This window comes from Mastigoproctus giganteus, chromosome 12 (assembly GCF_048544385.1).
Source record: "Mastigoproctus giganteus isolate SK-2022 chromosome 12, ASM4854438v1, whole genome shotgun sequence".
Lineage (NCBI taxonomy): Eukaryota > Metazoa > Arthropoda > Arachnida > Uropygi > Thelyphonidae > Mastigoproctus > Mastigoproctus giganteus.
The window spans coordinates 166,701,565-166,845,743 of record NC_143586.1 but is presented as its reverse complement, the minus strand read 5'-3'; the positions used below and the strand labels follow the sequence as shown (position 1 = coordinate 166,845,743).

Genomic DNA, 144,179 nt, shown 5'->3' with positions numbered 1-144,179 from the left:
GGATCTTTGTGTACCTTACTCACTGAAGATCTCAGAATGAGATCCAAGGAAGCTCAGTGAGTTCCAAGGAAGCTCTCCCAGGAACAAAAAGACAATCATGTAAACTTGTGTGAAGCAATACTCACTCGAGATACTGCAGTGAATGGATCTTTCTTTTCCTCGATTGTTGCGATGGATGACATATGGATTCCACTCTTCTGTCCAGAAAGTTCTGTGTAAGTGCAGAGAAATAATGATTGCTGTTTTCTGGGATATTGATGGAATAATCCTTACACATTGTGTATCCAAGGGTACTATAGTGACAAGTTCATATGAATTTCAATACAATTTGTATGGAAACTCATATGAAGAAGTTCTGAAGAAAAAGTTCCTTACAGCACTTCAGGAAAAATGTCCATACAGACTGAATCACATTCATTTCTATCAGGATAATGCTTACCCATAATTTCTAGAAATGTGCAAATTTTTTTAAAGAAAACAACATCGAGGCCCACATCTTCCATACTCACCTCACACTGCACCTACTTTGGTTGTTCCCAACAATGAAGAAAGCTCTTTGTGATAGAAGATTTCCTAGCTGCAAGCAATTGCTTCTACCATTTATAAGTGGGCCAAACATGCCTTGAAAGAAAGCTTTGCTGTGGCTCTCACAGCTTGGAAGAACAGGTGAAAAATATATACAGCTTTGAGGAGACTGTGTTGAAAAGTGAGGCAAGTGTCACCTCTTTATTTTGTGTATTTTATGAGAAATAAATTTAGAGGCCATATAACTTGCACATACCTTGTAGTTTTGAAATTTACTTCGAAACTTGTAGTATTTGCAGGAAAGTCAAAAGGCTAACTTCATTGTTTACCTTTTTCAAAAAATAGCATGCATTATTAAATTTTATAAAATATTCCTATACTGTAGGTATAGGAATATTTTATGAAATGTGAACTGTGACAGTGGAATTGCATCATTACTACATATTTATTTTTATTATGAATGTGAACTATGACAGTGGAATTGCATCATTACTACATAATTATTTGAATTTTAAGACAAATTGAAGTCTGTATATATTAGGCATTATTATTATGACATCTCATATTAAAGGCAACTTGTGATTATCTTCACAAGTTATACTTCGATTAAGTAACACTTCCTCATTACAAAAGCCTATTGTTACTTATTTTTAGTTGAGTATCAACACCTACAGGTTACCATTTTGAAGTTATTTGGCCTCTTATTGGTGGGCAGGTAGATCCCAGACTTCAAGACTTGAGACCCAGATGTGACTTATTTACACAGTATACAAGATGCCAAAAGGTATAAAAGACATCTCTAACAACTTTTGGTGCCCACTCCATTATTATTATTATTTCCTCATTCATTTTCATTATACCGCATAAAAACATTATTTGCTTTTGTCTGTTACTATTAATGGTGACAAAGTGATGTAAGGAAACGAGCAAGCTTATATAGCATCAGCAAAAAATATGTATATTATACCCTTTCAATAATATGCTCAATTCTCCTTTAACCCATCAGCAGTTGTGCTCCTGTTTTAAACAAATACAGTTGTTCAGCAACTGACAGGTGCCCAACTTTTTTCCCTCCTTCCTTTCTCCATTAAGCATGGAACTCATTTTGTCTATTCAATTTTCCAGCCTGATTGTATTTAATTTGGATCTCTGTAGGGCTCTCTTGCCTTTTGGTGTCCAATCTCTCTCTTATTTTTACTAATCGTGTGTTTTCCATTCATTTGATTTTGTTCATTCCATTTTAGCCTTCTGTTTTTTATCCTTCTGTTGTTTATGGGTTCAGTTTCACATTCATCTCTTATCACAGAGCTCCTAACTTTGCCCCTTATTGATTTTTGTGGAATCTTATGCCTAAAAAATGTTTTCATTTTTTAGGCACATTATATGAAAAACACCAGTTGATTTTGCCATGACTGTCCATCTACATGTAACAACTTCGACTCAGAGGATGAATTTTCATCAAAATTTTATATTTGGTTCATATAGAAAGATTTGTTGAGCCATCCAAATTTCATTGAAATCAGACAGAAATCTGGCAATTATTATTTTTCCATATCATTTATATAGAAAAAAAGAAATCCATACATTAAATGTAGTTTTAATGCAATATTGTTAGCTTTAGACAGTCTGAGCATGCTTTACGTAACTTGTTATATGAGATTCGTAAGCTAGGTGTCACTTGTGAAGAGATACATTATATACAGAGAAAAAAAAAAAAGACTTTAAAAGAAAAGAGTATACAGGATATAGGGAGTAAATGTTATACAGTTGTAATTAAACTTAATGGCCAAGTTTAGAATATAGTTTTATTAAGTGTTTTGTTGTAGGGTATTACAATAATCTTAGTAATTAATTGATAAGAAAACAATTGTATTTACTTTTCACTTTAGTTAATTACAGAAAAAGAAAAAAAAATTCAATCAATTTTAAGAAAAAAAGCAGAATGTCTGAAATGTAATGCAATGCATATATTACCTAACTTGTAATTGAAGTGTGCTATCACATGTTTAGATGTTACTTCATAAAAAAAAAAGTTCAATGAGCATCATATTTTCAGTGTTTGTTTTGATGGTTCATGGAAAGATTTTAAGATCAATCATAGCCCCCTCTTTCCTCCGACCACAGAACATTTATTTATTTCGTCTATTACTCTAGAACAAAAAAGTCTGATCGAGGCCAACTTTTTAGCCTATGTTCTGCTGGCGCTTGGGAAAATTTCAGGTCCCGTTATGATTTCACAGCCCTTCTTCTCTTCTCTCGCACCCCACAGAAATTGGCATAAATGAAAATATGTTTTGGTATTAATCGACAAGGAAAATGGAGATTGCTGCACATTTTCCTTATCAGTTGATGCATTTTCCTGTTCAAAAGTTATATTACTATAAATTTTGAACAGGAGTGCTGATTCAATTCAAACTTTCAGTGCTTAGAATATTTTAGGAATCTTTGTAACAAATCTTCATGTTGATGGGTTGATTGTAAATCATGAATTATTTGTTATAAATTGCATACATTAACAAACTTGTTTAAATTTTGGCTTGTGATTACCAATATTTGTTATTTTCTTAATTGGGAGCAGCAGGGGCATTCCTAGGTTATGTGGCATCCCCTTTAAAATTTTCTTCATATGTGTATGTAACTTTCAGAGGTGCCCCTTGAACATTGGTACCCGGGTGCAGTGCACCCCTTGCACCCTTGGGATGGCCCATCCCTGGGTAGCAGGTACTCAACTTTTTTCTTCTTTCTTTCTTTCTACATCAAGCATGTAGCTTGTTGCATCCATTCAGTTTCCTAGCCTGATTGCATTAATTTTGGTCTTTGTAGGCCCCTCTGGACTTTTTGGTTTTTATTGATCGTGTGTTTTCTCTGTCTTTCTTTTTTTTTTTACGAATTTTGTGTATTCTATTCACTTGAAGTTCATTTCATTTTATTGTTCTATTATTGTTGTTTTATTCTTTTCTTAATTGGTAGCAGGTGCTCAACATCTTTCCACATTAAGCATGTAGCTTGTTGCATCCATTTAGTTTTCTAGCCTGATTGCATTAATATGGGTCTTTGTAGGCCTCTTTGGCCTTTTGGTTTTTACTAAATGTGTTTTCCCTACTTTTTTTTAATCCTTGCATGGGACCTGAGAGTACCTGTCAGGGTGTCATTTTAGTATTACTAGTGGCAAATGATTCATACACAGCATCGGTAAAAAAAAAAAAAACCCCCTTCCCACATCATTATTGATCTTAACATTAGACAACCCATTTTGGCTAATTTCCAAGATTATGCCGCAAACATTTAAAATTTTGTTTTATGATGTTTTATTTTAAACTTTATACTCATGTGTTAGATAATAGCTAGTTTTTCTTTAGTCATAAGATATTATTTCTGTGCTGGGAAGAGACATGCAAATTACATTACATGTGTGGTTATTTATTTTTTATTTTTGTTTTTTTTTTAGGAGCATTAGCAACTTATTGGCCATATTGCTCTGGGGATATGCGGTGGTCATTCCCTGACCTTTCCGCATCCTCCATATTTGGTGGTCACGGGCTCGAGCCCCGGTCTAATCAAGAAGCGTGTGCTACGTATTACATGTGTGGTGCTAATGTAATAGTTTTGTGAGAAAGTTGCATATTTAGTTACATTAGCATTATTGCTGATTATTAACCTGGCAGTGGTGGTAGGGCACCTCACAGGTGCCCAAGAAAATAATTTTACAGTGTTTACTGTTAATCAGTGATTAAAAATTGAAAAAATTTTCTACCTTCCTAAATATAATCAAACTTTTAACTTTAAACTTCCTAAATATAGTTAAACTTATTTTCTTATTATAGTTTTTGAATTATAGTTCTGAAGTTTCTTATTATAGTTTTTGAATTATAGTTCTGAAGTTTCTTATTATAGTTTCTGTAGTGATTTTCTTATTGAAATTATCATGCTACTGGACAAGTGGTGATGCTGTGTTTATTTTAAGTTTCAGGTTAATTGTTTTTCCTCTCCCACTAGGTCAGTAAACATCTACCATCTTACAATGGGCGTTTTTGAAAGATTTATTGTCTTTATCTTTCACAGCCTAAAAACAATAACATGAAACCCAGTATTTACTCAAAATGGCTATTGCTCTACAGGAAGCAACATCTATAATTTCAAATTTCATACACTGTGAAGGGTGCCGAATTCTCATAAATTGAGATATGACTGAAAATGGAAGTAACTATTAGTATTAAATGTACTTAATTTTTTTAAAAATTTTATTCACATAATAAGCAGCAACACATGTACAGTTTGAAATTTCATACAGCTAATAGTACTGGAAAATGGAAGCAACTAAGAGACCAGTGCTTCTATTTTAATGTTTTTTAACTGTTCTAAAATATTAATTTTAGCAAAATTAATTTTTTTTAGAACTTAAAAATAAATAATAAGAAAAGCAAATCTTACTTAACCCAGATTTTCTACATACAGTAGGCATTGCAAGCTATTTAGAAAAGATGAAATAGTTTCATCACTCAGGGAGAATTTAAAAATAACCAAAGATATTTTCTAAGAATTAAGAAGAAAACAAGCACCTGTTAGGTGCTTTATCACTGTTTTTTCTGCAAAGGGGTGCCATCACAAATGGATTAAATAAGATTTGTTTTTCTTATTATTTATTATTGCAATAAATAATAAGATTTTACAATAATGTAAATAATATTTTTACTTTTTATTAATAATTGAGAAAGATGACAAAAACGTACAACAAACTGTCATGAAACTTAACACTGTAGCAGTAAGCACATGACCTGAGATCTGACTCAAAAATAACTAGCTCTTGTTATTTTTGAGTTAGATCTCACAACTGTAAACTGTTGGTTGTATATAAAAATCTGATTTTCTGTGATGTTCAGTACGTTTTTTGAAGTTTTTGAATTTAATTTTTTAATTGTTTTTCTCAGAGTTATAGTGAGAAGACCTGTCAGGTCTAGCACTACTACTACGGTTGTAACAAGCTACTGTGCAATAGCATTGCAATCGCACTCGTTTGCTGTGAAATATTTCTCACGTGTTTGTTTGCTAGCTGTTTCTGTTACTATCCATCTAGCATGAGAAATATTTAGTCTTGAAGTGATAAATATTATTTCTATTTATGCAAAATAATGAAAATATGTGATTTACTCTTGAGGGGGCTGTTTGCGCAAAAGTTTTTTTATAACTATTCTTGTTTCAGAGCATTTCATATTTGTTTCAGCGATTTCTTTTCAGATGGCTGAATATTTCTGTCTATCAAGTTAGATACTATTTTATTCTCTACTTTATTATTATTTATTTATATATTTTACAAAGTATGTATTATTTTGTATGATCTCTTCAAGCACAGTGTATGTACACACTGGCGAGTGGGAATGGTAAGAATAAAAAAAAGGTGACAGGTTTTAAATAAACCTGACAAAAAAAATTGTTCGGTATGCGTGCAATAATATTTTTTACACACTAGAAAACACAGCTTTTTAAATTTTTTTTAAAATTAAAAACTAAAAAAATTGCATACAGTAAGTATTCAAATATATTAAGAAATATTGGTATTCTCCAAGCAGAATTCAACCAACTCATAAACTTTTTCCAGAAATAAAAAAGAAAGTTTTAGATCTGTTAAGTTGTGTGCTACCATCTTCGTTACAACTAGGGGATACTACTACAGGGTTAAATTATTTGTGCAATTATTTTTAGTAGCTGATGGCTGTTGGAAATGACTGCATAAATAATTTAAATTTTAATGGCATTTTAAATTTTGTTGAAATAAGAGGCAAAAATTTTCACTGAGATGCTTCATAATCTTGTACATTAAATGTAAATATGTGTTATTTTACATTTTATTCTGCAATTTTATATTTAAATTTTAAGTGGTAAAAAGCAAAATATATATAATTTCATATTCTTAATTTTTTTTAAAATGGGGAATGGTATATTATGAAATGCTTTGGGGCAAAAATTGTAAATATGTCTCTAGTGATGGTCGTGGTACTTTTAAATATTATCCACAAAGAAAGAGACAAAGCATGAAATAGTGATCAGTATTGGTGCCTCCGTAGCCAGGTGGGCAGGAGCAGCAGTGCTTAGCGCACGCTTCTTGATGAGACTGGAGTTCGAGCCCGTGACCACCAAATACGGAGGATGCGGAAAGGTCAGGGAATGACCACTGCATATCCCCGGAGCAATATGGCCTTAGTTGCTAATGCTTCTAAAAACCAAAATAACAAACAAAAACAGTGATCAGTATGCACCTCCAAGATACTAAAGTTTTCATTTTCAAAAATCAAAAACCAAAGCATAACAGTTCTTCAATAGCAGAGACTCATTCACAAGGAATTTGTTCTACTAGGTGAGACAGTTTTAGACTTGGTTAAAAGGATTCACCAAATAAAGGTTTTGATAAGGAAAAAGGGAGCCAGTTCTTGTTGCAAAGCAATGCTAGGCTGCTTTCCTTGCTAACTATGAAACAGCTTAGGATTGTGGAGTTAATCCCCCCCCTCCCCCCAACATTCCCCTGATTTATCTGCCCTGGAAAATCCCTTATTCCCAAAAGATTTCATGCTATAGAAGACATTAAAAGGAATTGGTGGCAGAATCAGTTCAAATGCATTTAAAAATGTTCGAACTGTGTGAACATTCTCACACAAGTATATTGCTACTAAAGGATATTACTTTGAAAGATAGTGAAAGTATAAAATAAAAGAAAAATTAAACCTTTTTTTTTTTTTTTCTAACATCTGTGTAGGCACCTCCGTAACCAGGTGGGAAGGAGCAGCAGTGCATAGCACATGTTTCTTGATTAGACCGGGGTTCGAGCCCGTCACCACCAAATATGGAGGATGCGGAAAGGTTAGGGAATGACCACCGCATATCCCGGAGCAATATGGCCTTAGTTGCTAATGCTCCTAAAAACCAAATAACTAACTAACATCTGTTTTTTTTTAAATGGACTCCATATTTAGTACAGAGAATATCAATTATCTGTGTACAGATACAGTGCTTTTATTTTTGGTAAGTGGTGTAAGGAGCTTTTTTGTGATTTGTTTTTACTTGTAAACGATTAATTCTGATTATTTGCTGTTTCTTCTTTGTGAATATTATTTTCTCACAGTAGTGTTGTATAACACTACTGTGAGGGATGAGAGAGGGGGCGATAATTCCATTTTATAAGTAGAAAAAGTTTACTTTTTCATTCTTGCCACTGTTATAAAAGCTCAAAATTGTATCTTAATTCAAATTCCAAAATGTTTTGATTAGAGGTCTTATTTTTGAAATACACTAGATTGTGCAAAAGTAGTGTGCCCGACATTAGTGCAGATAAATTATAATAATATTAATCAACTTACTGATGTGGATTTTCTTTTATAAACCTAAAATACTGTAGATGAATATCAGCAATTAAATTATCTATATTGTCAGTTGTTTTTAAATGCCTGTGGCAATATAAAATAATGCATCCTAATGATAAAATGTATGTCATAATTCTTGTTAAAATGCACATTTTTAAGAAATCTCTCTTGTATATTTTTAGTTTCTTCTGGCTGAAATTTGATTTTTGTTATTTATTTTTTCTAAAAGGTCTGAATTGTCACCATATATGTAGAATTTTGATGCCTTGATACATTAAATCATGCAATGAAAAAATAAATCGATTAGATATCTTTGCACCCAGTTTATTTAAAATTTACAATGAAATTCAGAGAGCTGTAAATTATGACATATCAGTAAATTTGCTTTGGGGAACAGACATTTTCCACCTTACCTTAAGCCAGAGTTTGTGAAGGTGGTTTTTCAAGCCAGGTACCTAATCTTTTGGAAAAGATGGGATGCAGAATGAATTACTATTATAAATAATTTATTCCTGGGATTTAAATAGTAATAATAATTAAAAAAAAAAAAAAAAACTTCAGCTGTGAGTAAACATAATGCTTCTCAACGTAGATAAGAATAAATATACAATTGTTATCATCTGCAGTGAGATCATGACTGAATACACACTGCCAAAATTGTACTACAGAACTTAGACTGCTAAAAGGAATGACAGCATTAAAAAAAATAATAATAAATAACTGAAACAGCCACAGCAGACAAATACAATACCCATCATTTTGGCACCACAGTTTCATTTTATAATTCTATGGGATTATGCTGGTTATATGTGATTTGCCATGTAGCTTTATTAATAGTTCTTTCTATAACAATGTACCCTTCATTACTGCTGATGACAAAACAAAATATGGAATATCACCTGACTAGATATGAAATACTACTTCACTATTTTGTTAGAAATGTCAGTTTAATGTGGGGAGGAATTTGCTTTTTTCTTAGCATATTTTTTTCTAATTTTCTTCTTTTCTGCTACATAGACTGTACTCTCAGTATTAGGTTTACCATAGTAGTTTTGTCCACATCATACATGATCAGCCCATTTGATTTGACCATTGTTACTTGCTTTTTTTTTTTTTTTTTTTTGCATTGCTAAAAAATGAAAGGAAAAAAAAAAACATTTTACAATTCTGAAATTTATAGATTACATATCATTCACACAATTTCATTTCCTTTAGATATTTGAGATTGAAAATTTTAAGTTAATTTATGTCTACTTTATTTTAAGACAGAAATCACCTTCAAAAGCAGGTCAGGTATTGAATTCACAGCTGAATTCAAGCTGGGAATTTTATGAGAAAATGGCAATGCAAGTCTTCTGTAATTTACAGCAGCACATTGAGAATAAAGAACTTCATAATAATGTCTCATTTTAACTTATTGTATCAACTGGGTAGCTGTCATTTATTATTTTTTAATATACGTCACACTCACACACCCGCACATTAGTTGTTTAGAGAGGAAATCGATAGTTAATGGCACATTGTGCTGGTTACTTTTGCTGTAAGGGTTGAAAACACTTTACCAGTAGAGTTTAGAATATTTTTATAGTTAATGGAGTCTAAAAATCATAATTGCATCAGTCTTTTCTTCCTCTGCTTCTTCAGTGGTTGTAATCTTGCTGCTACACTAAAACAATCAACTGATCAAAGTGACAAGACAAAACAGAATATCAACTGATATTCTTTTTTGGATATGAACAGAATATCATCTTATAGATATGAAGTTAGCACTTCATTAATTTGGGCTTTTTTTTATTAGAATCACCAAAGAAGTAGAGGAGAAAGCATTCGCAAAATGTATTTGTAAACTCTGTTAACAGTAAATAGGTTCTAAACTTTATACAGATGAAGTGCACTCAAGTTCACTATTCGGACTTTATTTTAAGATAGCAAGTTTTTTAAAAGATACCCACGTAAGTTAGCAAGTTAGTGCTAATGATGTGCTTTGCATGATATACTACTGGAGTTTATGATACATCATGTAGAAATTGAGTTGTATCCTATGTGTGTACATCCATATCAATAATAAATTGTACCAAACTTTTCTGTTGGAATTCCTTATTTTAATACAAGCAGACAGCCAGTGGCTGGTCAGCATCCTTTGGGTGAGTCAATAGCCAAAATTCTCTAAGCCAGTTAACTATCTCGCTTTTCTGGAATAGTCCTCAGACAACTGATGGTCAATGCATGGGCATTTTCATGAGCATCTTTCTAACAGGCTCATACATCTCTGCAGGTACATAGTAAGAGGTTTAATGCATAATAATTTGAAGTCACTCACCAAACAGTTAATTGTTACGTGATAGTGCTGAAAATGGTAATATCCATATTACGTATGTGTGTGGAACAGACGATTCTTGCAGGTACAAGTCACTGTCAATCTATAGGTTGGGAGATGGTTGCAAACTGTCCTTCACCAAATGATTGAAGATAGTTAGTCAGCAAATTTTTATTGTAGTTTCAACCAGCACTGTGTGTCCCTAAGCTTGTTATGGACAGTCTTCCAGTGATGATAGCAAAGACTAACATGTGGCTGTTCTAAAATGCTGATTGACCTGATATTCAGGAGCCACTTGTGAATCAGGTGCATAGAATTTTGGCTATATTCAGTCTTTTTTACAAAAACCAAACAATCATCAGCTTCTATCTTCATGCTGGAGAGACTGTTAGTAAACCTTGGTTCTTCCTCATGTGCAAGGTCCAGGAATAATATGCCTAGTGTGCTTGAGGCAATCATATTGGTGTAAACCAATATAAGCAGGTTGAGGTTTGGCATTCACGCCACACTGAGGTACTGCCAACTCTCTGTGACACTAGGCAGTGCTGTGTGTTGCAATAAAACCCCTTTGTTTGATGGGGACTTGAAGAGAGAGAGAGAGAGAGAGAGAGAGAGAGAGAGAGAGAGAGAGAGAGAGAGAGAGAGAGAGAGAGATGATTGATCACAGAGCATAGCTTTTTCATCTCCCCATTTCTTTTGAGCAGAGTTTTTCTTTGTGAGTTATTCTTGGTTTTTTATTGAAATATATTTATTTAGAACATCTACCCCAAAACTATTCAATGTGCATACTGATTACACTGGCTGCTTTTATCTCTGCTATATCAACTGTTTGTAGTCAATTTTTTTGTGTAGATTTTGAAAATAATTCTTAAAATTTCATACCACGTTACAGTTGCTGCATGTACAGGCTTTTGTGATTAATATGTATGATACATATATCTTACTACGAGGAACAGAAAATTCATGTACTATATAGAATCACTTCTGTACAGTTTCACTTATGTTAGTCTTGGAAATTTTGACCACATTCTTTGGGATCTTTGGTGTGCATTTCAATTACAAAAGGTTTCCTGGGATCTTGCAGTATAATAATTATTATTATTTTTTAAACAAATGAGTAAATTATCAAGCTCTTTACTGTTCAATAACATGTGATTGGTTATTATCAAAATTTGTTCAGGTTCAGGTTATTATCAAAATTAGTTCAGTGCACTAATAATTCATTACAATAAATTATTTATAGGGGATATTTAAATATTGTATAATAGATTAGTATCTTCCACTTCAAAAACTCCAGTATTTCAGGTTTTGATTATAAAGTTAAAGTTTCTATAATCAAAATCACAATTAATAAAATGGACTAACTAAATATGAATAAGCCCCTAGCATCTGCCATGATAGATATTTTTGTAATATTTCTTTATGGCACATCAATAAAGAATGTTTGATTTCTTGTATAATGTTGTGCACATGGCAATATCTTTAAAAGCATTGTCAGTTTTTTGCTATCTGTGGTTTATAAAATTTATATGTAAAACACCTTGTATGCTCATAAGCCAAAACATTTTGATAACCCCTTATCTCCATGAGTGGATGCATCACACAGCACCTAGGAGTGAAGTCACCAACCAGCACAGCATATATAGTGACAGCATGGATAGTGCCTGTCACTTAGTCAGTACAGACAATTGGGAAAGTGCAGGATCTGACAGAGTTTGAAAGGGGAATGATTTGCGGCACTAGGAAGGCAGGGTACAGCATCTCAGCAACCGCAGGCATTGTTGGCTGTTCGAGGATTATTATACTGAAGGGTGGCAGGAATGTTCTGAAACGTGCTGTCTGGGATAACAAATGGCTCATGCTCTGTCAATGGCAGACTACAACCAGGGTGCACAGAGAAACATTTCCAAGGGCACCACCCAGTAGACACCACTGCAGATAGGCCTATGGAGTAGGCAGCCTGTTCATGTTACTATGTTGACCAACCATCATCCACACCTATGCCTGAGTGGGCACGAGAGCACCATTCTGGACATTGGATGACTGGAAAAGTCACCTGGTCTGATGAATCAAGCTTCCACCTCCATCATGCCAGTGGATGGCTGTATATTCAATGGTGAGCAGGTGAACAGCTGCAACCAGACTGCATGGTTGGATGAAAACAGGCTGGCAGCAATGGTATCATGGTTTGGGTAATGTTTTCTGGACTCTGGGTCCTTTTATCCCCATTGAATATACCCTTACCACCAGATCCTACCTTGGCATTGTTCAGACCAAGTGTATCTAGATGGCACTGGATTCTTTCAATAAGATAGTGCCCTGTGTCACAAGGCCTGCATTGTGCAAGAATGGTTCAGGAATCATATCCAAGGATTTTGTGTGCTCCCCCTGGCTGAGCCGACCGGGCTAGCCGAGTGGGTAAAGTACCTGCCCGGCAACCCAAAGGTCGCGGGTTCGATTCCCGCCTCGGGCTTGGATCAAAGTACTGCAAAAACCTTGGGAGGTGCAATATGGCCACAGAAGCCGATGCGCCAACAACTACCAAATCAAAAAAAAAAAAAAAAAAAAAAAAACCCTGGCTGCCAAATTTCTCCAACATCAATCCCATTGAACATAGCATTTGCCAGTCCATGCCAGTGTTTTGCTCCATTGCTAAACTCCGGGACATTCCAGCTGGTCTGGGTTACCCGAGGACACCTACATCTTGGGGAGTCTATGCCATGCCAGGTCAAGTAGTAATCACAAGCAAGGCAGCCCAATACACTATTTCAGTAGGTGATCATAATTTTTGCCTCATGGGTGTATATGTGAAATTCCAATACAGGGTTGGGTTACAGTAGTTACAGAGATAACTCCTTACTTTATACAATTAAAATTTCACAGCCGTAATGTTTTAATTTGTATTTTTAAATGTTTTTGTAAATGATAAAGATTAATGTCATAGGTTTATACTATTTGATACATTATTCCTAGCAGCTAATGCATTACAGAATAGAAGAGAACCAGCTTCCATCATTTATTATTTCAGTTCATTGTTTGTGTTAATTTTTGGCTGGAGATGTCTTAATTATCTTAATCTTGTTTATGAAAAACAAGCTGAGTTTTTTGTTGTTGCACAAATTAATTCTGATTATTTGCCCTGTACATATTAGTTTAAAAGTTTGTAGTGGTCCACAAAATGTCATTTATATATAGCATGCACAAAACAAGGAGGTAAAAAAAGGGGTGGGGGGTGAAACCAGTAATGTGTCATATTGACTCACTTGCTCATCTTGCATTGTGAATATATATAAATAAAGGTGTTACCCTATAAAAAGATTGCTGGTTCCTGCTAAAAGAATTTACAGTTATTTTGAAATATATGCAAATAAGGCATTTCAAACAATAAGCCAAATAAATAGTATATATATATTTTTTAAAGGCAGTTTTGCAAGAACTTGAAAATGTACTTCAGTAATTGTTTTATAGTTGCAGTAAATTATTTTTGTTTTCAGGATTGTTTGTGCAAAAATTGTTGCTCTATCTCTTGGTGCATATTAGTCTTACTGTGTTAAGATCTGTTTTGGACAATTTTAATATAGTGGATAATAATTAAAATATAAAATGGTGTTGTACTGTTAGCAATACCAAGTTATCTAACATTGAACTTTCAGCACATTAATCAATTATCAAAAGGTTATGGAAAAGAGTTTTTAGAAAATATTTAGTGGGATATACTTATAAGAAGTTATTACTATAGAAAACACTCTCAGGTTTTTCATTCTTTTCGTTAGCTTGAAATAAACGACAAAAAAAAAAAAAAAACTGTTCATAATTTACTCATACTTTGAACAGCTTGGTGCTGTTGTATTAAGTTCTTCGATATTTTATATAATCTTACTAGTGTATATATTACAGAAACAGCCCTTACCAACTTAACTACATTGTGGAAGATTGCAAGACTTCGAGATAGCTGGCCTGGTACCTGTACACAGCCTTTGAGATACTATAGAATAGATAGTTGCAGATACCTGCTGGAGGCACAAGACATCTCGAGTTTGGAAACCAGTTCCACAAGTTGCTGAGCATGAACTCCATTCACCAACTTGCCACCTATTAAATGGAAATACATCTGAATTGTATATTCTAATGTTATAAAGCATATTTTTCTCTCATAACCAGGATTTAGTTTAGGATATTGCATATTTGTGGTGTTCCCAAACATCCTCTTAACTAAAGGTAATAACTTTAGTAAAGGCTTTCTGAGTGTTACCTTCAGAAAGTTTGTCATAAATTCATTGCATCTTTTTCAAAACAATATATGTTATTTTGAAAAACTATAAAAGTTGATATATGTACTGTAGTTTGGCTTCTCCCAAAAAATATATGTTTACAATTAAGTGTGAAAATGGCAGAATATTTAGCATCAATTTTTGGAACTGAGAAGGATAAAGTAAATTGCTCCTTCTACTATAAAATTGGAGCATGTCGCCATGGGGACCGCTGTTCACGTATTCACAATAAACCAACGTTCAGCCAAACAGTTCTAATGCAGAATTTATATCAAAATCCTAGGAATGCAGCACCATCACCTAATGGGACATATACAGGTGTTCTGACTGAAGAACAGGTACAAGAGCACTTTGATAACTTTTTTGAAGATGTGTTTGTAGAGCTTGAAGAGAAATACGGAGAAATAGAAGAAATGAATGTCTGTGACAATCTGGGAGATCATTTGGTTGGAAATGTCTATGTTAAATTTCGACTAGAGGAAGATGCAGAAAAGGCAGTAGCAGACCTAAATAATAGATGGTTTGGAGGAAGCCCAATTTATGCAGAATTGTCTCCTGTTACAGACTTTCGAGAGGCATGCTGCCACCAGTATGAGAAAGGGCAGTGCAACAGGAGTGGTTTCTGCAACTTCATGCACTTGAAAGCAATTTCTCGAAAACTACATCGTATACTTTATGGTACAGACAGACGGGGAAGAAGTGGAGATAGGGCTGATTCCCACGAACGCCACCGATCTCGTAGCAGAGAAAAACGAAGACGATCTTATAATTCGCGTACAGACAGAAGATAATTTTAACCAATCATGAGTGTTCACATGATGGTTCCACGTGCATTTTGTACTGAAGCCAGCATTGCACTTGACTCTTTTTTTTTTTCCTTTTATGTGTGCTAATAAAACAGTGTTTAAAGTGAAATATACAAGAATAATTAAACTGTTGGATATCCACAACACATAAGGTTGAACAAGTAGTACAAATAAAACTACACTAAAACATATTTGATACCTTGAAGTTCTAACTTAACATTATTAAAATTGATTGTGTACTTTCTCCAAAAAGTACCTCAAATTTTGATGCAAAGAAGAAGAAAAAATATATTGTAGTTGCAGGCAAGTTTAATCATTTTTCATTGTATGTGTTGCTTTGTTGTTCTTTATTTTTTCCTCTATCTCTCCCTCCCTATTTCTTTTAATGTAAATACATTGAAGAAATTCAGAGTAGTAAATGACTTGACACTGAAAGAATGATGTTTGGTAATGGCTGCAACACCTTTTTATGGCAAGAGTATATTGATGAAAATGACATGGCAATAAGTTAGTTGGTATGTTTATATCCCCATAATATATTTATATTTTTTTAAGAAAATTGGATCTTATAATTTTCCATAAAACAGAATCAAATGTGAAATATCTTGGCAATTATTTGGCTACTTTTAGTATAACAATATATCTTACTATTTGACATTTTGTAACTGCCACTTCAGTAGTACTGTAGGTGCTCATTACCCAGACTACCTGAGAATTAACTTATAATCAAATAAAATGAAAAAGAAATTTAATTTTCTTATTCCATGAAGCTCAAAGTTTAACAAAAATGCAATAAATATTTTACTTTATGCTTGAAAGCAATTTGTCAAAAACTATATCATATACTTTATGATACAGACAGATGGGGAAGAAGTGGAGATAGGACAGATTCCTATGAATGCCACCAATCTTGCAATAGAGATCAGTGGTGTTTTCTGAAAGAATGAAAAGATTTTTTTTTTTTTTTTTTTTGACGCTGTATAATGTCATAAAACATAGTAGTTGTTTTTGAAATTCCCTTTTGGTTAAAAAAAAATTATATAAATTAAATGATGCAAAGTCATTCTAAGACTATTTCAAACAATGAAAATGTGTTTTGTATTATTATTATTATTTGCAGTGCCCTGTTTAAAGCAATGTATAATCTCTTACACTTCCAATTTTCTCATTTTCATCTTAAATTCCATCTAAAACATGACAGTAGTTTGTCCTTCAAGAATAATACTGATCAACAAAATTCAGACTCTGGATGAATTCCTTTAGTTCCATATTATACCTTGAATGAAAATTACTATTATATTAATAACAGTAATTCTCATTATTATATTAATAATATTATAATTAAATAAATGATAACTGGACATAATTCCTTTCAATCAAAAGAGTATTTTAGTTCAACCTTGCTAGATTCCAAAAGACCCTTCCTCAGCCTATTTTAACAGTTGAATGATGCATTATGAGCACATCAAGGTGTAGATTTTCAGAAGCCTGCTATATCATGTTTGCATAATTTGTTTTGCAAAATTTAATTAGCACAAATTGCTAATCCATGTTTAAGGAAATCATAAATTTGATTTGAGTTAGAGGCATAGTATGGGTATTAATCAGTCAATGCTAAAGCAAGCAATCACTGATTCTGTTTATTTATAAACTGTAGTTATTGGGTCCTAAATATTGGGAAAACTTTCCTGCACTAGAGACACTTAGTTTACTGCATGATACAAGATGAAATTTTGTATCTACTAATTGTTGATTCCTGAAGTGGATCTGAAACATTGCTTTGTATCAGATAATTAATTGAGTGTGTCTAGTATAGGAAAGCTTTCCAGTATTTTTAGGCCTTAATAAACTATAGTTTATACATAAATGTGGAGTTAAATGTTTTATTACTTTAGCATTGATTAATGCTTTTCAGCCATCCGTGCAATTTAATCACTCTACCCTGTTTGCTAGCTTCTTACATGTGCATTCATAATGTTATGTACTTTTTTGTCATTCTAGCTCAATATGGCTTTAGTAGCCCATGCACCATTAAACCCCAAACCAAAGTTTTTGTGATTGTTTGCTTGTTTTTATTTAATTGATTTTCCTAATTTGTTACAGCTTTATCTTATGCTCATTGTATAAGATAAAGCCAATAACAGACTACTCATTGTAGTCTGTTATTGGCCCGATATAAGTGAAAAGTTCCAGCATGAAGTATTTCAAAACTTCAAGATATTTGCCGCTGTATAAATATAATTTTGAATAAATAAATAAAATCAATAAAAAAAAAACAAAAAAAACATTATTTGTAATTACATATACTCCTGCCTTAAAAATAAATTAAACAGAGTGTGGCAATTACAAATTAGTGACTTTTATTTTGGTATGATTTGAACAAATTGACATAACTTTGCGAAAAAAAAAAATTATATGACAGGATAAATAATGTAATTTTTTTTCTTAAAAATAATATTGGGTAAAATGTTATCATTAGTCGTGTGTCTTTCTAAACTGTGCTGAAAATTTTCTATTCCATGCCATGATGTAAAAACTTTTATTGATCACTGTGATTTCTTTTGGAATCTTCCCTTTTAATTCAGTGATATTTGTAAAGCAATCAAGAAAATTTATTTCCATCAGATATTTTCACCATTTCAGCTCGTCTCAAATAAATCCTGGAGAAATGTATGAAAAACTAGTGCATAGTCTGAAGATTGGAGTACAGGGTGGCACCATTCAGAGTATGCATCCATATTTTTTGGAGGATGATCAAACAGTGACAGTGAATGCAGGATGGCACTCTTATTTATTCAAGACATATTTGCAAAATGAGTTATGAAGACTAGGACTGTAACAGAACAGCTTATTTGCCACTATGCAAGTCTTATGCAAATTTTCAAAATTGGATGTTTCTGCATAAATTGAAGAACTAACAAGGGAGCACACTTACCTGACTCAGTTTTTAAGAACTAAATCTGTATTATTTATGCCAAAAATAATGCAGGTTTAGTTATAAAAAAAAAATGAGAAGTTTAAAAAAAAAATTTTAGAAACAGAAAAACTGTTAAAAATAGATCTTTGTGCAATTTATTGGGAGGAAAAAGGCCACGGATGTCAGGATAAGCATATTATAAAAGATCTTGTTACTATCCACGAACAGCAAAAATGAACTTTACAGATAATATATATATATACAGTTAAAATACAAAATTAAAATACTAAAATATAAAGTGATAAAACAATACTGGATTAAGAACATTTTTATCACTTAATCTAGACTATAATATCACAAAGTTATGTTAATTGGTTTACCCAAATTATAATACACAATAAAAATCACTAGTTTTTAGTACTTAACTCTGTGTGAGAGAGGTATACTGATAGTGTTTCAATTAAGTAAAAGGCACTAGGGCTACTTGTTTATATTTAGGTTTGGGCTGTTTTGTTGTCTGGATTTTTTTATTTGGATTGAAATTTTTGAATGCAATACAAAAATTTGACATGTATTGCCATTTAGATTTTGCGATTTATAAAATTAAAATTTTGTCTGATTGTTTTTCTCTCAATGGGATAGTTGTCCTGTGCTTTCAGTTTTGCCTAAAATGTCACTGGTGTATTTCTGAAACAAATGTAAACCAATTTTATTTGAACAAAAAAAAAAAGAATGATTGGTTTATTTTCATTTTATGAATGCACTAATGACGTTTTTAGATTAAATAGAGGAAAGGGAACATTCCCGCTTGGCGGGGGGGGGGGGGTATATTAGGCAAAATTTATTATAAATCATAAAATCTAAATAATAATACTTAACCAATCCAATTTCAAAAATTTCAGCTCAGATATGGCAAAAAAAGTCCAGTTGACAAATAGCCTAAACCCAAAAATAAACATCATGCCTTTTAATTGCAACACCTTGTGTGTATGTGAGTGCGTGCCTGCTATGAATTTAAAATTGGCATTATTATCTAATAGAAGTTCATACTTTTTTAAAAATCTCATTATCATTATGAGAACTATAAATTTTGAAAAGTAACTTGACCTTGACTTTTTCAATTCTTACAAATGAAGCAAAATCAGTTGTTAACATTTGAAGCATTCTGCTTATGTTATCAGTACTAAATAGCATTTCTGTTTGAAATGTGTTTTGATAGTTAATGCTATAGCTGTATTTCCATTTAAATTTTCGTTATTTATCAATTTTAGTTTTTCAGTTTAATCCAAAGAGTAACATTTTTTCACTTGTGTTTTCTTAAACATTTTCTGTTATGTTTTTTGTATCTACAAGCTTCATTTCCCTGTAAAAAGATAAACTATATATATATATATATATATATATGTGTGTGTGTGTATATATATATATATGTGTGTATATATATATATATATATATATATGTATATATATATGTATGTATTATCTGTTATGTATTGAATTGCCATTTTTTGCATTATAAAGGCAATGCCCAAACAAATTAAACATGCATTTTTAACTATACAGCTGTTGTAAAACTCAGATGATGCTAGTGATAAATTATGTGATGTTGATATCTGTACTTTTTAATTAAAATACATAACTTCAATGGTTAACTTGTTTTTGATTCCATGTGTATCTTTCATTGAGGAGTATAAAGGCCTGTTTTTTTTTTTTTTTGTCCCTCTAGTAGTGTTTATTACTTCAGTATAAGACTGACAGTTATTACATTTGTAATAATAATGTATAGATAGTATTAAATAATTTTAATATGCATTGTCATTTACTTGTATAATTAAGTTAGACTGAAAAATGAAAAGAATTTTTAATTGCAGTAAGTGGTTTACCATACATAGAAAGTTAGGGGCTGTTTCCCCCAGGTGGGTAGCATTAGGAGAGATATTTGGCTATACAACTCAGCTCTAATCATCATTCATAAACTACAGATTAAAATTATTCTTAAAATTATTCTACAAAGACAAAATGTAATTTTGATGTAAATGTTGACTATAACATTTGTATCAAAAAAGGAAAGGTTGGCCACAGGTTTTAAGAATAATGTTTTGGTAGAATTATTATTGGTGAGGTTTAGGATTTACAGGATGTGTTATTGATAGACCATATTTGCCAGCCCATAAGACACACATTTTTCCAGGAGAATGCTGCCCAAAACACTGCATATGTATAAACACTGCATACTGGATGTATACAAGGTACATTCAGTGATTTTTTTTTTAGATCAGACTGTATATTGTTTAGGTGGCCAACCCTGCAGCATGTTTAGCTCTTGTTAATGGCATACCTATCATTATTAAAAAAAAAAATAAAAAAAAATATATATATATATATATATATATATTAATTTAAAAATATATTTATTTATTTATTTAAAACGGATAAAATTACTAATCAGAACAGATTTGACATTACATTTTCCTGAGAATATATAAATTCAATAGATATAGCATAAAATTACTAATCACCTTGCACAGATTGTTCATTTACCTACAAGAATACTGGACAATCCTAACCATACATCCAACATGCTTCATCTTTTTCTCCCAAACAACCCTTCTAAGTACATGGTCGAAGTGAGAGGTCCTTTAGGCACTTCAGATCACAACTTGGTGATTGTCTCTTCTCCAATGGAGCCTTTATCTCATGGCTATTCCCAACCTTGTATTGTTTGGCATTACAAGAGTGCAAAATGGGATGACCTGTGAGATTTCTTTTCCTTGGGCGGATTACTGTTTCAAAACATCTGATGTCAACGTTTGCTCAGATCGTGTTAGTAAAATTATTCTTGCAAGAATGGAATCCTTTATCCGACACTCCACTTTAAATTCTTGTCCTTTATCCAAACCTTGGTTTTCCAATAAATGAGCTAAGGCTGTTCAAGAGCAGAATGTTGCATATCGTAATTGACTTGTTCCTAATTCTTCAGTTTCATTTTCTGCGTACACCAAAGCTCGCAACAATTGTAAAGCAGTTATTAATCAGTCCAAACTAGTTTGAACAGGCCAAGAGTAGAAAACTTGCTTCTTGCCTTAATGGTAGCCGAGCATTCTGGTCTCTTGCCAAAGCTATTGGCCGCAACTTTTGCCCATCTCTGCTGCCACCTCTGTCCAAACCAGATGGTTCTGTTGTCACTTCAGCCAAGGATAAAGCTGACCTGCTAGCATCCCATTTTTCTTCCAACTCGTGTATTAATGATCTGTAAAACACCTCGAACAATTCCCAACACGCTCCATTCAATGCATCCTGTGGTCTTCCGTCAAAAGGATGTCAGAAGGATTTTGACGAATCTTGATGCTAAGAAAGCTCCAGGTCCTGATGGTATTTCTCCACTTGTTCTCAAAACCAGTGCTCCTGAACTTACTCCTGTTCTTTGCCACCTTTTTTCACTTTCTTATTCCAAAGGTGGTTTTCCTTCTGCTTGGAAATTTGCTCATATCCAGCCAGTTCCTAAAAAGGGTGACAAATCCCTCCCATCCAATTATCGTCCCATTGCAATTATTTCTTCTCTTTCTAAAGTAATGGAGAAATCAATTAACTGCCAACTCTTAAACTATCTAGAAACCTTCCGTCTAATCAACGATCGCCAGTATGGATTCCGTCAGTGTCGATCCACTGGTGATATTCTGGCTTATGTTACCCATTTATGTACTAATTCAATGGGAAAGTTCGGTGAAACACAAGCCGTTGCTCTTGACATCTCAAAAGCTTTTGATCGTGTTTTGCATAAAGGTCTTCTAAACAAGCTTCCATTTTATTGTTTGCCAACTGTTTTTTGTAATTGGTTATCCAGTTTTCTCTCTGATCGCTCACTGAGGGTGATGGCTTTCCGATGGCTCTCTGCCTTCTAACTTCTTCATTAATGCCGGTCTCCCCCAAGGTTCTTTCCCTCACTCTTTTCCTCTTGTATATTAATGACCTTCTTCCATTGACTGGAAATCCTATCCATAGTTTTTCCGATGATAGCACGTTGCATTCCACTTTCCATTTTGAGAAACCTTGCCCTGCTCTATCAGCTTCAACTTCTCAAAAATCTGCTACCAATTCCTTTAATGCTGATCTCCAGAAAATTCTCCAGTGGGGCAAAGACAACTAAGTTGATTTCAATTGTTCTAAAACTCAGTTTTGTCTTATATCTCGCAAAAAGAATTCTTCTGCTCCTATGCTTGTCTTTGGTCACACTCCGATTTCTAGGCAAAATGATATATCTCTTTTGGGGATTACCCTGACTTCTAATCTCTCTTGGCACAAGCACATTACAAATATTTCTTCCTCTGCATCTAAAAAACTTAGTTTTCTCTTTCGCTCTCAGCATTACTTTTCTTCCAAACATCTGTTCACTGTGTACAAATCGCAAATCTGCTCTATCATGGAATATTGTTCCCACATCTGGAGTGATGCCCCAAAAACCTCTCTCAGGCTTCTTGATTCCGTTCAGAAGAGGGCAGTTAGGTTAAGTAATGATTCATCTCTAACACAGTCTCTCCACTCGCTGTCTCATAGACGTACTGTTTCTGCTGCATGCCTTTTCTACAGATATTTCCATGGGCACTGTTCTTCTGAATTGGCTTCTATAATTCCTGCTCTCTCTTTCAAAACATTTTGAACACATGCTGCCAACATCCATTTACTGTCCAACTTCAAACTCACAGAACCAACTTTTCATCTTGCTCATTTATTCATTCAACTGCTGTTTTCTGGAACAACCTTCCTTCATACGTCTTTCCTGAAAATTAGTCTACAGAAGTTCAAGTCCATTGTCAACAAATATCTTCTTTCGTCTTCTCAACCTCCAACCCAAGTATGGTACCAAGTATTATAGGTTCTAATACCTCTCGTGTTTGTGGTTTACATAAAAAAAAAATGATACATAACACGACAGATTAAAATTCAAAAACATAACCAGCAGTGAATATCTGCAACATATAAAGGACCCTATGAGACTCTATATAAAGCAAAGCTAATAATAATCATAATTCCATATTTACAAAATACAAAATCTAAAATACCGAAATTACCAAATTTTTTACGAGTTATTATTGAATGAGGCTTACATTGAATGGCATGTCATCATGGGGCTAGTGCCTCTCAATATAGGCCATCAATAACAACTAACACTATCTGTTTCTGCTAGTAATATGCCAGCCTAACAAAATTTATGTTATACTAAATATAGTATAAATCATAAGTTAAGTTGAAATTTGAGTTGATATAAATTCATTTAATAATAAGTTATATGAAATTAACGGCAGACTGGCAAAAATAACTGCTAGCCCTACAGATAGCAAAAACTAAAATAATTAATTTAAACATTATTAAAAATATACAAGTGTTTCCATAACCTATGAAAAAACTATAACGAAGTGTTTCTGTTACTCAAAAAAAAAAAATAAATAAATATACAAGCGTGTCTATTACTTATGAAAAGCAAAACAAAGCAAAGGTATAAATCAATATGGAAGCGAAAGGAATTATTATGATTATTATTAGCTTTGCTTTATATAGAGACTGATAGGGTCCTTTGTATGTTGCAGATATTCGCTGCCAATTTTATTTTTGAATTTTAATCTGTTGTGATATGTGCCAATTTTATGCTATATCTATTGTCATTTACTTGTATAAGCTAGACTGAAAAAATGAAAAGAAATTTTAATTGCAGTAAGTGGTTTACCATATATAGAAAGCTTTGCAAATTACAGTGTCTGGAGACTAGGCACCTGCATGGTTATCTGATTGAGGTGTATAAAACCTTGAGTGGTTTGAGCATGCTCAATGCTGATGGGATTCTTCCTCTTGTTTAGAATAATCACCTGAGAGGGCATAAATTCAAATTGAGGAAAGACAGTTGTAGGATAGATGTGAGGAAGTTTGCCTTTAGCCAGCGGGTAGTTGATTGGTGGAACAGACTTCCATCTTTTGTTGTGGAAGTTGATAGTCTAAAATTTAAGGCTGAGCTGGACATGTATTTGGAACGAATGGAGGGGTGAAATGGGAGCGTTTTTTTTTTTTTTTTTTTTGGCTGATGCTGCATTACCTTGCTTTCTTGCATCATATGCCTATGCTAATGCTATTGAATTTGTGTGTATATATATATATATATATATATATATATATATATATATATATATATATATATATAAAATAAGAAATGAATATAGTTTAAATTTCACTTGTATTGCCAAGAATTATAACCCAGATTTAAAGTACAACCTTTTATTGTCAATTTAATATACACAAGGCATTACTAGGCTTCTTATGTCAGCAATCTGTAAGGACAAACATTTATTCATTAACCTATATTACATTTATTTTATAAATATAAAACAATTTAAAGTTTTATATTATAAGCATTTAGTACATACAATAATTCCTTTGTGTAGTTAGTAAAAACAAGCAAGGTCAGCAGTGGGGTTATCAATTCAGATAGCTTACAGATATGTCTATGTGGTACACAATGCACTTTTTAACATGGTATGTGGCATGCAGCAGGAAAAAGTTGGCCATCTTTGGTTGTTCCTCAGCATATCTGAGTATGATCTTGCATGACACATTAGAATTTTACACACAAAAAAACAAAAAAAAAAACAAAAAAACACCACTAAAACTACTTTCTTCTAGAAACTTTTCTAGAAAGGAACTATCATGTAGCTCTGCCTTACTTTCAATACGTGAGATACTGAAAACTCCCCCACCTCCAGCTGAGATCTACAATAAGCAACACGATCAGTTCAAATTACTGGTATTATTAATCATTTGATTGCTATTATCCATGATATTCAAGAATCAGTAATCCCTTTTATAAATCAATGAGTTATCAGTGTAGAGAGAGAGAGAGAGAGAGAGAGAGAGAGAGAGAGAGAGAGAGAAATATATAATTTCTTTATTAGCTTATATTTCTATGCTTCATGTAGTGCACTAGTATTGTAGTATTGATGAAATGGGTAGAAGGCAAAAGAGGCATCTGTACAATTGTTGGCTTCAAACTGAAGGAGTTAAATTATGCTAAAGAACATAGAGATGGGAAGATGAAAAACATTTAAGCCCTGCCCTCCACCTAAGCAAATGATATGTGGATAGAGAAGGCAACAGGAGGAATTATGGAAATTAGAGAAGAGCAAGCACTATTTTTATAAGCATGTTGCAAAATGGCCATGATGTGAACAAAGGGAGGATAACTGGCTAAATGTGGCATCACTGATTTTGCTCAAACAACTTCTTGGAGCTATAGATTTATGAAGAGGCATGGTCTAAGCATGCATAATCAAACTAGAATAGCCCAACAGATGCTAGCATCTTTCGTGCTGTTCTAATTTGACTATGAAAACCATATTTTGCCATTCCAGAAATAAGTGATTAATGCAAGGAAGAAATCATGTTTTGAACTTAGACAGATAGGTACAATGGATGAAGTTCCCCTAACTTTTGGTATTCCATCAAACAAGATCAGAACATTAAAGGAGCTAAAACCATCATGATTAAAACTTCAGACACAAGAAAACCCGCCATAATGCTGTTTTAGCATGTTTTGCTGATGGCACAAAACTGCCACCCTTTTTAACATTCAAAAGGAAATCTATGCCCAAAGATGAAATTACTTGAGGAATTTTCACCATATTCATAATAAAGGATGACTGAAAGGGGAATGAAGTTGTGGTTAGAGAAAGTATGCCAAGACATCCTGGTGGCCTTCTGAAATAGCCAGCTCTTCCATTACATGTGACCAGTTCTGCTCACACATAATGAAAGCAACAAAAAGTATGGTTGCAGAATTCAACATGCATTAGCTGTGATTCCAAGAAGCCTTAGTAGCCAACTGCTGACCGATGGGAGGTGGTGAAGTATTAAAGATCATACCCAAAGAATATATTCTATCTATGACTAAAGAAATGTTACTTTGTGTTTGATAAAGCCTCACCTTCTATAATAAGTTTAGGAATTATATCAAAGCATTTAATTAATAAACTAATTTTGCATGCAGTTCATTTCAAAAATTAATCCAAAAAGCATTGTTCTATACTAAATTTTGTTTAGTAAGTACTTGCATATGCACTACTTTGGGATTACACAAGTTCTGCACATTTCATGTACCACAGAATGCAGTAAAGATTATTTATTTATTTAATTGTAAATTTGTATTTCAAATATATGCAATAAAATATTTTTTCTAATTAAAATTCTTCAAAATCTGAGTGCATCTTCTGGTCTGATGCATCTTGTCATCTGGCAAATATGGTATATACGAGGTCAACTCAAGGAATATGGAGAATGATTTTTATAAATAACTAGCACTTACTCAAGGTCTCCGCAGGTATATTCTTGCTTTGTGTGTGTATGCCATATCCAAAATTTTCATTAATTCATACGTGTTTCCCCACTGCTTTTATCTATTTACAAACTGCATCATGAATATGCAAATTAAAAAAAAAAAACTTATTTTCAAAAAAGATATTTCTTTTGAGCTCAACTGCACTTACCCCATTTCTTCCATAATATGTTAGAAGCTGTTATCAGATATATCCTTTTTTAAAACTTCTTGGTCTCAGAATGGTGCCCACAAGCAATTTTATAATTTACTCTTGATTGTTGGTAACAGTAAGAAGTCACATGTGGCAAGATCAGGGTTGTATGACAGGTGGTGAATGTGTGTTAGAAGCTTTCTATGAGGGGCTACTTGTCTGATTTAAGAATGCATGGAATCTTAATATGCACAAAATTAATATGATATTTTGAACATATTAGCCAGTTGTCCATTAGACTTCATATACAATGGTTTCTGTGTTTATCATTTCCTCCTTTATCTTGGAATTTTATAATCCAGGCTGACTGCTTTCCTCAAACAACTGTTTCATCTTCTAAAGTATCGACACAGTACTTCATCACCATAAACATCTTGTAAACTTACATAGCAGTTGTTTTCGACTGCATGTAAATTAAGTTGCACCATGTTCTCTGCTTACATCTATAGAAATTTTTAACAAGACTAATTCACAATGTCTGGATTAAGGAAATGATACTTTACAAGCACAAAAATGGAGAGTGCTGCGTGGTGCACTGAATTATGATTACTATTGTAAAGATCAGTAACTGTTCAGAAGTAACAGTTTTTCTTGAATGGCACATGCACACAGACGCGCACACACACACACACACACACACACACACACACACACACACACACACACACACACAGTGAAATTTTGTTTCTGAAGGGCCAAAAACAATTAGCCTTCTAGCGGGCATACAAAAAAAAAAAAATTTCAAGAGCAGGCACACAGTTTACTTTATTTAGCTTTTTTTTTGGGATAAAAGGAAAGAAATAGGTTTAAATGTTGAACTTAAAATTTTAGAATTTATTTTGATGGTGTATTTGATAATAAGAATCAGTCTTGTTATCTGAAGAAATAACAACAGTCTTGTTATCTGAGGAAAATTATTTTCTGACTATGCTACTTCCAACTTTTGTGATACAGTGAATCCTCCCTTAATGGATACCTCTTTTGGACACTCAAACTTGGGTCCTGCCCAGAAGTATTAGAAATTACATGACAGACTACCTCTCAAAAATGGATACTCCGTAATACTGGCACAGAGACATAGGTGTCCTTATTTTGTATTTTCAACCTTCCTAGAGTAACTGACACACATGCATTTACACTAGTCGACAGGCATTTGCAGCGAAGGGAAGGTCATTACAGTAATACTAATTAAATTAGACTTGTGATGGTTATGGATTACTCATGGAGCAGATGGCACAGTATTCATTAATACACTCACCACTGCTGGTAAGGAATGTTTACAAGCTTACAGTATTTGTGATGCCAATGCAGTTGCACTATTGTGCATTATTTAGCAAGACAATAAACTGCCAAACTGAAATAAGTACTGTAGCAAGTCTTGTATACAAGATTCAATTTGATATGTACATTAAAAAAAAAAAAAAAAAAAAAGCCAAGTAGACCTACAATTCTGCAATGGTATGGAAAATTCATAGAAGGACATCTGTTTGTGCACTTCTGGCAGTGGTAGTGGATGAACAGAAATCAGTGAAGGTGCAGTGGAGTTGGTTCAAGGAAGTTTTATATAAAGCCCAGGGAATTCCATACAACATGCTACGTTGCTCGCTCTCTGAGGATGAAACTGTACAAGTTACAGCTTTCAGAAACCATTGATTGGTGACAAAACCAAGAGGATGGGATTTTGTTGGTAAATTTATCCATGATTACAATTTTGTGATTATGCTGCCATCTACTGCAACATGTATATTTGCAGAATGGGGAGTAAAAAACCTGAAGATAATTTCTATTACTCAGAAACTGCTTTCGTATTTGTACCATATACCCTATTCACACAATAATGTTTTGAATTTCTAAAGGAGGTTTCCACCTCTGTACATTTAATATTCCTGTCTATTCAATAAAAATGCTGTGATGCTTGACATACTTTCATAACTACTTTAGCAACAGTGATATCCAGTTCTTTACTGAGGGGTAATGACAATTCCTGTGTCACGATATACCACTTTTACTTGACAGTGACAAATGGTGGTTGTTTAAGCAGCTACATATGAAGTTTGCTCATGTATGTAGATTTTCCCTTGGAATACTGGTTGAAATTTCCCGAGCATTAAATTAATTGCATGTCCAAATTTTTAAAAAATTAGAAATTTTTTGCTGTTTGTTGTAGGGCTGCATGCCAACAAATTAAAAAGGGAAAGTTTTGCCCTGTTTTAGGGAGGGTATCCTATTACATTAAAATGTGCTCAAAAACAATAATATGAAAAATTGGACTAAAATTAGTAAGTGGTCTAATTATGCAAAATTAAAGTGAAACGTAAAAAAAAGGCCATTAATATTCATTTTTTCTGAAAAGTATGTGCTTACTAAAAGTTTTTGAAACATAAGTACAATGATAATCAGTAAAAAAAACCAGTAAAGTAAGCAACCAGATTTCCAAATTGTTGAAGCTACACGGACCTCTGCAAAGCGGACACTTTCTTCTGATTGAACAGTTCCACTCTAGAAAGGTTTCTCTGTATCAAGTCAGATCAGAAACCAAAGTTCTACAGAAAATTAACAAAGGGGTAGGTGCTTGTACACTTCGTACAAACATGGAATTGTAAAGAATCTTTCAGAGAAATATTTTTCTAATTAAAAGGAATTAATGATGCATAATGAAAGTTAATACCATACTAAGGAATACTAAAATTCACACTGATGTTATAATACTTATTTAAATTTTTAAGTTTTTTTTTTTTTTTTGTGTAGCCAGTAAATAAATCACTACTGTGTCACTAGAGAGTGAATAAGCTTTATTTTAAAATTTTACAGTATGTTTCAGAAAATAATTATATGCTGAAAACAGTGCCTTTTCGCTGCTTGTATTTAGTATGTGCCATATGGGACAAGGAAGACCTAGGCACTTCTGTGCACTAGCCAAAAAATAAAATAAAAACAAAAATAATTAATTTAAAAAAATAATAAAGTAAACTGCCCATTTAACTTCATCCTCACAATTAGCTGGCTAAAAAAAATTTCCTGCAATCCAGTCTGAAACTTTCCCCATAATTTGAATTCATACCCCCTAGTTCTGGAATTATTTATAACATTGAAAATTACACCCTGTTTCGTTTTATTTTTGCCTCCCAGAGCCTTATACACCTCAATCAAGTCTCCTTTAAGGTGTTTAGTTTTTAGTTTCTAAGCTCTGTAGTCTACATATTTGAAGTCTTTCCTCATGTGAATGCCATTTTGCCAGGCACATTTCCTTTTTTGGATAATTTCAAGAAGTGTGATTGCTATACTTGAACACAGTATTCCAGTTGTGATCTTACAATCACCTTATAGAGGGGGATTATAAGCTCTCCATCTCTACAAGCAGATGTACAATAAATTATTGATAGGACACCATGGGCCTCCCTACACTTCTCGGAGAACCATATTTTGATCATATTGTAACTCCCAAATCCCTTGCTTTCCTTACTGTTTTTAGTTCAACCCTGTCAACCCTGTAGTTATTTTGGGACTACTATTTGCAAAGCACAACACCTTTCTCTTCTTGGCATTGGTCATTAAGTACTTGTTAACCTTGATATCACCTGTAAATATTGATATCACATCCTCTATTCCTTCATTAATGGGCACCTCCGTAGCCAGGTGGGAAGGAGCAGCAGTGCAAAGCATACTCTTCTTGATTAGACCGGGGTTCGAGCCCATCACCACCAAATACGGAGGATGCAGAAAGGTCAGGGAATGACCACCGCATATTCCCGGAGCAATATGGCCTTCGTTGCTAATGCTCCTAAAAACCAAATAACAAACATTCCTTCATTAATGTAATTTAAGAAAATCAGAAACAAGAGGGAGAGTCCTAGTACTGATCCTTTGCGAACTCCACTTGTTACATTAACCCAATCGGAAGAATAACTGTTAATCACAACACTCTGCCTCCTGCAGTCCATCTAAGAATTTTTCTGTGATTCATACATATTCCAGCTTATAGAGTAATCTCTCATGCAGGACTAAGTCAAATGCTTTACTGAAATGTAAGTAAACAATTTTGAAATTATTTCATGCATCCAACTCATGAGTTGGATGTAGGAAATAATTTCAACATTATAAAGGGAAAAGATTTTCCCTTTATGAAACCATGCCGTGTTTCATTTGGAAACTCATGGTGACTGTAAAAGTGGCTAACCAGATTGATCAAACATGATTTCCCCTATAAAACCATGCCAATGTTTCATTCAGAATTCCATTTCTATTTAAAATGATCCTGTATTGCATTCTTGATTATTGCCTTAATAATTTTTCCTACCACAAAAAAATCACTGATTGATTTGTAGTTACCCACTGCAGTTATCGAACTGCTTTTATATACTGGTAATACATTGACACTTCTCCAATTGAAGGGAATCTCTCCAGAGTCCACTGAAACCCTCATAATTAACCTTCATGGTTCACTGCACTCTCTCTTGCCATCTACATCAAAAGTACAGGATATATGCCATCAACTCCAAGAGCCTTACTTGCCTTTAGGCCTGAGAAGTTTTTTGAGTAAATACTGTAATCTGAAATTTCAATATTGGAATTTCATACTTTCCGCCTTCACCTTCACAGTTTCTAAAGTGAGTGGTAATGCCACTCACTTTAGAAACGACTGTATTTATCCAAAGTGAACCTAGTTACTAATATCACTTCAATCAAATAACATCAAGAAGACAAAACTGGTATTAATTAAAAATTTGAACGGACTGTTGTGACCAATTTCATTACTATTTAATCCCATCATCAGATAATTTCAATTACCAACCAGATATTAAACAGCCAATAAATGCATCAAACCTAAACAAGTAGCCAAGCAGTATGCAAAAGAAAACTGATTGAAAACAACTTCTGCTACACATATAATATAATCCCCATTACTGGGGTATATTGGCTTAATGCAGCAAATTAGCAAAGAAGCAGAATACTATTTCATTGCAGGTATGGAAATAGTTTCAAAAGATAACTCTTTACGTGTTAGGTCTATTTCTGTCTTTACTATTTGAGGAGACTATTGTACCTTCTGTGACACAACTTGGGCTTCCACTCTTTAGAAACAACTCTGTTTATCCTTTGAGACAATGCAACCAAGTAATAACAGTTATGTTATACACATAAATAAAGTTTCATTTTCAATTGGAAGTTTTCTATGTGCCATTTATTCATGGCTAGACAAAAGGTAGGTAATTGAGACTACCTACTGTCTAATGATGGAACCAAAGAATTTCTGAAACTGGTTGCAACTGTACCTTTTGAGTTATTAATAACAGATTCCCCTTCCTACTGATGTTATTTGATTAAAAACAATATTGGTAACTTTTAAGTTGACTTGTGAATGAACTCAATGAGTTAAAAGCCCAATAAGTATTTCTAAAGAGTGGAAGCCCAACCTCTCTCACAGAAGGGGAATAATGTCCCTAACAGGAAAGAGGGAAAAAAAAAAAAAAAAATAGTAGCATTATTTTGTCAGATTATTTGCATTGAAATAACACGCTACCTCTCTATAATGTGTAAGATTGTACAAGTTGAGTAAATGATGTGAAAATATTATTTTTGCTTTGTGATAATGAAAAGAGAGAAAAATACATTATAACTCCATAATATCTAAATGACACAGTTCACTATTCCCCACAAATTAGTTAGTGGATTTTCCTAGTGGGGGTTAGAGGTACCTGACAGGTGACCAAATTTGTTATTTGTGTAAAGAAGCTTTTTTTATTTGAATTCTGTTTGTGGTATACCAATTTATCAACTTTTTTAACAGATTTCCATATTTATTTGTGTATATCATATAATACTTTTTTTTTTTTTTAAATGTAAATATTTAAAAATAAATACTTTGCTTTTTACCACATTATTTAAAAAAATATATATATTCTGCTCAAGGTAAAAAATATATATAAATAAAAAAATTATAGGCATGAAATGCAAACAAGAACCCATTAGTTACTCATTTTTTGATACAGAAAATGTTAACAGTACAAAATTTCAAAATTGTACATGTGCATATATTTCTACTTATGTATTATGCATTTAAGCAGAGACATATACAGCTTTTATTAATTTTGCTTAAAATGAAAAAACGTTATTAATAAAATATAAACATGAAACTGTTAGGTACTTTGATTTTTGAGTTGATAAAATCATTAAGTATGCAAAATTTTAAATTTGCATATGCACACACATTTCTGCTTACATACGTGCACTCACACCCACCCACCCACACACACACACCTGACATAGTTGAAGCTCTTTATAGTGACCAACTTTTTAATGACCCAGTGATCTATGTAGTAGGCCTTAGCTGATTTCCCCTAAAAACCTAAGCTATTTTGCGTTTGTTATAACAACTTTGAAAGATGAATAAATTCTCTAACAACCCAAAAATTTACCCCAATCTAACTTGTTTTTTTTTTAACTTTTTTTATTACAATATTCATATTTTGAAATGGGAGAATATTGAAGCTAATGACCAACTTTCAGGCTGACTGTTAATGGCAATTTCCCATGTTTGTTGGCATAATGAAAATGGCTGTGCCTGGTAGTTCTTTATACAGTATATATAGACTATATGTTTATTGATATGGCTCCTATGAAGTTGGCAGCTTTGCCAATCACAGACAAAATTAAGGTTTTACAAGCTGTAAAGAATGGCATGTGTTATAAAACTGACATCCCTAAGAGGACATCAGAGGAGAAATCTGTTTCAACTAGGGTCAGATCATGAAAGGCAAAGTATCCTGATCTTGAAAAGGTACTCTTCTCATGGCTAATGAAGATGAATGCAAAAAATGTTCCCATAGTGAGAAATCTTTTAAAAACTAAGGCCAGATCATTTGCGAATCAAATAACATGCTGATTCAAGTCTTCTGATATATGGTTCCAGAAATTTAAGACTTGTCATGGGCTGTCTTTCAAAAAAGTGTGTGAAAGTCCACTGAAGCTACAAATGAATGGAATGAAAATCATTTTTAAAATGTGTTGTTGACTTGCCCAGAGCAATATCTTCAATTCTTTTTTTTTTTTTTTTAAAGTTGCTCGATAAAATGTGCTTACATTTAAACGTGAGAAATGTAATTTGGAAAGAAAGCAAAACACTGAATTACCATTTGCCTAGTGGAAAATATGTCTGGCACAGAAAAGTTACCTTTCTTAATAATTGCAGAGGCCTTGGTGCTTAAAAGTTTGACATTGCCAAATATGTATCATGTAAATAAATAAAAAAAGGCTTGGATGTCATCAAAAATCTATAAAGAATGTTGGAGACATTTAGATTGTATGATGAGTGGGGAGAATAGAAAAATTTTGCTGTTTGTGAATAACTGCACTCCATATTGTGAAAAGAATGGCCTACATTCTTTTCACAAAGTGATCACTGTTGAGTACCTTCCACCTGATATGACGAGTTCTACAGCCACTGATCAAGGTAGAATGGCCTATGTGTGATCACTTTTGAGTACCTTCCACCTGATATGACATCAGTTCTACAGCAATTGATCAAGGTATAGTCTAGAGCTCTAAGAAAAACTGTCAAAGAATGCTGTTAAACAAAATTGTGCTGAGTCTCTACAGCAAAACACAGTGCAAAATCAACACACTCCAGGTAATGAGTACAGTATTTGTTTCAAAATGGGATGAGGTTGATGAAAAAACGATCGCCAACTGCTTTAAACATGCTCAATGTCACCTTGAATAATACAATGAAAGAAGCTGTGCATGCTTCTTTCTCTGTCAATTTCAAAGAACAGTCTGGTAATAGTAAAGAACTTTTTAAGGAAGAAATTCATGCATATCCTAAAAAATGTGCTTCATTGCACATTTTAGATATGCATGGATTAAGAGGAACTTATTGCAGAAGTCATGGAACGTAAAATTTGTAGTAATGAAGAGGAACCTAATGGGGCTTTCATGTGCCTTCATAATTCTTTCTCTCCCCCTCCCAGCAAAATGCACTGATTATGTAAAAATTACTACATAATCCGTGAATACACAAAATAAGTGTGCTGAAACCTTTAGCCATTATGACAGCTTCTAGTTTTTGTGGAATATTTCCCCAGTTTTTTGTAAATGTCTTCTGATATTTTTTGAATATCTTTGAATGCCATTTGGCCTTCAAAGCAGCAATCAATTCAGCTCTATTTTTTTGAGCAGAATCTCGTCACTGGCAATCAATGATACAGTTCATTCCAGAAGTTCTGTTTCGTATAGCCAAGTGATCAAGGGAAAGAGTGCAGTAGCACGTACGCTCTTTGAATGGACCATGGTTCAAGCCCATGAATGCTAAATATGATTTATGATTGTAAACTCCTCTGATATGGTGGTTGTGCCGAAGTACAAACAAGAACTTAGATTGAGGTCATCACTCTGGCCTAGCCAATCCAACTTTTTGCCACTCAAGTTTCAAACCAGTCTGTCACATGACCAATATGATGTTGAGCTTTGTCCTTCCTGATACAAGTATGGGACTTCCAAATGTGCTACCACAATATACGTAATGCATTATTGTCCAGCATCTAGATAGACCTCTGCATTCATGTTTTTTTTGCAAAACAACCAATGCTTTCAGTCCAAACAATGAAGAAGAGCCCAAGACTATCACACTGTCTCTGTTAAACTTCATTGTCACAACCAATAGAACAATTTCCATTGGTCTACAGTACAAGGACAGTAAGCATTACACCAAGCTAGATTGCATCTGACAATACTCAGGGTGATTAGTGCCTTGTGGGTGGCTGCATGACCATAGTTAACCATATCATGCAGCATCTTGCACACTACTTTTTTTTGACACATGTCCCAGTCATTTCACTGTGTGCTGTGACAACGTTGACTTGTGTTCCAAGCAGATGATTCTTCTCAGGCTCTTCTGTCACATTCCATCAGATGTGGAGGTTTTCCCAGGTTGCGATATTTCAGGGCACTGAAGATCCCTAGGTCACATAGGGATGCTGTTGAAATGTCATTGCTTATTCCTTATATAGCATGCTATTATTGTGTTGGAAGTTTGTAAACTTTGTCAGTCATGGCATCTTGTGTTTCCACTCATACAACTCACCTTGAAAGCCTATGAGCATATTTATAGGTGTCTGCCATGCTAATTGGATGAGATGACCAATTATCAACAGAGAAGGTGTCTGCATGTTACTGATAGGTAGTGTACATGTATGTATGTGCATATATACATGAATTCTGTATGTATATATATATATATATATATGTGTTTCTGAGTAAATGTTGTATAAGCTACGTAATTTAGGGGGCTTAGAGGGAAACAGACATTCTGTATGTTATCAGACACTCGGTCAAAAACACTGATGGACCCAATATCTTTCTATTTCAGAAGGTTTAGGAGAAGTCTGATTGGCCTGCCTCCCTAAAATCCACTCATGCACACCTTCTCGATGGTAAGCCCTGTAAGATAAGATGCTAAGATCAAACCTTCCAGCACATGGCAGCACGACGAAACAAATGGCCTAAAGTCCCCAGTGGCCAGGCTGCCATGCACAGAAACTGAACTTGGCCTGTTACAACGTAAGATCGCTCATTGGTGAAGATAGAATATTAGAGCTGGAATAGGAATTAGAAAATATAAATTGGAATATCATCGGTTTGGCTGGAACAAGAAATGAATCATAAGTTTATCGAGTGGAAATCTGCTGTACACCAATGGAAACAGTGAAAGAAGCAAAGGTGGAGTTGGCTTTCTAGTCCCTAAAGATATAAAAAACAACATTTTCGAATTCAAAAGTAAATCGCCAAGGATGTCAAGCCTACTACTCAGAATTTCTAAGAGGTATAAGCTAAAGGTTATAATGATTTATGCATCAACATCAAGCCATGATGATGATGAAGAGGTTCAAGAAATGTACACCGAAATTCAGTCTTCTAGATGAGCAGAAAACCCACTACACTCTCACTGTGGGGGACTTCAATGCTAAGGTTGGAAAGAGACAAAATAGTGCAGAAAGGGGCACTATAGGAAATTTTGGAATTGGTGAACGAAATGAAAGAGGTGAAAGACTTGTAGAATTTACAGAATCTCGAGCAATGTCAATAATGAACACTTTTTTCAAGAAAAGGGTGAACAGAAAGTGGACATGAAGAGTCCAAATGGATTAACTAATAAAATTGACTTCATCCTCACTAACTGAAGATATATTGTGAATAATTTTACCATCCTGAACAAGGCAAATGTTGGAAGTGATCATAGAATGGTAAGATGCATACTTGATATAGATGTACGAAAACAAAGAAAAAACACCGACTCGAGTAAATAATACGAAGATCTTTGAGATAAGAAAAGAGGAGAAAAGTAGTATGTACTGGAACTTAACAAGTTTGAGCTTCTGCAGACTGTTCAGAACGAAGATATCGACGAGGAATACTACAACTTTCTGAAAGTGATAAAGCCCAAGAAACCTATAAGTAAAAATAAATCCAAAGAAGAAAAAATTAGTCAAGAAACACTTGTCATGATGAATCGAAGATGACAAATGAAGAGCAAACACTAACAAGGACAATATCGAGTATACGGAGTTATTCAAAGCCATTAGAAAGAGGCTCAGAGAGGACATAAGAAGATTTAACACAAGAAAAGTAGAACAAGCATTAAGGAAAACAAAGGACTTAAATCAGCAGCCACGAGCAGTAATACAGAAAGCCAAATGATACTGAAACTGAAGAATAGCGATGGTGTACTTATAAATAGCAGAGAAGGCATAATTCAAATAGCAGAAGACTACTATAGAGAATTATACAAGGAGTGAGGGAATGATACCAGCAGTGGGGAAGATGGATCACAAATTAGTAACACATGTGACATACCCGATATCCTTCCTGATGAGGTAGAACATGTGTTGAAGAAAATAGATCAGAAAACCCCAGAGGAAGATGAAGTTACTGTAGAGTTGTTAAAATTGTGAGGAAGAGATATGACACAGAAATTGGCAAGACTCTTCACAAAATGCATTAGAAAAGGCATGACACCTAAGCAGTGGAAAAATGCAATCATAGTTTTGCTGCATAAGAAAGGAGATAAAATGGAAATTATAAACCAATTACCTTGTTATCCCACATCAACAAGTTGTTTACAAGGATCATTACTAACAGATTAGAAAGAATACTTAATGAGAATCAACTGAAAGAGCAAGCTGGCTTTAGGACAGGATTCTCAACTATGGATCACCTTCATGTAATATCACAGCTAATGGAGAAAGCAAATGAATATAAAACACCATTATACCTGTCATTTGTGGATTTTGAAAAGACATTTGACTCCATACATCATAAGGCAATGTTTCAGGCACTGGAAAGACTGGTCGCAGAAAGGGGTCAATTTGAATTGGGAGTACCTAAACCTTTTTTACGACTTGCAGATGACATTGTGATCATAAGCCATGATCCCAAAGAATTAGAGGAAAATCTTAATCAGTTATGCTGAGTTAGTAAGGATTTCTGACTAAAGATGAATATGGCTAAAACAAAAGTAATGATGAACGAGTATGCCACAGAAAGGGATATAATCATTGAAGGAGCAATAATTGAAAAGGTGGATTCATATACTTACCTGGGAACAAGTCATTAGCTGTTATAATGATAAATGGCTGGAAGTCAAGAGAAGAAGAAATTTTGGATGGTAGCGTTCAGGAAATATAGTCACATACTGAGGAGCAATATCCCAATTTGTCCGAAACGTAAAATAATGAACCAATGTATACTCCTCACCATGACTTATGGAAGTGAAACTTGGGCACTCACCAAAAGAATGGAAGAGAAGCTGAGAACTACACAGTGAAGGATGGAATGAATTGTATTAGGAATTAGACTGTTAGATTAGAAGAGAACCACATGGATTAGGCAGCAAACTGAAGTAAAGGACATTCTTATCAAAACTAAAGAACTAAAATGGTCTTGGGCAGGACATAGCTCAAAGACATGATGATAGATGGATTAAGAAAATAACAGAATGGTACCCAAGAGGAGCTAGAAGAAAACCTGGAAGACGACGACAGAGATGGACAGATGAAATTCACAAGTTCATGAGTAGTAAACGGATGGCCATTATGCAAAAGAAGGAACTGGAAAGTTGCTGGAGAGGCCTTCATCCTGCAGTAGATTGAAAATGGATGATGATGGTGATGACACCATACTATCAATGAAAAATGTACTATCGTGCATTTTCTTGTTTAATTCTGTAGTACATATTCTGAAATAGATTATAATATATTGTATTAGTAGAAACTGCATTAAATGTATAAACTTTTTCTGAATTTATGCACTATTGATATAATCATTTTTCTCATTTCCCTGGGGGGGGGGGGTTGCCATAAAAAGCTTCAACTGTGTGTATGTGAACACTGATAAAATGGAGAACTTATTACTTATTCACAATTGAAGTTCTTTATAAAATTAATTACAAGAAGATTTTTTCAAGAATTCTCACATTTTTCCAGTCATTTTGTTTCAGCTAATTATTCTTGACCCTCCTCTCCTAATGTAGGCACTTGTATATGGTAAGGGGGAGCTCTGTGTGATGCAGCATGCTGGATCTCTAGATTAGCATAATTGTGATCCAATCTCATAGCCTAGGTGTTCCAAGCTACCACCATAGGAATGTGTTTGCCACGTGTTGTGACCCATGGAAATTTGGAAAGGGGTGTTCCCGTGGGTAAGGAGAGGCAGTTTCACCACACCACTTTCTCCTCCCCCCCCCTCCTTGGCTCACCTAGGATCAATACTAGTTGATTGATTTCTGGGTTTGCCTTCAAGGGTCAATCGTGTCAATGCCATCCCCCTACCTGAGTGGTTGTAGGAACAAGATTCAGGATGACAGTGGTGTGGGTATTGTTAATTGTTCAGAGTCCAGGCACTGAAACAAATAAAATAACTCATGAATTCTCTTAATATAAACTCATCTTCTGGACTCCAAAAAGGTCCTTACCAGATAAATCTACTGATGACATGGATAATGTTATTTATTGGCAAAGGAACCCAGAATCATAGATATATCAGGTCCAACCCCTTGATACCCGATCATACATTCAAAAAATGAAAAGCCAGTAGGAAAAATGTCACCCTTCTTTATACAGAAGGGTTTGAAAGAGCTGGCAGGCCCTCTAAAAACAGGCAAATAGTTTCATTCTGGCAACATTCTTGTTGAGACCAAGTTAAACTTGGTCTCAACAAGGATGTTGCCAAACATCTCTGAGCAAACATTCATTGGGAGACTGCCAATTGTAATAATACCGCAAAAGACACTGACCTCATCCTGAGGCATAATCTTGGAATGGGATCTCAAAATTTCTGAGGAGGAAATCTGGTCCAAACTAAAAACCTAGGAAGTAATAACTGCGAAACAAATATTTGTACATAAGTATAGGAATCTTGAACTAGAAGCCTCATCTTATCTTTAATTCATTTCCTAATTGAGTCAAAACTGGCTATATTTTATTTGTTTCAGTGTCCGGACTCCGAAACAAATAAAATAACTCATGAATCCCGACATTCTAAACCTTTCTACTGGGACCCCAGCAATATCCCTATAAGAAAATTATACCAATAACAGAAAATGTTACCTCAGCAAAAAAAAGACCCAGAACCAAAGATGCATCATGTCCAACACCTTGATACCTGATTGTACACTCACCAGTGAAAAGCCCATGGTAAAATTGTCACCCTTCATCCTGAAGGGGCTAGCAGGCTTGCTAAAATCAGTCAAGCAGCTTCATTCTGGTGACGTCCTTGAGACCAAAAGTCACCATCCCTCAAACAGCTCCTGTGAGCAACATCCATTGGGGGAACACCAATTGTAGTAACACCCCACAAAGACACTAGACTCATCTTAAGGCATAATCTTGGAATGGGATCTGTTTGGAACTAAAAAGTCAAGGAGTGACAGTTGCAAAAGGACTATCTGTATATAAGGATGGGAATCTAGTACCCACCAGAAACCTCATCCTTACCTTTAATTAACCAGCATTTCTTAATTTGATCAAAGCTGGCTATCTGAACTTCATAGTACATCCATATGTATACTAAATTCATTAATCTTTTTCACATTATTCTAACTAGGTTAATTAGCATTTTAGCATTAGTTGAGGCATATGATTCAAGAAAGCAAGCTTAAACAGCACCAGCCAAAACAAAAAAAAAAAACAACCACCTTCCCATTTTGCCCATCTGGTCACTAAATGTTTGTCTAGTTCAGCCTTAAATGGGGCTCACATCTGGTGAGTATGGGCTTGGCCCACCCAGGGTCCTTAGCTGGATATCATCATTCTTCTCTTTCTTGGTGGATTTCTTTCTACTTCTGACCCTTGTTTTCTCTCTCTCTCTCAGGGTAATTCTGAAATTTTTTTTTGGCTGGTGCAGCATAAGCCTCAGGCTTCGTTGCACCATATAGCTATTAATAATAATAATAATAATTTATTTAAGCTATCAACTTCCACAATAACAGATGGAAGTCTGTTCCAGTAAACTACCCACTGGCCAGTGGCAAAATGAATGATTATTCTGCATCTACATTCACACATGAATTCTGTAAGGAACTGTTAAAGACAGAAGTTTACTAAACTCTAACAGGGAGCTAAATGATTTTGTAATAACAGAGAGCAAAGTGGAGGAGAAATTACTGAAGTTAAACATAAAAAAAGGCACTTAGGGTGGATGGAATCTATCCAGTTATATTGAAGGAGGCAGCAAGGGAAGTAAGCAAACCCTTAGCCATAATTATGAGAGCATCCTTAGATTCAGGGGAGATCCCCGTGAACTGGATATGTGCAAATGTATTCCCTGTTCACAAAAGAGGATCGAAAGGTGACACGAGTAATTAAATTACACACCTGTTAGTTTAATTTCTGTTCCGGGGAAAATAATGGCGTCACTGGTTAAGTGTTGTGGGATCACCTGGACAAGACTGCAGTAATAGTTCAGACACAGCATGGGTTTGTTGAGGTAAACTCCTCTTATTAATTTACTAATATTATTATCAACGTAGAACATATTGAGTATTTCAGCTCTGATTCATACTATCTAATAGAAGACTGCTGTACAAATTGGAGCAGTATGGCATTAAGGGCAAGTTGCTGCAGTGGATGAAGGGATGATTGAGTGGAAGACAGCAGAGAGTGGTAATAAATGGACACTTCTCTACATTGAATAATGTTATTAGTGAGTCCCTCAGGAGTCGGTGCTGGACCTATTATTGTTTTGTGTATTTATCAGTGATATCAATGCAGGTATATCAGGCTTAATGTCAAAGTTTGCAACATTAAGCCTGATTGTTAATAACAATAAACACAGTATGCTACTGCAACAGGATCTAGAAAAGAGGTAGATGGGCTGAGAACTGGCGACTGAAGTTTAACATTGACAACTACAGATATCAAATTATTGAGAGCTTCCTTGGACTGGAGATGTGCAAATGTGACCCCAATCCACAAAGGAGGATCAAAGGGGGAGACAGGTAATTATAGACCTGTTAGTTTAACTTCTGTTCCAGGGAAATTAATGGAGGCACTGGTTAAAGAAGCATTGCAGGATCATCTAGACAAGATTTCAGTTATAGCTTGGACACAGCATGATTTGATTGGATACTATGATGTAGTCACAAAGGAACTGGATGCAAAGAACAATTTTAATATATTGGATCTTAGAAAGGCCTTTGATACTGTTGCACATGGAAGACTGCTGCACAAATTGGAGCAGTGTTGCATTGGAGGCAAATTGCTGCTATAGGTAAAGGGATGGTTGAGTGTGAGAAGACAGAGTGGTAATCAATGGACACTGCTCTTTGTCACAGCATTTCCAAAGCGTCACCAGAAAGGGATCTATAATACATTTTTGTTTTTTTTCATCAGGCTAAATAGCCTCTTCTGCTCAGTACTTCTATGAGGAAATGGTAAAATTCATTGATGCTTTTTATGATCTAGCCAACCTTTGTGATCTGCAGACTAGACAATAAATATGATGTGCCTTTTAAATATCAAAAGCAGTAAGTGGGCCATCAGTGAACCCTGAAGGACTCCAATAATAGGAAGAGCAATGCCCATTAATAATCACCTTCTGTCACTCATAAAAATCTTCTAATGCTACACTGCTACAATTAGTATAGCAGTCTTTCATGTGCGACTGTTAATAGCTTTACTCAAATCTAAGTACATGATGTTGATTTTTTGCATCCATTTTTTTTTTAAATTTGGTTAGTTCTCACACTAAAATTGACAAAACTTATACTTCAAAAAATCTCTTCAATTACAGGGTGTCTAATAAGATCTAAATTATTCATAGTGTCAAAAATTTCAATAAATTATGAATCATTTAACATTGGTTTCATTAAAATCAGTTAAAACATAAAAGATGTTACAATAATTTAAAAACACGGAGCAACTTGTCAGACACCTCTGTATTCAAATTGACATCTTAAGAGAACTCTGCTTGTAATGTTTATTTGATTCAAATTGTCATATCAAATAATCACACTGCTGATAAATTTGCTTTAATAGTTTTCTCAACAGTCAAAACTTTATGCTGTGATTTTCTATATAGGATTGATATATAGAAATTCCTATATATGTTACCGGCAAAGTGAATGCTTGGCAAAGTATGAAATGAACTTTTCATCCTATGATACCATTTACCATTATTAATTGGATCACAGTTCCAACTTTTATACAAAGGCATTCTCTGGGAGGGAATACTGCTCCTCATATCTCACTGTTCAAATAAATATATATCTGTTATAAGTACTATATATAATATAAAATGTTTATAACCCAAAAACTTTGGGGATTTTCCATCTGTGAAACAGCTTCATAACAGGCAGTCATCTGAAGATCAGGTCAAGTCAAAGACTGCACAGGACCGGTGTTAATGCTATTCAACTAGATATTTCTTACATATATTCTTATATATCTATACATATATTCTTATATATCTATACCTATATTTTTATTTGATATTTAAAGTTTGAGTTCTGTGGAATAGAGTTCAGGGTCATGACATCTATTTTTTTAAGAAAATACATTTAAGAGGATAAGTTTTAGATTGCTAATGATATATTTAAGAAGTTATTTTGTGAATTTTTAAAAGGTTAAATTATTCTTAAAATCTTCAAAGTAGATAGCACAGTTTCTAAAACAAACAAACAAATCTGCTCAGTGCAATTTGAGAAATAAAATTTTGAGAAATAAAATAGGGATTTTGTGGATGTAAAAATTTATTATAATATTTTTATACAAATACACTAAGTAACGTGTAAAATTAATATACAGTAAAGATAAAAAGTTCAAAAAATTCTGTATGTTAAGAACATAGTAGTGGGAGATGCATTTAAGAAATGTAAGGCAGATGGAAAGTCTTAATGTTATAAAAATTTTTTTAATACAGTGGATTCCGGTTATTTGGGCCACCAGTTAATTGGGGCAGCTGTTTATTTGGGACAAATCTTAAAAAACAGAACCCAACCGAGAAAATAGCCAGGGTTTACTTTGCTTAATTGGGACAGCATGCCATTTAATCGGGGCAGGAGACTGCATCACTGGAGATTACCCTGTGATTGTCTCCGACCGTACCGCGTGGTTTGGTCGGATTTCTGGAGGACACAACCATAAAACAATTAGCAGGCACCTGTTTATTAGGCTTTTCTGTTAGTGTGATCTATCATAAATGGATAGGAAACTCGATCTTATTGAATTTGCAATAATACTGCCAGCTGGAATTCTGTCGGTTATTGTGAATTGTGTTTACATTTCCATGGAATCTTCAATCGTATAAAAAAATTTATTTTCAGAATCTTCTCTTCATTCAGGTGGGTGTATGCGATGTGTTCGGGTAACTAAGAATATGAATAGGTGCATGTATACAAATGCTAGAAGTATAGTAAATAAATTTGATGAATTTGAAGTATTGGTCAAGACATCAAAGGCAGATATTGCTGGGATATCAGAGATGTGGTGTCACACAGATATTAGGAATGCAGAATTGGAATTTGGGGAATACAATGTGTACAGAAAGGATGCATAGGAAGGGAGGAGGGGTTATGCTGTTAATTAAGAAAAAGGTAAAATCAAAAGAAGTGCATCCAGTTGATATAGATGGGCAGTGCACTGTTGAGTCAGTTTGGTGTGACATAAGCACTACAAAAGAAAAAAAATAAGAGTAGGAGTGTGTTATAGGCCTAATGACTTGAATGAATACAACGAACAATTGTACAGAGAAATAGAGTGGACTAGCAAATCAGAATATTTTATAATGGGGGATTTTAACTTCCCAGATATTGACTGGACTTTGGGTTGGTCACTCACAAACTAGTAAGACTTTTGTGGATTTATTGGATGATTGTTTTCTGCAGCAGCATGTTCGAGAGGCAACCAGAGAGGGTAATACTCTTGATCTTGTTATCAGCAGTGATAATTTGTGTATTAAGAATTTGCAGATAAAGGAACCACTAGTTGGCAGTGATCATAGTGTACTGATGTGGAATTTACTGAAAGATGTAATTACCATCGGGGGTAAAGGAAAGGGTTTTTGCTTCCGTAAAGGTGACTACAGTGTTCTCAGACAGTTTTTAAATTCTGTACAGTGGGACCAACTAATGATGTTACCAACAGCAAATTCTAAGTGGGAAGCATTCAAGGAATCAATCGTGGAAGCTACTAAGCGTTTCATACCTATTAAGAAATGTTGTTCACGGTTTAGGTCTAAATGATTGTCAAATGAACTAATGAGACTCGTGGCAGAGAAGAAAAATGCATGGGATGCATATAAATTATCAGGCGACACAGAAGCCTATGGCAGATATAAGCTAGTCTGTAATCAAGTCACAAAGGAGATTAGGCAAGTGAAGGCAGATTACGAGAAATCTTTGACAAAGGATGCTAAGAAAAACAAGCAAAGATTTCTTGTTATTGTTATAGTTATAGATAAACTCTAAAAGGAAGGGGATGAATCAGATTGGTCCACTTAATATCGATGGTTTGACTGTTGATCCTGCCCAGATAGCAAACAAACTGAATGAGTATTTTGCATCTACATTCACACACGAGTTATTAAGGATTGAAAATGCCAAAAGCTTATCAAATTGTAAGGGTACTTAATGATTTTGTAATAACAGAGGGCAAAGTGGAGGAGAAATTGTTGAAGTTAGACATAAGAAAGGCACCTGGGGTGGATGGGATCTATCCAGTTATATTAAAGGAGGCAGCAAAGAAAGTAAGCAAACCCTTAGCCATAATTAAGAGAGAGCATCCTTGGATGCTCTCATAATTCAGGGGAGATCCCCATGGACTGGAGATGTGCAAATGTATCCCCAATTCATAAAGGGGGATTGAAGGGTGACAAGAGTAATTATAGACCAGTTAGTTTAACTTCTGTTCCGGGTAAAATAATGGAGTCACTGGTTAAAGATGCATTGCAGGATCATCTAGACAAGACTGCAGCAATAATTCAGACACAGCATGGGTTTGTTAAGGGAAACTTGTCTGACAAATTTGATTGGATATTATGATGTGGTTACAAAGGAACTGGATGCAAAAAATAATTTTGATATCATATTCTTGGATTTCAGGAAAGCTTTTGACACTGTTGCGCATGGAAGACTACTGTACAGATTGGAGCAGAATGGTATTAAAGGTAAGTTGGTACAATGGATAAAAGGGTGGTTGAGTGGGAGAAGACAAGAGAGTGGTAATCAATGGACGCTGCTCTTCGTGGACTAATTTTATTAGTTGAGTCCCACAGGGTTTGGTGTTGGGCCCACTGTTGTTTTGTATATTTATTAATGTTAATGCTGAAGGTATATCAGGCTTAGGGTTGAAGTTTGCAGATGATACAAAGGTTGGCAGGGTTGTTAATGACAGTAATAGCAGTGTGCTACTGCAGCAGGATCTAGATAATTTGGGCAGATGGGCTAATAAGTGGCAACTGAAGTTTAACCTTGACAAATGCAAAGTACTGCATATGGGTAGAAGTAACCCCAGAGGTACTACACTTAAGGTGGTAGAAAGTGAAAAAGACCTGGGAGTAATTGTGCAGTCAGATATGAAGTTTTCTGAACGATTGTTCCTCTGTATAAGGCAATGGTCAGGCCAGGCCTTGAGTTCTGCGTACAGGTCTGGAGGCTTCATTTTAGGAAGGATGTAGATTTCCTTGAGCGTGTACAGAGAAGGGCAACAAGATTGGTGAGGGGAATGAAGGGATTCTCTTACAAAGAGAGGCTTAAGTTCTGCAAATTGCAGTGGCTGGAGCCTAGGCCTCTGTGAGGTGATCTGATTGAGGTGTATAAGACCTTGAATGGGTTGAGTATGCTGAATTCTGATGGGATTCTTCCACTTGTTCAGATTACTAACCTAAGGGAACATAAATTCAAATCGAGAAAAGACAGCTCTAGAATAGATGTGTGGAAATTTGCCTTTAGCCAGCCTGTGGTTAATTGCTGGAACAAGGTTAAATAAATTTGAGGAACTGGACAAACATTTAGATGGAATGGTTGTGTGAATTTGTTTTTTTTGTCTGATGCTACATAAGCTCAAACGCTTGCTTTCTTGTAGCACATGCAACGATTACTATTTCTATTCCTATTTTTTACGCTACGTAACTTGTTACTCCATTCTCACTTGCGCATATCGTGTTGCTTGCAATTTGTGTGTGCCGTGTTCTTCGTTATTGATTGCTTATCTTTTTATTTTTTTTAAATTTTAACCCCCACCCACAAATGTCAATGAACAGAAATGTCAACTAGTTAGTATGTACATATTACAGTACGTATTGTACTAGTATTAATTATTCCGATTATCATGTATATTCTTCCGATTTTCATGTTTCATTTAATTTTTTAATTGGTAAGGTAATAAAGGGTAAATTTGTGCTTAATATATTTTTACTTTTATAGCCTGTGGATAATATTCCTATTATTTTTGCTAATTAGAATCTCTGTTTAATAGAATTAAAATTCAATTCACAAACGTGATCACAATGACCGGTGCTTACTACACATCGTTTAATGAATGGTACTTTACAATGGTGAGTCCATCGTAACACGATTTGATTGTACAGTGAACCAATTGTAAAGTGGGGGTCCATTGTAATTTTAACTATTTTTGTGGGACTTCGGATAATTGGGGCAGCTGCTTAATCAGGCCAAAATGTACTAGTCCCGATGTGTCTGAAATAACCAGAATTGACTGTATTACATTTAGTACTTATAACAGGTATATATCCATTTTAACAGCAAGATATGAGCAGCAGTATTTTCCCCAGTATGCCTTTGTATAAAAGTCAGAATTGTGATTCATTTAATAATAGCCTCATGGGATGATAAAGAAAAGTTTATTTCATAATTTTTCAGTAATATATACATATTGTATTATTTAAGAACAGGAGCAATTACCTCGATGATAACCTTGATGTAACAAAATTCTTTTAATTCCTTAATGTTTCAGTTGATTCTTAAAGTTTTTCATGTTTTAACATGTTTTTAAAGTGTTAAAAAAAAAAAAAAAAAAGAATGGACTCATTGTTTAAATTGGTCCCAAAGCATTTAAATTGTGGACTTATTGTCTTCTCTCACTCAAAGATGTATTTTGGGGTCAGGTTAGAGGTCCGCAGGCCTCAGATTCTGGGGTGCACTGGATCATGTAATTTGTCTACGAGTGTGAGGAATTTATGCCAATTATTTACATAGTAAATTCAACAACGGAGACTATCAGCTGACAGAAGTGTTCTACAAGCCATCATCGAGGTAATTACTCCTTTTCTTAACTAATTGATATATAATGTAGAACATATTGAGCCATTGCAGCTATCTATTAAATACATATTGTATATATTACTGGCATATATACACATTGCATTCTACCTTCCAGTTTGAGAAACCTTGCCCTGCACAAACAGATTCGGCTTCTCGAATATCCACTACCAATTCCTTAAATGCTGATCTGATCTCCAGGTAATTCTACAGTGGAGCAAAAATAACTTGGTTGATTTCAATCCTTCTAAAACTCAGTCCTGTCTTATATCTTGTAAAAAGGATTCTTCTGCTCCTATGCTTATATTTGATGACACTCCTATTTCTAGGCAAGATCATGTATCTCTGTTGGGGATTACCCTGATTTCTAATCTCTCCTGACATAAGTATATTACAAATATTGCATCCTCTACATCTAAAAAACTGTTTTCTCTTTTGCTCTCGGCGTTACTTTTCTTCCAAACAGATGTTCACTCTGTACAAATCACAAATCCATCCTACCATGGAATATTGTTCCCACATCTGGGGCAGTGCCCCCAAAACCTCTCTCAAGCTTCTAGATCCCATTCAAAAAAGGGCAGTTAGGTTAATTAATGTCTCATCTCTAACAAAGTCGCTTCACTCTCTCATAGACATTCTGTTTCTGCTGCATGCCTTTTCTATAGATACTTCATGGGCACTGTTCTTTTGAATTGGCTTCTATAATTCCCACTTTCTCTTTCAGTGCAGTCCAAACATATGCCACAACCAGTCAATGTCGTTTTACTGTCCAACTTCAAACTCATCACAGAACCAACTTCTCTTCTTCCTCATTTATTCCCCCAACTTCTGTTTTGTGGAACAACCTTCCTTCGTACGTATTTCCTGAAAATTACAATCTGCAGAAGTCTAATGTCAACAAATATCTTCTTTCATTTTCTGAATCTCATGCCCATGCATGGGTACTATCGGTTCTAATGCCTCTCGTATTTGTGCGTTTCATATTGTACTAGTATTAGTAGTGGCAAATGATACAAGGAAGCTGATACAGCATCAGCAAAAAAAAAAAAAAAAAAAAAAAAACCCATTATGCAACTTGTTTGTCCATTCTAATAATTATTTTTCCTTGAATTTATTCATTCTACCCACTTCCCTGGCACTGGATGGTAGTTTCTTCCAACAATCATTTATTTCTCTGGTTGAAAGCAAATTTTCACACATCTATCTTGCAGCCATCCTTTTTCATTTTAAGTTTGTGTCCCATTATGAAAAAGAGTAAGGATGCTATCAGCATCTAGTTTACCGAATCAGTTTAAACTGTAAGATCTTACATATGCTTACCTTCCAACACTACAATTTGCAGAAATGAGGCACATTTCTTGATAAGCATACCCATTTGTTCTGCTCACTAATCTCAAGAACATAAAACTCACAGAACCAACTTTTCTTTTTCCTCATTTATCCATTCAGCTTCTGTTTTGTGGAACAACCTTCCTTCATACGTATTTTCTGAAAATTACAGTCTGCAGAAGTTCAAGTCTAATGTCAACAAATATCTTCTTTCATCTTCTCAATCTCCAGCCCATGCACAGCAATCAGTATTATAGGTTCTAACACTTCTTGTGTTTTAGATTTTCATATTGTACTAGTATTAGTAGTGGCAAATGATACAGCATCAGCCAAAAAAAAAAAAAAAAAAAAAATCACATCAGTATGGTTGGTGTTATACCAGCAGCTCCCAACCATTTTTAGAATGTGACTCATTTTGGCAATTCAGTAAGCATTTGCAACCAAAGTCAATTCAAACCCAGAAAAGGAGTGGTCTCCACTGAGAAAACCTTTTGAAAACAGCTCCACATCCTTTCTAAAATCAGGCTTCCAGACCTGTATGCAGTACTCAAGACCTAATCATCCTTATACAATGGGATAATCACTTTCTTGTCCCTGCTGGCAAAATTCCTGAATATCTTTGACAAACCCCATGAGCTGTCCTAGCGGCCAATTTGCACTGTCTACTAAAGCATCTACATGTTAGACGGTGCAGTTACTCCTAGTATATCTCATTCTCCACCACCTAGCTGGTATGTTATTCTTGGATTACTGCTGCCCACATATTTCTCCTTAAGTGTGTTGTCTGAGGAAGAGCAAGAATGCTATCAGCATTTGGTTCACTTATATTTGCAGAACTTAAAAAAACATCAGTTATGTCTTCTTGCAAGTACCTAGTTTCCAAGTGCTGGAATTTACAGAACAAGTCTTTCTTGGTAAGAGTGCCTATTTCTGTTCCTGACCGAATAGAGGTCACCCTTGCAATTATCAATTAAACCTCAACTGCCACTTCTCAACCCACCTGCATAATTTTTCTGGGTCTTGTTTTAGTAGTATATCTTGATTCTTATCATTAACCACTTTGCCAACCTTCATATCTATTGCAAACTTAGGCAATGAACTTGATATGCATTCATCAGTAAATATTCAAAACAGTAAGGGGCACAGCACTGAACCCCAAGGGACTCCACTAATAACATTAGGCCAGGAAGAGCAGTGCCCCATTCATAAGAACTATAATTCTTTTACTACTTATCCCTTTATGCACAGCAGTAATTTGTCCCTAATTCCACATTGCTCCAATTTGAGTAACTATCTTTCAGGTGGAATAGTGTCAAAACTCAAGTCTAAATAAATGATCTGAAACTTAGTTTTTGCATCCAGTTCCTTTGTTACTATATTGTAGTAGGCAATCAGATTAGTCTGACAAAATGTTCCTTTACGAAATCTCTTTGTTGATATAAAAAGCTTAATAGCTTCTGTGATTACTTCCCTGTATGCTTCTTATTTAGAATTTGCAACTTGTAACATCATCAGTTGGTTGCACTGAAAGAAATTTAAAAACTAAGACTACTATGGTGTCGTTTAGAAAAAGAGAATCCCTTACAAGTAGTTGTATTAGTAGTGAAAAATAATGCAGGAAAGCAATCTTATACAGCATCAGCCAAAAAAAAAAAAAAAAAATCTCTTCCCATTTCACCTATCCATCCCTTCCAACAGTTTTTTTTTGTTTTCCCTTGAGTTTGTTCCAGCAATCAACTACCCACTGGCTAAAGGCAAACTTCTGTATATCTGTTCTGCAACCATCCTTCCTCAATTTGAATTTATGCCCCCCTCGTGTGTATTCTGAGCAAGAGGAAGGATTCCATCAGCATTGAAATTGCTCAATGCATTCAAAGCCTTATACATCTCAATCAGATCACCTTGGAGGTGCCTAGTCTCCAGATGCTGCAATTTGCAAAACTGAAGCCTTTCTTTATAAGAGAATCTCATTGCCCTTCTGTGCATCCTTCCTAAAATTAGGCCTCAAGACCTGTATGTAGTACTCAAGATGTGACCTAACCATTTCCTTATACGAGGGGTTTCCGAAAAGTAAGGTTTCACATTTTTTTCTCTCGATGATTTTTAATAATAGAAAGTTGAAATTACACACCCAGAAATAGTGAACATGCACTACTTCTCCACAAAGTCTCCAGTTTTATTGATGCACTTGTCCCAACGATGGATCAGTTTATGAATACCAGTACTGAAGTAGTCCATGCCCAGACACAGTAACCAACATCGCACCGCCTGATGAACTTCCTCATCCATGGCGAAATACTTTCCTGAAAGGTGTTTTTTCAAAGAGCTACACCAGTGGAAGTCTGAAGGCACTAAGTTTGGGCTGTAGGGGGGGATATGACAGAGTTTCCCAATGATTATGGCATAACCACCACGAGTGGGATGGGCAGTATGTGGAGTTGCATTCTTGTGCAACAAAATCACGCCACTTGTCAGGAGTCCTGGTCATTTGCGTCAAATGTGCAGTAAAGCTGTGCATCGATTGTTCCTCCCTTTGGCAAGAAATCCATCAACAGAATGCCTTGGAGATCCCAGAACACTGTGGCCATGACTTTTCGGACAGTGAAAACAGTTTTGAATTTTTTGTGCACAGGAGATTGTGGATGTTTCCAGATCATGGAGTCTTGTTTGCTCTCCAGGGTAAAGTGATGAACCCATGTTTTGTCTGCTGTGACCATGCGAGCGAGAAAATCCTCTTCTTCATCACTGTATCGCAACAGTTTTTTCTAGACACATCCCCATTCGTTTTGCTTTGTCCTCCTCTGACAATTGTCGTGAAACCCAGCGGCAGCACACATTTCGAAAGCCAAGGACATTGTGAACAGTCGACTTACTCACGTTCACAATTTGTGCAATTTCATGCAGTTTCACTTGCCTGTTTTCAAGAACGATGCCATTAATGTGCAAAATGTTGTCATGTCTTGCTCATCCTGCTTGCCGCATGTCGATCTACAATGTCAGCACGACCCGCTTTAAATTCATTTCACTAAAAATACACATGATTCTTTGTCATCACCTTTTTGCCACACACAGCAACCAGTTCATGATGAATGTCACTTAGTGAAGACCCTTTTTCTTGCATAAAGCAAATAACTTCACGAACACCTGTTTTGGACAACACTCACACGGTAGCCGCCATTTTGCAACCGGAATCTGCTGTGAGACAACAGTACTGCAACACTGCATGTCGGTCTTTTTTAGCGGTATTAACGTGTCGATCTCTCCACTTTTTCTTCTCATTCCCTTTCACCATTATTAAGAAAAAAAAGTGTTATCTTACTTTCTGGAAACTCCTTGTACAATGGGATAATCACCTCCCTATCCCTGCTATTAAAATTCCTGTATATTAGCATTAGTAGAGGCATATGATTTTTTTTTGGCTGATTCTATAATCAGCCAAAAAAAAACCCCTTTTCATTTCACCCATCCACCCGCTCCAACCAAATGTTTGGCTAGTTTTGCCTTGAATCTATTTAAGCTATCAACTTCTACAATGACAGATGGAAGTTTGTTCCAGCAATCAACCACGTGCTGGCTAAAGCCAAATTTCCACACATCTATTCTAAAACTGTCTTTCCTCAATTTTAATTTATGTCCCCTAAGGCGATTAATCTGGACAAGAGGAAGAATCCCATTAGCATTGAGCATGCTCTCAAACCATTCAAGGCTTAATACACTTCAATCAGATTACTTTGCAGTGCCTAGTCTCCTTACACTTTCATTTGCACAACTTAAGTCTTTCTTCGTAAGAGCAACCCTTTGTGAAATTCATTAATCTTGTTGCCCTTCTCTGTACTCTTTCCAGCAACTCTACATCCTTCCTAAAATGTGGTCTCCAGACCTGTAGAAGTACTCAACGTCTGGCCTGACCATTGCCTTATACCACATCCTTTTCCCTGCTAGAAAAATTCTTGTATATTATTGACAAGACACCATGGGCTACTCTTGCACACCATCTGCACTGTTCAGAAAAACTTCATATCTGACTGCACAATTAACCCCAGATCCTTTTCATTCTCTACCACCCTCAGTGTAGTTACTCTGTGGTTCATCATCATCATCATCAGCCATTTTCAATCCACTGCAGGATGAAGGCCTCTCCAGCAACTTTCCAGTTCCTTCTGTTTTGAGCACTGGCCATCCATTTACTACCCACAAACTCATGAATTTCATCTATCCATCTCCGCCTTTGTCTTCCAGGTTTTCTTCTAGCTCCTTTTGGATACTATTCTGTTATTTTCTTAGTCCATCTGTCATCATGTCTTCGGGCTATGTGTCCTGCCCAAGACCATTTTAGTTCTTTAGTTTTGATAAGAATGTCCTTTACTTGAGTTTGTTGCCTAATCCATATGTTTCTCTTCTTATCTAACAGTCCGATTCCCAATATGATTCGTTCCATTCTTCGCTGTGTAGTTCTCAGCTTCTCTTCCATTCTTTTGGTGAGTGCCCAAGTTTCACTTCCATAAGTCATGGTGGGGAGTATACATTGGTTCATTATTTTACGTTTCAGACAAACTGGGATATTGCTCTTCAGTATGTGACTATATTTCCTGAATGCTATCCATCCAAAATTTATTCTTCTCTTGACTTCCAGCCATTTATCATTATTACAGCTAATAACTTGTCCCAGATAAGTATATGACTCCACCTTTTCAATTACTGCTCCTTCAATCATTATTTCCCTTTCTGTGGCATACTTGTTCATCATTACTTTTGTTTTAGCCATATTCATCTTTAGTCCAAAATCCTTACTAGCTGTGCATAACTGATTAAGATTTTCCTCTAATTCTTTGGGATCGTGGCTTATGACCACAATGTCATCTGCAAATCGTAAATGGTTTAGGTACTCTCTGTTCACATTGACTCCTTTCTGCGACCAGTCTAATCTTCTGAAAGCTTCCTCAAGAGCAGCAGTAAACAGCTTCGGAGATATTGTCTCTCCTTGTTGAACTCCTTTCTCAATTTTAAATTTCCTACTGTCTTTGTCTAGCCTAATAAAGGAGGTAGCACTCTCATATATTTTCTTCAAAATCATAATATATGGGGTATCAATGCCCTGTCTTTCCAGTGCCCGAAACATTGCCTTATGCTGTATGGAGTCAAATGCCTTTTCATAATCCACAAATGCCAGGCATAATGGTGTTTTATATTCATTTACTGTCTCCATTAGCTGTGATATTACGTAAAGGTGATCCATAGTTGAGAATCTTGTCCTAAAGCCAGCTTGCTCTTTCGGTTGATTCTCATCAAGTATTCTTTCTAATCTGTTAGTAATGACCCTTGTGAACAACTTGTAGATGTGGGATAACAAGCTAATTGGTCTGTAATTTTCAATTTCTGATTTATCTCCTTTCTTATGCAGCAAAACTATGATTGCATTATTCCACTGCTTAGGCGTCACACCTTTTCTAATGCACTTTGTGAAGAGCCTTGCCAATTTTTGTGTTATGTCTCTTCCTCCCAATTTTAACAACTCTACAGTAACTTCATCTTCCCCTGGGGCTTTTTGATTCTTCATTTTCTTCAATGCATGTTCTACCTCATCAGGAAGAATATTGGGTATGTCGTATGTGTTGCTACTTTGCAATCCATCTTCCCCACTGCTGGCATCATTTCCCCTGCTCCTTGTATAATTCTCTATAGTAGTCTTCTGCTATTTGAATTATGCCTTCTCTGCTGTTTATAAGTACACCATTGCTATTCTTCAGTTTCAGTATCATTTGTCTTTCTGTATTGCTGCTCTTGGTTGCTGATTTAAATCCTTTGTTTTCCCTTAATGCTTGTTCTACTTTTCTTGTGTTAAATCTTCTTATGTCCTCTCTGAGTCTCTTTCTAATGGCTTTGCATAACTCAGTATACTCAATTTTCTCCCTGTCAGTGTTTTTCTTGCTTTTCATTTGTCGTCTTCGGTTCATCATGACAAGTGTTTCTTGACTAATTTTTTCTTCTTTGGATTTCTTTTTCCCTATAGGTTTCTTGGGCTTTATCACTTTCAAAAAGTTGTAATATTCCTCGTCGATATCTTAGTCCTCAGCAGTCTGCAGAAGCTCATACTTGTTCTTAAGTTCCAGTACATACTGCTTTTTCTCCTCTTCTGTTATCTCAAAGACCTTTGTATTATTTACCCGAGTCAGTTTTTTCCTTTCCTTTCCTACATCTATATCAAGTGCTGCCCATTACTGCTACCCATATGCAGTACTTTACATTTGTCAATGTTAAACTTTAGTTGCCACCTCTCAGCTCATCTGCTCAACTTTTCTAAATCCTGTTGCCATCGCGTACTGTCCTTAGGTCATTCACAAGACTTGCCAACCTTCGTGTCATCTGCAAACTTAGACATTAAGCCTGATATTCCATCACCAATATCACTAATAAATACAGAAATCAACAATGGACCCAACACTGAACCCTGGGTGGGGACTCCACTAGTAACATTAGTCCATGAAGAGCAGTGACCATTGATTACCACTCTGTCTTCTCCCACTCAACCATCCCTTTATCCATAGCAGCACGTCCCTTAATGCCACACTGCTCCAATTTGTACAGCAATCTTCCATGTGCAACAGTATCAAAAGCCTTCCTAAGATCTAAAAAGGCTGGCCTCGATTAACGCGATTAATTCTTTCCGTGAGAGCATTGCACAAAACGGAAACGCGTTAATCGAATATAATAATCAGTAGGAAAAATTATAATTGGTCCTTGACCTTCTGGAATGTCCATAAAGAATTTTAAAAATACCTTTTAAATAACTTTTTAACTGTATACAATGTAAAAGATAATGAAAATAATTATGGAATTAAATGTTTCTTGCATAAAACAGTGGTTCCCAAATTGTGCGCCGCGGAATATTTTAAATTTTCAAGGGAAACACAGCGATACTTGACATCTGTCAGACACCGTGCAAACTACTAGCTTGAGGTAGTTCACAGTTTCAGCATTTTTTATTAAGTTGTTTGGACCTAACTACTAAACGCAACTGTTAGGTATTTCTTTTGGTCTGGGTGCGCCTTGAAAAAATTACTGAGACACTAAGGGCGCCGTGAACTGAGAATGTTTGGGAACCTCTGACATAAAATACACAATGAAGAAATGACTGTTGCGGAAATATTTGAAGAGTGTTGACTTTCTCTTTTCATTAATCAATTTCCGATAGCCGACAACAATCTTCTCTGGACCCTAGCGAAATAAATATCGCAGAGAACATCAAACCTTTTGTTTGAGGTTCTGTGCGATACGAAAGATTTCGTCTAATTCTTTTACCGTTATCTCCTTCACGGTAACATTTTCATCTGGCTCATTTAAAAATTTGAATGTTTATGCAAGTGTGCATTGACTTTATTATCAGGAGACAAACAAGTAACACGTTTTCTTCCAATGGTTGATGGAACACACTGAGGCGGGCAGCAGGCAAACATCTGTTTATTGATCTTATGACTCGCGATTCAAATCTTTTTCAACAATCGCATTAAAAAAAAAAAAAAAGATCGTGTTAACTGGAAATTTGCATCGTGTAAAGTGAAGAGTGGTATAATTTTTCAAATAGCGTTAACTGAAAATCGCGTTAATCGAACTAGCGTTATGCGAGGCCTAGCTGTATATGATATCAAGATACTGGCACATCATAGTATCCAATCAAATTGGTCAGACAAGACTTCCCCTTAACAAACCCATGCTGTGTCCGAACTATAACTGAATGCTTGTCGAGATGATCCTGCAGTGCTTCTTTAACTAGTGCCTCCATTAATTTCACAGCAATAACTAACAGGTCTGTAATTATTTGTTTACCCCTTTGATCTTCCTTCATGAATTGGTGATACATTTGAACACCTACAGTCCATGGGGACCTCCCCTGAGTCCAAGCAAGCTCTCATAATTATAGCTAAGGGTTTGCTTACTTCCTTTGCTGCCTACTTTAATATAACTGGATAGATCCTGTCCACCCCAGGTGCTGGGGTGGACAGGATCTATCCAGAGAAATTGTTGACAGGACAGGATCCTGTCAACAATTTCTCCTCCACTTTGCTTTCAGTTATTACAAAATCATTTAGCTCCCTGTTAGCGTTTGATAAACTTCTGCCACTCCCCTCATTGAATGATTCTTCATGTGTGAATGTAGATGCAAAATACTCATTCAGGTTATCAGCTACCTGAGCATGATCATCAATAGTCAACCCATCTATGTTAAGTGGTTCAATCTGATTCATCCCTTTCCTTCTAGAGTTTACATAAGTAAAGAACTCTTTACTGTTTTTCTTTGCATCCTTTGTTAAAGATTTCTTGATTACAGACTAGTTTATACCTGCCATAGGCTTCTGTGTCACCTGATACTTATATGCATCCAATACGTTCTTCTTCTCTGCCACGAGCCTCATTAATTCATCTGACATCCTTTTAGGCCTAAACCTTGAACAGTATTTCTTAGTTGGAATGAAAAGCTTAGTAGCCTCCAAAATTAAGTCCCTGAAGGCTTCCCATTTAGAATTCACCGTTAATAACATCATCAGTTGATCCCACTAAAAACTGTCTGAGACCCCTGTAGTCACCTTTACAAAAGCAAAAGCTCTTCCCAAAAGCCTTGATAGTAGTTACATTCTCAAGTAATTCCCACATCAGTACATCGTGATCACTGTTTCCCAGTGGTTCATTTATCTGCAAATTCTTAATGCATGAATAATCACTGCTGATAATCAGATCAAGAGTATTACTCCCTCTGGTTGCCTCTCGAACATGTTGCTGTAGAAAACAGTCATCCAATAAATCCACAAAAGTCTTGCTAGTGTAAAAGTAAAAAAAAGTAAATTGCAGCCATTATCAACCCACTGCAGGATGGAAGCCTCCTCAACAATTCATGCTGAGGGAAATGGACCATAATCTGCCACGCCGGTCAAGTGCAGGTTGGCAGATTCACCATCTTCAGCAGTCAGGGGCTTGAACCCCAGTCTACTCAAAGAGCGTCTTCTACTGCACTCCCGCTCCTGACACTCGGCTACAGAGCGAGTGATCAACCCATAAGTTACAGTCGATATCTGGAAAGTTAAAATTCCCCATTATAAGACATTCTGATTTACTGGCTCACTCTATTTCTCTGCACAATTGCTCATTATACTCATCAGATTCATTATGCCTACAACACACACCTACTCTCATTTTTCCTTTCCCAGTGCTTATTTCACACCAGACTCAATACTGCATTGTCCACCAACATAAATTGGATGCACTTCCTTAGATTTTATGTTTCCTAAACATAACACCTCCTCTCTTCCTGTACACACTGTACTCCCCAAATTGCAATTCTGCACTGCTTATATCTGCGTGACACCACATCTCTGATATTCCAACAATATCTGGCTTTTGTTGTCTTGACTAGCACTTCAAGGTCTTCAAATTTATTAACTATACTCCTTGCATTGGTGTAGTGCAAGTATACATGCATCTGTTCCTACTCTTAGTTACCCTGAAACAGCCCATGTATTTACTTGTTGACTCCCAGCAGTCCTGGAAATCTCCATTACCTTGCTTTCCACACTGGTGCTCATTCTAATAGAAGCAATGCAAGAATCACTTTTGCATCTGCCTGCGGACACTGTTATCCTTTTAGTCTGTGTATCCCCCCCAAGCTAGCAGTTATCCAACCCACCTAACACTGCCTCAATAGCATCAGCAAATATTCTTGCACTCTTTTTTTTTTAAGAGTACCCCATCTCTATAGAAGCAGTCTCTCCCATCAACAAGCACAGACCAGGCTGAAAAAAATTCTACCCCTTGAAAAATTCTATGCCTTGCACAATCTCTCCAGGGCCGAATTGATCGATAAGGCTCTCATCATATACTCTCTCTCCTATCGTGTCTGGGCAGAATTGCAGACACTTTTACATTCATCCCTATCTCGCGACTTTTTTTCCAACATTGACCTGTACTTGTTGAGTAAATCTGCAGATCTCTTACTCTTAATGTCCTTAGTTCCAACGTGTACAACAACATCACCTTTTGTGCCCTTAAAAGATAATATCTGGTGTATGTCGTCGACATTTGGCCCTGGCAGATATACCCTGGTCCTGTTCCACCTATCTTTCTTGCATAGTATATTCCCCGTCTCCCTGACAATGGTCACCAACAATAACTAGTTTCTGTGTTGCCTGATGCACAGGAGTGAACTCTGCTGTTGGGCTGGGCAGCTGAGAGCTTGATGGGCCCCTCATGTTAATTTTTTCGAGGGAATTTACTCTACACTTCAAGCTCTCATAGACACCCATCAGAACGCTGAGTTGGTGCCTCTTTTCTTAACACTCTATGCATCTAGCATACACAAAGACGTCCTCCTTGATCATGTCCCATTTTAGAAAGTTCAGCAAACACTTCACATATTTTTCGAGATGCCTCTGTAGCCAGGTGGGCAGGAGCAGCAGTGCGTGCACACGCTTCTTGATTAGACCGGGGTTCGAGCCCATAACCACCAAATACGGAGGATGCGGAAAGGTCAGGGAATGACCACCGTATATCCCTGGTGCAATATGGCTTTAGTTGCTAATGCTCCTAAAAACTAAATAACATATTTTTTGAGAATGTTATGCATTGGAGAATCGCCCCCTTCGTTTCTCCCCCGAATCACAGCACTTGCTAGTCTGTGATCTTTGCTTCGCAGCTCTAGTCTGGGTCATGATTTCCGTTTAAATACAATTTAATTAACAATGAATTTTAATAAGATTAATATTATTTTTGATTAATTGATAATACTATAATAAGCTAACATATTCCTAATACAGTGCATCGTATTACGCTATCTAGTTTTATTTTATACCTTGCGCTATCAGTTTGAGATATATACACGTTAAGCTATTTCTTATTGTCTACATTATGTTGGCTAGTTAAACAGTATTGGCACCAACACCAATACTTATCCATTTACAGCAGCCAAAAATCAACACTCGGTGGATTTTTTACTAGTGACAGCAAGCTAAATTCACCGACTCAGTGGATTTAATTCACTGCCAGAGTTTTAATACACTTCTGGCATTGCCTCCTCCCTTAATAACTCATGTATAATTGACAAAATCCTATGAGCTGGCCTGACAGCTTGTTTGCACTTCTGAGAGGCATTCATATCTGATTGCACAATTATCCCAGGTCTTCTTCATTTTCCACTACCCTGCATGTAGTACTACACAGTTGGTATGTTAGTCTGGGATTACTGCTACCCACGTGCAGTGCTTGATATTTCTTCATCGGTATCATTAAATATAGAAAATAACACTGGGTCCAGCACTGAACCCTGGGGGGATACCACTATCACATTAGTCCATGAAGAGTGCTGTTCCTTGATAACCATTCTGTCTTCTTCCACTTAACCCTTTAATCATAGTAGTAACTTGCCCTTATGCCTCACTGCTACAATTTGTACAGAAGCCTTTTATGTACAACAGTATCAAAAGCTTTCCCGAAATTCAAGCATATGATATCAGAATTATTTTTTGCATCCAGTTCCTTTGGATCTGCATCATTGCATGAAATTAAATTGGTCAGACAAGATTTCTCCTTAACAAACCCATGCTGTGACTGAAGTATAACTGCACTCCTGCATTACTAGGTGATAGCTGACTCTCATCAACTGGTGCAATACAACCAATTTGCTTATTGGAGGCTTGAAGTGGTGGAACACATGTTTAGTCTCCAGAGCTAAGTTCCGGTCAGTCCTTCCCCATCTATTCCCTCATGCAGTATGACTGATGACTTTTGAGGTTATGATGAACATCATGGCGAGATCCAATCCTCCCTGCATTTTGAGGGTACAGCTCTAAAACAGTGTTTGCAGGCAGGCCCCTAGTTAATACACTGAACCGAACCTATTAGTAACTCTTTAGGAGGCTTCCGGATCAGCTAGTGTATAATCTTCCTACCTCTGCTCTGCCAGATAGTGACTGGAGGAATTCCAAGTAGTGTGTATGCGGGGGGGGGGGGGGGGGGGAGACATTGTCGAGGCCACGTTATGTCAAGGATCTGGGTATATTCTTACCATGTGTATGCCATATCCAAATATTTCATTACTTCATACAGCATGCATCCCCTCCCCACTTTTTCTTACTATTGAATACACCACGAATTGTCAAACTAACAGAGTAAGCTTATCTGCGAAAAGATCTAAAGCTCCCAAATATACGTGGTCTCAGTTCTAATCTCAATGATACATTTGATACACATTTTGATTTGCAGTCTGCAAAACCCCATGTACTTTTTCTGACAGAATCTGAGTTATTGGTTGATTCAATTACTGTTCATCTCAGTTGCCCAAATTATTTGCTGTATGATTTCTTTCGCCTCAAATGTGGTACTTGTCCATATGTCCATTCCGATATTCCCTGTCAGAGACTTGGTAATTTGGAATCTCCTCTTCGATCTTCTCTGGCTTAAAATCTGTCTACCTCATTCTGTCAATTGTATCTGTTGTCTCTAACGTTCTCCCAACTCCACTAATCACTTGGAGATCTTTAACTTCCTCTCTTTGCAACTTTCCTAACGGTGAGGTAATTTTCCTTGGTGATTTTAATATTCACAACTACAGCTGGCTTCATTTTCTAGTCACACTGACCCAGCTGGTTAAGATTCTGAGGCTTTTGCAATTACTAATGACCTTGCACATATTGTTCATTTACCTACAAGAATACTGGACAACCCTAAACATACAGCCAACACAGTCGATCTTTTTCACACAAACAACCCTTCTAAGTACACGGTCGAAGTAAGTGGTCCCTTTAGGCACCTCCGATCCAATGGAGCCTTTATCTGGTGGCTATTCCCAACCTCATGTTGTTTGGCATTACAAGAATGCAGAATGGGATGACCTGCAAGATTTCTTTTCCTTGGTCGGATTACTGTTTCAAAACTCCTGATGTCAAGTTTGCTGAGATCGTGTCAGTGAAATTATTGTAGGAATGGAATCCTTTATTCCACACTCCACTTTAAAATCTCGTCTTTTATCTAAACTGTGGTTTTCTCATAAATGTGCTAAGGCTGTTCAAGAAGAATGTTGCATATCGTAATTGACTTGTTTCCAATTCTTCAGTTTCATTTGCTTCCTACACCATAGCTCGCAACAATTGTAAAGCAGTTATTAATCAGTGCAAAGATTTTGAACAGGCTAAGAGTAGAAAACTTGCTTTTTGCCCTAATGGTAGCTGAGCATTCTGATCTCTTGCCAAAGCTATTGGCTGCAACTTTTGTCCATCTCTGCTCCCATCTCTGTGAAAACCAGATGGTTCTGTTGCCACTTTAGCCAAGGATAAAGCTGACCTGCTAGCATCCCTTTTTTCTTCCAACTCATGTATTTATGATCTTGGTAAAACACCTCCCAACTAGCTCCTTTCAATGGCTCCTGTGGTCTTCCGTCAAAAGGATGTCAGAAGGATTTTGACGAATCTTGATGCTAAGAAAGCTCCAGGTCCTGATTGTATTTCTCCACTTGTTCTCAAAACCTGTGCTCCTGAACCTACTCCTGTTCTTTGCCGCCTTTTTTCACTTTCTTATTCCAAAGGTGTTTTTCCTTCTGCTTGGAAATTTGCTCATATCCAGCCAGTTCTTAAAAAGAGTGACAAATCCCTCCCTTCCAATGATCATTCCATTGCAATTATTTCTACTCTTTCTAAATAAAGTAATGGAGAAATCAATTAACTGCCAACTCTTAACCTAACTAGAATCCTTCCGTCTGATCAACAATCGCCAGTTTGGATTCCGTCAGTGTCGATCCACTGGTGATATTTTGGCTTATAGAAGAAGAAGAAGAACTCTTTATTGCATACAAAACGCACATGCCGTACACAATATCCTTCACGGCTAAAAGCCAGGGGTTTACAGTAAAGGCTAATACAAGGTTACAAAGTCTAATATAAGGTTACAGTTATGTTATGTTACCCATCTATGGACAAATTCAGTGGAAAAGTTGGGTGAAACACAAGCAGTTGTTCTTGACATCTTAAAAGGCTTTTGATCGTGTTTGGCATAAAGGTCTTCTAAACAAGCTTCCATCTTTTTTTTGCCAACTGTTTTTTGTAATTGGTTTTCCAGTTTTCTCTCTGATCACTCACTGAGGGTGATGGTAGATGGCTCTCTGTCTTCTAATTTCTCCACCAGTGCTGGTGTCCCCTAAGGTTCAGTTCTTTCTCCCACTCTTTTCCTCTTGTATATTATGACCTTTTCCCATTGACTGGAAATCCTAGCCATAGTTTTGCCGATGATAGCACATTGTATTCCACTTTCCATTTTGAGAAACCTTGTCCTGCTCAATCAGCTTCAACTTCTCGAATATCCATTACCAATTCCTTAAATGCCGATATCCAGGTAATTCTCCAGTGGGGCAAAAACAACTTAGCTGATTTCAATCCTTCTAAAACTCAGTCTTGTGTTATTTCTCGCAAAAAAGGATTCTTCTGCTCCTGTGCTTATCTTTGGTGACATTCAGATTTCTAGGCAAGATGATTGATATATTTCTTTTGGGGATTTCCCTGACTTCTAACCTCTCTTGGCATAAGCACATTACAAATTTTGCTTCCTCTGCATGAAAAAAACTTGGTTTTCTCTTTCGATCTCGGTGTTACTTTTCTTTCAAACAGCTGTTCACTTTGTACAAATTGGAAATCCATCCTACCATGGCATATTGTTCCCACATCTGGGGTGGTGTATTTCAGGAAATACACCGTCCAGATGTGGGAATAATACGTATTTCCTGAAAATTACAGTCTACAGAAGTTTCAGTCGAATGTCAACAAATATCCTCGTTCGTTTTCTCAACCTCCAGCCCGAGCATGGCACTAAGTAGTATAAGTTCTAATATCTCTCGTGTTTGGTGTTTTCATAAAAAAAAAATAATAATAATTACGTCTTTAACCAGTGACTCCATTATTATCGATGGAACAGAAGTTAAGCTAAGAAGTGTGTAATTACTCGTGTCAACCTTTCATCCCCTTTGTGAAATGGGGATGCAGTTACACATCTCCAATCCTGGGGGACTTCCCTTGAATCCACAGATGCTCTCACAATTATGGCTAACAACTTGCTTACATTCTTTGTTGCTTTCCTTCATATAATTGGATAGACGCCATCCACGCCAAGTGCCTTTCTTATAGTCGTAGTAGTGGAAATGATGCAAGAAAGGAAGCTTAAATGCATCAGTCAAGGAAAAAAAAAAAAGAAAAAGAAAAGAATACACCACACACTTACCCATCATACCCTCCCAGAACCTGCAACCATCCTTCCTCAACTTGAATTTATCCCCCCCCCCCCACTGTCTGTAGAATGCTGTTAACATTTAGCTTACTCAATTCTCTCAAGCCCTTTAACACCCCAATCAGATCTCCCCAGGTGCCATCTCCAGATGTTGCAATATGCAGAACTATAGCTTTTATAGGTAACAGCACCTTTTGGTCCATTCACCAATCAGGTTGCCCTTCTCTGCAGCCATTAAGTCCTTCAGACTTATATACGGTACTCAAGATGCAGCTTAATATAGGCATTGTACAAGGGGATAATCACCTTATCCCTGCTATCAAAGTTTTTGTATAACATTACAAAATCCCATGAGTTGTCCTGGCAGCTTGTCTGCACTACTCAGAGAACTTCATGTCAGACTGCACACTTATCCCCCAGGTCTTTTTTATTTTCTTCTACCCTGAGTTTAGTACCCCACACACACACAGTTGATAGAAGTTACTCTGGATAAGTTACTGCTACCCATATGCAGTAACTTTCATTTGTCAATGTGAAACTTCAACTGCCATTTCTCAGCCCACTGACCTAATTTTTCTATTTCTTTTTTAATAGCATACCATCATTACTGTCGTTAACCACCCTGCCAACCTTTGTATCATCTTCAAACATTAAGCCTGATATACGTTGATCAATATCATTAATAAATTATTGAAAGCAACAGTGGGTCCAGTACTGAACCCTGGGAACTCCACTAATAACATTAGTCCACGAAGAGCAGTGCCCATTGATTATATGATTAGGTTATAGATCATTTATATCCGATAATTTAAAATAGAAATACATTTCATGTATTATCTTTCCCTACAGACCACCCATTCCCCAAGGATCATTGTTAGGTCCTCTTCTTTTCAATGTGTATGTTAATGATCTGCCAAATATCCCTCAACCAGAAGGTACAAATCTTTTATTATATGCCAATGACATTAAACTTTATAAGTCCTCTAACTGATTTACTGACTGCATTAAACTTCAGATCATTTTTTGAATCCTTTTATCGTTAGACCAAACTTAATCTACAAATAAATATCAATATGTGCAAGGTGATTTCTTACAAAGATCCTCATTAGAAAGCCATTCAGTTTGGTTACAGTGTAGAACTTCAAGAGTTATTGGCCCCTCCGTAGCCAGGTGGGCAGGAGCAGTAGTGCGTAGCACACGTTTGTTGATTAGACCAGGGTTCGAGCCCGTGACCACCAAATACGGAGGATGCAGAAAGGTCAGGGAATGACCACCTCATATCCCTGGAGCAATATGGCCTTAGTTGCTAATGCTCCTAAAAACCAAATAACAACAAATAATAAATAACAAGAGTTATTAATCACAAATGAAATGTGTGATCTAGGCGCCATATTCTCGGAGAACTGTTCCTTCTCATCTTACATACACTACATTTCCAAATAGACTTACAGGAGACTAGTTTTCATAAAGCATTATCCTTCCTCATTCAGCAATTATCATCTAACCAAAATTTTATACACCACTCTGGTGTTTTCTCTATTAGAATTCACATATTCTCTTTGGTTCCAAGATCATGTGTCCAAAAACAACAAATTATAAAAAATCCAGTTTAAAATGATAAAATTATGCAAAAGGATAAACTTGGTAATTTTCACAGAGCTGATTATGATCATCTTTTAGCAAAATATCATTTAACCAACCACGAGAAAAAAAGAATGCAAATGGGGCTAAAACTAATATATAAAAAAAATAATATATTTGCCATTAATATATAAAATAATTAACGGAAAACGTAAGACCAGTTCACTATTGCAATATATCCCCTTCTATACTTGTGCTTTTAATTACAGAAACAACACTTACCCTTCTTGAGGTAACTATGGAAAAAATAGCCCGTTTTCTATTTATTGAATATTTTAAATATTAACAGTATCGAACCTTTCATTTCATTTATTCAATCCATTTCCATTTCATAGCATCACAATGAAAAATATCATTTATTTTATGCTACTCCTATCGATTTGTAAATATTTTAAATACCTATAATCACCTGTGTTTTATAATTGTAAAATTATATACCAGTACCCCCCAAATTAAGTATATATCATGAATTTATTTGTAAATATCCTAAATATCTTATTGTGAATTTTTTCTCCCTTTTTATTTGTTGTACCTCATATTTATGTTGTATAATATGACAGTTTTCTCACACACTGTAAGAGAATAAAACTGTAATGTATGATATTAAATAAATAAACTACTCTTTGTCTTCTCCCAGTGAACCATCCCTTTATCTATAGGAGTAGCTTGCCCTTAATGCCACATTACTCCAGTTTGTACAGCAGTCTTTTATGTGCAACAGTATCAAAAGCCTCCCTGAAATCCAGGTACAGCCACTCCCTGGCTTACATAATACTCGACTTATGGAAATTCGATTTTACGTAAGTTTTTGCTGGCTGGTGCAAACTTAAAAAAATGGAAATGTATTTTGCATCCCAAAGGAATAAATGGAGGTATCATGAAAATATCGTAATGTGAACTCAATAACACATTGGTTTTTTTTTTTGGTAATTTGTTCCAAGACCTCGGAAGTTGAAATTTTCGCTATATAACTAAGCTATTTATCTCTCTAAACGGCCATTTTTATAATGGAAATCGTACTACACTTTCATCTTTATCATATGTTCCGGTATAAGGATCAATTTTGAACACCTTAGGGATATTTTTCTAAAACACATTTCTGGAGGTCACTACCATAAAACAATAAAAACAATTTGCACTTTCCAGTTTATTGAGCTTTTATGTTAATGAAATCAGTTCTAAACGGGTAGTAAACTCGATCTTATTGCATTTGCGATAATACCGATAACTTGAATTGTGTGGGTTTTTACGTTAAGGTATTATGGCGAAATTAGTTCCCCTTCACTGAAATCTTCAATCATCTAAAAAACAAATAAATTTTCAGAATCTTCTCTTCATTCATATTTACTTATTACAATGTTGAAGGGAAAGGGACAACAGAAAGTGCAAGTGCTGGCAGTGCTAGGAAACGAAACAAAATTGATTTAGAAATGAAGACAATTAAGAAGGACAAAGTTTGTCATCTATTGCATGGAATTAGGTCTCGTGGCTTCAACATTGATACTATTTTAAAGGGCGCCTCCGTAGCCAGGTGGGAAGGAGCAGCAGTGCGTAGCACATGCTTCTTGATTAGACCGGGGTTCGAGCCCGTCACCACCAAATACGGAGTATGCGGAAAGGTCAAGGAATGACCACCGCATATCCCGGAGCAATATGGCCTTAGTTGCTAATGCTCCTAAAAACCAAATAACGAACGAACGAACTATTTTAAGGGGCAGTTCGCATATAAAAGAACACGTTAAAGGATCAACGCATTTAAGATCAACAGCGTTCAGGTGCTATATTGAAGATGGAAAAGCTACTAATAATATGGATGGAAAATCAGATTCAGAAGCAAGTGCCCCTTGAGTCCAATGGCCATTCAAGCAAAAGCAAGAAGTATCTATGAAGATATTAAGGATTAGTATGGCAAACCCTAAGCCGAGGTTGTGGCAAGCAATGGGTGGTTTCATAGGTTCAAGCATCATGCTGGTTTCCAAAAGAAAGTATGCAGTGAAGTCACCAGTGCCGATTCTGCAGCGGCAGAGAAATTTTGTGATATGTTGGAAAAAATCCCCTTCTAAATTTCCACAGTCCTCAACTTCTGCAGTGGCGTGCTTATCAGCTGGATAGTTAATTTTGGCAATGATGCTTGAAAGGTAAAACTTGCTGATATTATGCCTGTCTCCTCTCTTTTTGTAATTTTATAATTTTGAAATTTTTGTAATGTTGTACACTTTTGTTATTTTTCCTGTGCATGAGATAAAAAAATTTAATAAATAATTGTATTTACATGTTCATCGAACATTTCTTTTTTGCTTCAATCAAATTCACGAGTGCTGCATAAGCATTTAGGGAAATTCTGACTTACGTAGAGTTCTATGGAATGCAACCCTTACGCTAATCGGGGAGTGGCTGTATATGATATCAAAATTCTTTTTTGCATCCAGTTCTTTGGTATCATAGTGAGCTATCAGATTGGTTAAAAAAACCCGCCACTTAACAAATCCATGCTGTGAATGCAGTATAATTGCGTTCCTGTCCAGATGGTCCTGCATTACTTCTTTAAACAGTGACTCCATTATTTTCACTGGAACAGACATTAAGCTCACAGGTCTCTAATTACTCATGTAACTTTTTGATTCCCCTTTATGAATTGGGAATACACTTTCACATCTCCAGTCCACAGGGAACTCTCCAGAATCCATGTTTAATTTTTTATCTATTATGTTTAACTTCAACAATTTCTCTTTCACTTTCCTCACAGTTATCACAAAATCATTTAGCATCCTATTAGAGCATGATGAACTTCTGCCGTCGCCTTCCCCAAAGAATTGCTCACTTGTGAATGTACATACAAAACTTTTTATTCAGTTTGTCAGCAAACTGAGCAGGATCATGAAGAGTTGAACCATCAATATCAACTCACTAATGTGATTCATCCCCTCTCATGAAGTTTGCTGAGCAGTGCAGATAGGCTGCCAGGGCAGGTCATGGAGTCTTGTCAATGATATATAGGAATTTTGCTAGCAAGGACAAGGAGGTGATTATCCTGTTATACAAGGCAATGATCGGGCCAAACCTAGAGTACTGCGTACAGGTCTGGATTAATCATTTTAGGAAGGATATAGAGTTGCTAGAATGAGTGCAAAGAAGGGCAACAAGATTGGTGAGGGGAACAAAGGGGTGCTCTTACCAAGAAAGGCTTAAGTTCTGCAAATTGCAGCACCTGGAGTGTAGGCACCTGCAAGGTGATCTGATTGAGGTGTATAAGGCCTTGAATGGGTTGAGCAAGCTGAATGCTGATCGGATTCTTGCTCAGATTAAGAATCTGATGGGGCATAGATTCAAATTCAGGAAAGACAGTTGTAGAATAGATGTGTGGAAATTTGCTTTTAGCAAGCAGGTAGTTGATTGGTGGAACAGACTTCCATCTTGTGTTGTGGAAGTTGATAGCCTAAATAGATTTAAGGCCGAACTGGACAGGCATTTAGAATGAATGGAGGGGTGAAATGGGAGGTTTTTTTTTTTTTTTTTTTTGCCTGATGCTGCATAAGCTTGCTTTCTTGTATATATGCCTTTACTAATGCTCTTTTCTTTGAGTTTATATAAGTAAAGAAGTCTTTGCTGTTTTTATTTGCATCCTTTGTCAAAGATTTCTCATAATCTGCCATAGCTTGCTTAACCTCCTTTGCAACTGATTACAGACTAGTTTATATCTATCACAGGCTTCTGTATCATTTGATGATTTATATATGTATCCTGTGCATTTTTCTTCTTTGCATGATTCTCATTAGTTCACCCGACATCCATTTAGGTCTAAGCCTTGAATGGTGCTTCTTAGTTAGTATGAAAACCCTAGTAAAAAAGGTAGAATGCAGCCATTTCAACCCACTGCAGGATGGAAGCCTCCTCAACAATTCACACTGAGGCAAATGGACCATAATCTGCCACGCTGGTCCAGTGCGGGTTGGCAGATCGACTGTATTCAGCAGTCAGGGGCTTGAACCCTGGTCTACTCAAAGAGCGTGTGCTACTGCACTCCCGCTCCTGACCACTCGGCTATGGAACCCTAGTAGCTTCTATGATTATTCCCTTGAATGCTTCCCATTTAGAATATGCTGATGGTAACATCATCAGTTGGTCCCACTGTATAGAATTTAAAAACTGTCTGAAACCTCTAACCTTTATGAACACAAAAACCCCTCTGTTTACCTTTGATGGTAGTTACATCATTAAGTAAATCCGACATCAGTACATTGTGATCACTGTCAACTAGAGGTTCTTTTATCTGCAGATTCTTGATGCATGAATAATCACAGCTGATAATATAATCAGATCAAGAGTATTACTCTCTCTTGTTGCCTCTCTTGCTAGTGTAGAAAACAATCATCCAATAAATCCACGGCGCCTCATTAGCTGGGTGGGCAGGAGCAGCAGTGCATAGCATACACTTCTTGATTAGACCGGGTTCGAGCCCGTGACCACCAAATACGGAGGATGCGGAAAGGTCAGCGAATGACCACCGCATATCCCCGGAGCAATATGGCCTTAGTTGCTAAGGCTCCTAAAAACCAAATAACAACAACCAATAAATACACAAAAGTCCTGCTATTGTGAGAGTGGCCAACCCACAAGTTCCAATTCATATCTGGAAAGTTAAAATCCCCAATTATAAGACATTCTGATTTATTGGTCTACTCTGTATTTCTCTAACACAGTAGTAATGTTTTTTTTTTTTTTGATTTGGTAGTTGTTGGCGCATCGGCTTCTGTGGCCATATTGCACCTCACAAGGTTTTTGCAGTACTTTGATCCAAGCCCGAGGCGGGAATCGAACCCGCGACCTTTGGGTTGCCGGGCAGGTACTTTACCCACTCGGCTAGCCCGGTCGGCAGTAGTAATGTGTTAGGGCTATAAATTGTTACTACTCTAATTTTTGCTTTCCCAGTACAGGCATACCTCGGTTAACGTTACCTCTGATAACGAAGCTTCGATATAACGAAGTCCGCAATTTCAAGCCCCATTTAACATAAAAAAAATATTCCAGTTTAATCACCTGAAATCTAAACAAACTGAAGAAATTACGGAAACCTTTGGGGCTTCTCGTGGTTGGTTCAAGAAATTTAAAAAACAGGCCAGGATTTATAGTGTAAAATTAACAGGAGAAGCTGCAAATAAGTTTCCAGAAAAACTAAAGGAAATAATTGAATGTGAAAATTTTCCAACAAATTTGGTGTTCAGTGTTGATGGTTTGTTCTGGAAATGGCTACCAACAAAAAGCTTCATTTCTATTGAAGAAAAATCAGCTGCTGGGTTCAAAGCAGCCAAAGACCGTTTAACGTTACTCTTTGAATCAAATGCCTCTGGCAATTATAAATTAAAATTGTTATTAGTTTACCATTCAGAAAATCCAAGGGTGTTAAAAGGTAACATAAAAATGAATTCACCTGTAATATGGAAAGCAAATAGAAAAGTGTGGGTTACCAAGGAGTTATTTACTGATTGGTTTGTTAACCACTTTTGTCCTGAAGTAAAACGGTATTGTCAAAAAAACAACTTTGAAGAAAAAGCTCTTTTGTTGTTAGACAATGCTCTGGGACATCCTACTGATCTTAACACGTTGGACATATGCATTCCTGTCAAAGTTGTGTTTCTTATAGCAAATACAACTTCTCTGATTCAACCATTGGATCAGGGAGTAATAGCATCATTTAAAGCTTATTATCTGTGTCGAACATTAAGCAATTTAACTGAACTAGAGGATAAAGAGGAAATGACAGTTAAAACTTTTTGGAAAAACTACACCATTAAAAACGCAATTGAAAACATTGATAGTTCTTGGAAAGAAGTCACTAAGAAATGCTTAAATGGAGTTTGGCGCAAAATATGGCCAGAAGTTGTACTAGAAGAAGAAAATAACATCCAAGAAATTAGAAATGAAGTTATCCATATGGCTCAATCAATAGGTTTCGAAAATGTCGATGAAGAGGACGTTAGAAATTTATTGAATGCAGAAGATGATGGTTTTTCAGTGGAAGATTTAGAAAACCTTGTTAGCAACGAAGACAAAGATAATGAAGACGAAGTTAAAGAAGTTCCTGCCGAAAAAGTGTTAACAACCAAAGATTTAAAAAGGTGCTTAAATGACATTGAAAACGTTTTAAATTTTTTTAGTGAAAATGATCTTGATTTAGGAAGAAGTTTTATTGTTAAGCTAAGCGATCAGTGTTAAATGCAATAACTCCGTATAGGCAATTGTTAAATGAAAGAGAAAAAAAGCATAAGCAATCAACTTTAGACTCATATTTTAAAATGTGATTTCACTTTGTATGTAAGTTGACTGTTTATTTAATAAAACTTTTCTTTGTTCGAAAAAAAAGCTTTTCATTTTCTTTACGTAGGAACGTATCCCTATTCTGGCCATAGTATTTTTACCTCTGAAAACGAAGTTTCGCTTAACGAAGTAATTTCGTGGAACGCATCCTATTCGTTATTCGAGGTATGTCTGTACTTATGTCACACTAAACTGCACTGGCCACCCATGTCAACTAGATGTACTGCCTTAGATTTTATGTGCTTCTTAATTAAGAGCATAACCCCCATACTTCTGTCTTTTATTTCCCACCAGGGGCCCAGCAGCTAAATGGCTGGATGACAACAGACCAATACTACACTACACTACACAAACCAATACTAAAACTCACATTGTCTCTGGCCTTTACAAAGGTGTACAGGTGGTGGTGGGGAAAACTAGACAATCAACACTATACACTAAGTCCTTTCTGTACACATTGTACTCCCCATATTCAAATTCTCTATCTCCAATATCTAAATGACACCACATCTCTAATATATCCACAGTGTCTGCATTTGATGACGACCACCACTTCAAATTCATCAATTTATTTACTATGCTCCTAGCATTGGTATATGTGCAAGTACACATGTATCTGTTCTTAATCTTAGTTACCCTAACACAGCTACAGGCCTTGAAATCCTCGACACCTTGCTTTCCAGTCTGCTGCAGGTTCCGACAGTGCAAGAATCACTTTCACCTTTGCCTGTGGCTATTGTTAATCTATTAGTTTGTGTATCTCCCTAAGATATTCTTAAATAATGATGAGCCACTGCTGATAATCAAATAAAGGGAATTGCTTTCTCTTTTCTTTCTTTTTCTTTTTTTTTTTCATTAAGAAAACTCCAAACATGAAAGGTATTTAGTAGAGTGCGTGGGTTGAAGGTTAGAAAAAGGTGGGAAGGATATGTATGAAATAATAAAATTTTTTATTATGGCACACACACACAGCAAGAATATACTCAACTCCTTGACATAATTTGGCCTTGCCAATGACCTAACTTGTATAATGGAACAAGAAAAAATTCCTTACATTACTAGAAAACAAATGGCATTTGCACCTCAAGTATTGGAGACTATTTCAATGTATGTGAACCCTTCAAAGAAAAGTGAAGTTAGTTTGAATTTGAAAACTATATTTTTAATCTGAGTTTGTGTGTACGCCTGTTTCTGATTGCACAAGTGTTCACTGGTCTAAAGTGACCAACATTTGATGGTCCGAGTAGTGTATATGGAAAACTCAGTACAGTGATCACTTGTCGCTGTACTGAGTTTTGTGTAATGTGACCACTTTGAATGGATTTTAATTTTCCTGACTTCTTAAAATTAGAAATAAAAAAAAAAAAAAAAAAAACCTTAAATGGACAGAAATTTCAATGTACTATACTACTAATTTTTAAAAATAAACATACAGTCAAAATGCACTTTTAAATAAATTAAAATAATAACAAACTAAGAATTAATACAAACATGTTACATTGCATATACTTAAAATTTAATGCGCTGTTTTAAAAAGTATAATATAAATTCCCAGCTGACAATGACTAAGTCACCACAGCAATTGAAGTTTATATTACAGTTCTTGAAACATTAATTAAATGCACTGTATTAAATTATATACATCCAAATACATCCAAAACCAACTAAGAATATTAATTTTTAGTTAATTACCAGTTCCAACATAATATCATTTATAATTTAGATCTAAAATAATAATGTTCAAAATTAACCAGAAACTTTTCTTGGAGATAAAAATATATGAGGTGTGGCTATTAATTAATGACTGTGCTTGCAGCAATTACACACCAAGCACCACCTGTGAAACAAAGGCACAGCAGTTAACCTTGAACTCCTTTCCCTAGTTGTCTGTCCATGCCATGTTACAAGCTCATTTGCTTTGCGGTGAGACAAGTTTTCGTTACGTGTTTTTGCAGTATGCCAGAAAAATGACAGAAAAAAGAACAGAATAACAAATCAATCTCAACCTCAAGATACCAACTGAAAGTCATGAGGTGTTATATGAAGTTTATGGGGAAGACATTGTCAAGAGCTTGCATGTTTGAATAGCTTAAAAGATTTTTAGAAGGAAGAGAGATTTGGAAGACCACGAATGACCAGACTGTCCGATATCCAAGAAAACTGATGAAAATGTGGACCTGGTAAGGACACTGATTAAAAGTGATCATCATTAAAGATTAGAATTGTTGTATCAGAACTCAATGCCCTTCGATGTGGGCACCTGTACGTGGTGAGGGGACCTCCCAGTGACGCTGCTGGACTGGGATCCAACGCCCACAACCCAGGTTCCAGGCTTACATCAATGGAATCCGGCGTGTTTGCCGTGCGCTGCGACCCGTGGAAATTCGGAAAGGGGGATCCTGGTGGTTGAGGGGTCCAGCTTCAATACACCACTTTGGCCCCTGCTTCGACAAGACTAGTAGGCTAGTAGGCTCGCCTGCGAGGGTCAACCGTGTCAATGCCACGCCCCTACCCTCATGGTCCGAGGGACAGGATTCAGGCTGGCGGCGGTGCGGGTATAGTGTCTGGGTAGCCCTGGCGTTCCACTCCCGAGCGCATTTATTGCATGCCGGGTAGTGGGCGTCCCTTTGGGCTCCGTGGTGGGTGGGGAGCCCGGGCACTGAACCAAATAAAACTTCTATGAATCCTGATAAACTTACTTCTTCAGGGGCCCCAACCCGGTCCCTATCTGAAATCAATGATAAGGAGACAGATAGCATTATTGCTAAAAAGAGGCAGCGAACGGAATTACCATCAGGGCCTGTCCCAAGGTTCTTAATTATGCATTCTACCAATGAAACAACGATTGGTAAAATGTCGCCCTTTTTTATTCAAAAAGGGTTAGACGGGTTAGCAGGTTCACCCAAATCTGTTAAGAAGCTTCGTTCTGGAGACCTTTTAATTGAAACTAAAAATGACAGGCAATCCGAACATCTACTCCGAACAACATCAATCGGAGGAATCCCTATAACAGTGACACCACACAGAACACTCAATTCATCGAGAGGTGTCATTTCGGAGTGGGACCTTCTCGGCGTAACCGAGGAGGAAATCTGCTCCGAATTAAAACCACAGGGAGTTATTGCCGTCAAAAGAATTACTGCGCGAAGGGATGGAAAACTTGTTAAAACCAGGAGCGTTATCCTGACTTTTAACTCTCCTAAACCTCCTGATGAGATTAAAGCTGGATACATCAATTGTTCAGTGCGTCCATACGTTCCGAACCCTTTACGGTGTTTTAAATGCCAGAAGTATGGACACTCTCAAATGGCCTGCCGTGGAGTCCTTGCATGCGCTCGATGCGGTGCAAAGGACCACGAAACAACAGCATGTTCAGCCGCAAAACCCACCTGTATTAACTGTGAAGGCGAACACCGGCCTACTCACGAGCATGCCAGAGGTGGAAAGAAGAAAAAGAAATTCAACGGCTGAAGGCAGAGCTAAATATATCATACCAGGAGGCAAGGAAATCGGTCAAACCCCTGAATATCAACAAACCTACCTACGCCCAGAAGGTAGCAGGGAGATGTTCTGTCGGAACTCAGACGGACATGACCATTCCTCCAAAGAAGTCTTTCACTCCCATCGCGCGTTATCTTTTAAGTTCTCAAAAACCTGCACAGAAGAACCAATCAGCTGCCACTCCTATATCAGTACCTCCTAATGCTCCACAAGCAACAAAGGAAATTATGAAAGAAAAGAATAAGAAAGGGGAAGTCCCCCCTAGAACCCAAGAAAACATGGATGTCGAGCAGAAGGAGGTACCCGAAGATTCAGTCTTGGAACTCTTTGCGGAGGAAGAAATGGACACGGGACAGCGTCCATTCTTCCCCAAAAAAGATAAACCCAAGACTGATAAAAGTAAGCCCTCTGCACCTCGGAAGCCACCTGATGGACCCACCAAGCCAAAATAATGGCTAAATTCCTACAATGGAATTGTCGTGGATTCTGGCGAAACATTGATGACATCAAGGCCCTCCTGCAAAAGCACGAGCCAGTTTGCTTTTGCTTGCAGGAGACATCTAAAGGCAAATGACGATCCCACGATGCATAACACCACAATTTTTCGTAAGGATAGAATTGCGGATGGCTCTGTACATGGGGGAGTGGCTATCCTTGTGGGTAACCAGACCCCAGTGCAGCACTTGCTAATTACAACTAGCATAGAAGCTGTTGCAATTCGCCTTACGGTGGGATTTTTATTAACCGTCTGCTCTATCTATTTGCCACCTGGGACTGACATCTCCCAGGAAGACCTTGATGATCTTCTAACGCAGTTGCCTCCCCCTTTCTTACTTCTCGGGGATATGAATGGACATAACACCCTGTGGGGTAGTGCTAACATCAACGGAAGGGGACGAGTCATAGAGCATATGCTAAATGACTGACCTTTTCCTTCTAAATACTGGAACAAACATCTTCTTCCACATGCCTACCCGTACTTTTTCTGCCATTGAACTCTATCTGCTCCCCTTCTCTACTCCCTTCACTCACATGGCGCCTCCGTAGCCAGGTGGGAAGGAGCAGCAGTGCGTAGCACACGCTTCTTGATTAGACCGGGGTTCGAGCCCGTCACCACCAAATACAGAGTATGCGGAAAGGTCAGGGAATGACCACCGCACCGGAGCAATATGGCCTTAGTTGCTAATGCTCCTAAAAACCAAAAAACAACAAACAACCCTTCACTCACTTGGGAAGTGGAGGAGAATCCATACGGAAGCGATCACTTCCCTGTGATAACCTCGTTACACAGTGGGAGCCCATGTCTTCCCTTCAGGTTACCACGGTGGAAGATTGATCAGGCTGACTGCACTGCCTTCCAACATCAGGCAAATTTTGATCTTAGCACAGTCAGTCAAGAGCCTATCAATGATGCAGTTAAGTACATCACAGAAAATATTGTCCAAGCAGCTGCGAATGCTGTTCCAAAAACATCTGCCCGGTTTCCACCATTTCCCAAACCTTGGTGGAATTCCCAATGCACAGCAGCGAAAAAGGCTCAAAACAATGCATGGGGGATATTCTGCCGATATCCTACCACGAACAACCTTATAGCGTTTAAACGTGCACGAGCCAAAGCACGCTACATCCGCCGTCAGAATCAAAGGGAATCATGGATCCATTTTGCATCATCTATTACCCAGTCTACCAACTCTAAGGTAGTCTGGGATAAAATCCGGAAAATGAAGGGAAAATATACATCCCACCCTTCTTCAATCCTAGATTATAATGGATGCGCTATTGCAGATCCAACTGCAATAGCCAACTCTCTTGGGGAAATATTCTCTAACATCTGTGCAACATCTTCTTATTCCCCAGAGTTCCTGGTCCTGAAACGTAAAATAGAAAAACAGGCACTTAATTTTAAGTGTAAGAGCGACTCCCTACAACGGGGAATTCACTATACATGAACTGAAAAAGAGCCCTCACTCTTTCCAAAGCAAGTGCTGTTGGACCAGATGGCATCCATTATGAAATGATTAAACATCTTTCACCAAAATCTATGGATTATCTGCTCATTCTGTATAACAGAATCTTTATCGAAGGGCAGTTTCTGGATTCCTGGCGCAAGGCAACCGTTCTTGCCTTTGCTAAGCCAGGAAAGGATCCAAAAGTCACTAGAAATTATCGTCCCATTGCTCTGACTAGCTGTTTGTGCAAAATCCTGGAGAGAATGGTTAATTCTCGTTTAATCTGGTATTTAGAATCAAATGACCTTCTCTCCAACATCCAGTGCGGCTTCCGAAGGAACCGGTCCACCTTGGACCATCTTATTAGACTGGAAACATCCATCTGGGATGCTTTCCTAAAACGCGAACACTTGGTGTCGGTGTTCTTTGACATGGAGAAAGCGTATGACACAACTTGGAGATTTGCCATCTTAAAAGATTTGCACAGCTTAGGCCTTAGAGGGCATCTCCCCGTGTTTATTCAAAACTTTTTAGCCAATCGATCTTTCCAAGTTCGTGTGGGATCCTCACTCTCTCGTTCCTTCAGCCAAGAGGAGGGAGTACCACAAGGATCAGTATTAAGTGTCACGCTTTTCGCCATCAAAATAAATTCCATCACAGAACAACTTCCTCCAACTGTAAACAGTGCCCTCTATGTTGATGACTTTAGCATTTTTTGTCAGTCATGCAACATGAGGGTTATTGAAAGACAACTGCAGAAAGCCATTGATCGACTCAATTCCTGGGCACTTGCTAATGGCTTCAGGTTCTCGCCGGAGAAGACCATTTGCGTACATTTTTGTCGTAAGCGTAATCTTCATCCTGAACCTGAATTAATGCTTGGACAAAATGCTATTCCAGTAGTGTCAAGCACAAAATTCTTGGGACTTGTGTTTGACAAAAAGTTGACATTTCTTGAACATATTCGTCAACTTCGTACAAAGTGCACGAAGGGACTAAATATTCTTCGCTCTCTCTCCTCTACGCGTTGGGGAGCAGATAGGTGCACCCTACTACGTATTTATCGTGCACTTGTACGATCCAAATTAGACTACGGGGCCAGGTATACTCCTCAGCTAGAGACAGTGTCCTTCGATGGTTGAATCCCGTCCACCATCAGGCTATCCGTATCGCTACTGGAGCATTTCGAACATCTCCTGTCCAGAGCTTATACGTCGAAGCAAACGAACCACCGTTATCCCTTCGACGTAAGCAGTTGTCTTTAAGCCATGCTTTAAAGTTGAAATCCCTGCCAGACCATCCTATGTGGACATCTGTCTTTGAGCCACGTTGGGAAAACTTGTACAATACCCGTCAGACTGCCAACCGACCTTTTGGTATTCGTGTCCAAGAGCTACTAAGAGAGTTTAACATCATGGTAGACAAGGTTGCACAAACACCAAAAGAGACTCTTCCACCCTGGCATGCTCATACTCCATCGTGTGACTTCTCCCTTAAGAAATGGGTAAAATCTGAGACCTCGTCATCTGTCTACCATCAGCTCTTTTCCGCACACCGAGCTGAGTATTCCGACTTCCTGCCCGTCTACACAGACGGCTCGAAGTCTGAATCGTGCGTAGGATCTGCTACTGTCTTTCGGGACACTATAATATCTCAGCAGATTCTTCCTGAATCCAGCATATACACTGCAGAGCTGCATGCTATAGAGTTAGCCTTGGATCACATTCGAACTTCTCAATGCCAAAGGTCAATAATATATTCTGATTCTTTGAGTGTATTACAGGCTTTATTATCTTTGAGACACAACTGTCATCCAGTTCTCTCTCGGGTTCAGCAGAAGATATATTCTCTTCATAAATACAAATTTGATATCCGCTTCTGCTGGATTCCTAGCCACATTGGGATAAAGGGAAATGATTTGGCTGAACTGCAGCCAAATCAGCAGCTCCCACTAACAATCGTTGCCTGTCAGTCCCCTATACAGACTACAGGCAAATAATACACCAAAAGATATATTCCCAATGGCAAGAACTATGGCATAGAGAGAGAACAAATAAATTATACCAAATAAAGCCTCTAATACAAACATGGCAGTCCAGTCTGCGCAGGAATCGGAGCGAGGAAGTTGTCCTTGCCCGACTCCGCATAGGACACAGTCATCTGACACATTCGTTTCTGCTGAGGGCGGATGATCCTCCTATGTGCGAGCAATGCGACACCATATTATCCGTTAAACATATTTTATGTGACTGTTCCAGTTTTAGTAATGCTCGTTTTATTGCTTTTAACCATCTGACTGAGCCTTATACACTCAGTCAGATTTTGTCCGACAATGACCATGTGTCTGGTATTTTTAGTTTCCTGAAATCAGTAAACCTTTTTAATCATATTTAAAAAATCTTATTATTTTAAGATTTATTATTTTTACCTTGTTTACTGATATTCGTCTTTTACAGTTTATACGTGGCTTTTATACCCTGACTTAGTGACCTAATTCGTTAGGTCACTGAAAGATTTTTACCATTTTTATGACAAGGTTTTGGCGCATTATAGCCTTAGTTGCTGATGTGCCAATAAAACTCAACCAACCAGAACTCAATGTGGACAAAGAAACAGTTAGGCAACAAATTTTACTGAAAATTTAGGCATGAGAAAAGTGTGTGCCAAGATGGTGACAGAAATTTTGAATGAAGGTCAAAGAATGAGAAGACCTGAAGTTTGTGAAGATGTTTTGAAAAAAAAATTGAAGATCTAGACTTTCTGGTACCGTAATTACTTGTGCTTAAAGTTTGCTGTTACAGTACGACCCAGAAACTAAAAGTCAGTACAATGGAAGACAAAATAATCCCCCAGGCCCAAAAAGCAAGAATGTCAAAATCAAAAATGTAAACCATACTTCTTGTTTTCTTTGATTATTATTAAAGCAACTGTTATGGCTGAATACGTCCCACAAAATAAGCCTGCCAATCAAAACATATTACATTGATGTTCTGACAAGGCATTGATGTTCTGACAAAGGAATGTGAAAAAATTCAAAGGAAGAGACCTGAATTGTGGAAAGATGGTTAGATGCTCCGTCGAGAGAATGCTCCAGCACACAACATGCTCTCTGTTTTGCCAGTTTCTGGCCAAAAAACCAATTCCTGTGTGAACATGCACCCTACTTGCCAGACCTAGCCCTTTGTGACTTTTTTTTCTCTTCCCTAAAATAAAAAAAAAATGCACTTAAGGGAACCCATTTTCAGTCCAATGAAGACATTCAGAAAAAAAATTACCAAAGTGTTAAAAGGACTCAGAGAATATAACTTCCAGAAATGTCTCTGTGCTTGGAAGAAATGTATGGAACAGTGTGTGTGCAAGCAAGGCAGTTATTTTGAAGGGGATAACTGGTAAGGTTATCCCCTTCAAAATAACTATCTTGGCTTACACACACACACACACACATATACACTCTCTCTCTCTGTTCCATACATTTCTTCCAGGCACAGAAGGGGATAACTGGTAAGATTCTGGGGCAAGTCACAGCTACGAAACAGGTTGCAGGTAGTGGATAGCGAATGGCTCATAGTAGGTGGGTTAGCTATGAATAACCAATAAGTAGTTCCTGACCGATGTGGCAGAGATAACAATAATACACCAAATAATACACCATAGCAAGTTCATTCCTATTTAAATGCCATAGTAACTCAATGACATCTCTGTGTCAAGGTGAGAAATGCTGCCTTATAAGCATTGCCAACTTGCTGCCTTGAAGGATGAGCTGTTAAATCAGCAAAGGCTAGGAGAAGGTAACCTCGATATCAAATCCCTGGTCCCTCGGGTTGCGGCGTTGGGCCAGCACCATGGCACTTGAAAAAACGCTTTACCACTAAAAATACTATTTTTGCAAATAAGCCGGATGGACTAAAAGGGAAATGACTTGTGTGGAAAAAGGACTATTTGTATTAGTACTTGAAACATTTGTGGAAGCTCACATAAAACCCAAGAAGTTACAGAAGCAAAAGAGATGCACCTTGATATTCTTATCATGGACGAAACAAGGGAAAAGGAAATGAACAGATTGGAGAGTATGCTTGTTACTGGAGCGGGGTTGAAAAATTAGAGAGAGCTGAAGCAGGTGTTGGTATTTTAGTGGGTAAGAGACTAGAAGGATTTGTTAAGAGCTTTGATCCAATTAATGAAAGATGCATTAAAATCATTATCAACATTTACGGCCAGGAAATTGTTATGTTGGGTGTGTATGCACCTGTAGACTATGTGCCTGATGCTGAAAAGGATAAGTTCTATCATATGCTTTATGAACAAATGGACTTGTTTAAGAAGAATCAACAAATGGTTTTGGTGGGAGATCTAAATGAACAGGTAGGATCAAAAAGGAAGCAGATGTAGTAGGATGCTTTGGAGAGGAGAGTATGAATGAAAACGGTGAGAGGCTTATCGTGTTCTACAGAATGCGATAAGAACTGCTTACAAGCAGTTCCACCTGAGAATTCTTAACATCTGTTTTCAACACAAAAATATCCATAGATATATGTGGGAGCGACCATCCCTCGAGCAGAAATCACTCATAGACTATATAATTACTTGCCAGAAGTCGGTATGGACAACAAAAGATTTCAGGTAATGAGAGGTGCCACTTTTGGTTCAGACCACTACCTGGTGATTGGAGATATCTTATTCAAATAACTGAATAAGCATCAAATGAGACCTAATACTATCATGAAAGGTAATAGGGTAATACAAGAAAATAGTGCCTATAAACTGGAATTACTTTCTCATGACAGTATTAAAGATCTGTACCAGAGAATGCTCCAGAATCATCTGTCCCATATTGGAGAAATAGAATAGGTGAATATCCCATATAACAGCATTAAAACCACCATACACAAGACCAGCTAACTAAACACTAGCCCTAATGGATAACAAACATAAACAACAGTATTGGTGGAACAAGGTTGCAGGTTTTTGGTGAAAGAAAAGAGCTTAAAATCAGGAAAATAGAGACGAATACAAAAGGTGCAATAGGTTAAAAGGAAAATTGTGGAATCCAAGAATGCAGTATGAAATTGACAGCTTATTAGGAGGAACACAATCATCCGAAGCTTGAGAGCACTGAAAACAAATGAATCTCGATTGAACAAAAATAGATATGCCAACATTTGAAAATCATTATAATAACCTCTTAAATGAAAGACAATCTCAATATCAGTGCATTATTACCCCTCCACCAGTAGAGGGAAGATTGATATTATTATGAAACAGCGAGTGCTTGACTGTGCAAAACTAATGAACAAAAAATCTGCAGGCCCTAGGAACATAGCTATAGAACTAATTAAATATAGACCACTAAGTCTAATTGGACTGATAGTACAGCTGATTAACAGATATGTTCAACTCAGAAAAACACCAGAAGAATGGAAAGTAAGCTATATTTCATCCATATATAAAGGAAATAAGCAGGATCCTGGGAACTGTTTAGGCTTAAGTGTAAACTGCACTATGTTCGGGCAGTACTCTAAGGTACTTCGGCTAAAAGATAAGATAAGCGAAGAACAAAGTGGATTCAGGCCGGGTTGATCGTGTGTGGACAATTTGTTTATTCTGCAACAATTAGTGGAGAAAAGGAAAGCAAAGAATCAAGATACCTACTTTGCCTTCATTGATTTAGAAAAGGCTTATGACCCTGTTCCAAGAAAGGAATTATGGAAAGCTCTTCAAAATATGTCATTTGATCCAGAGCTTGCAGTACTGATAAGGGAATTATATGATAATGATGTGGCATATATCAAATTTGGGAATACCTTTTCTAACTCAATCTATCCAACAAAGGGGGTTGAGGCAAGGATGTAGTTTATCACCTCTATTGTTTGTTTTCTTGGAATGTGCCTTACAAGAGTGGAAAAGAAGTTGTCGAATGGGAGTACCAATTAATGATCTTAATTTTGCTGATGATCAGGTCATCACTGCTTGAGAAGCTTATGACTTAGAATACGTGTTAAAGAAACTGCATCTAATATGTGGTGCCTCAAAATCAATTCACCACTAATCAGTGGTGCCTCAAAATCAATTTTACAAAAATACCTTACAAGAATATCCGAGCACATCAGAACATCCAGATGAATTGGAAGTTACACAATCTATTCATCTAAAACCTGTTGACTTTTTCAAATAAGGAAGATTCTTAGTGCCCTCAGTACTATCTGGTGGCACAACAATATCTCCCTTAGAACCAAAAGCATATCACACAGTCGTTAGTGGAATTGGTACTTTGCTATAACTGAGGTGTGGACATTGAAAGAGGGGTACAAAAGAAGCTTAGGGCCCTAGAAATGGACTACCTGTGTTGGAGCGCTAGAGTTCTAGGCTAGAGAGGATTATATACAGGAAATAAGATGTATGCATGCAGAGGAAGATATAGAATGAATAGAAAAGAGGAGGTTGAAATGGTTTGGACACCTTTACATGAATGAATGAAGAGAGAGATGGCCTAAAAGAATTTATGAGTGGACACCACAAGGGAAGAGAAGATGAGGATGCCCTAGAAAAACATGGAAGGAAGGTGCACTATCTGTCACGAGAGAGAGAAATTTTAAAGTCGAGAATGCCCAGTCCTGACAACGTTGGAAAAGGGGAACAACAATCTGTCATATTAATTCGAACATAGATAACTGGCAAGGTATGAAATATATATATATTTATTTTATTGCAAAACTTGTTATTTAATAGCCACACCTTGTAGTTAGAGAAAATTATATGAAGTTTCAGTGAAGTAATGGCAAGTAATAATAAATTTATCAGTTACAAAATGTATTGTAACACCTTAATAATTCTACTATGTCTTGTCTCAGCAATTAGTAAATTAATAATTAGAGATGAAGTGGGGTGCAGATGCAGTAGAGATGTGTGGGTAATGAGTTGCATCTTTATTGAAGCAAAACTCCTGTTATTGGGATGTATGTGGTACTTCAAGCAAAACTCCTGTTATTGGGATGTATGTGGTACTTCAAGCAAAACTCCTGTTATTGGGATGTATGTAGTACTATCTGTTAACTGAATTGGTGGAAAAGAATTAATGCTATTAGAAAAAAAAGTAGAAGGGATAATTTTTAGAAAATTATAGTTATAACAGAAATGTTTAGCAGAAGTAATACAAACAATATCAAGAAAGGCAAAATTAATTAAAGAAGCAATGCAGGATCATCTAGACAAGACTGCAGTTGTAGTTCAGACACAGTTGTGTTATTAAATGGAAGTCTTGTCTGACAAATTTGATTGGATACTATGATGTGGTCACAAAGGAACTGGATGCAAAAAACAATTTTGACATCATATACTTGGATTGTAGGAAAGCTTTTGATACTGTTGCACATGGAAGACTACTGTACAAATTGCAGCAGTATGGCATTAAGGGCAAGTTCTACAATAGATAAAAGGACGGTTGAGCGAGAGAAGACAGAGAGTGGTAATCAATGAACACTGCTCTTTGTGGACCAATGTTATTAGTGGATTACCCCAGGGTTTGGCATTGGGCCCCTTGTTTTCTGTATTTATCAATGATAATGATGAAAGTATATCAAGGTTAATGTCTAAGTTTGCAGACGATATGAAGGTTGGCAGGGTTATTAGGGTTAATGACAGTACACTAACTGCAACAGGATCTAGAAAAGTTGAGTAGGTCGGCTGAGAGGTTGCAACTGAAGTTTAACATTGACAAATTTAAAGTACAGGTGACCCCTGCTTAACGCTGATAATTCGTTCCGGAAAAACAGCGCTAAGTGAGCACCGTATTACCATAACGTAACATGTATTTGTGAGTTGCGGACGGTGCCATAGGATATTTCCTAATCAATAATAAACGGTAGTGAAAAGATGCACAAATGTCAGTCAAAATATTTAATATTCAAATATTTGTACATATAAAATATTTTGCATTACATAACGGTAACTACTTACATATCAAAATTAAAATCATGATTTTAATTGATTTAATTTTGATGAATTTAATCGTGAAAAATGTGTTGATTTTGGGTTGTAGTTTGGCCCTCTTCCTGGTACTCTAAAAGGGGTTTTAATTTTAAATCCCCCACAGCGTTACCACCCAACAATAAAGTCAACCCATCTTTCGCCACTTTGAAACCTGGCACGTTTTTTTTTCTTCTTTCGATATGAAACTTCTTTTAGGCATTCGTTTCCAAAAAAGTCCTGCTTCATCTATGTTAAAAACTTGTTGAGAAGTATAACACATAATACCCTTCTTCAATAATTTTAACAAGTTCTTATTTGAAAGTTTCGGCTCCTTGATCTGCAGTTGCACTTCTCACTGAATTTTAAATCTATTCAACCAGCCTTTACTAGTTTTAAATGGTTCCACATATTTTTTTTTGGTGAGTTTTCTTCAGATCATCATATAAGCTAATCTCTCTCTCTCTCTCTCTTTTTTTATAATATTTAACTTACTGAATTCTGCATTGGGTATTATCTTCAATAAAATTAGTTCAAGTCTCTCCATTTCAATCCTAATAGCCGGCCCAGCCCTAGTTGCTTGCAGTGGAACAGCTGTCTTACCTGCTGCTAAAATTAATTCTTTATTTTTTATAATTGTTCTTGCAGTTAAACTTGCCAGTCCTAAATTATGACACACATCCGCTTGTCATTGACCGGAATCAATTTGCTTCAAAACGTCTTATTTAATTTTCAAATTCAGTCTTTTTCTTACACTTGTAGTCTTCATACTGTGTCCAGACGTTGTTGCTTTTTCATTCTTATCTGCCATTATTAACTCTTCAAAAATGTAACTCCATTGGTTGCATTAATTATGATACAATGTTCGAGTAAACTGTCTGTTACGCATGATGTCTAATACTGTACTGAGTGATGACTAGACTTTGGATAAATGCATATAACGCAAATATTATAAGGAATATACTTGATCATTTTTTAAAATGTTGATCTCAGAACTACATAACAAGCCACTGTACTGTACTAAAATTAAATTAATGTGTGAGGAAATTTTCATAATCAAGTCTGCGTGGGAAACGTTTTAATGCTGTTTTGCTATTCATTTACAAGCTATCGACTCCATCAAATGAAACGATTTCACTAAATAAGCCAAAAATGCGATCTGTAAAAGAGCGTTATAGTCAGTATGGGTTATAATATAAGAACAGCGTTATAACGAGGACCTGCTATACTGCATATGGGGTAGCAGTAACCCCAGAGTAACGTACCAACTGGGTGGTACTACACTCAGTGTAGTGGAGAATGAAAAGGATCTGAGGGTAATTGTGCAGTCAGATATGAAGTTTTCTGAGCAGTGCAGACAGGCTGTGAGAGTAGCTCATGGTGTCTTGTCAGTGATATACAGGAATTTTGATAGCAGGGATAAGGGGGTGATTGTCCCCTTGTATAAAGCAATGATCAGGCCTCATTTTAGGAAGGATGTAGAGCTGCTGGAACAAGTATAGAGAAGGGCAAGGAGATTGTTGCGTGAAACAGAGGGTTCCCTGTTATTGAGAAAAGCTTAAGTTCTGCAGATTGCGGCATCTGAAAACTAGGCACCTGCGAGGTGATCTAATTGAAGTGTATAAGACCTTGAATGGTTTGAGCAAGCTCATGCTGATGGGATTCTTCTTGTTTAGATTATGCACCAGAGGGGACATAAATTCAAATTGAGGAAGCAGAATAGATGTGCAGAAATTTGCCTTTAGCCAGCAGGTGGTTGATAGTTGGAACAAACTTCCATCTGTTGTAATTGAGGTCAACAACTTAAATAATTTCAAGGCAGAACTGTACAAACATTTCGTGTCAATGGATTGGTGAAATGGGGTTTTTTTTTTTTTTTTTTTTTTGCTGATGTTATATAAGATTGCTTTCTTGCATCATATGCCTCTACTAATTGATCATATGCCTCTACAGATTGCTTGAGATATTGTAGTTTGAAGAAATGTGGTAAAAAAACTAACCCTGATGAAATTAATTAAGGCACTCTACTTTGATTCTAAAATTAAAAATGAGTGTGTTAAATGCCTGTATTTATTTAAGAAATAGCTTTCCTTGTCTTCAAATGAATTTCAAGTGAAAAAAAACTGAAAAACTTTAGGTTTAATATGGCAAAAAACATTATTTAATGAATGAAATGAAGTGTCACTATATGTAAAGAAAAGTTTAGTAAAATGACTTTAAATTTGAAATTTTAATGCGACAAGTGTGAGTGCCAGTATCTAATGATGCCCACTAGGACACAGCAAGGTTATAAATATAAAGTACAAGTGGTAGAAACTTTTATGTTTCTAGAGAGGGAGAATTTTATAGCAGCTCAGTGCCACTGGTAAGAAGTTACTGCAAATTTGGAGTGGTGAGTCTAATAGTATTAGTGATTTAAAATGTAAATAGTCACTACTGATTTGGGAAGGAAATAAACTGACACAAATGGTTCACTGCATTTTACTGACTGAATACTGTAAACATAGAAGGGGGACGAGAAAAAACATTAAACGTACATACTATGTATTTTCTATAATAAGGTTCACTAAAAATATAAATTAAACATGGTACAATCAGCTAATGATGTAACAAAATGAAACACTATTATATAATATATAAGAATTGTTGAAAACTGCAGCAAACAATGCTGATGAGGTGCTGACTGCACAACAGAATAAATGCAGGATTCCAAAGTGGTATGGTATCCTGGAGCAGTATAGTGGAACTGCCAAAAAAAGTAATGCAAGGAAACCCTCACCTTCGTACCAACCTATAGTTTTGTGTGTGGGGGGGCTATTCATTCTATAAACTTTTTTTAGGGAACAACAATGAAGTAGTGAACATTTCATCATGGATGCTAAGAAAATTATGAAATGTTAGTATTTCTGTCATTCCCTGCGTTCCAAAATGCCCATGATGTTCTTATTTTATTTATTTATTTTTTATTTGTGAAAGTCATAGCTAGTACATCCAGTGATTTAAAATATAAAATGGTATAATAGTGTTTAATTTTGTTACATCATTAACCAACATACTAACAGGGTTCCAAATGATGGAATATAGGTCATAATGATAACTTATAATTGTCTGTTCAAAAAACTCTCCCACAAAAAAAAAAAAAAAAAAAAAAATGATACACAATGAATCTCTTCCAAATTATTATTTGGCTTAAACACGTATTTATTTTTTAAACACTTTATTTGGCTTAAACACTTTTCCATCACATTATGGTGAATTACTCAGTGTTTTTTGATGGCTACTTTCTACAGCAGCATATTAGAGGCAACAAGAGGAATCAATACTCTTCATCTGATTATCAGCAGTTAAAGATATAATTACTGTTAAGTTAAGTTTTATTTTCATAAATGAGAAAACATATCATAAAAATTATGGATTTATATGATAATATACAATAAAGTGTCCCTCCTGTACACATTGTACTGACCATATTCTAATTCTGCATCCCTGTACATTGTCCACGTTTGATGAACAGCCCAGTACTCCAAATTCATCAATTTGTGTACTGTATTCATGGCATTAGTATACAAGCAAGTATATGTACCTCAGGTGCCTCCGTAGCCAGGTGGGAAGGAGCAGCAGTGCGTAGCACACGCTTCTTGATTAGACTGGGGTTCAAGCCCGTCACCACCAAATACGGAGGATGTGGAAAGGTCAGGGAATGACCACCGCATATCCCGGAGTAATATGGCCTTAGTTGCTAATGCTCCTAAAAACCAAATAACAATAACAATATGTACCTCAGGGGCTCACATCTGGTGAGTATGGGCTTAGGAAACCCAGGGTCCTGAGCTGGATATCATCATTCTTCTCTTTCTTGCTTTCTTGGTGATTCCCCTTCTACTTCTGACTCTCCCTCTCTCTCAGGGTAATGCGGGAATTTTTTTTTGGCTGGTGTAGCATAAGCCTTAGGCTTCCTTGCACCATATGGCTAATAATAATAAAGTGCACCTGTTTTTGCTGTAACACATACATATATAATTCTAACACAGCTGATGTATTTGCTTTTCTTATGAAGACCCCCCCCCCCCCCCAAGCAGAATTTGTAAGTTACAATAGAGGCAGTGCATTTTTCATTATCTTCAGTGATATTAATATTGAAAATGATGCACTGTAATTTGATGAAATTTGTGCTATCTCTGCGTATAAGTATATCACTTTTTAATGGGAACTTGCGTATCATCTAGTCACATACAGCAGTAAAGGACATTTACATTGAACATAAGTACAGTTTCCCCTGATTAGCCATGTTAGCACTTTTGCATAATGTGCTTACTGTCTTCACCATATCCATCCAAACATAATGACAACTCCCAGTGGATGGATTTTCATGAAATTTTATATTTGGGCTTTTTAGAAAGATTTTTCAAGCCATTTCAAATATAAATCAAACTAATAGAAATATGGCAATTATTATTATTATTTTTTTCTGTACTCATGTAATAATTTGACTCCTAGTGGATGGATTTTCATGAAATTTTATATTTGGGCCTTATAGAAAGATTTCTAGAGCCATCACAAATTTAATTAAAATCAGACCACTTTTTTAAATATTTCTGAAAAGTTGTTTTCTTTGTTCGTAAAATTGTTTTATTTTCACATACTATTCTTGTCCAGAGAAATAGGTATTTGCAAGACTTTGTCTTACAAACTTTTTAAAATATACTATATATACAAACACTCTGCAGTAAAGTTACAAGTTGTTTATTATTATTCTTATGGAAATCAAAGGGTATTCGCGTAAAACTGAAAATTTCGTCCTGTGTTCACAAGAAATCCAAACTGTTGATCTTTGGTGACTAAAAACATGTTTCGACTGACGAAAAATGGGAGCCATGCTTGCATCACATTATAAGTGGAATCGCATTCTAATGAATAGTGTTTTAATGGGTTTCAGCTGTATATTGAAATTGAGGAAGGATGGTTGCATGACAGATGTGCAGAACTTTGCATTCAACCAGAGATAGTTGATTGCTGTGACGAGCTTCCATCTGTTGTTGTGAAAGTGGATATAATTTCAAGGAGGAACCAGACAAACTGTTGGAGGGGGTGGGCAGGTGGTGTTGGAAGGTTTTTTTATTTTCTTTTGCTGCTGCTGCATACACTTGTTTGTATCATTTGCTAATACTATTTTTGATGCCAAAACAGTACAGCACACACTATGTTTATATTTAAGTAGTGCATGATTCAAAGAGTTTCATTAGTATGATGAAACTCTTAAATCCTCGCTTTCTTTGAAACTGCACTTTATTTGGTTTAACCTTCTTAACAATGACATGAGTTTTCCTTGAGATTTTAATGTTCAAATTCCAGATGGCTTCAGTTTTTCAGATATACAGACCCAGCTTATCTATTTACCTGCCAGACTATCAGACAATCCTGGTCATACACTCGATACTCTTGTACACCAACACGCCTTCAAAGTACAATGTCAATAATTAGTTGCCTTTGAGGCACCACAGATTACAAATTGATGACGGAGTCTCTCTTTCTCGTGGCAGTTCACAGCATCATGTTGTTCAGCAGTATAAGAATGCAAAATGGGCTGACTTGCATAACATCTATTGTTTAATTTCTGATCGAAATGTTTGCTCAGATCATGCCAGTGAAATTATTCTTGTACAGATGATATCTTTTATTCCACCTCACATCTTGTCCTTAATTGGAAAACCATGGTTTTCCAATAAATTCTCTAAGGCTGTTTAAGATAAAAAAATATTGCATATTGCTTCTATCCAAATCTCCAGCTTTATTTTCTGCATTTACTAGAATTCACAACAATTATAAAACAATCATTAAGCAGGCATACAGCTATGGGGTTGAATTGAGCTATTAAATCTTTTAAGTCATCAGAACGGCTGCTTAGTCCTCTGCAATTCCACTGTATGATGTTATGCATTATTTAGGTTTATTTGAGGATGATTCATCTATTTTTTGGATCGGGACATTTTTCCTGTCTTTTTTTTGGGAATGTGGGGCGACCAGTATCCATAGTGTCATTGGCATGCAATTCTAGGATGGGTTCCTCATAATCCGGGCGTACATCAACTTCCATACTGTTTGTTTGAGGTTCGGCTTTCTTACAATCTTTAGTAGTTTCCATTCTTTCAGTGTCCTGCGAGACTATTGGAGTATTAGTTGGGATACTAATTGGGGTGTTTGTGGCTTCACTGGTTTTAGGTTTTGGAGTATCTTTTCTGGAGGCTGATAAGGTTTCTTTAATCCAATTTGCCAAAGAGGTGTTCAGTGGTATTGACACGTCTGTTTGAGCTGCAGTTGAAATATAGCTTTGGGTGCGAGACGCATAAGATTGACTGGGCATGGTCGACATAATTTGTCTACGTGCTTCAGGATACGTTACTTTATGTTCTATTTTGTATCTCTGAATTTTCTTTCCAGTTTTCCACATATCGCATGATTTAGAAAACGCAGGATGATTTCCTTTGCAGTTAGGACACACGGAGGTTGAGGCTGAGCAATCTGCTTGTGTATGGTCTTTAGAGCCACATATAGGACAGATGGCATCACCTCTGCATGCCTGCTGGGAATGGCCATATTTCTGGCATTTAAAACAGCAAAGAGGATTCGGGATGTACGGTCGAATTCGGCAGTTTAAATAGTCAGCTTTTACAGTGGATGGCAAATCAGGAGTGTTGAAGGTTAAAATGATGGATCGAGTTGGTACGAGATTTCCATCTTCTTAATAATTATGCGCTTCGCACTGATTACCTTCTGATTACTAAGTTCGTGGACTAATTCCTCCTCAGACACTGAAAGCAGGTCCCACTCTGTGATGACGCCTTTTGATGAATTTAAAGTATTGTGGGGAGTAACAGTTACTGGCAACCCACCAAATGTTTTTGTTTTTAATAGCCACATAGAATGTTTGGCGGTGGCTGTTTCAACTAGGAGGTCTCCTGATTGTAGTCTCGTCACCATTTTTAGTGATCCTGCAGTTGATTCTAAATATTTTTGAATCATAAATGGTGATAGCTTGCCCACCGGTTGAGCAGACAGAGAGTGTATCACCAAAAAGTTAGGGAGGTTATGGCACTCTGTTCTATTCAAAGTCTTTTAGGTTGGTTTGAGTTATTTTCATTGGACATTTCTGACCTTGAGCTTGATGGCTCTAAAGGAGAAAAATTATTTAAGTCCATCTTTGCTCCTTTTAGCCCCGGGAGAGTAACTTTCTTCTCCAGGTTACAGGCCTCGCTATGTGGAGGCAGGAGCTGTGCCACCAGTGACCAAGCGGTTGAGGAAGTTAGTTGGGTTAGTATGAATTAAATAAATATATATGTGGAAAATTTTCTTTCCACGAAAGAAAATTTTGCTAAAATTTTCTTTCGTGTATTAGCATTAGTAGAGGCATTTGATGCAAGAAAGCAAGCTTATGCAGCATCAGCCAAAAAAAAAAACAAAAAAAGACCACTTCCACTTCACCCCTCTGTTCGTTCAAAATATCTGTCCAGCTGAGCCTTAAACTTATTTAGGCTATCAACTTCCACGACAAGGGATGGAAGTCTGTTCCACCAACCAACCACCCTCTGGCTAAAGGCAAATTTCCGCACGTCTATCCTGCATCTGTCTTTCCTCAATTTGAATTTATGCCCTCTCAGGTGATTATTCTGAGCGAGAGGAAGAATCCCATCAGCATTGAGCATGCTCAAACCATTCAAGGCTTTATACACCTCTATCAGATCACCTCGCTGGTGCTTAGTCTCCAGACACTGTAATTTGCAAAACTTAAGCCTTTCTTCATAAGAGCACCCCTTTGTTCCATTCACTAATCTTGTTGCCCTTCTCTGTACTCGTTCCAGCAGCTCTACATCCTTCTTGAAATGAGGCCTCCAAACCTGTATACAGTACTCTAGGTGTGGCCTGACCATTGCCTTATACAAGGGAATAATCACCTCCTTATCCCTGCTAGAAAAATTCCTTTATATCATTGACAATACACCATGAGCTACTCTTGCAGCCCGTCTGCACTGCTCAGAGAACTTCATATTTGCCTGCACAACCACCCCCAGGTCCCTTTCATTCTCTACCACTGTCAGTGTAGTACCACAGAGTTGATACGTTGCTCTGGGGTTGCTGTTTCCCATGTGTAGTACTTTACATTTGTCAATGTTAAACTTCATTTGCCACCTCTCAGCCCATCTGCTCAACCTTTCCAGATCCTGTTGCAGCAGCATAGTGTCAGTAGTGTCGTTGACAACCCTGCCTAACTTTGTATCGTCTGCAAACTTCAACATTGAGCTTGATATACCCTCATCAATATCATTTATGAATACAGAAAACAATAATGGACCCAACACTGAGGCCTGAGGGACTCCACTAATAACATTAGTCCACGACGAGCAGTGTCCATTGATTACCACTCTCTGTCTTCTCCCCCTCAGCTACCCCCCTTTATGCACAGCAGCAATTTGCCTCCAATGCCACACTGCTCCAATTTGTGCAGCAGTCTTCCATGTGCAACAGTATCAAAAGCCTTTCTAAGATCCAAGTATATAATATCAAAGTTATTCCCTGCATCCAGTTCCTTTGTGACTGCATCATAGTATCAAATCAAATTGGTCAGGCAAGACTTCCCCTTAACAAAACCATGCTGTGTCCGAGCTATAGCTGAAGTCTTGTCTAGATGATCCTGCAGTGCTTCTTTAACTAGTGCCTCTATTAATTTTCCTGGAACAGAAGTTCAGCTCACAGGTCTATAATTACTTGTGTCAGCCTTTGATCCTCCTTTGTGTATTGGAGTGACATTTGCACATCTCCAGTCTGTGGGTACCTCCCCTGAGTCCAAGGAAGCTCTCATAATTATGGCTAAGGGTTTGCTTACTTTCTTTGCTGCTTCCTTTAATATAACTGGATAGATCCCATCCACCCCGGGTGACTTTCTTGTGTTTATCTTCAACAATTTCTCCTCCACTTTACTCTCAGTTATTACAAGATTCTCTAGCTTACTGCTAGAGTTGAATACACCTCTGGCTTTCCCCTCGCTAAATAACTCCTCATGTGTGAATGTCAATGCAAAATATTCATTTAGTTTGTTAGCTACCTGAGCAGGATCATCAACAGTTGACCCATCGATATCAAGTGGACCAATCTGATTCATCCCCTTCCTTCTAGAGTTTACATAAGTAAAGAACCCTTTGCTGTTTTTCTTTGCATCCCTTGCCAAAGATTTCTCGTAATCTGCCTTCGCCTGCCTAACCTCCTTTGTAACTTGGTTACTGATCAACTTGTATCTATCATAGGCTTCTGTCATGTGTTAATTTGTATGTATCCCATGCATGTTTCTTCTCTGCCATATGCCTCATCAGTTCATCTGACATCCATTTAGGCCTAAACCTTGAACAATATTTCTTAGTTGGTATATATAGCCTAGTAGCTTCCAAGATAAGTTCTTTGAATGCTTCCCATGTTGCATTTGCTGTTGGTAACATCATCAGTTCGTCCCAATGTATAGAATTTAAATACTGTTTCAGTCCATCGTAGTCGCCTTTACGAAAGCAATAACCCTTCCCTTTACCCCTAATGGTAGTTACCTCTTTGAGTAAATCCCACTTCAGCACACTGTGATCACTGCCACCTAGTGGTTCATTTATCTGCAGATTCTTAATGCATGAAGAATCACTGCTGATAATCAAATCAAGAGTATTCTTCCCTCTAGTTGCCTCCTGAACATGCTGATGTAGAAAACAATCATCCAATAAATCCACAAAAGCCTTGCTAGTGTGTGAGTGACCAGCCCCAAATTCCAGTCAATATCTGGGAAATTAAAATCTCCCATTATAAGACTCTCTGATTTACTGGCCCACTCTATTTCCCTGTACAGTATCTTATTATACTCATCAGAGTCATTAGGCTTATAGCACACCCCTACTCTCAATTTTGATCTCCCAATGCTTATGTCACACCAAACTGACTCGACACTGCACTGTCCAGCGATGTCCACTGGCTTCACTTCCTTGGATTTTATGTATTTCTTAACTAATAGCATAACCCCTCCTCCCTTCCTATCCAGTCTATCCTTTCTGTAGACATTGCACTCCCCAAATTCCAGTTCTGCATTCCTTATATCTGTGTGACACCACGTCTCTGATATCCCAACAATATCTGCCTTTGATGTTTTGAGCAATAACTCAAATTCATCAAATTTATTTACTAAACTCCTAGCATTGGTGTACACGCAAGTATACATGCACCTCTTTCTATTCTTAGCTACCCTAACACAATCCATGTGTTTACTTGTACCGCAATGACTCCCGGCAGTCTCTCAAATATCCTGCATCTTGTTTTTCAGGCTTCTGCTCATTCCAATAGAAGCAGTGCAAGAATCTCTTTCACCTCTGCCAGTGGCTACTGTTAATCTATTCGTCTTTGTCTCTCCCCAAGCTAGCACTTTTCCGACCCACCTAACACTGCCTCGAAAGCATCAGCAAATATTCTTGCACCCTTTCTATTTAAGTGTATCCCATCCCTGTAGAAGCAATCTCTCCTGTTAACAAGTACAGTCCAGGCTGAAAAAAATTCTACCCTTGTATGCTGTATGGTTCTTTTCAGAAAAAAAGAAAAAAAAAAACAAAATGTATATGATTGATGAAAAATCGTTCTAAAAGAACAAAAAAAAAAAAAAAAAAAATTCATGAAAACCATCTACTGGGATTGCAGTTAGATGAGAACGGACATATCATACAATGATAAACATGGTACGGTTGAGGTGAGAAGTGAATGTCACTCAGTAGGCATTACTAAAAACCGACTATGGAGGCATACTTTGTATTGCTGCCGCAGCACTCTAAAGATTTACCACAGTGAATTTCGTTTTCCCCTTAGCCAACATCAATTTAGAAATCTAGCCTATTTATTACAAAGTTTATGACCACTTTTAAGAAAATCCATTTGGTTTTATTACTGTAACAAAAATGAAACAAAGACCCTCCTACAGGCATCAATGGCCACAAGTGTTCACTAAAAGGATGATTAATTCCAGATGCTAATGAGCAATTTCGGAAGGAAGGGGGCCATATAATGAGTGGCTGTTTAGCAGTAAATGCTTAAATCTTCAAAAATGCTTTTACTAATTTTTTGTTCTCTATAATGAATCAAATTCACTATAGAGAAACTAATACTTTGCTATATGGGGTTAATTTTACATGTAATTTTGTTTCGAGGTGCAATGTTTTGCAAAAAAATTCGTAATACAGTAATACCCCGAAGTTACGCGATAGGTGGGTCCGACGAAAATCGCGTAAGTCGGGGTACAACTTTGCATATAAATACATATAAATTTTGCTTAATTGGGACCAAGGACTAACAAAAACACTAGTTTAGAAGAAAAATATTAATAAAATTGCAGTTCTTTATACATATTAATACAAAATATGTATTAAAAAACAAATGACTTACGTTAAAAAGTTATTTCGATGTCGATGGCTTCATAAAATCTAACAAATTCGTCTGACGACACAGCGCGTTCTTTTTTTCACGCAGAATTTCTTCGTAGCAAGCTAATAATTTTTTTATTTCTTGCTTTGTAGCTATAACGCGTTCTTCGTTGGAGTCTATGTTTTCTAAAATTTTTAAGCCCTTTACAATTGAGCGCTTTTCAATTTTCAACCTGTCAAGTTTGCAATTGTCATGTGCTTTTCGCCGTTGCTTCGTTTAGGCCTGTAGCACGTGCAATATCACATGGTCTTTCATTTCGCTCAAAGCGTTTCACAATTTCATATTTTTTCTCTATCGACAGAGGCGGACTGGCCATAAGCCTTACCGGGGAAACCCCGGTGGGCCAGTGTGATTTTGGCCATAAACCATAGTATGAGGTCGCTATAAATTTTCCCGGGTAAGAATTTTTGATCCAGTCCGCCTCTGTTTATCGATAATTGCTTTTCTTTTTCTCTCTGAATCTGCAGTGTCTTCACCAGGACGCTTCCTTTTCACACCTTTTAATTAAGTATTTTACTCATTTTTAGGGAATAAAGCACAATTACAAAACGAGGAGGCACGCTTGATACGCATAAAGCTGCGCCCATGTAGCAACTGAATAAACAACACCATAAAGGCAGAGATACACTATTAACACCTCACATTTCTAGGGGTTACTACCATAAAACAATAAAAATCCAGTTGCGTTTCTGCTAGTGAAATCTGTTATAAACTGGTAGTAAAATCGATCTAATTGCATTTGCGATTATACCGATAGCTGGAATTGTGTTGGTTTTTACGTTATTATGGTGAAATGTGTTTCCCCTTCACTGATATAAAAAACATAAAAGCAGCAAAGTTGAATTTTGTTCATCTTTCGCTCTCATTCTCCACCGTCGCACCGTATATCGATAACATATGAAAAACGACCTTGAAGATAGTGGGCGGCAGCGTTGCCAAACGAAAAAATCAAGAATCGCGTAACTCCGAGTTCGCGTAAGTCGGGGTAGCGTAAGTCGGGGTATTACTGTATAGAGAAATTTGTTAAATAGAAGTTCCACTGTATATGATATTAAAATTATTTTTTGCATCCAGTTCCTTTGTGACCACATCGTAATATCCAATCAAATTGGTTAGACAAGACTTCCCCATGCTGGGTCTGAATTATTTCTGCAGTCTTGTCTTGTTGATCCTGCAGTGATTCCATTATTTTTCCTGGAACAGAAGTTAAACTAACAGGTGTGTAATTACTTGTCACCTTTCGATCCCCTTTGTGAATTGGGGATACATTTGCACATCTACATATTATGTACATATATTTCAAGTTCTTCATAATGACATGTATGGGCCATCCTTGACTGATGTCAATATGATCTTTCATTTTAAAAATTTAATTTTTTGAAGTAACTGTTACTGTTTGATGATTGAGAAGTTTGGACCTGTTTTTGTTGAGCAATATCAGGTGAAAAAAATTAAAAACAGAAGTGTGAAATGTAACTTTATTCTCTTTTATCTTCATACTATAGTTTAAAAATATGAACGATGCCATAAAAGGTTTGGATGAATAAAACCACTGGCATTAACTCTCTTTGAAAAGGCGTACAGCAAGTCATTTTCAATTTCTACTGTAACGCATTGGAAAGTATAATGTTTATAATTGGAAAATGTATTCCTGAGGGCATTTGACTTACAAATACATAATACAGTGATATGTATGGATTTTTTTGCTATTTTGTCAGCTATTTGCCTGCTATTTTGTCAGCTGGTTTTTGATAAGCTCCAGTGCTAAAAGCTTGTGCATTTTTAATACCAACAATATTAATTCATCCTTAAAAATTTTGGATAAAAGGAAAGGTTAGCATTCATTCGATGCTGTTGCAGAAGAAGATAGCAAAAAAAGATCATTATATTAGGAGTGAAGGCATGAGCGAAAACATTTAAGAGTGGACTTTCAGCTTGAAATTGGAAGACCTTACTTCCACAACTATGAAAACAATTATTAGATGAAAAATACCAGAATTAGTGCTGAAATTAAAAGTGCAACTCCATATTATTAACAGTTATAAGAAAATGTGCAGAACGTTCTGGCTGAGACAGAAAGATATCCAATTTTTTGGATTCAAGACCAAATGAAAAAAAATGTGCCTTTAAACCTTGCCACCATTCAGGATAAGGCATACAGTCTTTTGAGACAGTGGAACACCAGCATAGCAAGGGACAAGTAAAGGATAGTTTATTCCTTTCAAGGCTGTTTTTTGAAAACAAACATTTGAGTCTTTTGGCCTTGTTTGTAGTACTGTAAAACAAAAACAAATTAGTTAATGTACATTGCATTTCAAGCACATTCAATTTTTTCTCTTAAATTAAATGATTTTTTTTTTTGTGATTAATAAAGTGAAAAGCAAATATAGCTATATCCATATCAATTAATTACTAAGATTATAATTTTATTGAACACTCAATAAAACTCTATAATTTTACATTCTCTAAATTTAACTGTTCATTTTTTAATGTCTTTTCTCTCTCTTTCTCTGTATATGTATACATATCTTGACAAGTGAAACATGTTCACGAGTCTTACATAACAGTACATGTAAGGAACTGTGAAAAGTTCCCTACACGGAACTTTCACAGTCCGTTATGTAACGGACTGTGAAAAGCTAACAGTACTGCATTAAAACTACATTTAATCAATAAATTCTTTTTTCCATACAAACTGCATAAAAGAAATAATAATAATTACTAGGTTTCTATTGGTACAATTTTAATGAAATTTGGAATAAAATTTCAAGAAAATCCATTCATTGAAAACAGAAGCAAAGAAACCTAAATAAGAAAACAAAATAAGACTATGTATATAAAGTGCTTAGCATCATAATACACAGCCATTTCTGAATAAACAGAAATTTTTTTTTTTTTTTTTTAAGGTGGCATCGTGTTAGGTTATATCTCATATTGTGAATACCTTCACAACGAGTTGCCATGATATTGCACTACTTCGAATAAGTAACGCTTCACCTAAGGAGAAGACTAATGTTACTTATTCTCAGATAGGTACCACCACCCAGACAGCACCGTTTCAGGGCTATTTGGCCCTTCTTCAGTGAGTGGGTAGGTACCCAAGTGATGCAATGATGGCAAAAACAGTTATGAAGTATAACTCCACAATATGAGAGATGCCTGATGGTGTATGATGTATTTAGACTAAGGCGCATTTAGGGCTAGAGCCTCAAGCTGCGAACAAATTTAGACTATGTATATAAAGTGCTTAGCATCATAATGCACAGCCATTTCTGAATAAACAGAAATTTTTTTTTTTTTTTTTTTTTAAGGTGGCATCGTTTTAGGTTATTTAAAAAAAAAAAAAAAAAAATTTCTGTTTATTCAGAAATGGCTGTGTATTATGATGCTAAGCACTTTATATACATAGTCTAAATTTGTTCGCAGCTTGAGGCTCTAGCCCTAAATGCGCAAATACATCATACACCATCAGGCATCTCTCATATTGTGGAGTTATACTTCATAACTGTTTTTGCCATCATTGCATCACTTGGGTACCTACCCACTCACTGAAGAAGGGCCAAATAGCCCTGAAACGGTGCTGTCTGGGTGGTGGTACCTATCTGAGAATAAGTAACATTAGTCTTCTCCTTAGGTGAAGCGTTACTTATTCGAAGTAGTGCAATATCATGGCAGCTCGTTGTGAAGGTATTCACAATATGAGATATAACCTAAAACGATGCCACCTTAAAAAAAAAAAAAAAAAAAAAATTTCTGTTTATTCAGAAATGGCTGTGTATTATGATGCTAAGCACTTTATATACATAGTCTAAATTTGTTCGCAGCTTGAGGCTCTAGCCCTAAATGCGCCTTAGTCTGAAAACAAAATAATTATTAGGGATGATCTGGATGTGGTTGGCCTTGTGGGTTTTTTGTGTTGCTGGCTTAAACTGTGTGTAACTGCAGAGGTTGGTCTCTATTGTAGTCTTGATGCAGTCACGATAGCATATTCTAAGCCGTCTCTCTTTATTCTTGTTATCGGTCCCTTGTTTCCCTACAGGAAGTCTGATTACTTTGTTTGCAGATTGTCAAAGGTTATTTCTGCTCATCCTTGATCAAGATCTATTTGTTTCTTGGTTTTTTACAGAAGGTAGAGTTTTAAAAAATAGAATTAATTTTTTTATTGATTAACTTGCTTGCTTCATTCAAGTTTAAGATTATTGGGTGTGAAGAAATAAGCCTATCACCTGACTGTACTCCTGCATTTAGTTTTAATTTTAATTATACAATTGTTACCAAATCGTGGATAAGGTAGGTAGAGGTGTTTTTATCAAAAGAAATTTCTGTGGTTAAGACTTGTTTGTTAATACTTTATAATTTTTTTTTGGTTCATCTTGCCCTTCTATCATCACTGTTGAAAGGTTTCAATCATTGCTTGGTTGAGTTGTTGGCTTTGCAATCCTTCTATTAAGGTTTTGTTGATGGGTGATTTTAATTTTGCCATTCATTATTTTGACATTGATTATTCCAGGAGTTGGCCACTTTTAATTTATTGGAAGTCCCCTCCACTCCTTCAAATTAGGCCATTGAGAGAATCTACTCTGCTTTTATTTCTGATCCTGTTTGTTATCTCAATATTGGCATTAATTACAATAAAATACATATTATTTTAGCTTTTTTTTATTCATTTGAGACTATTTCGTGCTCTAAATCTTTGATTTGAAGGAAGTGTTTTTAACTCTAAATTTATTCAGTTAGAATTGCTTATGTTACTGTTTGAACTTTATATGTCACTGCTTCTTCCTACTCTCACTCTCTTGGCCCTCCTTTTGGCTGGTGTTTATTGCTAGGTTATCTAAATCCAAAATTTGCATTTTGTCTCCTCACTTGAAGCCCTGGTGGAACACTAACCTGACTTAGTCTGACCACGCTAAGTTAAAGCAGATATTATTTCAGCTCCAGAAAAAGTATCATTCACCTGATATGTTGTTAGTTTATCGGTAAGCTTGTTATTCTTTTTACCCTGCTATTTCTTTTTATGTTATCAACGGTTGCAGTTTGGTGACAGGATTGTTTCTTCAAGTTCCTCAATTGAAGTTGCAAGTTTTGATTTTGATGCCTTGTCAGTCTTCTTTTTTAAGATTTCAGAATTCTTCCATTCCAGCAAGTGTGTTTTGCTTTACCCCTTTCTTCTTTAGTGTCAACAACCTTATGAAGACAGCTGAGACAGCTCTTTATGATTTCAGCTTTGAGTTTTGCTGGCATTCATTGTTTTTTTTAAATTTTTTATGCTATTATTGCTATATTATGTTATTATTGCTTTATTTAATAAATTGATGGACAACAGCTCTGTTAAAATTTTATGACATACTTGACTTCTGGCTAATACTAGTTTGTTGTCTTCTTTTGGAGTTGTTGGAGAGATTATTACTTAACCTTTAATGGATCAATTTTTTTTTCTTGCAAACTTTCTTCACTGCATTATGGTTGACCTAAATGTACTTCAATGTGTCCCAGTTTGCTTATTTCTATACCAGGCATGGAACTGTAAGCTTAGTTTGTGCTGTTTCTTTTTTGTTGTCTTTGTGGCTTTCAATACAGTGTTAGTTGCTCCTCTGCTTTTAAAAATTTTAAATCAGGTGTCAGAAATTTCATCTAACATGAGGTATATGTTTTCTCGAATGAGGTTGGATACAAAGCTGATTTCTCCTTTCTCTCTATCACTTGGAATAAATAACGGTTCATTAGTGGAGAAGACTATTGTTACTTATTCTCAGTGGATACTACCATGCAGACTGCCATTTCAAGGCTGTTTGGCCTCTCATCAGTGGGTGTGTAGGTACCCTGGTATTACAATAGTGACAACCCAGTTATGAAGTATAACTTCACAATATGAGAGATGCCATATATTGTATAACAGTGTAGACTGAAAATATTTAGGGCTAATGCCTCAACTTACGGAAAATTCACTAGACATAACAGTTTAGTGCATTAGCATCACGTTTGTACATAGTGAATTACTGAAAATGGTAAAATGGCATCATTTTTATTATATCTCATATTGTGAATACCTTCACAACGAGTTGCCTGATTTTGCACTACCTCAAATAAGTAACACTTCACCAATGGAGAAGACTATTGTTACTTATTCTCAGTATTACAACACCCACTGATGAGAAGCTAAACAGCCTTGAAACGGCCATCTGGGTGGTGTTAGTATCCAACACCCAGATTGGTTGGTTATTTTAGTGTTTATTGGTGCATTGACAACGGAGATCATAGTGCACCAGTTCATTTGTTATAATATGTTCTTTGTGTTCATTCTTTATATCTTGATCAAATGCATGGGAGTTAAATATTTTCTGTGATTATATACACTATATCTTTATTTATAGTAATGGTAGACGTTGATTGTGTGCATGAATCTGAAAATATCTGATACACATTCCTTGTCGCCTAGGATATCTTTTGAGGGTGATGTTTTGATTTCCTTTGTATAATGATGAGAAAATCTTTTGGCGATCATTTTCATAGGTTGGGCATTCTATCAGTATATGTTTGATTATGTGGGCTGTATTGCATGTTTGGCATCTTGGAGGTTCTTCTGTACACAGTAAATAGCCATGTGTGAATGTTCAATTTGTAGTCTGGTCAGAATGTCTGACCTCTCTCCTTGATTTCCTTGTGCCCATTTTCCAAAGTTCAACTTTTGGTTTTATTTCATATAATTTATTTGAAGTTTGTTTTTGCCAGAGTTCTTGCCATTGTGTTAGAGAGCGGTTTTGGATGATTGGTTGTAGTCCTTATATGGAACTGGGAAAGATTGTTTCTGGAGATTAGTTGTTAATTTTGCAATTCTGTCAGCTTCTTCATTTCCTTTTATCCCTTTGTGTCCTGGTATCCAGCAGAAAAATTTTTCTTGTTTAAAGTCTATTAATATCTGTTTAATTTGGGCGAGAACTGGATGGGTTATATTGTTTGTGGTTTGTATGGCTTGTATTGCACTTAACGAATTGGAGTAATTACTTTTCTGAAATGATATGTGGTTCTGAAGTGCTCCAGGGTTATCTGAACTTCCACTAATTCTGCAGTGTAGACACAGCATTCTTTTCGAATTTGGTCTGCCAGGATAATGTCTGGGAATACTGCTGATTCTCCTACATCTGTATATATTGGTACGTGGTTGGGATATTTAGTTCTATGTACTGCATGCAGTTGTTGAAAGTTGATGTCTGAAAAAGTATTTGTGTGGAGAGTTCACAAGTTGTGGAGTGGTTTATCCATGGTGGTATTATGTGCCCTTCTAGATTTGCAATGTTATCTATGTTAAGATCATATGTAATAGCTTCTGTAGTCTGATTCCTAGGTGCTTATTTGCACTTTTGCAGTTCCTATATATGTTTTCCCATTTTGGTGAGAATAGGTATGTCCAAGTTGGATGGTCTCTTGTATGCATACAGTAGGGCCAACTGTTGTCTCCTGAGGAACAATGGTAGTTCATTAGCTTCTGTATAAACGCTGTATCCACCACCCAGATGTCTGTTTCAAGATGACACTCATGCATTGAGATTAAAGAATACCAAAGAAGTTTAACACGACTTTCTATACAATTATAAAATTTTAGGGTTTGTTAAATAATAGAAGTTCAGTTTCTATACTTTTCCAGAGAACTTAAAAAATAGAAGCATATCCTGATTTTTGGATCACTCTATGTACTGACTCTTCTATTCTAAAATATTTTATACAGTTAGTGAATATCTGAAATGAGTCAAAAGGATTTTTGGCTTAAATACAAGTGTTAATAAATAATAGATATTAACTCTTCTCCACTTCAGATATCCTAAAGCTATTTTTGAATATTTCAGTACAGCACCAATACTCTTACCTTCCTGTGCACTGATAAGCACCACAATGCCTTATTCCTGAATTTTCTGGTTTTTTAATTCCATTGCAAAACCATTCATCTACTATAGCTTCTCCTGCACGGCATGACACGGTAATATTTTTATACCCTAAAAACATACAGATTTTTTTTAATATATAATTCCATATTGTTAATCATGCTTTTATATATTCATTACTTTTTTAAAATCTTAGTTTAGATATTTAGTGTGGCTTATTTTCTACTGCTTTAATTTTAATATTTTCAGTGATAAGTAGATCATGATTTGTGCATTTGAATAGGCTGACATCGAATGATGTGAATCTACCGAGTGATGTGGTGCATTATAACCATAGTTGTTTTTGCACCATAAAAAATGAAAACAAACAAACAGAATCAATCTATTGATTCTGAGAATTTGTTTTTTTGAATCCTTTAGATTATGGGATAATGATCAGGTATTGTGTGGATCATTTAGCATTGGAAGCCAATACTTATAAATTTGCACAGATGGAGAGATCGTTGGCTGAAGTGAATTCTGCAATTAAGTGCACATAAGTATGGGAACCAGTCTTCAGTAGAGTAAAATCCTGCAACTCTAGTAATGATTCTTTTAATTTTCCTTTTTTGTCCATTTGAGAGAATCTCCATAATAGATGGTGGCTATTAAAGTTACCAAATATATAAAATGGAGGTATATGGAAACAACAGTTACTGCAATGTCATGCATAACATAAACTATTAATACTACTTCCAAGGAAGCAGTAGTAGTTCTACACTTTACATGTATGGGGCTGAATTTCTGGTTTTTCTACATAAAGTGAAGTTTTTAATCTTGGGAATAACTTGTGGAGTTGATTTGAACTCCTGCAAATATATCCCAATGTGATTATCATTTACTTCCAGTATCAAATCAGTCAGAATTTTTATTTTATTTTTTCTAGGATAAGTTGGGTGTGTACAGAATCTTTTCTATCTTCTGTATTATTGTTTAATATAGTATGTCCAGTTTCCATGTTATCATCTGAATTTCAAGCAGTTCATCTTGCAAACCATTGGATTTCAAGCAGTTCTTGTGGATGGATGATAGTCCATACTAGTCTTGCACTGTCTTGCCTCAACAATATCCAGCCTATTTGATTTCTCAGGTACTTCTGTAACTGTAATGATGTCACGTGAAACTGCGTCAGAGTGTTGTAAAGTCTGATGTACTAGATGTAGCTTAGAATATGGATGATTCAAGCCCATTTGGGGAGACTGACATCTGTGCCTGAGATTCAGTATGCTGTTTGCTTTATATTATTATTATTATTGGCTATATGGTGCAAGGAAGCCTGATGCTTATGCTGCACCAACCAAAAAAAAAAAAAAAAAAATTCTTTAATACCCTGAGAGAGAGAGAGAGAGTAGAAAGGAATCACCAAGAAAGAGAAGAATGATGATATCCAGCTCAGGACCCTGGGTGTGCCAAGCCCATACTCACCAGATGTGAGCCCCTGGGGTCACATCTGGTGACTGTGACCCCAGGGGCTTGATAGATAACTTTATTTTCAACCTTGTATTTCAGGATTTGTCTTCCTATCTTAATTTTTCAGAAGTTTTTGACTATAGGTGTGGGGATCCACATCAATTCGTTCCAATACAATTCGTTGTATGCAACAATTTGGTGAAAGACATCATCATCAGCCATTTTCAATCCACTGCATGATGATGGCCTCTCCAGCAACTTTCCAGTTCCTTCTGTTTTGAGCACTGGCCATCCATTTACTACCCACAAACTCATGAATTTCATCTATCCATCTCTGTTATTTTCTTAGTCCATCTGTCATCATGTCTTTGAGCTATGTGTCCTGCCCAAGACCATTTTAGTTCTTTAGTTTTGATAAGAATGTCCTTTACTTGAGTTTGCTGCCTAATCCATGTGTTTCTCTTCGTATCTAACAGTCACATTCCCAATATAATTCGTTCCATTCTTCGCTGTGTAGTTCACAGCTTCTCTTCCATTCTTTTGGTGAGTGCCCAAGTTTCACTTCCATAAGTCATGGTGGGGAGTATACATCGGTTCATTATTTTACATTTCAGACAAACTGGGATATTGCTCTTCAGTATGTGACTATATTTCCTGAATGCTATCCATCCAAAATTTATTCTTCTCTTGACTTCCAGCCATTTATCATTATTACAGCTAATAACTTGTCCCAGATAAGTATATGACTCCACCTTTTCAATTACTGCTCCTTCAATCATTATTTCCCCTTTCTGTGGCATACTTGTTCATCATTACTTTTGTTTTAGCCATATTCATCTTTAGTCCAAAATCCTTACTAACTGTGCATAACTGATTAAGATTTTCCTCTAATTCTTTGGGATCGTGGCTTTTGACCACAATGTCATCTGCAAATCGTAAATGGTTTATGTACTCTCCGTTCACATTGACTCCTTTCTGCGACCAGTCTAATCTTCTGAAAGCTTCCTCAAGGGCAGCAGTAAACAGCTTCAGAGATATTGTGTCTCCTTGTCGAACTCCTTTCTTGATTTTAAATTTCCTACTGTCTTTGTGTAGTCTAATAAAGGAGGTAGCATTCTCATATATTTTCTTCAAAATCATAATATATGGGGTATCTATGCCTTGTCTTTTCAGTGCCCAAAACATTGCCTTATGCCGTATGGAGTCAAATGCCTTTTCATAATCCACAAATGCCAGGCATAATGGTGTTTTATATTCATTTGCTTTCTCCATTAGCTGTGATATTACATGAAGGTGATCCATAGTTGAGAATCCTGTCCTAAAGCCAGCTTGCTCTTTCGGTTGATTCTCATCAAGTATTCTTTCTAATCTATTAGTAATGACCCTTGAACAACTTCCCACATCTACAAGTGAACAACTTGTAGAAGTCTAGATGTGGGATAACAAGCTAATTGGTCTATAATTTCCAATTTCTGATTTATCTCCTTTCTTATGCAGCAAAACTATGATTGCATTATTCCACTGCTTAGGCATCACACCTTTTCTAATGCACTTTTTGAAGAGCCTTGCCAGTTTTTGTGTTATGTCTCTTCCTCCCAATTTTAACAACTCTACAGTAACTTCATCTTCCCCCGGGGCTTTCTGATTCTTCATTTTCTTCAATGCATGTTCTACCTCATCAGGAAGAATATCTGGTATGTCGTATGTGTTGCTAATTTGCAATCCAACTTCCCCACTGCTGGCATCATTCCCTCGCTCCTTGTATAATTCTCTATAGTAGTTTTCTGCTATTTGAATTATGCCTTCTCTGCTGTTTATAAGTACACCATCGCTATTCTTCAGTTTCAGTATCATTTGTCTTTCTGTATTACTGCTCGTGGCTGCTGATTTAAATCCTTTGTTTTCCCTTAATGCTTGTTCTTCCTTTCTTGTGTTAAATCTTCTTATGTCCTCTCTGAGTCTTTTTCTAATGGCTTTGCATAACTCAGTATACTCAATTTTTTCCTTGTCAGTGTTTATCTTGCTCTTCATTTTTCACCTTCGGTTCATCATAACAAGTGTTTCTTGACTAATTTTTTCTTCTTTGGATTTCTTTTTCCCTATAGGTTTCTTGGGCTTTATCACTTTCAGAAAGTTGTAATATTCCTCATCGATATCTTGGTCCTGAGCAGTCTGCAGAAGCTCAAACTTGTTCTTAAGTTCCAGTTCATACTGCTTTTTCTCCTCTTTTGTTATCTCAAAGACCTTTGTATTATTTACTCGAGTCAGTTTTTTCCTTTCCTACATCTATATCAAGTGTACATCTTACCATTCTGTGATCACTTCCAACATTTACCTTATTCAGGATGGTAACATCATTCACAATATATCTTCTGTTAGTGAGGATGAAGTCGATTTCATTAGTTATTAATCCATTTGGACTCTTCCATGTCCACTTTCTGTTCACCCTTTTCTTGAAAAAAGTGTTCATTACTGACAATCCTTGAGATTCTGAAAATTCCACAAGTCTTTTGCCTCTTTCATTTCTTTCACCAATTCCAAAATTTCAAATAGTTCCCCTTTCTGCACTGTTTTGTCTTTTTCCAACCTTAGCATTGAAGTTCCTCATAATAATAGTGTAGTGGGTTTTCTGCTCATCTAGAAGACTCTCAATTTCGGTGTACATTAAAGGACATTCTTATCAATACTAAAGAACTAAAATGGTCTTGGGCAGGACACATAGCTCGAAGACATGATGACAGATGGACTAAGAAAATAACAGAATGGTACCCAAGAGGAGCTAGAAGAAAACCTGGAAGACAAAGGCGGAGATGGATAGATGAAATTCATGAGTTTTTGAGTAGTAAATGGATGGCCAGTGCTCAAAACAGAAGGAACTGGAAAGTTGCTGGAGAGGCCTTCATCCTGCAGTGGATTGAAAATGGCTGATGATGATGATAGTAGATTTCCACTTGATAAACTTATAAGTGATTAGACAATTGGTGACCACAACAATCCAGTATATCACATAGAAATCGGAGATTAACAAAATCAATGAAGTAAAAGGTTTAGAAAACGAGAAGTTTTAGTGACTTAAAAAAGAGGAATGCAGAAATTTAGAAAAGGGAAAATAATATATTTTTTATCCATTTGTTTTGTATAAAAGGATTCATGCCAATCCTCATAGGTAGGTTGAAAAGTATGTGCCTGTTTTAGCATCGCTCTGTCCATACTGTAACACCTTTAATCCACATAAAATTATTTATTAAATTTTTTTTTTTTTAATGTACTTACTCAGTTGAAGCCTATGCTTTTCCAGGAGCACAAATTGGTTGAGGGTTGGGAAGCTAGAAGAAAATTACAGGTGCAGAAACCACGTGAAAGGAAAAGAAATGAAGATTATCAATGTAAAAGTTGTTAAAGCCATATTGCTGTTTAGTAACATGGACTGGTTGAGGGTTGTGAAGCCGGATGAAGCTCATTTACATAGAACATTAAAGAAAATAGGAGTTTTTTTTTTTTTATGGAGAACTCCAATGTCTGCTCTGTTCTAGCAACGTGGATTTGTGAGAGTTGGGAAGTTGCAAGAAATTTATTATTATAATTATTATTATTATTATGCTGCGCAGGCCAAAAAAATTCCAAGTTACCCTGACAGAGAGAAAGAAAAGTAGAAAGGAATCACCAAGAAAGAGAAGAATGATGATATCCAGCTCAGGACCATGGGTGTGCCAAGCCCATACTCACTAGACACAGAAAAAGAAAGGTTAGTGGGCTGCTATTATTTTTATTTTATTTATTTTTTATGCTCACAGAGCCTGTGCTATTCTAGGTTGAGAATTCAGAAGGAACTAATTAACAAAGAAATTACAGGAAAGCAAAGTTCACTTTGTTTGTTTCTTTTTTTTGGGGTGGGGGGGGGGGGTTGTTGCAGCTTATGCTAATCAAGCAGCATGATTTGGTTGATGGAGTTGGAAAGACAAGAATTTGACTGGCACAGAAAATAAGAGAGGATAAAATGAAGCTTGACAACCCCCCCCTCCATTTTTAAGGCTATTGAAGCCTAAAAAAGGGGGGGGGCACTGTTGTTTTGATATCATGCATTGATTGAGGTTGGGAAACCAGAAAAAAATTTAGCAAACAAATAAATAAAATAATAATAAATAAAAGAAATGAAATGCAGATGGCCACTGTGAAAGTTGTTGAAGTTTTATGCTAGTTTAGTACCATGGATTGGTGATTGACAGTTTGGAAGCCAGAAGAAACTTACTGACCCAGAAACCAGAAGAAAGGAAAATAAATAAATGAAGTGAAGATGATTGGTGTTTTTTTTTAAAGCTGTGCAAGCTTATGCTGTTTTAGTAGCATGGACTGGTTGAAGATTGAGACACCAGAAGAAACTTACAGATACCATAACAAAGAAGAGCTAGCGATTATGAAAATTTCTGGAAAGGAACACTGAACTGAACATAATAGAAAATTGTAACAAAGGTGAATAGTATGCTTCATCAAAAATGTAAAATATCAAGAATGGTATCGTGATCACTAAATTCACCATTCACACCACAGAATGTTAAAGTTTACATTTTCTGGCTTGCTTTGCCATATACCAAATTCTCCTAAAGAATTCACCGAATCATCATACTCACCAAATTGTCTTGTACACCGAGCTGTCAAGCACTGAACTGCCATACAACAAATTGACATGATCCCATAGGTCAGTGTTTCTCAAACTGTGTTCTGTGAGATGTGAACAAGAGTTCTGCGAAAAATCGTAATTAATAATTTAAAAATAAATAAATTTTGCATATTTGGGAAGTTTGGGAAATGCTGCCATAGGTGATATGATCCCATTGAACACACAGGAGTGGTCCATGCATTCTGTTTCAGGGTGATCTTTGGAATCCCAAGTCCAGACATTCTGTTTCAGGGTGATCTTTGGAATCCCAAGTCCAGACATACAGTTTCTCCTCATTTTGGGTATGACCATATTTCAGATGCTTATGGCATCTGATTGGATTTAGTATGTGTGGTTGCACTTTATAATTGAGGTAAACAGCTTTAAACAACATTGACATATGTAGTGTGTAAAAAAGTTAGTATGATATTTCGGGTAGGGATTAATTTGTCTTCTATTTGAGTCATGATCCACCTAGAATTGTTTTAATCTAGCATTTCCTGTACTGTCTTCTCCTAGATATGTTGAAAGTTCCACTCAGTGATTGTTTATGTCATTGATCCCTCATCTTCTCTTTCCTTGAGGTAGTTATACTTGCTTTATAACAAGTTGACTAAATAAGCGTGTCTAGTCTTCAACCTACATTTTGTGTTTTCTGTCTTCTCTAATGGGCTGCTCTGAGACTGATTTAACTGCTTAACTGTTAATGAATTAATAGGTATCATTCAAGCTCCAATTTTATCAGAATTTCTAAAAATATTTCTAATAGATGATGTAGGGAAGGTTGAAAGCACAATTTTCAGTTTCGTTCCACTCACCTGATTCCAGTCTCTTTCATTTTTAGTTTTCAAATTGATTCAAAAATATCACATCTTTTACCCCAACATGATGAAGACATAAATTTAAAGCTGTCTTAAAAATTATGAATAAAGGAGTGCAATGTGTGTGCATGTATTTTTTTATGAAAACTAAAAATACAAAATTAGAATTATAGTATAAAAAAAAGTAAAGTGCAGCCATTATCAACCCACTGCAGGATGGAAGCCTCCTCAACAATTCATGCTGAGGGAAATGGACCATAATCTGCCACGCTGGTCCAGTGCGGGTTGGCAGATCAACCGTATTCAGCAGTCAGGGGCTTGAACCCCGGTCTACTCAAAGAGCGTGTGCTACTGCACTCCCGCTCCTGCCCACTCGGCTGTGGAGGCCGTTGAATTATAGTATTAGAACCTATAATGTTTAGTACCATGCATGGGTTGAACATTGAAAAGAGAGAAGGTACAGCTGATATTAGACCTGAATTTCTGTAGATTGTAATTTTTGGGAAATACAGGTGAAGGAAGGTTCTTCCAGAGAAAAGACAGAGAAGAAATAAATGAGGAAGAAGAAGAAAAGATAACTGTATGTGTTTGAAGTTGGAAAGTGAATGGATGTTGATTGGTTGAGGAGACACACGATCAGACTAGACTGGCTTGGAAGAATAGTTCTCATGGAAGTATCTATAAAAAAGACACGCATGCATTAGTAATTTGAAAGTCTGTGAGGCAGAGAGTGAAGAAATTTGACAAGAGAATGATTATTAATTAACCTAACTGCATTTTTTTTTTAATAGTCTAGGGGCATGAGAGAGGTTTGGGGGCATCACCCCAGGTGGAACAATATTCCAAGGGTAGGGCAGATTTGAGATTTGTACAGTCAGTAGAGGAAACAGTGTTTGTGATTTGCAAATGCCAAGACAGATTGGAAGTTAGATATGAAATCTTGTATAGAAATCTAAGTGTCACACTGAAGATGAGCATAGGAGTAGCAGACTTTTTTGTATGTGTGAGAATAAAAAATTAAAATAAATTTACATTCATTCTTTAAAATATTAAGGCTAGAAGAGTTTATATATTCATGTGATTGCAAACATACTGAATTAGTTATTAAGAGTAGCCAGCTTTTAGCCCCTCAGTTCACAATGAGCCTTGCATTTTTTGTGACACTATTATCGACTTGAACATACAACCATCTTACACTAACCATTGGGCAACTTTTGACTCAATGAAATAAGACAGGACTGAGCTTTAGAAGGATTGAAGTTAACTAAGGTTTTATACTCACTACTGGAGAATAATCTAGACAGTGGTATTTAAGGAATTGGTGGTGGATATTTGAGAAGCCTGATGCTGCTTATGCAGGGCAAGATTTCTCAAACTAGAAGATGGAATGGGAGCTTATTTAGAAGACCTTTATACCATACATGATCAAAAGCCTTAGAAATGTCAAGGGCAAGTGAGTTTGCTCATTGAAGTTAATTTATCACAGGTGGATTGATGCTGATGGAATTCATATTGTCAATCAATCATCAGATGAAAGGTTGAGATAGTTTGAGAGTTGGCAGTTAATGGATTTCTCCATTGCACTGAAAAGAGTAGAGGCAAGTACGATGAGCCAATAAATTGGAAGTAAAGGATTTGTCACTTTTTTGGAATTGGATATGAGTAAATTTCCATGTAGAAGAAAAAACACTTTCTGTGTGTAAGAAATGACACAGAAGAGATGCACAGGTTTTGAGAATAAGTGGAGAAAAATTGTCAGGATCTAGAGCATTCTTGGCATCGAGATTGTTCAGAATTCTAACATCCTTCTGTCAGAAGGCCACAGATGGAACTGAGTGGAATATATTTGGTATAGTACCAAGAGTAAGAGGAAAAGTAGGATGGATGCTAGTAAATCATCTTTATCTTTTGCTGAGGATACAATAGAACCACCAGATTAAACATAGGTGGGTGTATAGATGGACAGAAGTTGTGGCTAATAGGTCTACCAAGAGACCGAAATGTGATTACCATTTGGACAAGAAGCAAGGTTTCTACTCTTAGCCTATTCAAAATTAAGTTTGTATTGATTAAAAACTGTTTTACAATTTTTGTGACTGCAAACATACTGAATAGTATGTTTTTAGGATAGGGAAAAATGAAGTTCAAGTTTTTGATACAGGCCAATTGTGATAGCGATACACAACATTCCTATCTGAGGCCCATTTATTGGAACACCAAGATTTTTAGAAAGGACAAGATTTTAGGGTAGAATGTGCAGAATAAAGGATTTAATTCCTACAAGAATAATTTCACTGACATAGTCTGAGCAAACATTAGAATTGGAAGGTTTAAAACAGCAATCCAACTAACAAAAAGAAGAATAGATATTATGCAGGCCATTCCGTTTTGCAATCTTGTAATGTTGAATGACATGAAGGTGAGAATGGCCATGTGAGAAAGAGAAGGTCCACTGGAGAAGATACATCACTGAGATGTGATCTGAGGCACCTAGAGTGCTAACATTGACTGCATACTGTGAACATTTGTTGGTGAGGAAAAGTTCAAGGGTGTTAGTTGTGTGGTTAGGATTTTCTTGTATTCCATTAGGTAAATGCACAAGTTGTGTAAAGTCATTTATCCCAAAAGTCTCAGCATCTTGACCAGCTGAGGCTGTGTAACTAAAAAAAATTAAGCTAACCGAAGTTGTGAACAGTAAAATCACCAAGGAAAATTACCTCTCAAATACAGATATATACAGTTATACCCAGATATTTATTAACAAAGTACAAATAAAATAAAATATAAGTACAAAAACCAGTAGCTTTCGGAACACGTGTCCCTTTATCAACTGATAAGTTAATATAAAATTTTGAATACACTACAAGCAAAGTGTGGCACGTTAATCATGCGTCATTGTTGTAGCACGGACGTGTGCTGCCTTACGCCAGTGATCATCCATCAATAAAACGGTTGTCTCTAGGATGGGATGCAGACGCATGCCTTTCTGGCGATTTAATGCCTTAGGGTTGTTTATTATGTTTAGTGACTCTAGTCATAGGCGGTGGCGAAAGTGTCGCGCGTGGTCCACTATCTCAAAGTCGCGCTTGGGGTCAAGATCGTGGTTGGTAGCCCAAAAATGTTCTGCGAGCACGGACTGGTCAGTTTCGGCAAGCCGGATTGCTCTGTCGTGTTCCGTGAGGCGATCCTGGAGACGTCTCGATGTCTCACCTACGTAGCAACTGTTACAGGCCTTACAGGTGATACGGTACACTACATTGCTGCCTAAGACAGGTGTGACAGGGGTCTTCACACTGGAGACAAGTGAACGTAGGTTCCTACCGGGTAATTGTACACATTTGATGTTGTAACTTCTAAGGATCTTCGAGATACGTCCTGACACTCCTGGATAGTACGGAATGTAGGCGGACGATATGCCGACTTGCTTCGGAGGTCTTGGGTTGGATGTAAGTTCTTCTGCCTGTAACAGGCATCTGTTTAGTACATGGGATGGATAACCGCATCTGGTTAGGTCCGCCTTCACACGGGAGATCTCGTTACGTCTAATTGTGTCGGTGCTGGAATGGCTCCAGGCCCTGGAGAATAGGGTGCGGGCAGTGCTATTGAGATGGCTTGGAGCGTGGCCGGACCCGTAGTTGGTGAATTGACCGCACCACATGGGTTTGCGGTATACTGAGGTCTCTAGACGTGGGCCTACGCGATGCACTAGTACGTCCAGAAACGGGAGCGAACCGTTCACCTCTGATTCTACGGTAAACTTGATGAAATTGGATAGGGAGTTGAGGTGTTCTAGTAGTACCGTTTCAGAACCACGTGGTATTATGGTAAAAATATCGTCGACGTATCTACACCACGTTGTAATAGGTGTAGGTGGGTTCTGGTGTATCTGCTCCTCTAGATCTTCCATGGCTATGTTAGCTACTATGGAACTGACAGGGGCACCCATAGCAGTGCCATGTACTTGTTTGTAGAGTGAGTCTTCAAAGGTGAAGATGCTGCTAGAGAGGCATAGGTTGAGGGCGGTACAGATGTCATCAGTGGATAGTGACGTCCTGGATTGGAGGCTTAAGTCGCTCTCAAGGAGCCTTCTGGCGCAGTGCACGGCCTGTTGGACGGGAATCGAGGTGAATAAAGAGACCACGTCAAATGATGCCATGACAGAGTTGTCAGGGATTGAAATGTCCTTAATGATGTTAATAAATTCACTGCTGTTTTTAACGGTGTGAGATGTATTACCTATAAGAGGCGAGAGGAGGCTCGCGATGTGTTTGGACAGTTCATACGTTGGGGCACTGCAGCAAGACACTATAGGTCTGAGAGGAATACCCGGTTTATGGATCTTTGGTAATCCGTAGAATTGCGGTAGTTGGCAGCCAGTAGCACGTAGAAGATGGTGAGTCGGGGTCGGGATCTTCTTATCTTTAAGCCATGCGTGGACAAGTTTATTAACATTTGCTTCCAGACATGGCCGGACCCGTAGTTGGTGAATTGACCGCACCACATGGGTTTGCGGTATACTGAGGTCTCTAGACGTGGGCCTACGCGATGCACTAGTACGTCCAGAAACGGGAGCGAACCGTTTCAAGACTTTAACGTTTCAAGACGTTTCAAGACTTTAACGGGACTACTGGCTGCCAACTACCGCAATTCTACGGATTACCAATTCTACGGATTACCAAATTGGTGTGACTAGAAAACGGAAGCCAGCTGGAGTTGTGAACATTAAAATCACCAAGGAAAAATACCTCACTGTTAGGAAGGTATCATATTGTCCTGCTTCAGCTCTTTCTCTAAAGAATAAATTTGTCTTTGAATGCAGAGAATTTGTCATTAGCCATGAAAAGTGTCATGTTTTTAACTTGAAGTGATATAATCAGTGTGTTCAGTTTGTCAGATATATTGGCAGAGTATGCAACCCCTTCTGAATTATAATCACTAGACATAAAATCGATAAATGTCTGCAGTTTATTTACAGTTGTTTTTCATGTGACTTCGGCTTTATGATCAGTAAGAAACATCACAATTTTGGAGCTAACTCAGAAAATCTCATCAGCACTCCATTTCAATTCAGCCAATGTGCTTCAGTGTAAAAAAGTAAGCAGTCACTGTCACTGCCTATTTCGTTGCAAATCTGCCAGAAAAGCCTTATATTTAAACCACTAGATTTCCCATAATTGATGATTTCTATTAGTGTTTTAAAAATATCTTTCAGTTTTGCAGGAATGTTTTTCACAGCTAAATTTTCTCTATGAAGTACACAGTGACTACTTGAACAGGAAGGGTGTGCTACTGCCTTGACTCTCATGTCATCATTCTTCTCCTTCTCGATTCCCTTCTGCTTCTGACTCTCTCTCTCTCTCAGGGTAATTCAGATTTTTTTTTTCTGCTGGTGCAGCATAAACTCCAGTCTTCCTTGCACCATATGGCTATTAATAATAATAATAATAAAATAACTAGAAAGTCAAGTTGTAAAGAGAGGAAGTCAAAGAGCTCCATGTGATTAGGGGTATTGGAAGAACGGTAGAGACAACAGATGAATTTGACACAATGAGGTAGAGAGATTTTAAGCCAGAGAAGATCGAAAAGGGGAGATTCCAAATTACCAAGTCTCTGACAGGGAATATCGGAACGGACATATGCACAAGTACCACCTTTGAGGCGAAAGGAATCATACAGCGAATAATTTGGGCAACTGAGATGGGCAGTAGTTGAATCAACCAATAACTGAGATTCTGTCAGAAAAAGTACATGGGGTTTGGCAGACTGCAAGTGGAAATGGACATCGTTGAGATTAGATTCGAGACCATGTATATTTGTGAAATGAATTATGAAGTGTTTGGGAGGTTTAGATCTTTTTGCAGATAAGGTTTGGTTTTTTTTTTTTTTTTTTTAAGGAGCATTAGCAACTAAGGCCATATTGCTCCGGGGATATGCGGTGGTCATTCCCTGACCTTTCCGCATCCTCCGTCTTTGGTGGTCACTGGCTCGAACCCCGGTCTAATCAAGAAGCATGTGCTACGCAATGCTGCTCCTGCCCACCTGGATACGGAGGCACTTTTCGCAGATATACTCTATTAGTTCTGTTTTGTGCAATGGCCATCCATTTACTATCCATGAACTCGTAAATTTCATCTGTCCATCTTCGTTGTTGTCTCCCAGGTTTTCTTTTTGCTTCTTTTGGGTATCATTTTATTATTTTCTTAATCCATCTGTCATCCTATCTTCAAGCTATGTGTCCTGCCCAAATCCATTTCAGTTCTTTAGTTTTGATAAGAATGTCCTTTATTTGTGCCTAATCCAAGTGTTTCTCTTCTTATCTAAGTCTGATTCGTAATATAATTCGTTCCATTCTTCGCTGCATAGTTTTCAGCTTCTCTTCAATTCTTTTGGTGAGTGCCCAAGTTTCACTTTCATAAGTTATGTTGGGGTATACATTGGTTCATTATTTTACGTTTCAGACAAATTGGGATATTGCTCCTCAATATGTAACTATTTTAACTGAATGCTATCCATCCAAAATTTATTCTTCTCTTCACTTCCAGCCATTTATCATTATTACAGCTAATGACTTGTCTCAGATAAGTATATGAATCCATCTTTTCAATTATTGCTCCTTCAATGATCATATCCTTTTTTGTGGTATATTTGTTCATTGTTACTTTTATTTTAGCCATATTCAACTTTAGTCTGAAATCCTTATTAACTCTGCATAACTGATTAAGATTTTCCTCTAATTCTTTGGGATCATGGCTTATGATCACAATGTCATCTGCAAATCATAAATGATTTAGATACTCTCCATTCACATTCACTCCTTTGTGAAAACGATCTAATCTTCTGTAAGCTTCCTTAAGGGCAGCAATAAAGAACTTCGGAGATATTGTCTCCTTGTTATACTGGTAGCATTCTCATATATTTTCTTCAAAATCATAATGTATGGAGTATCTATGCCTTTTCTTTCCATTTCCCGAAACATTGCCTTATGCTGTATGGAGTAAAATGCCTTTTCATAATCCACAAATGCCTGGCATAATGGTGTTTCATATTCATTTGCTTTCTCCATTAGCTGTGATATTATGTGAAGGTGATCCATAGTTGAGAATCCTTTTCTAAAGCCAGCTTGCTCTTTCAGTTGATTCTCATTAAGTATTCTTTCTAATCTGTTATTGATGACCCTTGTGAACAACTTGTAGATGTAGGACAACAAGCTAATTGGTCTATAATTTTCAGTTTCTGATTTGTCTCCTTTCTTATGCAGCAAAAAATTATGATTGCATTATGCCTACACTGATTGTAAGTTTAAGGACTCTTTTATGTGCTGTATTATAATGACTAAGTATATTAAAGTAGCACCGCTTAATTTCCAGCACTCACCTCTTGATGAATCCGCTTGGATGTGATGAGTTATAGAAGACACATAGTTAATAAGAGTGAGAGACTTACTTGTACTAAATCATTACTGAAGTCGTGGTTCAATTTAAATTTAAAAATTAAACATGAAATTCATTTAAACCCATTAAAATATGCACGTAAGAAGGAAATGTACATTCCATTCCACAGTTGTCAATTAAAATCGTAAAGGTGGGAATAAACTTGAACAGATTAATTATTAATAAAAAGCCAATAGTTGTGCACGAGCAACGTTCAATATTCGCCTTCAGTTAGCTTTTTGAGAAGAGGAACACAAACATTATTAATAAGAAGAGCTATTACCCGAGATGCAAATCAGAGCACATTGGAACTTTATTTGTGCCAAGTCCCAAATAGGGGAGAGGGTGATTGGGAGTTTTGTGTTTAACATGTTCAGTTATGCGTGTCGATGAAACCATTCAATAACTAAAGCTTCATTTTGGAGAATTTTATAATTAGATTCCGATTTAATTATAGTAATAGCTGAATCGATGAGTGGATTATGATTGTGGGAATGGACATGTTGTGTTAACTCTGTACTAGATAGGTTACACTTAAAACTATTAAAATGATAATACACGCACGTATTAGAAATTTTGGAAGTGCCGAATTTAGTCGTGGTGCTCCCAGTATAACAGGCATTACAGTTAATTTGGCATTGAATTAGATATATAATATTATTATAATCCTGTGTAGTGTATTTGTATGTTGTTCTATACACATTGAATTTGGAACCTAGTTTATTATGACGAAAAAACTGTGGTTATACTTGTGTTTGCAAAGACGTTTTGCGAATTGCCTGTGGTAAGGGAGCATGATTTGGATTCCTAGTTTCCCATCATGACAATTGACGTAGATTATTAATTCTGTTATTAACCTTGACAATGGTATCATTTATCAATTGTAGTGGATACTTCCTATCTAAGAATTTTTAAGTGAGGTATTTAAGTTCAACGCCAAGATTATCTTGTGTATAACTATATTTAACGGCATTATGGATGTGGTTAAAAAGAACTGCTTCTTTAATGTATAGAGGATGATGCAAATAAAAATGTAGAAATTTACCAATGTGTGTTTTTTTCCTGTAAATCCTAGTACCAATCTTGTGCCCACTTTATAGATGGTAAGGTTTAAGAAATTGATTGAATTATCTATTTCCATTTCGAGGGGTAAACTTTAATCTGTTGTGTATCGTGTTAAATGTGTTTAGCAATACATCAGTAGTTTCTTTGTTACCAATTAGAAGAATATCATCCGCATATCTCATGTAAAGTCTAAGATTAGAGGGAAATGGTTGAAGCACTTTTTGTTCAATGGATGCCAAATAAATTTATGACAACGGGGCTGATATACCCATAGGGAGACTGTATACCTCTTTGTATATTTTGCCCTGAAAGCGAAATTGTTTTGCTTTAAGTAAGAACAACGCGAGTTCCAAAATACTGCTAATATTTAAGTTAGTCCGTTTAATCAAAGTGTCATCCGCAATTAATAATTCCCTGAAGGCTTGTAAAGTGTCTTCTATGTGTACGTTCGTGTACAAAGATACGTCAAGGGTTGCAAGAATATCACTATCTGAAATGGTAATGGAATTGATATGTTCATGCGCTTGTTCTCACTTATACACTCAAAATTTGGAAAACCTCATGAGAGGAGAAATGATTTTGACCAGAAATGCAGATAAATTCGCATATGCGGAATGCTTAAACGAAACAATGGGCCATAAAGAATAATCCAATTTATGAAGTTTAACAATACCGAAAATGTGAGGGAGAACATTGTTGCACATGCCAATTTGTTGAAGGGTGCGTAAACAAATTTGCTTATCACTTCTAAGTCTCCTTAGTGTCATGTCTAATTTATTCTTAAGTTTGTTAATATCAAAAATGTCGTTTATTCTATATGTGGTTGTATCTGAAAGAATGTGTACCATTTTATCTACATATGTGCTTTTGTACATAATTATTATGGTGTCTCCTTTATCCGTCTTTTGTATTATGATATAGGGATTCTTCTTTATGTGTTCCACATATGTGAATTTATCTGCATTTCTGGTCAAAATCATTTCTCCTCTCGTGAAGTTTTCCAAATTTCTAATTTTGATGAAATTAGTATCAGAACAGAAGGATGTTGGTATAGTTCCTGATTACTGAGAGGACCTTTTTAATATGGAATGTAGTTTGTAATCATTTAATTTGGGGAATGAGAATAAGGTATGAAAAGGATCTGGCAGAGAGGTACAAGAATTATAGTAAAAAAAAATGTTTTCCCATGAGTACTAAAAGGAAAAGAATGAACTATATTATCTCACTATAGTGAGCAGTGGGATTATTACAGATTCTCCCAAGCACATGGCTCATGAACTAAATAGATTCTTTAGATCTATATTCATACAAAAATATGCTTTTCATGGGAAGAAGGTTGTTAGTTCAACTAACAATTATTAAGCATTAACAATTGTCAAAAAGTTTAGTCATCCTACAGCCTTTCATTGTTTATCAGGTTCATAGCATAGTCTTGCTCATCAGTGTGTTATTATATCAGATTGTGTGTTATTATATCAAACTGCTTGTCACTATTCTCAAAAGTACTAACAGGAGAAAAGACAACAACTATATGCTTCAACAACAATGTTGAAGCATATAGATCCTTTCTTCATGGACTATTCACAAGCATCAGTTAAAATCCCTTGTATAAATTCAACTTTTTTAACAAATTTCTTATGCCAATTGTGATCATACTATCAGATTTTTTAGGACAGCTGACCCTACTATCAATATGGTCCCAAGCCACATGGTTGAACCGAGGCCAATCAACCATCTTAACTTTGTATCTTTCAGTTCTATACCAATTTCTAAAAACATCACCACCTTTTACCTAAAAACAATATCACCTAGTCCTTTTATATTTGCATATACCTGCTGTTGCTAGAGCCATCACCTGCTCACACCCGACAGATAACTGGCATCAAGTTGGAACTATAATCCAGCCAATCACTGTCAACATTAGAAGCAGAGTCTATATTTATATCCACAAATCAAGTGTGAATAATGTACAAACCAGAGGACAGTAAGTCTTATTCCATATTATTTGAAGTCTAAATAAAAGTAAATATGAATTCCCTGGGAATTCATATGTACTGTTTCCCCACCATTAATTTTATATATGAAATATTACATATATAATATAGTTCATCTATTTATTTCATATATGGTATATGAAATAAATAAAGAATAATATTATTATTCTCTATTTAAGGAATAAGTTGAATATGTAATAAGGAATAAGTTTCATAAGTTGATATGAAAAGACAGTGTATTCCATTATATTTATTATATATAAAATAAAGATTACAGATTAAGTTAAGAATATAACATCACTCATGTAATGTTATATTCTTAATATTTAATAACTAACCTCCAGCACAAGTAGCACTACATTCAGACATTTCTACAGCCCACATGAATTGTTTCGGTTGAAAGTAGGATTGTTTATTACTTGGCCTAACTTTTTCAAATCGCATGCTTTTAAAATGCAGGTTATTTCTCTGCAGCATTTGGCTCAATTTATTGTAAAGTAAAGATGATTCATCAGTTACAGTGAGATGGTTGATCTGGGATGCAGCCCTCTTCCTGATGCGACCTAAGACTCTCCTTAATTCGAACGTGTGACCAACATCTAGAAAAATATTTTTAACAAAGCATTTATTTAGAACATTTCAATCATGCTTCAATATTTTTAATTAATTAAGGTCATAATTGGAAAAGTAAAAAAAATATTAAATAATAAATGCAGCTAATAGACTAAGTGAAAGAGAAAATAAAAGTTCCAATAGGAAAAATTATTTTACCTTTTGTTGTAGGAATTCCATTTTCATCAAAGTGCTGTAAGTAAAAAAAAAAAAAAAGATCAAGGAAAGATTATGAGATAGCTCTAATAATAGCAAGGAAGATATGTCTAAAATTAAAAGAAAGGATAAGAATGCAATAAAGCTGTGTCGGACATTTTATATGCCATTTTCAAACTGAACACATTTAAATAATACAAAAGAGAAAAAAAAATAACAATTATTATGAAGGTTTTCTAAAAAGTAAATGACAGAAAAAATTCCCATTTTAAAATATCAAAATAATTTTTTTTTTTGAAATATCCCATAGAATACTTGGTATTTTTATTACAAAAATACTATTTTGAGAGAAATTGCCTCACTTTAGATTTAGAAGACCCGCAAGTGAATAATAATTGCTTTGCTTATTTTAAGGATTATAACTTGTTTTCCAACTATCTGATAATAGGTTATATTTTTGAACTTTACTAAGTAGAGCTCTTTCTTGTGTAAAGTATTGATTGCTTCAATATCTTATGCTTTAAATCTGTGGTGAAGTTATTGTTTGTTTTTCTGATTAAGCAGGTGTTTATAATGTTTAAATGGGAAGTTCAAGAGTTTCACTTGGCCACAGAAGTGAGTAAAATTTTCACATCACATTTTTCTCAGTACTGGAGATGTGTATAATTCTTAAATATCTTCTTTTATTTAATTCTACAATGAAAGAGATAATTAATGAAGTAATAAACTAAATAATTAAATAAATAAATTAATTAATATCATAACTGTAATAAATTTAACAATGCATATATACAGGTAATAATCCACTTAATATGGGGGGAGGATGTGTTCTTGGCAACTCCATTAAGCAAAATCCTGCATTTTTCAAGAGTAATGTCTTCTGAAAAACATATTTTAGAGAAGAAAATATTACCATCATATTTTATTTATCATTAAAGAAACAATAAAATGACAAAACAATGTGGCAAAAAGCTTTATATAATTTATACATACTTTGTTAAGTATGTACCCATATATAACCCATATGTGCCTCTGCATTAAAAAAAGTGAATCCAGGATGGACTGTGTGGTTTTTTTTTCATTTATTACAAAAAAATTGTATATAACATTAAATATAAGAATTTGTAACCTTAATTCACAGCACCCACTTGTGAAAAGCCCTTATCATTCTCCTTCAACAAATTCATGTACTCAATGTATAGTTAAAGTGCCTCTTCAATGAGTTAATACTCAAAACCAACATATAGCATTAACTTCTGCAGTTTATTCTTTCCGAGGGATTCACCGTGAGAGGTCAGCCACATCTCTGTGTTATCTGATCTGACTCCCTTGATCTGTGCTGTAGTTGCCACATGGCTAACGTGTTCATGTGCATTGAGCAGCCATCTCCAAAACAAGGAGAGTCTTGTATGACTTCTGAGTACAATTTCTGATAGACACCCTTCATACAGAACAGACTTCTTCGCAGGCCTTATCAATGTTACAGATTGTTTCCATTAGGTAGAAATTTTTGCACGCTTGCTTTTTTTCTACCCTAGGAATTGGTAACAAATGTACAATAATTTCCCAACAGCACAGAGACAATCACCTTGGCACACAAACCTGACAGCAACTAAGAGGTGGTGATGGTGAATCTGTACATCTTCTTCTTTAATGCTGCCGAATGGCGTTTGCGACTTCATTTTGATATTGTTCTCTGTCTAGCGCTGCATGTAGAATTTGTGCTGTTGTCATGTGAAGCCAGGTGTTGATGTTATCTAGCCATGCCATTTTCGGTCTGCCTGGGCGTTTCTTGCCTTCGATCTTTCCCTCCAGGATGAGTGGTAGTAGGTGATATTTTTGTTGGTTCCTAGCGATGTGACCTAGGTATTTGCATTTCCTGCTGATGATGGTTTTGAGCAGGTCCCGTTCCGTGTGCATGTCCTGCAGGACCTGTGCGTTGGTTATCTTGGCTGTCCACGGAATTTTCAGCATTCTTCGGTAGAGCCACATTTCGAAGGCCTGGAGCTTTTTTGTAGTGGCTGATGTTAGAGTCCAGGTTTCTACACCGTAGAGCAGTATTGGCCAGATGTAGCATTTCAATGTGCGTAATTTGAGCATGATGTTCAAGCTTCTGTCGGTGAGGAGGATTCTCCATTTGGTGAATGCCTGCCTGGCTTGTTCAATTCTGCTTTTGATTTTGGCCTCATGGTTCAGCTGGTCATCAATGAGTACTCCGAGATACTTGAAGCGGTGTATTTGCTCTAATTTTTCGTTGTTTAGTTTGATCGTGATTTTGCTTGCAGTCCTGCTGACCTTCATCACCTTTGTTTTCTTTTTGTTGATTCGTAGCCCCCATGCTTGGCTTTCTATGTCCACTTCGTTCAAGATGGTCTGTAAATCTTGTTCTGAATCCGCTATTAGTGCTGTGTCATCGGCATATCTCAAGTTATTGATGTAGTGTCCGTTAACTTTTATGCCGATGTTCTTGTCAGCCAGTGTTTGGTAGAAGATCATTTCCGAATAGATGTTAAAAAGAATGGGAGATAATGGGCAGCCTTGCCGGACGCCTTTTTTTATTGGAATTGGGTCTGTCAGGTCATTGTCATAGCGAAGCCGGGCTGTTTGATTCCAGTAGAGAGTTGTAATAAAGTTGATATCATTGTTTTCAAGCCCAAGTTTTCTCAGTCAGTCAATTAGGCGGTCGTGGTCTACTGAATCGAAGGCTTTCTCGTAGTCAATAAAACATATATACACGTCTTTTTGATGTTCATAGCACCTTTGTAGCAATATTTGTAAACAGAAAATTGCTTCTCTGGTGCCTAGTCCCCTGCAGAATCCGAACTGTGTGTTTCCTAGTGCACTTTCGCACTTACATCTTATCCTTTGCTGAATCACCTTGAGGAAGACTTTTAGCACCTGGCTCATTAGACTGATCAGCCTGAAGTCTTCGCATTTCCGGCTGGTAGCCTTTTTTGGTAGGGCCACAAAGATGGATTGGAGCAATTCAGATGGAATGTCGTTGTTGTTGTAGATTTGATTGAACCATTTCGTTAGTTGTTGGATGTTTCTGTAGTCTAGTTGTTTCAGCAGTTCCACATGAATCTGATCAGGTCCACAGGCCTTGCCTGGCTTTGTTATTCGGATGGCATGTTCCACTTCAGATGTTAATATGTGGAGATTGTCTTCCTGTGTTTGTTGTTGCGTTTCTGCCGGTTTTCTGTTGGTGCCGAACAGTATAGAGTTTGGCTTGTTTGCTTAGTATAGGTTGATTGTTGTCCGTATATAAACTTGGGATAGGAGCCGGTTTGTAGATGTTTCCAGCTTCTTTAAGCTTCTTGTACAGGTTATAGTTGTCATTTTTCCTGATTAGGTCTTCGATTTCTGCACACTGATCTTCCATCCGGATTTCCTGTTTGATCTTTTGTTGTATTTCTTTGTATTTTTCCCGGTTGTTGTTGCTTTTGAATATTCTCTGTTCATCCATTAGGTCTAGTATGTGCTGGGTCATCCACCATTGTTTCTTTTTCGACGCCTGATGTCCTAGCAGGGTTTTTGCTGTTTCATTGATGCACTGTTTGAGTGAACGCCCGAATGCTTGCACATCTGTTGTTACTGCTTCGATCGATCGGATTGTAGTGTTGAGATGAAGCTGTACTTGTCGCCTGTTGGCGGTGTTCTTCAGTTTCTCCAGGTCGATTCTTTTTGTTGTGCTTGTGCGTTTGACTGCTCGTAATTTGAGACGTAGTGTTGCTATTACTGGGTTATGGTCTGATGATATGTCAGCTCCGGGGTAAGTTTTTGCTTGAGGACACTTGACTTATATCTGATGTTGATTAAGATGTAGTCAATTTGGTTCCTGACGATATTGTTGTCAGAGTCTTGTGGTGAGGTCCAGGTGTATAGTCGTCGAGGTGGTAGTTTGAACCAAGTGTTGGCAATGCTAAATTTTTCTTCTTGGCAGAACTGGACGAGTCTGTCGCCTCGTTCATTCCGTGTCCCCAAGCCATGTTCTCCGACTATGTTTTGTAGCTTTCCTTGACCGATTTTGGCATTAAAGTCACCGAGGATGACCGTCATGTCGTGCTTCTTCAGCGACTTTAAAGTGTTGCTTAGCTTGTCGTAGAACAATTCAATTTCTTGATCGTCTTTGTCCGCTGTTGGTGCGTAGACCTGGAGCACATTCAGGTTGATCTTGTTGCCTGCTAGCTGTAGTAGTGCGATTCGTTCCGATATTGGGGTGAAACTGGTGACTTTGTTGGCCAGTTGTTTGTGGACAACGAAAGCGACGCCATACGTCTGCTTGGTGTTCTCTTCTCCTCCGGAACAGAAGACGTGGTGGTCGTTTGATATAAACTTCTTTGTTCCAGGCCATTTGGTTTCACTTAGCCCAAGTATGTTGATGTTAATGCGTTCCATTTCTTGTAAAGCATTGGCTAGTTTTCCTGGTTTTAGTAGGCTTCTAACATTCCATGTAGCTAGTTTCAGAAAATTCTTCGACGCAAGCTCGGAGATTCTTAGCACCCCTGTCCCATTCAAGGGACGCCGAGACTCGGGGCCGTGGTTTGTTTTGCTTGCTATCATTGAAGTTTTCAAGGGAAGGATAATCCAAGTAGTTTCCCGTTGTTTTCTTGGATCACAATTTAGTTGAAAAGGTCGTGTGTGGACCTTTTGACGGTTTCGTCTGACGTACATAACAAGTATATATACCTAGTTCAGCAGGATTACTCCACCCAGTACTACTTCTCTACTGTCCCTCAACAGATGTTTTAGCATTAAAAAATTTTTCTTTAAATTTTTTAAATATAAATTGCATCATTGTAACAAATCTGTGTTGGCCAAGGATACATTAAGTGAGCATTACCTATATATAGGGCTTTTTTTCCCACTGGAAGAGTGTTCCAGAAGTTAAAAAGAAATTATATTTAAAATAAAAAAAATTTATTATTACTAATGCCTTAATTCTCTGCCGACAAACAACATGTGTCAGCAGAGAGTTAAGATGTATAGCTTGACTTTGCGACTGATCTATTGAAGCATTCACCAATCACAACACTTAATTAATAATTAAAACGTTTAATAAAATCATGGCATATTCAGGACCATCATGCAGCCATAGACATAAACAATAACCAAAAAAAAAAAAAAAAAAAAATCACAATAAGAAATATGATAACATGCTTATACTGTGGAAATCTTCATAAAAGAATAATGAATAAATAATACCCATTAAATTAGTTTTATTATGGGAAATATGTTGTGCAAAAAGGATAGGTAGAATAGGAATAGGTTATGTATGCCAAGGGCAAAGGTAGATGACATAGGGCAGATATCATCTTTTAAGGGCACAAAAGGTGGTGATATTTACATATTGGTAATAATGATATTAACAGTAGGAGATCTGAGGACTTATTAATAAGTACAGGACAACATTGGCAAAAAGTCACAAGTTAAGACTAAATTTGAAAGTGCCTGCAATTCTGCCCAGAAATAGCAGGGAGTACATGTTCAGAGCCTTGTCAATCAGATCAGCTCTGGAGACACTATGCAAGGCTCATAGGGTAGAATTTTTCTCAGCATGGTCTATGCTCATTAACAAGAGAGACTGTTTTTACAGGGATGAGATACACTTGAACAGGAGTGCAAGGATATTTGTTGATGCTATTGAGGCAGTGATAGGTGGGTCGGAAAACTGTTAGCTTGGTGGGAGGATACACAGTCTAATAACTTAACTAGAGCCATAGGCACAGGCGAAAGAGTGATTCTTTCGTCTCTGCCTATGTGAAAGTGATGCATATAAATTATCAGGTGTAGAGGCCTATGGTAGAATGGTAGATATAAATTAATCTGTAATTAAGTCAAAGGAGATTAGGCAAGCTAAGACAGATTATAAGCAGCTTCTGGCAAAGAATGCAAAGAAAAACAACAAAGACTTCTATGCTTATATTAACAGTAGAAGGAAAAGAGGTTGAATCACATTGGGCCACTTGATGTCTATGGGTTAGCTGTTGATAACTCTGCTCAGGTTGCAGACAAATTGAGCAGTTATTTTGGACATTTACACATTAGGAATTCTTTAGGGAAGGGGATGTCAGAAGTTTATCAAGCCCTAACAGGGAGCTAAATGACTTTACAATAACTGAAAGGAAAGTGGAAAACCAACTTAAAAAACCAAAATTCTGGAGCAAGTATTTTGATGATATAATATAGCAATCTGGAGCCACAGAAAATATACAAAAATTTTTTTTTAGCTCTTAACAACAATCATCAAATTCAAAATGGGAATAGAAAATAACAGCAGCCTTCTTATCCTAGTCACCATAAAACCCCCAGGGCTACTTATGGAAGTTTACAGGAAGCCTACAGACACTGGGATCATCTTAGACTATTAATCCTGCCATCCCTTCTCAAGAAAAATAGGTGTTCTCAAATCCTTCATCCTCAGAGCATTCTCTTTTACAGAATTTGTAAAGAAGAAAACATCCAATAGGAACTATAAACAATAACAAGGTTTGCCTTCAGAACAGATTTCCTCTATATGTTATTAAAAGAGCAATAGAAGACATCTCCAAGACCTGCACACAACTCGAATCCAGCAGGGACAGAAGTACCACCATATGCATACCAACAATCAGCGCAAAAATAGCAAAAGAAGAGAAAATATGGAATAACCACCTTTTTCAAGAGCTACCTCCATTAAGCAGATCCTAAAACAACAGCCCAATAACCCAAACAACCCTAGAGGTTCAATTTCTAAAATAGACTGCAGGTGTGGAGGTACATACATATGAGAATCGTATAGAAGGCCCAACTCCAGAATCAAAGAACATAAAAAAGATGTACAATATGGAACAGTCCTAAAATCCGAAACAGTCCTATATGCATTCCAATGTTTTTTTTTTTTTTTTTTTTTTTTTAATGTGAACCCCAAACACGAGAGGTATTAGAACCTATAGTTCTTAGTACCGTGCTAGGGTTGGAGGTTGAGAAGACAAAAGAAGATATTTGTTGACATTGGACTTGAACTTCTGTAGATTGTAATTTTCAGGAAATACATATGAAGGAAGGTTGTTCCAGAAAATGGCAGTTGGATGAATAAATGAGGAAGATGAAAAGTTGGTTCTGTGGGTTTGAAGTTGGACAGTAAATGAATGTTGGCTGGTGGCGGCACGTGTTCGGACTGATTTGAAAGAGAGAGCGGGAATTACAGAAGCCAATTCAGAAGAACAGTGCCCATGGAAGTATCTGTAGAAGAGGCATGCAGCAGAAACAATACGTCTATGAGAAAGCAAGTGGAGAGACTCTGTTAGAGTTGAATCATAAATTAACCTAACTGCCCTCTTCTGAATGGAATCAAGAAGCCTGAGAGAGGTTTTGGGGGCACCACCCCAGATGTGGGAACAATATTCCATGGCAGGGCGGATTTGCGATTTATACAGAGTGAGCAGCTGTTTGGAAGAAAAGTAACGCCGAGAGCGAAAGAGAAAACCACGTTTTTTGGATGCAGAGGAAGCAAATATTTGTAATGTGCTTGTGCCAAGAGAGATTAGAAGTCAGGGTAATCGCCAAAAGAGATATATCATTTTGCCTAGAAATCGGAGTGTCACTAAAGCATAGTGACATAGGAGCATATAAGCATAGGAGCAGAAGAATCCTTTTTGCGAGATATAAGACAAGACTGAGTTTTAGAAGGGTTGAAATCAACTAAGTTGTCTTTGCCCCACTGGAGAATTACCTGAAGATCGGCATTTAAGGAATTGGTAGTAGATTTTCGAGAAGTTGAAGCTGATTGAGCAGGACAAGGTTTCTCAAAATGGAAAGTGGAATGCAATGTGCTATCATCGGTTAGAAGACAGAGAGCCATCTACCATCACCCTCAGTAAGCGATCAGAGAGAAAACTGGATAACCAATTACTAAAAACAGTTGGCAAACCATAAGATGGAAGCTTGTTTAGAAGACTTTTATGCCAAACATGATCAAAAGCCTTTGAGATGTCAAGAGCAACTACTTGTGTTTCACCGAACCTTTCCATTGAATTAGTCCATAAATGGTAACATAAGCCAGATTATCACCAGTGGATCGACACTGACAGAATCCATACTGGCAATCGTTGATCAGACTGAAGGTTTCTAGGTAGTTTAAGAGTTGGCGGTTAATTTATTTCTCCATTACTTTAGAAAGAGTAGAAGTAATTGCAATGGGGCGATAATTGGTTGGGAGGGATTTGTCACCCTTTTTAGGAACTGGCTGGATATGAGCAAATTTCCAAGCAGAAGGAAAAACACCTTTAGAATAAGAAAGTGAAAAAAGGCGGCAAAGAATAGGAGTAAGTTCAGGAGCACAGGTTTTGAGAACAAGTAGAGAAATACCATCAGGACCTGGAACTTTCTTAGCATCCAGATTCATCAAAATCCTTCTGATATCCATTTGATGGAAGACCACAGGAGGCATTGAATGGAGCGTGTTGGGAATGGTGGGAGGTGTTTTACCAAGATCATTAATACATGAGCTGGAAGAAAAATGGGATGCTAGCAGGTCAGCTTTATCCTTGGCTGAAGTGACAACAGAACCATCTGGTTTGGACAGAGGTGGGAGCAGAGATGGGCAAAAGTTGCGGCCAATAGCTTTGGCAAGAGACCAGAATGCTCAGCTACCATTAGGGCAAGAAGCAAGTTTTCTACTCTTAGCCTGTTCAAACTCTAGTTTGGACTGATAAATAACTGCTTTACAATTGTTTCAAGTAGGCAGAAAATGAAACTGAAGAATTAGAAACAAGCCAATTACGATATACAACATTCTTCTGTTGAACAGCCTTAGCACATTATTTGGAAAACCAAGGTTTAGATAAAGGACGAGATTTTAAGGTGGAGTTTGGGATAAAGGATTCCATTCCTGCAAGAATAATTTCACTGACACGATCTGATCAAACGTTGACATCAGAAGTTTTGAAACAATAATCCGACCAAGGAAAAGAAGAAAATAAGTCTCGCAGGTCATCCCATTTTGCATTCTTGTAATATCAAACAACACGAGGTTGGGAATAGCCATGAGATAAAGGTTCCATTGGAGAAGAGACAATCACAAAGTTGTGATCTGAAGTGCCTAAAGGACATCTCACTTCAACCGTGTACTTAGAAGGGTTGTTTGTGAGAAAAAAAAATCAAGCGTATTGGCTGTATGATTAGGATTGTCCGGTATTCTTGTAGGTAAATGAACAATCTGTGCTAGGTCATTAGTAATTGCAAAAGCCTCAACATTTCGACCTGCTGGGTCGGTGTGACTAGAAAATGGAAGCCAGCTGGAGTTGTGAACATTAAAATCACCAAGGAAAATTACCTCACTGTTAGGAAAGTTGGATTGGAGAAAGTCAAGTTGCAAAGAGAGGAAGTCAATCCAAGTGAGTAGTGGAGTTGGGAGAACGGTAGAGACAACAGATGAATTTGACACAATGAGGTAGAGAGATATTAAGCCAGAGAAGATCAAAGAGAGAGGAGATTCCAAATTGCCAAGTCTCTGACAGTGAATATCAAAACGGACATATGCACAAGTACCATCTTTGAGACGAAAGGAATCATACAGCGAATTATTTGGGCATCTGAGATGAGCAGTAGTTGAATCAACGGATAACTGAGATTCTGTCAGAAAAAGTACATGGGGTTTGGCAGACTGCAAGTGGAAATGGACATTGTTGAGATTAGAATTGTAACCACGTATATTTGTGAAATGAATTAGGAAGTGCTTGGGGGGTTTATATCTTTTCGCAGATAAGCTTGCTCTATTAGTTTGACAATTCATGGTGTATTCAATAGTAAGAAAAAGTGGGTGAGACATGCTGTATGAAGTAATGAAATTTTTGGATATGGCGTACACGTGGTAAGAACATACCCAGATCCTTGACATAACGTGGCCTCGACAATGCTCCCCGCATACACACTACTCGGATTCCCTCCAGTCACTATCTGGCAGAGTAGAGGTAGCAAGATTATACATTAGCTGATCCGGAAGCCTCCTAGGGAGTTACCAATACGTTCGGTCCAGTGTACTAACTAGTGGCCGGCCTGCAAACACCGTTTTATAGCTGTACCCTCGAAATGTAAGGAATATTGGATCTCGCCCTGACGTTCATCATAACCTCAAAACTCATCAATCATACTGCATGATGGAAGAGATAGGGAAGGGTTGACCGGAACTTAGCTCTAGAGACTAAACATGGGTTCCACCACTTCAAGTCTCCAATAAGCAAAGTGGTGGTATTTCACCGGTTGATGAGAGTTATCTACCATCTAGTGCTGCCTGGTAACATAGAGGGGCAGCGTTCCTCCATGTGGTGTGGGCGCCACACCCCGATCCCTGCTTACGTTGGTTCACACCTGGGTGGTCACCCATCATGTACTTGTGCATGGAGGTTATACGCAGCATTACTAACAGTCCCACCATCATGAAGGTGCAAGCAGAGGGTTTGGCTATCACAGATCATCCGGACTTCGCCGAAATTGGGTCCACTTGACTTGAGTGTCACCCGAATATCAGTTCCATCAGCGTTTTAGACTCCCATGTAGCAAGTACAGCTTGTCTGGCATATCTGAGAGAATGTCTGTGTCAACCTCAAGGACCATGTTAAAGTCCCATGTGGTGACATGAGACGTTAGCAATACTAGAATCCTTTCTACAGAAAAGCAGTAAAACAGAAGAAAATTTAAAGAAGCCTTCTTCATAAAAATGTTCAGAGCATCATCAATTAACAGAAAACAAGGAGTTGAATTCAACCCACAATATTTCCACCTTTTCAACAAGAAAATAGAAGAAGAAATGGGAAAAGAAAATAGTTCGTATATCCAGAAGAGCAGCCCACATACAACTCCCTCCAGGGTCCCGGAATCAGCCTGTACAACAACCACAAATGATCAGAGTATGAGAGCAAAGTTCACTCCAACAAGAACCACTGTATCCAGGATAGAAAAACTTGGCATCTTTCTGTTGGTTAATAGACTTAATCCCTCACCTATAAATTAATTTTTGGCAGCACCTCTTGCCAGTATGCACAACATGTTCTGGTAGCATCGGCAAGCAGGAGTCTTTCAGCAGGTAAGAATTTATGTGCCTCTGTACCCAGGTGGGTAGGAGCAGCAGTGTGTAGCACACACTTCTTGATTAGACCGGGGTTCGAGCCCGTGACCACCAAATACGGAGGATGTGGAAAGGTTAGGGAATGACCATCACATATCCCCGGAGCAATATGACCTTAGTTGCTAATGCTCCTAAAAACCAAATAACAAACAACATAATAGGTAAGAATTTAATCCTTATATATTTTATCCATATGTATTTATTTATTTTTAATATCTGTTTTCCATTGTAACCAAAACGGAAATTTAACCTTAAATACTTTAGACTTAAAATTCACAATTAATAATTATTGAAATATAATTAAAATTGTAACCCTTTCTATTTTTCTACTCCTAACAGCATGGACTGATGATGGTTATCAATAGGATGCTTGAAATGTCACCTTAAATGGATAGTGGTTTGGGCTATAAGCTTAATAAACTACATTATTAAATTCACGTGGTATAAGAGTGGTTATTAAATACACTAATTTAATCATCATGACTATTAAACACACTGCAACAAAGATGCGAGAGTGCAGGGCTAGTGACAAAGGTAACAAATGATAAAATAATTTTTTCTTGAGATCTTGGGGGGGGGGATCACTCAGACTAACTGTTTAAGACTTTGTAAAAACTTCCCAAATTTGAAAGTTTTGTGCATTTGGCCCCATGATTTTCGAAAAAATTTTCCTGGGGAGGATGCCAGATATTCCCTTTTCCTAGGGTGAGGGGGACTTCCTCATCATTCCAGAAGCTTAGAAGTTTATATTTTACAAAGGAAAAAAAAAAAAAGAAAAAAAAGCACTGCCTATATACAGGGTGATTGACTACCAGTCCGACAAACTTGTAGGAGGTGTAGGGGGCACAAACACGAATTGGAATCACATAGCATTGCAGGGTCCGAAATGCCTTTGTCATGCGGTAGAAGACATTGAACGGGAGGTCGCGTGAACAGCGATCCCGCTGGAAGTCAGTATTTGCGAACTGTTTCTGTTGAAGAAACCAAGTAGCAAAAGTCCTCCGGAGTGGATAATCCGCAGGCTCCAATGATTGGATGCGTTGCAGATGGTATGAACTCATTTGGTTTGTTGATAGTATCCTCCATACAGTGGATTGGGAAATACCCAATCGTTGGCCTAGCGCTCAAGTACTCGCACTCGGATTGCCTTCTGCAAGACGTAGGACATTCTCCTCATTGTCTGGTGTCCTCGTCGTTCGTTCTCAATTCATGGTACCTCTTGTGAAACAACCAGTCTCACGTAACCTTCTGTGCACACGTGCGAAAATCGTATGATGAGGAGCACGCCTGTGCGGGAAATGTTCCTGGTACAAGCGCAGAGCGGCGCGCCCGTTACAGTCCGCAGCTCCATACGCGAGGTGCACGTCGGCCAGTTCAACGTTTGAATACTCGTCCATCCTACTGCCTCGGGAACCAGTTCGCAAATGCTGACTTCCAGCGGGATCGCTGTTAGCATTAGCATTAGTAGAGGCATTTGATGCAAGAAAGCAAGCTTATGCAGCATCAGCCAAAAAAAAAAAAAAGTAACATAAATAAATAAAAATAACCACTTCCACTTCACCCCTCTGTTCGTTCAAAATACCTGTCCAGCTGAGCCTTAAACTTATTTAGGCTATCAACTTCCACGACAAGGGATGGAAGTCTGTTTCACCCACCAACCACCCGCTGGCTAAAGGCAAATTTCCGCACATCTATCCTACATCTGTCTTTCCTCAATTTGAATTTATGCCCTCTCAGGTGATTATTCTGAGCGAGAGGAAGAATCCCATCAGCATTGAGCATGCTCAAACCATTCAAGGCTTTGTACACCTCTATCAGATCACCCCGCTGGTGCCTAGTTTCCAGACACTGTAATTTGCAAAACTTAAGCCTTTCTTCGTAAGAGAACCCCTTTGTCCCATTCACCAATCTAGTTGCCCTTCTCTGTACTCGTTCCAGCAGCTCTACATCCTTCCTGAAATGAGGCCTCCAGGCCTGTATACAGTACTCTAGGTGTGGCCTGACCATTGCCTTATACAAGGGAATAATCACCTCCTTATCCCTGCTAGAAAAATTCCTATATATCATTGACAATACACCATGAGCTACTCTTGCAGCTCGTCTGCACTGCTCAGAGAACTTCATATCTGCCTGCACCACCACCCCCAGGTCCCTTTCATTCTCTACCACTGTCAGTGTAGTACCACAGAGTTGATACGTTGCTCTGGGGTTGCTGTTTCCCATATGTAGTACTTTACATTTGTCAATGTTAAACTTCATTTGCCACCTCGAAGCCCATCTGCTCAACCTTTCCAAATCCTGTTGCAGCAGCATAGTGTCAGTAGTGTCCTTGACAACCCTGCCAACCTTCGTATCGTCTGCAAACTTGGACATTAAGCCTGATATACCATCATCAATATGATTTATAAATACAGAAAACAATAAAGGCCCCAATACTGAACCCTGAGGGACTCCACTAATAACATTAGTCCACGATGACCTCCTGTTCACGCGACCTCCTGTTCAATGTCCTCTATCGCATGACAAAGGCATTTAGGACCCTGCAATGCTATGTGATTCCGATTCGTCTTTGTGCCCCCTACACTTCCTGCAACTTTGTCGCACTGGTACTGAATCACCCTGTATAACACGGTTTTGCTCTAACACGTTTGAGAAGTGTGGGAAATCTTGCATAACATGGTATTTTTGAACTTTTTGTGCTGGGAAAACCCTGATATTATGTTAGATGTAATTTTCAACATTTCTATTCCATTTTGTAAATCCCTGCTGTTGATTTGCTAGTTGTTATAGCCTTTGTGATTTTTTTTAAAGCACATTTCTGGAGGTCACTAGAATAAAACAATAAAAACAATTTGCACTTTCCGGTTTATCGGTCTTTTCTTTTAGTGTAATCAATTATAAACGGGTAGTAAACTCTATCTTATTGCATTTGCGATAGTACCGATAGCCAGAATTCTGTGGTGAAATGTGTTTCCCTTCCATCAAATATTCAATCATATATATAAAACATAAATATTTCAGAAAATCTTTACTTTACGATACACATAAGTGAGTTACTCCGCATCTCACTTATGTGTATCGTGTTCTTTGTTATTAATTGCTTATGTTTTTTACTGTTTTAAATTTTACAACCAAAAAAAAAAAAAAAAAAAAAAAAATCAGTGAACAGAAATATCAATTAGTTAGTATGTACATATTACAGTACATATTAATTAAGCTATGTACTAGACTTTGTATAAGTATAGTGCGAAGCATCAATAATACATCGCCAAATCAGAATGAACAGAATATTAGCAAAGCGGCATCGTTTTAAGTTATATTTCATATTATGAATACCTTCACAAATTGCCATGATATTTCACTACTTCGAATAAGTAACGCTTATTACTGGCTGGATACCACCACCACCCAGACGGCACTGTTTCAGGGCTATTTGACCTTTTTCTCTGGGTGGGTGGGTACCCAAGTGATGCAATGATGGCAAAACAGTTATGAAGTATAACTCCACAATATGAGAAATGCCTGATGGTGTATGATGTATTTAGACTATAAAGCATTTAGGGCATAAGCCTCAAGCTATGGAAAAGTCTAGACTATGTATAAGTATAGTGCGAAAGCATCAATAATACATAGCCAAATCTAAATGAACAGAATATTAGCAAAGCGACATCGTTTTAAGTTATATCTCGTATTGTGAATACCTTCACAACGAATCATGGCAACTCGTGAAGGTATTCACAATATGAGCTGTGTAGATATAGTGTATTGTTATGTCGAAACAGGAAGCGCCTTCTCCATACTTCTTCCACAGTGTAGAAAGAATGGAATTGTTCAGAATGTCAATGTACCATATGGCATCCATAAGTTCCAGGAATGATGATCAATATTTCAAGTCCAAACCACGAGAAACAGCCTCTTGACAATAGTCACTCCACCAAACTTCTGAGTCAGGATAACACTCTAAATAATATTTTCTGAGCATCCATTAGCCCACAAAGCTGATTACCAGATTCATCACCCCCCATGTTACAACTTTCTAATATTATTGGGATCAATTATGTTGCATGTGCACCAGGAAAGTTAACACAATGCACTGCATGCTGTGATATGTTGGTTTGTGTGCTGAAGGTCTTCCATAAGATCTGATGCTAAATGCAGTTCCTGCCTTTCATCCTTGTATTAGCATTAGTTCCTGTACTTAGTTTCCTCTGAAGGTCTGAACTTCTAGTTGACAGTATTCAATTAGACTGACAAAATCTACATATTTATGTGAGCACACTTCAGTTCCTTTCTGTCAATTTCTATCTGATTATTTTCCAGTCTACCTGAAAATATTTCCCAACTATAGCAGCAGCACCACCACGGCATTTATGTAATTACTTCAGATGTTGTTGATCTAGGGTGTTTTAATTTTCCTGATTTTTTTTTTTTTTTTTTTTTGATTTGGTAGTTGTTGGCGCATCGGCTTCTGTGGCCATATTGCACCTCCCAAGGTTTTTGCAGTACTTTGATCCAAGCCCGAGGCGGGAATCGAACCCGCGACCTTTGGGTTGCCGGGCAGGTACTTTACCCACTCGGCTAGCCCGGTCGGCTTAATTTTCCTGATTGGCACAAATAAATTGATTGTGAATATGGCATCCTATGATGATGCTCTCCCATTGGGAAGCTGCTAGGCTTAATGCACTGATATATCTACTGTATTTCAATTAATCTTACTTCTAGTGTGAACTCAGTTTCTTTTATATCTATTCCTGACATGTGAATTGCAAATATGGTTTATATTTTCCCAAATCCCAGGGGTATCTGGATACCTTTGGCAATATAGTGTAGTTTCTTGTGAGAAAACATTTGTACTTACCAGACATTGGCCATTTAAACAATAAGCTCGAATGCTAGAGTCTCCACCACTGCAATCTGTACCAAAAGGAAACTTTCCATCTTCATAGACATCCATCTGGTAGTGAGTTTCCAACCATAATCTATCTTGACAAGCCACTATACAAGCTGAGTTCGGGTTTCCTGAATAAAAAAAAATAATAAAATAATAATAATAATTTACAATATTATACAATTTCTCATTGGATATTCTATGAAAAGAGAATGAGGACAATGACATCAGTCTCCATTTAACCCATTCCAGAGTGATTAATAATTCTTGATCTCCATCCCCAATTGCATTCGGTCTTGGCCCAAATTCATTATTTAAAAATATCCACCCTTTCAAATATTAAATCATATTTTCCTTTTTTATTTTTCTATACTCTATTTCCCTACGCTGCTTCCTTCGTGATTTCTTTCTCTCTTTCTCTCTCTGACGTTGTTATACTTCTCAACTTATTGTTATACTTTGAGTATTTCCTTTTTCCTTCTGTTATGTTCACATTCTTCCATCATCTTTCATCCATTTCTCTTATCATTTTTGCCATAAAACATGTTTTATTTAGCTGTAGTCCTTTCTTATATCCTGACATTTATTGGCATATCCACTTTTGTCCTTGCTCCCCCACCTCTTTCTTGCTCTTCCTTGCAAAATTTTCTTTATTCATTTTCTTCATATTTCTCATCCCTTCACATCCCAATTGCTGTCTTTCTTTGCCTTCTCAGTTCTTTTAAACTTTACTCTTACATCTGTAATCACTATGTTATGATTGAGGTTGGTCCTTGAGGCTGTCACAAACATTACCTTAGATATGACAAGCAAGGGACTGCTACCTGGAGTTTAAAATAGTAATGGAACTGATATTCAGGTGACAGTTGAGTCAAGTGGAAAGAATTTTGGAGAAGTCTGGTCTTTCTGCGACAACAAAATCCTTTACTTGAATCTTCACAATGGAGGGACTGTTAGTAACACCGGGGGTATAACCCATGTGCAAGTACTGAAATATGACACCTAGTATACTGGATATGACCACCCATGTGTGAACCAATGTAAGCAGGGGTATAGGTGTGGCATCCATACCCCACAGAGGAATGCTGCCCTCTGTGTTATCAGGCAATACTAGGTGGTAGATGACTTTCATTAACTGGTGCAACATCAACATTTTGCTTATTGGAAGCTTGAGGTGGCGAAGCTTACGTTTAGTCTTCAGAGTAAAACTCCTGTAACTCTCCCATCTCTTCTATCATGCAGTATCATTAATTTTTTGAGGTTAAGATCACCATGGCTAGATCTGATCTTGCTATGATCATCCACTGTGTACTCACAGTCATGACTGTGTACTTCACCTGTCATCACCTCCTGTGTACTCTCGATGCCTTTACTCTGCCAGACAGTGATTGGAGGGAGTCTTAGAAGTTTGTATGCTGGTGACCTTGTTGAGAACATTAGCAGGGCATATGATGTAAGAAAGCAAACTTATATAGCACCAGCCAAAAAAAAACACATACCCTTCCCATTCCACCCCAAATGTTTGTCTAGTTTTGCCTTGAACTTATTTAAGTTGCTAACCTCCATTGCAACAGATGGAAGTTTGTTCCAACTATCTACCACCTGCTGGCTAATTTCCGCACATTTATTCTACAATTACATTCTAATGCACATCTATTCCTCAATCTGAATTTATGGTCCCTCAGGTGAGTAATCTGAGCAAGAGAACTTTTTCCATTAGCATTGAGTTTGCTCAGTTCATTCAAGGCCTTATATGCCTCAATTAGATCACCTCGCAAGGGCCTAGTCTCCAGACAGTGCATTTGCAGAACTTAAGCTTTTCTTGGTAACACCAAACCTTTGTTCCACTCACCAATCTCATTGCCCTTCGCTGTATTCGTTCCAGCAGCTCTACATCTTTCCTAAAATGAGGCCTAACCATTGCCTTATACAGGGGAACAATCACCCTCTTATCCCTTCTAGTAAAATTCCTGTATATCATTGACAAGACGCCATGAGCTACTCTTGCAGCCTTTTTGCACTGCTCAGAAAACTTCATATCTGACTGGTCTCCAGTTACCCCCAGGTCCTTTTCATTCTCCACTACCTACTTTTTTTTTTTTTAAATGTAGACCCCAAACACGAGAGGTATTAGAACCTATAGTACTTAGTACCGTGCTTGGGTTGGAGGTTGGGAAGACGAAAGAAGATATTTGTTGACATTGGACTTGAACCTCTGTAGACAAATTTTCAGGAAACACGTATGAAGGAAGGTGGTTGCAGAAAACATTGTTCCAGAAGCCTGAGAGAGGTTCTGGGGGCACCACCCCAGATGTGAGAACAATATTCCATGGTAGGGCGGATTTGTGATTTGTACAGAGTGAGCAGCTGTTTGGAAGAAAAGTAATGCCGAGAGTGAAAGAGAAAACCAGTTTTTTAGATGCAGAGGAAGCAATATGCTTCCTCTGCTAATGTGCTTGTGCCAAGAGAGATTAGAAGTCAGGGTAATCCCCAAAAGAGATATATCATTTTGCCTAGAAATTGGAGTGTCACCAAAGATAAGCATAGGAGCAGAAGAATCCTTTTTGCGATATATAAGACAAGATTGAGTTTTAGAGGGATTGAAATCAACTAAGTTGTCTTTGCCCCACTGGAGAATTACCTGGAGATCGGCATTTAAGGAATTGGTAGCAGATTTTCGAGAAGTTGAAGCTGATTGAGCAGGACAAGGTGTCTCAAAATGGAAAGTGGAATGCAATGTGCTATCATCGGCAAAACTATGTGGATAGGTTTTCCAGTCAATGGAAGAAGGTCATTAATATACATGAGGAAAAGAGTGGGGGAAAGAACTGAACCTTGGGGGACACCGGCATTAGTGGAGAAGTTAGAAGACAGAGGGCAATCTACCATCACTCTCAGTGAGCGATCAGAAAGAAAACTGGATAACCAATTACAAAAAACAGTTGGCAAACCATAAGATGGAAGCTTGTTTAGTAAACCTTTATGCAAAACACGATCAAAAGCCTTTGAGATGTCAAGAGCAACGGCTTGTGTCTCACTGAACTTTCCCATTGAATTAGTCCATAAATGTGTAACATAAGCCAGAATATCACCAGTGGATCGACACTGACGGAATCCATACTGGCGATCATTGATCAGACGGAAGGTTTCTAGGTAGTTTAAGAGTTGGCGGTTAATTCATTTCTCCATTACTTTAGAAAGAGTAGAAGTAATTTCAAAGGGACGATAATTGGATGGGAGGGATTTGTCACCCTTTTTAGGAACTGGCTGGATATGAGCAAATTTCCAAGCAGAAGGAAAAACACCTTTGGAATAAGAAAGTGAAAAAAGGCAGCAAAGAACAGGAGTAAGTTCAGGAGCACAGGTTTTGAGAACAAGTGGAGAAATACCATCGGGACCTGGAGCTTTCTTAGCATCAAGATTCATCAAAATCCTTCTGACAGAAGACCACAGGAGGCACTGAATGGAGTGTGTTGGGAATGGTGGGAGGTGTTTTACAAGGTCATTAATACATGAGTTGGAAGAAAAATGGGATGCTAGCAGGTCAGCTTTATCCTTGGCTGAAGTGACAACAGAACCATCTAGTTTGGGCAGAGATAGGCAAAAGTTGCGGCCAATAGCTTTGGCAAGAGACCAGAATGCTCGGCTACGTTTAGGGCAAGAAGCAAGTTTTCTACTCTTAGCCTGTTCAAACTCTAGTTTGGACTGATTAATAACTGCTTTACAATTGTTGCGAGCTTTGGCGTAGGCAGAAAATGAAACTGAAGAATCAGAAACTAGCCAAATACGATATGCAACATTCTTCTCTTGAACAGCCTTAGCACATTTATTGGAAAACCAAGGTTTAGATAAAGGACAAGATTTTAAAGTGGAGTGTGGGATAAAGGATTCCATTCCTGCAAGAATAATTTCACTGACACAATCTGAGAAAACGTTGACATCAGAAGTTTTGAAACAGTAATCCGACCAAGGAAAAGAAGAAAAGAAATCTCGCAGGTCATCCCATTTTGCATTCTTGTAATGCCAAACAATACGAGGTTGGGAATAGCCATGAGATAAAGGTTCCATTGGAGAAGAGACAATCACCATGTTGTGATCTGAAGGTGCCTAAAGGACCTCTCACTTCAACCGCATACTTAGAAGGGTTGTTTGTGAGAAAA

General features: G+C 36.8%; 1 pseudogene; it reads left to right on the top strand.

The window, feature by feature from the left end:
- The first annotated feature begins 14,581 nt into the window (after positions 1–14,581).
- LOC150077575 (splicing factor U2af 38 kDa subunit pseudogene) lies at positions 14,582–15,256 on the top strand (annotated as a pseudogene).
- The last annotated feature ends 128,923 nt before the right edge of the window (positions 15,257–144,179 follow it).